Source organism: Electrophorus electricus, chromosome 3 (assembly GCF_013358815.1).
Source record: "Electrophorus electricus isolate fEleEle1 chromosome 3, fEleEle1.pri, whole genome shotgun sequence".
NCBI lineage: Eukaryota > Metazoa > Chordata > Actinopteri > Gymnotiformes > Gymnotidae > Electrophorus > Electrophorus electricus.
Window position 1 is genome coordinate 2,472,469 of NC_049537.1, and position 142,532 is coordinate 2,615,000.

The 142,532-nt window shown below is 42.7% G+C and overlaps 6 protein-coding genes across 24 annotated transcripts; 1 reads left to right on the forward strand and 5 right to left on the reverse strand.

Annotated features, from left to right (window-relative positions):
• Positions 1-51,760: 51,760 nt before the first annotated feature.
• znf326 (zinc finger protein 326) lies at positions 51,761-56,850 on the reverse strand. 9 transcript variants are annotated; one of them, XM_027021502.2, is made up of 13 exons: positions 56,475-56,850; positions 56,181-56,272; positions 56,043-56,095; positions 55,075-55,457; positions 54,618-54,792; positions 54,426-54,436; positions 54,176-54,218; positions 53,902-53,980; positions 53,510-53,657; positions 53,309-53,402; positions 52,549-52,679; positions 52,327-52,422; positions 51,761-52,228 (listed from the first exon to the last, which is right to left on the reverse strand). In XM_027021502.2, exons 4-13 carry the CDS (start codon positions 55,312-55,314, stop codon positions 52,133-52,135), a joined length of 1,113 nt encoding a protein of 370 aa, XP_026877303.2. In that variant the 5' UTR covers positions 55,315-55,457; positions 56,043-56,095; positions 56,181-56,272; positions 56,475-56,850; the 3' UTR covers positions 51,761-52,132. The 9 variants fall into 9 exon arrangements, with proteins under 9 accessions (XP_026877303.2, XP_026877302.2, XP_035380124.1 ...); XM_027021501.2 differs by lacking the exon at positions 56,043-56,095; XM_035524231.1 differs by lacking the exon at positions 56,043-56,095 and having other exon boundaries at positions 55,075-55,645.
• Positions 56,851-58,685: 1,835 nt separating this feature from the next.
• LOC113584531 (volume-regulated anion channel subunit LRRC8D-like) lies at positions 58,686-71,841 on the reverse strand. Of its 3 annotated transcripts, none has more exons than XM_027021498.2 (2): positions 71,486-71,841; positions 58,686-62,880 (listed from the first exon to the last, which is right to left on the reverse strand). In XM_027021498.2, exon 2 carries the CDS (start codon positions 62,876-62,878, stop codon positions 60,395-60,397), a length of 2,484 nt encoding a protein of 827 aa, XP_026877299.2. In that variant the 5' UTR covers positions 62,879-62,880; positions 71,486-71,841; the 3' UTR covers positions 58,686-60,394. The 3 variants fall into 3 exon arrangements, with proteins under 3 accessions (XP_026877299.2, XP_026877297.2, XP_026877298.2); XM_027021496.2 differs by lacking the exon at positions 71,486-71,841 and adding an exon at positions 71,122-71,220; XM_027021497.2 differs by lacking the exon at positions 71,486-71,841 and adding an exon at positions 70,808-71,220.
• Positions 71,842-77,653: 5,812 nt separating this feature from the next.
• lrrc8c (leucine rich repeat containing 8 VRAC subunit C) lies at positions 77,654-86,928 on the reverse strand. Of its 6 annotated transcripts, none has more exons than XM_027021511.2 (5): positions 86,652-86,928; positions 86,324-86,505; positions 84,624-84,689; positions 83,140-83,281; positions 77,654-81,527 (listed from the first exon to the last, which is right to left on the reverse strand). In XM_027021511.2, the coding sequence occupies exons 4-5, from the start codon at positions 83,275-83,277 to the stop codon at positions 79,269-79,271; spliced, it is 2,397 nt and encodes a 798-aa protein (XP_026877312.1). In that variant the 5' UTR covers positions 83,278-83,281; positions 84,624-84,689; positions 86,324-86,505; positions 86,652-86,928; the 3' UTR covers positions 77,654-79,268. The 6 variants fall into 6 exon arrangements, with proteins under 6 accessions (XP_026877312.1, XP_026877308.1, XP_026877311.1 ...); XM_027021507.2 differs by having other exon boundaries at positions 84,585-84,689; XM_027021510.2 differs by having other exon boundaries at positions 84,624-84,695.
• Positions 86,929-87,335: 407 nt separating this feature from the next.
• Positions 87,336-88,750, reverse strand: LOC113584529 (volume-regulated anion channel subunit LRRC8B-like). Its single transcript, XM_035524018.1, is given in 4 exon segments — positions 87,336-87,446; positions 87,448-88,305; positions 88,307-88,524; positions 88,621-88,750. Coding segments are annotated over 4 exon segments (1,317 nt in total).
• A 3,731-nt stretch (positions 88,751-92,481) lies between these two features.
• Positions 92,482-98,459, forward strand: LOC113584540 (kynurenine--oxoglutarate transaminase 3). Of its 3 annotated transcripts, none has more exons than XM_027021515.2 (14): positions 92,482-92,580; positions 93,136-93,224; positions 93,311-93,375; positions 93,460-93,604; positions 94,211-94,360; positions 94,448-94,534; positions 94,661-94,786; positions 94,876-94,996; positions 96,771-96,847; positions 97,019-97,108; positions 97,229-97,415; positions 97,538-97,611; positions 97,723-97,809; positions 98,100-98,459. In XM_027021515.2, exons 2-14 carry the CDS (start codon positions 93,138-93,140, stop codon positions 98,154-98,156), a joined length of 1,353 nt encoding a protein of 450 aa, XP_026877316.2. In that variant the 5' UTR covers positions 92,482-92,580; positions 93,136-93,137; the 3' UTR covers positions 98,157-98,459. The 3 variants fall into 3 exon arrangements, with proteins under 3 accessions (XP_026877316.2, XP_026877317.2, XP_026877318.2); XM_027021516.2 differs by lacking the exon at positions 92,482-92,580 and adding an exon at positions 92,604-92,814; XM_027021517.2 differs by lacking the exon at positions 92,482-92,580 and adding an exon at positions 92,604-92,763.
• A 1,890-nt stretch (positions 98,460-100,349) lies between these two features.
• zgc:153916 (serine/threonine-protein kinase N2) lies at positions 100,350-121,652 on the reverse strand. Of its 2 annotated transcripts, none has more exons than XM_027021512.2 (22): positions 121,309-121,652; positions 115,242-115,542; positions 113,238-113,398; positions 110,957-111,080; positions 110,704-110,858; positions 109,882-110,095; positions 109,202-109,387; positions 108,679-108,788; positions 106,453-106,596; positions 106,223-106,298; positions 105,713-105,881; positions 104,771-104,906; positions 104,489-104,625; positions 104,291-104,366; positions 104,100-104,191; positions 103,461-103,637; positions 103,321-103,383; positions 102,977-103,053; positions 102,615-102,757; positions 102,394-102,501; positions 102,181-102,261; positions 100,350-101,972 (listed from the first exon to the last, which is right to left on the reverse strand). In XM_027021512.2, exons 1-22 carry the CDS (start codon positions 121,324-121,326, stop codon positions 101,769-101,771), a joined length of 2,952 nt encoding a protein of 983 aa, XP_026877313.2. In that variant the 5' UTR covers positions 121,327-121,652; the 3' UTR covers positions 100,350-101,768. The 2 variants fall into 2 exon arrangements, with proteins under 2 accessions (XP_026877313.2, XP_035380399.1); XM_035524506.1 differs by lacking the exon at positions 121,309-121,652 and adding an exon at positions 115,965-116,066.
• Between the last annotated feature and the right edge of the window lie 20,880 nt (positions 121,653-142,532).

Below are 142,532 nucleotides of genomic sequence, written 5' to 3' on the forward strand. Positions count from 1 at the left end.
CGGTTTAATTCATTTCGAGAGGGGTCTGGCCTCTGGGGGCACTGGGCAACCTTCCAGCCTGCCGTGGTACAGCTGGATGGTGGGCAGAGATGGCACACAAGCTAGGACCTGGGAACAGGTTGGGTGGCGAGGGGGTGGACGGAAAGGCCAGGCCAAAACCTGCTCACCCTTGCTGACAGATAGAGTAAGACCTGCCTGAACCGAGGGAGGAGGGTAGAGATGTCGAATAGCGTGCGAGAGCAGCAAAGGATTGTGGTCCGTGGCCTTGGCGCCGCACAGGCAAGAGTGCATGTCCGAAGTATCCCCACGGAGCCCACGTTAGAATGAAGAGCCCTGATGTTGTTGACCTAGCCCCAGGGTACGTGTGTCACAGCCGAGGCCAGCGGTAGAGGCCCCCATCATCACATTTGCACTTCAAAACGCCCACAGCTCCCACGGCCTTGGAGCAGGGAACCTCTGAGGTGCTCGCGCTAGTGGATTCACCAGCTTACAGCAGACCTGCTGAATTAAACAATGAAGGACAGCTGGATGAACCTGAATGACTTGATCTCCGAGAGACCCTCCTTTGCTAGGCTCCCTCGTAATCCCCCCTTGCTCTCCATCGCACACAGTATCTCTCACAGCCGAGGCGTGTGGGGATTGATCGTGTTTCATTTGGACGAGCTTGTTGTCATGTGATCTTGATACTCTCATGTTCAGAGAAATAAGAAATGTAGGATGATCCAACACAGACCCTCCTTAGCCATCATGAAAGAAATCCTGCCTTTAAATGCTTTGTCAGCATTGAATGGCTGTAAATGAGCTGCTGGGATTCATTTTGCAGGGGGTGCTTTTACCGCTATATTCAGTCAACAAATATATGTTCGATGGACAATGGTGAATGTCCTTGATAAAAATAATATGAAATGCAGAAATCCATAAAGAGACTTGAATATTTTAATGTAGGGTTATCCTAAATTGTATTTAAAAACTGGAACATTACACTCTTAATTACAGAGTGCAAACATTCAATGAAATTAAGCTCAATTGTTTATCTTCACAAACTCCACACCATTAATAACCTACAATAATATGTTCTAGATGTTTTTTTGTTTTTTCTTTTGTCTTTTACAAACAGAGAACAGAAACATTGTCTAAAGTCGTATACCAGTGCACCAGAAGCACCTCACAATCCCAGAGGCTTTTTAGCAGATTTCACTTGATTCTTGGTGTCTGCATATGCCATTCTATAAAACACAGCAGTGACATTTGCAGCCGAAGTTTTTCGGAATGCGACGCTATGCCTCTAAATCATGGAATTTAAGAGACTCTTAGAATATAATAAGATATAAAATAGAAGGAGTTTGTAGAAGTGACAACCCCATAAATGAACAGAGGAACTGGGCCCAGTGCACATTTATTCTTCAAAATATATACATTTATCCCTGTCTCATCCTCTATAAAACCAGGCGCTGTTTTTAATCAGGACTTCAACATGACCAAATTATTCCAGGGTGGAATCAGACTTAAAATGGATTCCACCTGCCTGTGAGTCAAAGTGATCACGAGAACCTCATAAAAACACATCTCAAGACATTTGTAAGAGAAAAAGAGATTTGGCTGGGCATTGTTTTTTTTCTTTCAGTTGAAAGAACAGATTTTTAGGTTGGGGGGGGCGGTTGATTCATTACATACATGCTCTGTGACAAAATATTGCAGACTGAATATTGAGTTCAGTCTTGCACTTGACTCAGTTATGTAGCATACTGATTCGATTTTTATTCTGGGCTATAATGCAACTGAATGAATTAATGTTGTACACAGGCTACAGCACCCACCAGAGTCTCATTTAATAAGAAGACTCACTCTCTACCCTGGTGGCCTTTAACTTAATGACCTTGGCTTTGGATCAGGCACGTGATTGAGGTACCCCTCAGTAAAATGTCCACCGTCGATTCTGAACTCAACTATTGCTCCGCCTGACAAACATCCCCTGAAAATTAAACGATCTGTACACAGATGCAAAAACAGGGAGCCCTGTCAGGCGCTTGTCAGCTTGGCCTGAGAGACACGGTGGTCGTGGCACTCGTGGGTGCGTGTTGCTACGGCGTGTGACAGCTTTTTTTCCTTCTTTTCTCCAAGGTGCCACGCTTTGTCCCATTTGCACGGGCCCTGCTGGGTTTCTGAGAACACAGAACTGGGGTTCTGTTCAAATTCTGTGGAAAACGAGCGGGCACCCGGCCTGCCCGTGAGAAGGGCACTCCAGCAGAACTGCACTGATGGCACTACAGCAATGCTCCTAGAACTCAGACACTGAAGTGGCCATTTCACAGTGGTTATAGTCTGTTTATTTGCCTAAAAAAAACCCCCCTCATGGCCCTGAAAATCAGTAGTGAAGGATAGAAGCCCTGGGTGGACTTGTCGGCCAGTGCGACAGGGAGCGCACCGGCTTCCACACTCGCGCCTTGCCCTTCTCTCAGAGCTCAGGGTGGTCTCGTTCCAGCAGAGAGTGCGATGGTCTGAAAGGCTACGCTGAATCTGAAGGGCTCGTGGCCCCAGCGATGCAGCTGCTCACTGAGGTGTGACAGAACCGCAGGCGGAGGGGGAGAACGTGACGTCAACTTAATGACAAGTTTTTAGTGTGACAGGCTATTTTCCCTTTAAGAGAAAATATACAAGTTCACGCATCAGGGAACATGTAAAAGCGGGCCACTGATCATCCGTAATTAGTGGAAACCACACCGCCGTCACATTAGTCATGCGCGAGTAATCCTCGACACATCTCCGTAACACTGCACACGATGCCAGCAGGATTGCAGGACAGTTCGTTCCTAACAAATTCAGATGTTGTGCTCTTGTAGGTGCACACTCCTCTGTGCCGTGTGGATATGTCTGTCCGTCACACTAACAAGAATACAGAGGCTCTATTGTGTGTCAGGAAAACAGCAATTTGCTGGAGCTGCTGGTGCTGGTTTCCAGTCGCATCGTATCACACATTACTCGCGTTGGTTTGCAAAAGCGCCTCAACAGCCACCAGCAACCCTGTTCATGTCATCTGTGAATCACAAATCGCAGCTTCTGACGCGAGCCGCCGCACAGAAGCCAAGAGCCCAGGGCTCCGGCCGGAGCCGGCACCAGACTTAAAAGTGATGTGAAGCAGGGAGGAAAGGGGCCAGAATTTGCCTGCAAGCCTAACAGAGAGTGAACTTCAATGGTATGGGAAAAAAAAAAAGGGTGGGGAGGATCGGGGGGTGGGGGGCGTGAAAAGGAGGGAAGCAGCAGATGAAGAAAAAAGGCAAAGGTTCGGGAAGCTCCTCCATCATTTCTTTTTAAAAGGTCAGGGATTTTGTAGGTAGAGCAGTTGGACGAGCGGAGCGTCGCAGGTGCACCGAACAGCGGGGTATTTTCCGCTGCCATGACTACCTGAAGAGGACGCCTTTACAACAAATCTGCCGGTAAACATTTTGGCCAAACTCCGGGTCATCTGCCTTGTCTGTGCGGAAAGCAGTGGCACGTGAACATGTGCCCATGCGGGGCCAAGCGCCACGTGTCACCAGCTCGGCTCGCCTGCTCCACCAGGCTTTCGCTTTGCGGCTCTGCGCTCATCAGCAGGCCGGTGCGCAGCCTTTAGCTTAACGAAAGCCATGCTTTTTCACAAGTAGCACTCACAAAATATCTCTGCTCAGCCAAGACGTGACTCACCATGAGGTCCAGGCGCAGCTAAGCCCAACATAGAGGACAGCAGGAGACAGCAGGGAGTTAAAATAGTAGCATATGTTCTCTCATTACTCATTGTACTGTTTTGCATCACTAATGTCTTTGTATGGTAGAATTATTATTTGATTTGATTGTAACAGTAGCACATGTGTAAAAAAAAAAAAAAAGATCTTTAGAAAACTGTTCAGACCGAAGCTTACTGTGATCCCAAAGATGCCACACTGCCTAGCATGTAAGCTCCGAACACAGATAACAACACCAACACAGCTAGCATGGATTTTCAATCTAAGAACCTATATTGTAAAGATATATCAACTATATCCATTCATCTATTAAAAAAATAAATATAGCAACTGTTTTGTTTCATGGGATTGTGAAATATTAAGCAAAGTCTTAACGACAGAAGCAGGATATTCCATTTTATTAAATGCACACAGCACAAGCAAAAGCTCAAATGCAGTTGAATATGAAACTGTTCACTACTATAAAGATCACACTAAATTTATAAAATATAAAGGAAACTATAAACGCAGTAAACTATAAAGATTTCCCGATAAACATGAGGTGACAATTGGGGTGCAGCCAATGATTATGAGTTGGCCACATTTTGAACTGTAATATTATGAGATTATTTCTCCAGTGATTTTATTGTGATGACGTGACTTCCAGGATTTTCATTTGGAGTTTGCTTCACTGGATTTTCATTTGGAGTTTGCTTCACTGGCAATGATCTGCAACCAACACGACCATTAGTTAAGGATTTGAACAAGCAGGCCCCCACATTTGTTTAATACATCTCAGACTAGAGTCTGTTGCATCCTTGTTGAGAATTTACCCCTTATTTTTTTAAGCAAAGAAAAGCATGCAGGAGGGTAAAAACCCCACCAAACTGATATCCATTATAAATAGAGGTAAATGGTGTGTAAATATTCAGTTGAATATGATGAAATCATATAGCTGCACTGAAATCTCAGAGGTCCATTTGGAAAACCAGAGGAAGACAGATGAACAGGTGAAGGAGGGGTATGGGCCCTCGCTGTTCCGTCGGATACTGCGAGTAAGTGCCTCTTTACCGCGTCCGTCCGCTTGAGAGAAAGCAAAATGGGCTTTCAGCATTACGGCTGGGCAAACAAACAAAAGAAGCCTTTTCAACATTGCGGTGTGGCGCTGATAAGAGAAGCCGCGTAGCGACAGAGCATGTGCACGGGAGCACAGAACAGACATCCAGTGCTGTTGAATATGAAAAGCTTCACCCTCTTCTAGGGCAAGACGTGATGAAGAGGTTGTTGAGGCAGGCTTGGAGAGACGGCGCGAGGCAGGACAGATGTGAGCATGCTGACGAGTACCCCAGATGAGGATGGTGTAACACCCGCGGGACTCGTGCTAACATCTGGAAGGAATTGTCAGCGGGATTGACACAGGAGCCAAACTAATAAAAAATGAATTTATGGTGCCACGTTGTAAACAACGCGCAAGCTGACCGAAAGCCATAAGCCCTGAAACATGAACTTTGTCAGTTTCATTTGTATGTGTGTTTGTGGGTGGTGGTGGTGCGTGGGGTGTATTCTACATCATAATTCATGCCATCCTGAGCTGAAAGCGAAAATATTCTCTGTGTATGTTATAATGGTGGTTGTATTATACACAGTGTAGTTCAAATGATTAAGTCGGGGATATAAATGTTTTTATGGAGAAAAAAAAAAACCCTCAGGAATCAGAGAGTGATTATCTCTATTTTGCACACGAGCTACTACGTGTGAGGACATCGTGGCGAATGACGCTGAAGCAGTGTTGCTGAAGCAGACAGGAGAATACGAAGTCATCCATTAAACATGAGCAGGCCTACAGCCACAGAGAGCGTAAATGCACCGGAGGGCCGAGGTCACCGGCTTGGAGGGGGGGGAATAGGAGGGGCTTCACGCGGCTCTCCTAGTGCTCCGTGGCTCGACTTAAACATTGTTTAGAGCTCAATGCCTGTGGATCAGCTGCGCTGGGGAGGGCCCGGGGCTATGCCTATAATGAGCTGCAGAAAATGCCACATTTTCATTTTTTATTATCGGACCATTTTAGAGAGAGAAAGATAGAAGCATCTCACGGGACAGCGTGCTAATAATTTGCACTTTGCAGCATTTACACTGCACTGTGCTGTTTGTTTGTTTCACTTGTTTGGTTTTAGAAGCCAAAGCAACTAAATTGTGGCTTTCAGCCTGGCAATGTAGCAGTGACAGCAAACATTTCTTGATTTTGTCTTTTTGTTTATTTATGATGATCTTTGGCAAGTCATGTCTTCCACACTTATAAATGCAGAGACATAGTTGTTTAAAAACACCAACATACACAACAGCCTAAGACCTCCTTAATTATGTGTCATTAAATGTTTGTTTGTTTGTTTTTTAAGTTTGCATAATTGATCTTCCCAACAAGTCCTCATTGATTTATGGCAGTCTCGGCTGGAGAAGGTACTTTAAAAATTCATAACAGCTGTATGTGTGTCTTCACAATCCATTAGCCGCTTACGGCCCCACAGTCCTCAGTCCATTGATTGACCTTGTACAGGGATTCTCTTAGACTGCGATTTTCTGTTTTTTCCTCTTTTTTTCCTCTAAAAGTGTGGGAAGAGGTAGATTTCAGCATTTTTCCCCAAGCACAACTTTGATTTTTCTATTTCTCCTTTTCTCCTGTCATTCCTTCTCGATCCTCCTCTTCACCTCTCTATCTGGCTAAACTGAATGTCTTGCGCTGAGACGATGAATAAATGAGGCCGGTTCCATGAACATTCTGCGCTTTTATTTAGGCTCCTGGGGACACTCGTGCTGACAGCCTGCTTCGCCCCACCATCAAACTCAAGTGTGTACATTTTCTAAAAGGATCTGAAAGTTTAATGATGATTTCAGGGAATGATGGAGTAATAACTGAATAGTGAAGCTATTAGTTTTAATATTTATATTGAGTGCTTTGAATCATTAATGTGACAGGATGTAGTATCAAAGCTGCGGGACTTACGTGTCTCACAACTAAGCCGCCACATCGTGGAAAATATTTGTTTTGTTTAAATTTTTTTTTTGTTTCATTTTGTTTTCATCCTGTGGAGGACAGGAGAGTTGCAGTCAGCAGATTTTAAGCCGAACGTTTAGTTTTAAAATGGAAAAAGGAGCCTTGGCTATAGACCTGAACATGTATAAGAAGTGTTTGCTAAAATATGGAGTCTTTCTGGACAACCAACAAGGCTTTCATTTCCAATCTTCCAACCTAAACTCCCAGTACATGGGTCATTCCCACCTGGGGGTCCAAGACAAAGGGAAATAAGTGTTTCAACTAACTATAGGAGAGGTGCAATCAAAAAAGACTTGTTTAAAAACACTCACTATTTCACAGCAAAACCTCTGACTTTATTTCCTTAAAACGTGACATTCTTACGGACATCTAAGGCTGTCAGATGAAGTTTTTTTAATATGACGCAGATTGAATGTTGCACCTTGTTTTGACGAGTCTTTTCTCAATGGCGACTATAGCCTATTGAAGGACTATGTTTCATGAGTTTGTTTCATTCCATGATGAAGTGTGTTAAGAAATATAACAGTGAAATCAAACTAGGCTGCATGTAACGTATGTAATTAGTGCTCAATCAATATCTGATTTTTATCCAATATTTCACTAAAATATCCAATTTCAGGCAAATATTTGCCCTTTTCTTGGTTACTGGCAATGAAAGGGAATGCTCCATAATCTTTACATAAAAGAAAAAAGTTGTATTTTTACTGAATATGTATTTATTGTTTTTAGTTTTTACTAGTTGCAATAGATGGCAACAGTGCATCAATATTGAGCCTAACAATTAAGTGCTGAAGAAAATATATATTATAAAATGTTAGAACATATAAAAATATGTCATGATTATATTGTACTTATATTGGTAAATACTGCAATATACCTTGCAACATTTATAAACACACTGGTGAACCCTCAGAGTGACAGGATAAAAAGAGCTAATGTCCAAGACCTATATTAAATCTAGAATAAATAATAATTCCATAGTGATTCACCAGCATAATTCAAAACTAAACTTAAACCATGTCTTGGAAACTGGGCCTAGAGTTTTTAAATCAACAAAGGTGCTATGTACCTGTTTGTGTTGGAGGTCTTTGAAGTAATATAATCTATGTATAACTTCTCTGTCTACTAAACCTGGTAACTACCTGAAGAGTTAACTCCATTGTGTTGGGCACCTTGCGTTAGAGTCAAGGAACATGTTCTACAATGGAAACGTGGATAGATTTTTTCTAAATAACTCAAGAGTCAGCCGGGTTTCATCACAACACTGCCTCCAGTGCTTGGGAAGAATGAATCTCTCTGTGCTTTGAATCCTTTACAAAACATGACCAACGCTCTGTTGCGAAACATTGCAGACTGAAACTAAAGTACAACCACAGTTTGCACTACAAAATTGTAGCTGCACCATCAAAGCCATAACCCTAACCTCACCAGCTACTTTGCACACACTGTCTGTCCCTATATCATAGAAAGAATGTTATACTTTAGAACTGCATTTGCTCTCTCACCCTATTGGCAATGATGCACTGACCAACTATCAGTGGCTAAAAGCACAACTCAAACCAAAGCATTATTCAATGTCGTTATGAAAGATGACGAAGCTGTTGACAAAGCTTTAACCTGGAAACACTGGGCAAAGTGATACAGAGCGGCTTCCATTATCCAGCCGTAGCTGTGGCACTGTTCGGCGTGTTAAAAAGCCCAGTGTCCAAAGCTGGCCTTCTTTTCTGGCGTGGTGGGAACAGGCCTCACAGAAAGGCCAGCTGACACTTGTGGGTATCAGACAGCCCAGCTCCTATGTGGCTCTCACTGGTTCCTGCACATTTAGTGCACTTGACTCAACACGGAGACACTCTTGGATGGAAAAGGCGTGTTCGGAAGACGTGGCTCAGGCATTAAAGTGCTGCCCTGCCAGTGTTTTCAGCCACTCCTAAATGTCATGCTTCCTCCCCGGAGTCTGCCCAGCTCACGTCAAGCCCAGACCACGGACGCGAGACAATGCGTCAAAAGAAAAGAAGTTATTGTTGCTGTGTTGTTTTTCCTCCCCGCCCACTGCACCCCTACCCCATCCAGCCTTCCTCCACCTGATGGTGGTGTGGAGGTGTAGCAGCGATGGAGCTGCCAGGCTGACTGTCATGTGTGCTCTGTTCAGGGTTGAGAGACAGAGAGAGGGATGAGGGGCGACAGCTAGCGAGAGAGAGGAGGTTGGATGGATTGAGTGCGCAGTTTAGGAAGGCAGTGATTCAAGCCGTTTCTTTCTCGCTCCGCTGGGGAAGCCAAAACCCCCATTTGAGCTTTCCTCTGGCCTTGCAATACTGTGTGCTATGTTTCAGCAGATATATATAGATTCTGTATGATTGATTTTGTCAGGAATGTCCAAATGTGAAGAGAGTGAATTTATGCTTTTCTCTCTCTCTCCCTCTCTCTCTAGCTCTCTTCTTAAATAAAAGAATTAGGATGGAAAAAAAATACTGTAAATTCTGTAAATTAATGATGCCAGTTAGAATGTTCTAACTTAACAAGTAACTAAAACCAAATCACAAGTATTACACACTTTTATCCAGATATCCACAGAAATCTGATACTGAAGAAATTACAAACACAATACAAAATTAAGCACTCTATAAAATTCCTGAATTACCCTAACTCTAAAATAATATAGTTCTGATTAAACACACACACACACACACACACACACACACACACACACACACACACACACACACACAAACACACAGACATCACATGCCTGCTCCATAAAGCAGGTGAACTGCTTTCAAATCTTTTTACAAATTTCTCATTACAAATTTGGAAAAGAGGTTTTATACTTGTGATAATAACATGCTTTAAGAGTATCAATGTATGCTTAAAAACATAAACAGACTGCCTTCTTCTAACAGAGCAGGGAAATGTTCCCATACAGTTTTTTATTAAGCAGAGGCAAAAAAAAAAGTTTCTACTTATTTTTAACTCAACCTTTTTAAAGAGTGCAATCTGCAAAATCTAATATTCTATTTATTTTTGACCTCACATGTGCACCATATTGGGATAAAAAAAAAAAAAACATTTAAATAACTGCTGCAGTTATCTTTACCTTGATGTTGATTTACATGTTTATGATGGGAAACGTGTTTGGCGGATGAATATTAAAGTCTAAGCTACTTGAAGATCTGGAACACAGAGACTACAGGACATATGATGGGTGGATGGAAGGTGGATGTCTGAACCACCTTTTGCAAAATCTGGTTGCTGATTTATTTGAGCAAACTCCACTACTATTCATTACAGAAACTGTCAAACACATTCTCAATCCACTCTGCCACCCTGACATGGCCGTTTCTCTCATTCCTTCTTATACCTCTTCTGCAGAAAGTCACCCAATTATTTCACACTAATTATGCACTCGAGACTGCCTGGTACTATGAATTCTGTCCATACCTACAAATTTTTGCAAATCTGCTTCCAGTTGATCTGAACTTCCTGTCTGTAACAAAAACCATATGTGACTTGCTGTACATATTCTATCACTTAGAGTGAAAAACTGACCAGTAACAAACTTCTTTATTAAAGACTTTTTAATTACCTGTTTAAGTATCCTAGTTCAATTATTTTCTGATCAATTTTGTTTTATTTTATATGATTTTTTTAAAGATGAACAAAGACTATGACAATTCCATGGCTAAATAAAAGAGGTGTTCGCATATTTACAGTTTTCCTTGAAAAGATGTCCTAGAAAATATGACAGTCCAGTAAACAAGGAAGAGAAGGCCTCTCACACAAAGCTTCAGGACAGTATAGGACTTCTTAAAGTGGCTATTATTCACACTGAGGCAGCATGACTACAACAGATGTGATGTTTAGAGTGCTGTGTGTGTGTGTGTGTGTGTGTGTGTGTGTGTGTGTGTGTGTTTGTGTGTGTGTGTGTACGTGTGTACGTGTGTCTAATCAGGCCACTTTGTGATCTCACTCTGAATACAAGAGATGATGTTAACTCCGCCCGAGCCCAGCATTAAAAGGCAGCATTAGGGGGACTTCTGGAGGCTCCTGCTTGAACATGTCTACGAATGATGATGGCCCACATTAGGGAGAGGAACCGAATTGCAAAGGGTGATTTGAGGACCATAACACTTGCCTTATCCTGATGCCTGTCTCTTCTCCTTCTATCTCCAACATTTCAACCCTAATTGCTATGGAGGGTCTACACACACACACACACACACACACACACACACACACAAACACACACACACACGCCCTCCTTGTTCGGCCTTGCAGAATAAATCTTATCTTTCCTTTGCATGGGGTAGAATTTAAAGAGATGTATTATAATTTTATCACCTCCTGCCCCCTGGAAAGACACCGCGTATGGTTCTTGCCCTCAACATGGGATGTAGTCTAATTACACATTCCACAGGGGGTCTTGAGGAGCCATCGACCTGCCGAGCCCATTCCAACGCCATCAAAGAGCTTATCCCGTTCTTTGACTTTTTAAGTGGCAAGTATGCTGTGGCTTATGTATGCAGCACAAAGCATGTTTGGAAATTGAACCTCAGATGCCAAATCTTTTACAGTCACTGAATCCAATTTGATGGGATGTGTGTGCGGAATGAAACTGGCACGCAGGTGTATTGTGTGGAGATGCAGATATTTCCTCTGGTTGAGACGAAAACGTGGATTGTCTCCGCAGACCGTGACACACGCTTGCTAAGATCCCTTACCAGAGCGAATTAGTTCATTCTGCATCATGGTTCAATAATTCCAGCATACCAGTAGCTTTTCATAAAATAAAATTATAGAAATTTTAAAGACCATTACTATATATGTAACATTGCTAGATAAAGTGCTGAGATGCAGATAAAAGGCACAGAGAAAAATTGTCACTGTTGTCATCCTGTTGCTTCCTAAGGGTGATATACACTACTTCTCATTCTCCTGAGACAAGGCTTGATCTCTACAGCAGGCGCTTCCTGTCTCTGGGGTTCCCTGTCATCTCTGCGTGCCTGATTATGTGTGTTCATGACTGAGGATCTCAGCATACGCAGCACTGTTGAAGCAGTCAGGGTAAAGACACCCGGAACCCCCTACGTTGTCTTCCACCTATCAGCATGCATGTAGCACGACACAGGAAGAAGGAAAAAAAACACAGTGGTGTTAAAGGCTAAATCTTCCCTCAATACGGTAATTACATACTTTCAAATCACTGTTATAATGAGTCTAATTAGAGCATGGAGACTAATATAAAACAGAAACCAAGCATCTTGAGAACTCACATATGCAAGAGAAAAGCTAGCCTAACTCCTCATCAGTAGGTGTTGCTTAAATCAGTATGGCCCAGTCGGCAGTGTTCAGTACAACAGAAATCACGTAGTACTGCGTTAAGAACAACAAAAGCGCAAATTATCTCTCCACGAGTCGTCATTTGTCCAAGTCCACATGAACCAGCAAAGGCACATTTACTTGCATATAATTCAAACCTGCCTAGCATATAATGTAGGAACACTTCCAGCAGCCATACCCTCTGATGCTCAGTTTTTATGTTTACTATTTCCTACACAACTGGCAAGGGCCAATCTGGACCGGTACGGTGAACCAATGAACATCCTCCTTAATAAAACATTAGCATGCAGCAAACGAAGGGGGGCAGTGCCAAAACAGTGCCATCACACTCACTCTCTCCTTCTTTCCCAAGCCCCAAGGCTCACACCCCCTACCAGGTCTCCCAGGCACATCACAGGGGGTCTTGACAGCCTCATTAAAATCACGAAGATTTCATGTATAGACCAGAGCAAGCGGTCCATTCGCTCATTCAAAGCCTGCCAGGCTAAAGAGGAATCTGTCTTTGCATTCTTGCTGGAGATAGCTCCTACTGTACAATCCACTTAGCTCTTGTTTTAGAGACAAGTTTAGTATTATATGATTATTTGATTTTCATAACTTATTGTTGCTATTACTAGCTGCTAGAGCATTCATGTGTGTGAAACAACGTTAAAATAAATTTAATATATCACTGCTTTTAGAGCAAGTTCATCTCATTCGATAACTCTGATATCCTCATTTTAACTAGAGATTTGCGTACTTCTGTTTAATGAGGCCCGTGCACACCACAGATTGGATTATTGAGGATTCACATGCAGTAATTGCTTTCAAAGGCATTCCAACACACTCACTCTGCCCTTCATTTTCCCCTCTCATAAACATTCTTCTTATCCTAGGGCAGAGAATAAACGCATTCAGATATGCCGCTAAAACGCATAATTGGAGTTCGGCAATGTGTTTATTTATTAAGCAATTTACTTTTGATTATATTTTAAGACTTCGCATGACTGATTGTTTAACAAATGGAGGCAAAGCAAGTTCTTAGGCACATTTTCTAAGTCGTTACATTTGCTCAGCTGTCTGCCTGTTTGTCTCACACATTTCATCTTTCCTCAGCCTTATTTACATTGGGCTTTGGCCACCTTCCTAGTCATGTAGCAAAGCATGCGCGGCTTTGCAGGGACAGAAGAGCCGTCAGTGTGTGGGTGTTGAAGCACGTCACCACTGCAAGTGCTGGGAAACATCAGGGTATGACAACCTCACACTGAGAACCAGGCCCTGTCTGGAATCAGTGGCAAACCATGCATGATGTAAATCTCCCCCCAACTAACTAAGAAGAAAGAATTAACATTATTTACTAAATCGGGCAACTGATAATCCATCTTAGTGGTTATTGCTTTAGAACAAAGACAAAACACTTTCCGACAAAGAGCTACCGGAGCTAAAATGATTTGTTTACCCTCTTGGTTTGAAGGGCCTCCCCAGTAAGGGGGCAAAGGAAGAAATAGGGCTGAGAGAGGGCAATTAAACTGCACTCCACCTGCTGGTCCATGGCTGCAGTTCAAACAGGCCTCTGACACCAGAGAACAGACCTGCCAGGTGAGCGGAGGGAGGACCAGACAGAAGAACAGCCGACCATGACAGGGACGAGCGTTCAGTCACTGCGGCATCCTTAGCTACCTCGGCCTAACCCGATCATACATGCCCCAGGATGGAAACACCACCAGCCAGTCAAGCTGCCTGCCACTGAGGGATAATTAGGCACAGGACCACTCTCAGGACTCTCACCTGTTCAGTATCTAGCTCTCCAACCAGCTAACTCACCAGCTCTCATTTTCTTTCTGTCACCGATTCCCAATCACGATGAAGAGAGAGAGCGGAACAAGAATAACCAGAATGCCTCGGCCGTCGGGTTGCAGCAGCGTCAGGGCTGGGAGAAGAAAAAACACTTAGGCTCTAAGTAAGTCAGCCAATCATTCCATCATCTGGTTAACTAGTCTCCAGTGGACTTAGGTTTTTGATGACATTTCGTGACACCATTGAGCATCCTGTGAGAGCTATCAATATCACTACCAGTAAAGTGACACACACAAACACTTCACATTGCTTCCCTTCGCAGTGATGGTGAAGTAACAAGTATCCACCATACACGCACTCTCGATGCTGCTGGCGCATATGCACAAACACACATACTTATGGGTTGTGAAGCTATGGTCACATACTTTTGTGGAAACAGACTGAGTGTCATTTTTCCAGACGAGTACTTATCCACCGAAGGTGGTTTTGGCTTGTGAAACCGTACTGCTTTTACCTAATTCTGATGCTTGCATGAGCACATAAAGTGAACGACCAAGAATAATTTCAAAGTAAAAGTCCAGAGAAAAAAGTAGTCTGATGATGGGGACAAAGTAAATGTTGTCCGGATAGGGTGACTATAATGACCACAAAAATAGGTCATGATGATTAGGACTCATTCAGGAAAGTCTCATAATGTAGCTAGTTACTGTTAATGTAATTAATGTTTCATTAATGTTACAAACATTTTCTATGAGCTCTTAATTTGTGACTCCTGCGCAAGTAGGTTACCATTCATCACTTTATCTAGACAATTGATCATTACCATGGGTAAGTATATTAGCTAGCTGGGTTTATCCAATATAATTAGATAACTTAGTTAACTAACTAGCTAACTTGTTAGCCTGCTTTGCTACTCTATTTTGCAAACATGACCAAAGCCATAATAAATTTGGAAAGTTTAAGATAACTAACTGTAGCTAAGGTAATTCTAATCTCCAGGACCTGCTGGATATATGTCAGTTAGCCAACAAACATTTCTGTTCACATTTTATGTCGTTAACCCATTTACATAGCTGCTATTACATATACCAATTGAACAGTAATCATACCATAGGAATCTTGTAAATGTAACTAGCTATGTGTCTATAGATGTTTTTTAAATTAAAGGTATACTATAGCATCAGTGTAAAGAGATGGGACTATACAGGTGACACTGTAGCCTACACAAAACTTTGATTTCATTTCTGTTTATTTGTGACTGAAATTTCAGCATGAATAGCTTAGCAAATGATATTTACAAACATTATCTGTAATGTAAAAATCAGCAGATAGAGGGATATTCTGAAATTTGGGTGTTTATATTTCAATACAAACAATAACACATCCTCTGATGCTAAACCCACACAATTGTCTGTAAAACAGGAAGCATATTAATTTACATTTAGCATATTAACTTACAAATAGTCAGGACCAGATGTACACTGTCAGACAGTCTTTATAATAGATAATAAAAGGTCTATAAATATTCAGAAAGCAATATCATTGTGTGTGAGCATGTGATCTCTGAATGTAAAGCGACCTTGAGTTTGAGAAAGGTGCTGAATAAATAATAATAATAATAATAATAATAATAATAATAATAATAATATGTCCCACATAAATTAATCTTCACCCCATATATTTCAACGTCATGTGCCATTCTTTCATAACTGTTAGATTTCACTGTCTTGCAAGTTCACTTGTTGTGCCTTGTGTGTCTCCCACTGTATGTATGCATTGTACAGGTAAGGGCAAACCTGGCTCTGCTTTAAATTAAGCCCAAACATATGCTTGTCATAGTGATATGATATGAATAAATCAATACAAGACTTTCTCAGTACTCTGGCAGCAGAGCATGGCAGTAATATTCACTATATGGCAGAATCAGTGGAGGGCCGTGGCACAACAAGAGGTCGGTTTGGCAGATTTACAAATCATCATCTTTAATACATTGCCAGTTTTTCAACTGCACAAAAGCCAGCTGTTCTTTTTATCAGTCAGGATTTAGTTGTAAACAAGTTGTAATGCAAGAGGGAAAAGGAGATGGGGTGAAAACGGAAAGAACAAAAAACAAAAAAAACCCATTCTCTGTTATCAACACTCTTTGGAACCAACAATAAAAGGGACTTGTTGAGTTTCCGAATCACTTGAGCTAAGAAAACACTGCTTCCTTCAGGGTGGGTGTACCATTTGTCTAATCCACAGTAGGCCGATTCTTTCCTGGGCCCAGCCAGGCAGACCTTGTCCATCCACCCCCTCAGAACAGATCTGCAAACAGAGGATCGACCAGGGAGTCCACCCTGGCTGCACACACGCCAGTGCCATTTCAGAGGTCTGTTTGAGCACAGTCTTGGCAGTCGGACAGTGTGCCCTCCCAAGGCAAAGCCAAACAGCTGTGGACATATGGATAGGAGGTGCTGTATGTGCCTGCATTGGTCCATATTGGGAAAAAGATGTAGCAATGAAAATGCACTCTGTCATCTCAACGATGGCCTGGCTGAATTTAGTTAGCCCTGCTGGAAAGCTCAACATTTATGATTGAGAATGTTTAAGAGCTGGACTGATGAAAGCCAAATTTGGGCACCGTGTGTGTGTGTGTGTGTGTGCGCGCATGTGTGTGTGGTAGGGAGGCAGAGGGGGGCCGTGACATGCAGATTCACCCCTGGGCATCCTTCACTCAGGAGTCAAGACAGATAGACAGTGGGGCCTGATAAATAAATCAACTTAAAGGCCTGTTGAAGGTTTGAGGCCTATTCCTCTTCATGAACTCCAGTTTTGAGGCTGGCAGAGGGAGCTCAAAGAAAAAACGGGTTGGCCCCAGTAGGCATCAAGGACCAAAGACACAGAGACTGTGATTCTTTTTTTTTTTTAAAAATGATTCACTTATCCAGAAGGCCTTGGCTCAAGATGCTCATCATTTTCTTTAACATCTAAGATAAAAGTATAAGGACTCTCCCATTGGCTTTCAATCAGCAACTCTTTGAAAACTCATACTTAATGATTTGAAGGTCTTTTAGAACTTTCTTTGAGACAAACACATTCTGTGCTGCTCATTTTCTTGTGGGAATGAACAAAAAGTGGTTATCTGAAACATCAGGGCACTTTCAATTACCCCTGACCATAGAGGCGCCAGCATTTACTAGGGCTTAAACTGAATGAGACTGACTTGCTCCAGACATCCCCCTTCCATCTAATACACTCTAAAAATGTCTATTGCTGTTGAAAGTTGGTCACTGCAGATAAAGCATAATCAAATAAAATGTTTTGATTACTGAAATTTTAGTCAACTGTGGTATTGTATTCCCCCCACGTGGGTTGGACCGTAAAGATGATGCAATGGTATGTTGACTGAGGAAGTGGTTGTCTGCTGGTTTAGCTCCATTTTATCTTTCAACTCTGGGTTAATAAATGTGTCATAATCAAAAGGCCAAGCAGAGAAAAACAAAGCACGGAGCTAAACAGAGGTGACAGAGAATTAACGCCAAAGCAAGTCATCTGGGTACCTTTATCCAACCGGTGATCCCCACTCAGACTCCAAGCCTTGTTTGGAGTCATGCAGGTTACAAAATAATTCACAACAGCAATAATAAACACTGAATATTTAAAATAATGAATTAAGACTAACAAAAGCATACGTACTATAATGGTAAAAGCCTTTTCATTAAATGTAGTTATCAAAATAGGCCTTACAAATGATTAAAACTGTCAGAACTGACTGCATACAAGAAAGTTAAAGCTACATGAGTAGTAAAGCTACAGGAGGAGCTACAGATGTAAGTTAAAGCTACAGGAGGGCTTTGTAAGTGTATTGCCACCAGAAATGTTCTTTAATATACAGTGCACAATGATGAGAGTGAAAATGGTAGCCAGTAATAACTGAATAATAACAGTGAGGTGCATTGTTATATACAGGTGCTTACATACGGAAACGGCTCAATTTATTTAAATGATATCGTTGTATTCTGCATGCATTTTAAAGGGCACTTCATGTATTGACAACCATGATCCTTTCAGAGTTCCTGTACTAATAACTCACCTACGATTCTGTTGTCTTTCCCTCTCTAAATGACTTTTACATTGGTTACTCATAATGTCTGCTCTGTTCTTGGCAGGTGGTTAGGTACTGTTCTGGCGAGTGGAACGTCTCACCTGTATCAGAAATATCTCTGGGCTCTTCACTGTTAGACAGGGCCAGGGATGACAAGGTGACCTAGGCTTTGCAGGCTTTTGGTGTCTCAGACATTTAAGTATCTATGTAAGTTTGAGTATCTACAAACACTATATTTCAAAGAGAAGTTGTAGTAAGAGGCAGACAGCCAAGGAGACTGCAGTAACAGCCCGCAATGTAGGCAGGAACACAAATGTGAGCAAACCCCTTACAAGTGCAGTTCTGTCCAAAATAACAGAAGACGCTTAAAATATTTACACCAAGCTGTTCAGGCCAGGCTACTGGTAATGCCTTTCGGGTTATTACATTATATTGGCATGATATGGTGTCCAGCTTTGCATTGTTGAGGTGATGGCGCGACACATTAAACTGCAGGACTTCTGTAAAAACATTTTCTGTTTTTCTAGACAGGAGGTGTTAAAATATGAGATATCCGCAGCTATCCGACATGTTCGCTGACTACATTTCCGATGCAGCAACAAAAAGCAAAGCAAATGCTTTTGGTTTCTTTAGCAGCTGCTAATACAGTTGCCTCTGTGCAGGCATCCAGAAGCTAGGCGTGAAATGAAACACTACTTTTCCTTTTGTCTCATTGTAATTGTTCTGTTTCCTCTCACATTTTCACTTGTATCTGCAATGAACGTCATTTACATCCCCCAGAGCGAGGGGGGGGGGGTCTCCACTTGCACCTTAACTCTCTCCCTTTCTCTAACTCATCCACCCTCTCTCTTTCTCTGCAACAAAAGCTTATTTAACCCCAGGTTAGATTTCAGCAAAGCCGAGATCTCTGGCCCCCTTCCAAGGCCCTATTATCATAGGAGCTGCCACCTAATATTCATGAGTGTCTCTTCATCAATGTATTATTAACAAGCACACTACAGTGTGATGCAGCCAAACGGCCTGTCTCTGGGGGCAGGCCAAAATGAGCAGGTCAGTAACCACAGGCAGTGAGAGAGGGTGATCTGCAGATATGCATGTTGGTTATTCCAAAGGGCAAAGAGGAGGATAGGGGGATCTTGCTTTATTACCTAAAAATGATGAGCATTGATTCTCTTAGCAATTAGCATGCGTAGTACGTTAGGTGAAATTATGATGCCACTATGATTGTGAGTCGATATGTTTCATCCACGAGTCTTTCATAGAGATCACAGACTCATTTATTCTGACTCACAGGGCTGTTAGGCAGTGGAATGGCCATGCTAAAATGAAGGTCAAGAAGGAGACTCAAAACAAATCAAAGCTGACTCACTAATACAAAAACATTTTATAATGCATACGTTGGAACAGGCATTTATAGGACTGACAAATAAATCAGAATTTTAAAAGACATGACTAAATACATCCCAATATGGAAAAGCACAAAAAGAATTGGCGAAATATATCACTCATAGAGATGCTGGCACTCGTGAAGAGTTACTCTGGCTAAACCAGCTGCCATCTCTGCTTAATATGCTCTGTCTTGTTTTGATTTTCCATTTCGACCTCTATCTTAATGTGGCCATTTCAGGCTGCCTTACACCCATGTCCCCTCTACATATACACTCTCCTCTCCTCACACGTCTAATTGACTTCATGTCTGATCATGTAAAGGATGCCGTTCCCCACCTGCTCTGTGCGCCAACGCTGAATCCTCAAGTGCTCTCACTCCATTAACGAGGAACACCACCAAAGTTCTACTCCCTGCTATTATACCAGGGACTGCTAAAATCTCATTTTCAACTCAATTTAACCTGCTACCCCTCAAGGGTGGTGTGATTATAGCAGAGACAAATCTCCTCTAAAACACAAATTAAGATCAGTTTAGTGATATATGCAGATTTTATCCCTAAGATGCAGACAGATATAATGCAAGATACAAACGAATCTCTAATAGTGTAAGTAAAAGGATGACCAATAGTTCACAAATTCGTGTTTATTAATGTACTTAAGTGAGCTTTACATTTTCAGATAACCTAACCGGTTATGATTGTTGTGTGGCTCCTGTACAATTACAAGACAATGTATAGGACGGCCTTAGCCATCCCTGATATAAGACAACTATTAGAGGAGGGCTAGAACCTGTCACTGGCAGCAGCCTGCTATCTAAAGATGGTACGACGTCTCTGGGAAACTCACGCCTGATTAGTCTCTGGGGTTTTCGGCAGAGATCTGCCTCCCACTTCCTGCTCCTTCATGTCCCACTTACCACAAATCCTCCAAAAGGTGTGTGGATTCAGGAGTTTGATTTTTTACTTATTAATGGGGGTAGGGGTGGGGTTGTGATTCAGGCTTTTCAAGTAGGTATCCCAATTATGTTTAATAATTCAGTAACCTTTTTGCAATTAGTTTGCGTGACCTAGATAACTGAGGCTGCAGTTCAGTTTTTATAATGAATTGGTTCCTCTGCTCTTGTGCTCCACTTCAGGAAATTAAAAATATCTTCCATCTGAGCATCAGTGCCATTTCTGAGCTCTCTCATTCATAACAAAATATGTTAACTTTCCTAAATGTTCTCCAAGTGTGAATGACCAAAATGTAATCCCAAACAAGCAGGCGAGTCCTTACACTTCAAGATAAATATTTTCTTACCACTGAGAAACTGAAATGATTGCTTCACTTACAGTAGATATCAGACTCAAATACAGACCTTTGTCAGTGCAACACCGCCCTATCACAGAAGTCCTTTGGTAGGTTCAAAACTCCTAAATTCACTGCCAATTTTCTAGCCATTTCTGATGTGCAGTGGTGCTGGCTGGCAGTGGGTTTGCAGCTGCTCTTTTAAGGCTGCTCGGGTCCGTCATCCGCGCTGAAATGGCTCATTCATCTGCCATCCGAGCAGATCTTGTCTCTGGCTCTTGCTTTGGGCTCCCCTGAAGCAGAGATATGGATCCTCAGCTGAAACACTCCAGCTCTGTGTGTAATGACGCAGTGGAGCCAAGTGCACTGTTCCACTGACAGCCCTGTCTGCAAATCTAGCTTATGTAACACATTACTGCTATAGGGCCCACTGTGTCTTGAGTGCTATGCATTAGCACTCGCATCACTAACTTACACTTTCGAAACCAAACATATACAATGCTCCAGCTTAGCTATACATTTTTACTAAACGATAAAGAGCAACTGAAAGCGGTGTGGTAATTACACATACACACATATTTTAAAAAATTGTAATATGAGTGGGCTGTTGTTGAGCGTGATGTCTGGCGTTATGAAGTGTGCTGGGGAGGCTCTGTGTCTATGTATATACACACACACATACACATACACACACACACACACACACACACACACACACACACATACATACACACACACCCACACACACACACACATACATACACACACACACACACATACATACACACACACACACACACACACACATACATACACACACACACACACACACACACACACACATACATATACATCTGAGATAACCTATTAATAACCTATTCTATATAATCAGTCATGCATGCTGTGGATCTCCCAGCTCGTTAAACAGCAGATGGTCTTGAATAAATGAGTCACCGGGGCAGGTGGTTTGAATCTTGGCCTATGTACAGTAGCACACAGACTTCAGAGAGGCTTGGGGCGTAGAGGATGGTGAGCACTGTGGTTCCAGGGTCGCAGCAGGTCTCTGGGCTTGTTCATTCTCACCTCATTCACAGCTCATTCACACCTGGTGAAGCGTCTGATTCCTATTAACACTGGGTCGTAGTCTCCCTCGGAGCTCGGCGCACTCACGCCCCTCGGCATGCGTGCAGGACAGCATCCTTGGCACCCTCTCCAACACCAGACATCACGCTCAACAACAGGCCTCTCGCTGTGCATGCAGACTGCTAGGCCATAGCAGTAATGCGGTCATGGGCTTAAAGATCGTTCGCATTATCTTCATTCAGAAATGCCTTCGTTTGCAGATGTAAATTTCTCATAGCCACTTAATTCAGCTGATGGGACAGCATCAGTGGGTTCTCATTTTTTATATCTCTCTTCCTTGGACTGCATGAATTGGCCCTTTGTTTGCCCAGGAGCATAAAAAATCTCAAATGGGAATTTTGCTATTAACATTCCCTGGCTTTTATAATCAGCAAAAGAACTCTGCTCATGAAAATCAGCTTTAGGCTCTGGTTAAACTTATACCTGTTTCAAGCAGCGTACTGAGTAGCATGTGTATATTTCCAACCAAGCTTTAAATGTAGTCTAGCCTTCTCTCTCGCTTCAGAGACTTGCTGTGTGAAGTCACTCCGCATGTCGATCAGAGCCCCTGTGTTCACTCCAGCGATGGATCCACAACAGCGATGTAAAACAATCCAGTGATGTAAATCAATCAATATTTGGCCTGCTCTTAAAAAAAGAAGTTCCTGGGAAGTAGCGCAGTCCCACGTGGATTTAACACAATACATCTGCGGTGAATGACACTGTCACAAAATTTCACATCTGTGCAGTTTGTGCTTGTACAGAAGCCCACAACAACAGCATCGCAGAGATTGGTAATCGCTAAGAGCCATTAGCTGAGAGGTTAAGCAGACTACAGTGTGTCTCTTATCCCAAAGCTATCGCCAGTGGCGATGCCACGATGCAGGCTTCCCTCCGTCTGCACAACTCAACAGGAAGCAACAGAACACGACTGCACATCTTAGCGGCATCATCGGTGCAACCCCTTACGATACAGCACATAAGGATGATCCGAGATCCGCGCATTCATTATTACACATCGAGCAGGAAAAGAACCTCGTCTTGTCCATCCCAGCACTTCCAGGAACTCGACGTGCTTCAGTGAGGGGTCATTCACACAACATCCCTGCACCAGTGTTGAGAAGTATGACTATAGTGAGCCTGCAGAACTTATAAAGTCCGGTCACTTTTATTTCTATAGCACGTATAAAAGACAACATGTGTTCATTAATGTCAATTAAAAATAAACCACTACAATCTATTAAAACTGCACAACACATTCAGCAAGGAAACAACATACACATAATATTTCCATCTATATCCATCCATTACTGATTCATTGGACTTATAGTTCAATTACAGTTAATCTACTAAAATCAACTAATTGAGTTAATCGTTATTTATTCTCTAAGCGATAATAATTATTCTTATACCTATAAATGTTTGAATTGAAGGCATCTTAAAAGAGGTGGAGCCTCACTGTGCTTAACAGTCTATTAATTTGGGAAAAAAATTACATGTACTCTAACTGCACTAAATATAGGCATTTTTGAAGCATTACAATAAAATAAACCCATATCATTCCCTGCATAACAGATGAAACACCAAAGGAAATATTCCTATGCCGTCATTATAGTGAGTATAAAGTATCTTTAATCCCAGGTCTGTAATCTCAATCTCAGTATCCAGTGCCATGCAGAGGATGATGGATGGGTTCCCTATTTCATTCTTCGATCCAGGTTTTTCCTTGCCAGCATCACCCCGATTCATCACTCAGCTTTATTTTTTAAAGCTGCTCTATGAGTGTGTAAATATTGTAAAAAAGCATTATAGAAAAATAATGATAAAAGCATACAGGGACATCTTAGGAGGGAAGGAAGAGTAATTGAGACAATGGCATTTGATGTTCTAACAGCAAGGAATAGAAGCAAGCCTGTCAACATAGATTCACTATCAAAGGGGTGTACATGTCGGCTGCAGACTGGTCTGGAGCTGTGACATAATGACAGCTCAATTACAGTTAGAGAATGACTGCTGGTGATGTTAATTATCAAGGGTTAAAACACGTTCCCATCGCATTACAGTAAGGAGTGACTCAGACTCATAGAATTCAAGCCATTTCCTCTGCAGCTCCATAAATGCTTGTGTTAAATGTAAATCCTTATATACTGTTGCTTCCCGAGGTGGACTGCAGTGCTCCATCTGCATTTTGGATTATGGCACAGCTACTACTATTCCTGTATGCTCCATAAAATAGACACGTGCCTGCTGCTCCTGAAATGGCCTTTCTGAGCCACCATACCCACTTCCTGCTAATCACTAATTAGATGGAAAAGCGTTGTTTTGGCCTCTCTTTTTTTGGGTGCTTTTCATAAAAAAGATTTTTAGGAATGTACTTTTTTACATAAAAAATTATTGTTACATTATATGTTGGAAGGAACTGCTTTTTTGTTATTTATAATTTATTTGAGAAAATAGGGGAAGTAAATCCCCTAGTAATGATTTGATGCACCAGTGAAATGAAACAAAACATCTGCTTTGACATTTCTCCTCTACTGCAAGCAGTATATTCAGGTCAGTTAGTTAAGTAAGCAGTAGGTAGTATGTTTAGTACAGTTAATATGTTGTTAAGCAGTAGACAGTATGTTTAATACAGTTAATATGTTGTTAAGTAAGCAGTAGGCTTAGTACAGTTAATGGGATATTAAGTAGGCACAAAGCATTCTGGAACTTTGTTCTCAGCCTCTGTAGCTGCGAGGAGGACCAGCATGCTGAGCGTGGTCTGGACTCTGTGAGTGACAGGGTCGTTCACCTAGCCTTTGACTGAATTAAAAGAGGATCGCGAGTGACGAGGCACAATATTGAAATCCCCATTTGCATATGCGCGGTGATATTAAGAGGGATCAGCTTTAGCTGGCACCATGAAACAAACGGTGCGGATGGAGCAGCATGGTTTAATATCACAAATTACTCCCAGGGAGTGACCCTTTCACTCGGAGCTTGATTAGAATGCCTTAATTAGGAATAATTCCCAACTTTCTCACCCGTACTGGTTTGCTCGCTCTCTCTCTCTCTCTCTCTCTCTCTCTCTCTCTCTCTCTCTCTCTCTCTCTCTCTCTCTCTCTCTCTCTCTCTCTCTCTCTCTCTCTCTCTCTCTCTCTCTCTCTCTCTCTCTCTCTCTCTCTCTCTCTCTCTCTCTTGGAGCTGGGAGTTTAGTCGCTGATTCAATATTTACCCTGCACTGCCGCGCTTGTACGAGTCGGGGGTGGCTGGGAAGCAGGGAGCAGTGGGGGGGTGGAAAAATAAAATTAATCATAAAAACCTGGTCTTTGAATGCAGGTGCAAACCAATTAACAAGCTGGCATTTAGAGATGCTTTAATTAATATTTTGTCACAGATGAAATCAGAACGTCTGATGTGTTTAAACGCCCTCCCAAAGTACAATCAAACATTGAATTCTGTTCATGATGCTTGGGGAGCTGCCTTCCCTTCTCATAGACCAGCCAGCAAATGACCCCTCCCCGCCATGCACTACATGTTTGAGTTGGTCAGATTATTTTGTAGGCCTCTTCGCTTGTCCCACCCTGAAAAAGTCAGCGATATGCCCTGTGACCTGTGATGAGGAAGACTGCTGCAGCTTCTTTCACCTGCTGCCGGAGCCGCCTGGGGTCAAAGGTCAACTGTCACAAGGGCAAGGCGGGCTCCCCCTGAGGGGCCATGCTGCCTGGAGTTCTTCTCTTGAAGCGGAGATGCCTGTGTCCGGTTTCACAGAACAGCCCCAGTCCACCCTGGGGCATGAATGCATTCCAGTATTTTTGGTGCCGCTGCTCCTGTGCCGGACACATGAGCCCTGATCCCCATCTCTGTGTCGTATGCCTTCGTCTCTTAGACAGTTCTGCCAGCTCTCGTCACAAAGCCGGCCACTGGGGCACGCTCTTGCGGGTCAGGGCTTCATCAACATACCCTCCATCTGTGAGAGACCCATATCTAAATATTGATAGGTGGGGAAAAAATCTCTTTCGATGAGTCAGTCTCCTTCTGTGGGTTCATTATTTAGAAATGTGGAAGACGGCTTCTCCACGAGTCTTCTGGGGTTGGTAGGTGAGTGAGTTTACCACGGAAGAGTCACAAATGGTTCTCTTCCTGCTAGCCAGAGATCTGCAAGAGGACACGGTGTCCATTCATCCAAAAAGAGGCCCAGGGCCCTATGATGAGGTCTCTGGTGCAGTCCCGTTGCACAGAATTAAATCTATATTCCTGACTTAACAGTCAGGATGCAGGTAGGTCAGCCCCAGGATGAATAATGCACTAATACTGCAATGTATTTACTCAGAACTAAAACTCTTTACTCAATTTGCACTTAAAGAGAAAAAGAGAGAGAGAAAAAAAACATATTAGCACAAATAAATGTCAATAGGCTGGTTATGTATGTTTCAGGCAAATCGGTGGTAACGAGTCAAGAGACCGTGCTGGTTCACATATATTAAAACAGCAATCATTAGAGCATCGGGCTCAGGCTAATCCTGCTAACGACACAGCAGTGCCGCTGGGACCGAGAGAGGCAGCCCCAGATGTCAGGCTGTGGCTTGCTCTCTCTCCGCCTCTCCTCCACCCTCCTTTTCTACACTCTCTCCCCTGCTTTCTCCATCTCTCCTCTACACAGCAGAGCTTCTCCCACACGGCGCAACCACTTCAAATGCAAACGAGGGGGGGGGGTCACAATCACAGCAGACTGCTAATGAGAACCATATGAGAGAAGGGGTGAGAGAGAGAGAGCATGATGGGGGGGGGAGATGAATAAATAAAAAAGAAGAGATCTGAACTGTAGATAAGAAACAGCAGCAGGAACCATGATGTCCCCAATTAGGAGGGATGTCACCTCCGTCTGTGGCGCTGTAAGAAAACCCTCACTCTGCATTCCACACCACACAGCTCCAACACTGTTAACATTTTAATGTCCTGGCCGTGCATGCGAACACTAATTACTTGGCCATTTGACTGACTCCAGAATCCTCCAAATGGAAATCTGATCTCGGGCTTAAGACTGTTACATTAAAAAATAATAAATCATATTTACAGAACAAGCCACCAGTCATACTTACGATTCAAACAATTCACTCATCTTATTGACTGTTAGGATCTGATGCCATAAAAGGAGTGATTGTGTGAATTTTAACAAGGGCACGATTCGCGGATTGGCTCTCCTTTTTCCACTGTTCTTTCAGCCTGCCCATCTAAAAGCCACTGTTTGAGAGAGGCCAAGGCACATTTAGATTTCATTACAGGTGATTTAAATCTATGCAAATCCTCCCATTCCAGTCTTAACAGGCAAATCCAATCATTTAAAACAATCTCCCAGAACCATTTCAGCCAACATTAAAATTTATGGTCACTATAAAAAGGTAAGGTTTTTTTTTCTCTTTTCTTTTTTTAACTCTATTAAAAAGTACATGTCTGAAAAAAAGTCCCATCATTCTTATACGTGGCACTTTTTATCTCATAGGTGGCAGCTTGACTGGACTCACAGGAAATTGTACAGGAATGAACATTCTTCAGTTTCGCTGACTCCAAATTGACAACTTTCATCTTACAGACACCTTGGCCGGTGTATTGTTCTGAAGGAGAAGTGAACCCAGAAAGGTAAGGGTAAACCCATTTGCTGTGTCTCTGTGTGTGAGCATGCCAAAAATATGGAACCTTTTGGTAGCAATGACAGAAGAGGAAGCCTCAGATAAAGAGGAGAGATTACATGCCCCCCCACCCCATCCCACCTCTGTTCCTGCTGTCCCCGTGTCGAGGCCACAGCAATGCAAGGCAGAGCAGGAGAGGAGAGAATGTAATGGTAGTATTACGGCTTTTGGCCATGTATTATTAATGTTAACTTGAGACAGGGCCACCTAATGAACACGCTGCTCCGTCTCTCTCAGCGGACAAGGCCTTGGCAGCTGTTACAGTCTCAGCTCCAGGTGTTAGCCGCCACCGCGCTCGAGCGGGCCCTGCTAGCCCCCCATTTAATTTACAAATAATCTACAGCCACTCATAATTGACACTGTTCTTCCAGCAGGGCCAGAGTCAGCACTGTGGTCACGCTTGCCTGCATTTTAAATTAAAAGGTAAAGGTGTGTTGTGGCCCCTGGATAATTGGCATGGTTTAAAATACCCTCGGGAACCTTTTCTATAATAAACCACATGGTCTAATATTTTATTATGGTGTTTTGTTGAGATTTTTCACTGTTGTTGCTGCTTATTTAAAAGGAATACTTGGCTCTGTCTTGAAAATCTCACATCAAAATACAATCTTCTGCATATGTAGAAGAGGACACACACTTTACTGGTACTTGAAATAAATACAGCACCTTATCATGCTAATGTAGAAAAGCTCTGCTACAGATAGTGGAATGCTAAAACCCCTTTAGCACCAACCAGCCCTGGAGCATCCCACCTTTCTGTAGCAGCTTAAAATAAAAAGCATTGGCGTGGCAGACGGATCTCACACCAGTGGGCCAGTAAAGCACTTGCATCTGTAGAAAAACACAAGACCCAGTCAGTGACAAAGATGCAGGTGTGGTCTCCAGCTAGAACTGGGGTCTGGTGTTGTGCGTCGTAGACATCGTCCTTGCCCTGCGATTGGGCCCAGCACTCGACGTGAGAAGCTAGCACGGAGCCAAAGTTTGTGCTGTCCTGTTAAGGGGCAGATGAAGTTTGGCCTGCTCAATAATTGATGCATGGGCCACAGTCTATTTATAAAGCTTAAAAGGGACGGGTGAGAAAGTGCAGTGCTGCAGCCTTGGTCCAGGCCGTACACAAATGATCGTCCTCGTACTACCTGCAGCAGCTTACAGCACCTTACATCATTGTTTTGGTTGGGTTAGAAACACGCACACACATGCTGGTGCATGCACATACGTGCACATGTGCACGCACGCACACACACACACACACACACACACACACACACACACACACACACACACACACACACGCACATGCACACACACACATACACACACATACACACACACACACACACACGCACGCACGCACACACACACACACACACACACGCACACACACACACACACACCCACACACACACACACACACACACACACACATACACACAAAACAGCAAAAAAAGAAAAGGAGTGTGTGTCCATAACCACTTCCACCAGGACTACATTCAGCCTAATAATGGCTATGAACACTTGAAACTGAGGTCTGGCTGGGATGGGCCCTGTCTGTCTGGTCGTGTGTTTCTGTCTACACTGTGATCCCAAGGTCCATAAGGGTGTGTTTTCAGGTCACTTACTGCCCCCTAGTGCATGGGGAGATAATTGCAACAATAAATCTGTGTTACTCTCTGAGCCATATGGCTGGTCTACCCTCAGGGAAATGCAGGCGAGATAGAGAGCTATCATGGGTGAAAGAAGACATTGAGCTAGAGGAAGCGTTCAGGCCTGCAATCAAAGTGCAATTTAAAAAATGTTTAAAATGAACAACAAATGGTCTGGATAACAGTGTCAGTGTTATAGAAGCATTTTAAGTGGATGTTAGGTGAGAACCTGTAGGTGTGTGTGTAACTCCATCTGTTATGCCCTATTTTGTGTATAAAAAACTATTTATCACTATTTATCATATATATTGTCAGTACTCTGAGTCTTAATTGCTTCACTTGTTAGAATCTTGAGTTATAACATTAATAAAATAAAACACACAATTGAATTGAGGAGAAGCTGACTGAAAAAGCTTCCTTCATCATCTACCTTCATCAAATGCCAGACTAGTGTATGTCTTTATAATCACTTCTTCCATTCACAGTTTCATCAAAATCCCACTGTGGGCAAATCCAAGGGGGATACAGATGCAGTGTAAAGTTGGAAGTTGAGCTGCGCCTCTCTTACGCTCTCTCCCATCCAACATCCTCCAGCAGCTGTGCCATTCATTAGCCTCCGCGTGAGGCTACTGATGCACGAGGTACTGGAGCTCCTGCTTTAGCAGGCAGCTCAGACCCTGTTTTCTCGCTGGATCTCCATGCTGATGAGGTAGAGGCCACAGGACATAATGTATGAGGTGAGGAGAGAGGGAGCGAGAGAGTGAGAGAGCGAGAGTGAGAGACAACTTTACTTCCCCTACTGCGATCTTTTCTGCCATGCTGTCCAACACATGCGTATATGATCACACAAATGTTGATTTCCTCTGACAGGTTTGACTGGCGTCAATCTAATCCTTACACGTGAATTTGCAATGGTGGATTTGAGTCTGCCAGAGGAGAGAAAAAGACACTAACCCAACCTCAAAGATCCACATCAAGACAGGTTAAAGCTCCGTAAACCACACCCAAAGAGGACAGAATAACACTAATCACACTCACTCATAGGTTTGGCACCAGGTTTTTTTTAATTGATGTTAATTGAGACTATTTTCGCTAGAAGAATAATGGCTGCTGTATGAATATGGACCATATGTGTTACCATATGTGTTACTTTATATGAACTGCAGTATAAGGTGCCAAATAATACACCAATAGTATTCGATGGATTAAATACAAATTTCCCTCTAATTGTCAGCAAGTAGGATCATTTGGACTGTGAGCACACAGTACAGTAGCGTTTTGGCTTTTGAATTTAGTTGAGAAGCTGATTGTAGTCCTCCAGTCCTCATTTCTATCAAACATACTGCATTGCATCAGGAAGAAAAACCAATTCTTCCACTGGCAACTACAGAGGAGAGTAATTACAAATCTCTGTGAATAACAGGTCAGACCACAACCACCAAACCAGTGAGTTGCCACCTGATTGCATGCATTTTCTCATCATACATGCTTTAAAAGCCCAAATCAATGCCTTACCTTTGCCTGGAATTAGAATGATTTGCAGTTTCAAACACAGACAGGGAGAGAGAGAGAGAGAGAGAGAGAGAGAGAGAGAGAGAGAGAGAGAAAGAATCAAACAGACATCCTCGTTCACACAAACTGGTGGGGGGGATCTTATTATCTGCTCAACACTTTCTCAACAACAAGCGAAATGTCAGTTGATCCCTGTCATTATCTCGTAATAAAAAGAAATATGAACTGTTGCAGGCAAGCTGTAATGCATTGATGGCGGCTTCAAGTTGGATTTAAGGAAACTGCAGCTAGCAACCTCTAATGTGTTATACAGCATCCACTGTGTTGTTTACACAATACCCTATATTCATTTTTACTTGCTGTTGCTCGTGTTTTGTACCAGCATGCCATGTAACCAGTGCGTCTGTTCCACAGCTAAAGTAATTTCTCCCCAAACCACTGGCTTGTGAATAAAGCAGGCCTGGTTTCTCTTGTCCAGTACAGAGTGTTATTAAAGGGCCATTCCATTGCTTATGCATTACAAGAGTGCAGTATCACGAAATCACACATGCTTTGTCTGTTAGCCTTAGCAGATCTAGCCCATGGCAGCAATAAAAATAAATCAATCAATCAATCAAAACAAAAGAAGTTGTTTCCGACCTGCTCAGAGGAGAGATCTGTCAGATGCAGTGCAATCTTTGTTGTGATAACCAAAAAGTTAACTTTCTCAAGACACAAGATCAGTCTTTTGGGATTTGGGGCACATGTGTGTTTGTGTAGGAGGGCACAGGAGACAGCGATGGAAGCACTGGGCTCTTCGTCACTTACCTGTGGTTTGTTCTGAGGCTGTTTTGATCATGCAGGTGAAGGTACCCTGAAATGTTGGTGTATAAGCAAAGCGATAGGCTAACAACCTGGCCAGAAAGCAAAAACTTTCATTTCGTTATATCTACCAGCAACCCAAAACACTGGAATCTGTGAATAGCACAAGTGTTAAAATATCAGAATGTCTTTGGCAGGAATATATTTATTAAAAGTATTGTAGCAGAATGGAGAAAACATATATGGGCTAGTACAAATCACAATGTTTTTAGTGAATGACACTAACCTTCTCTATTCAATACTATTCCACACTAGCACATATTCACAAAATATTATTACCTGCTCTCGTCATCCTCTCCAAGGCTGGTCTTTAAACCATCCACCACCAAAATATCAAAAGCAATATATCAAAGGTTCTCATCTCTGGATGAACTATTTCAAATTCAAGTTTGTGATTTAAAATGAATCAATCACAAAACCAATATCAGCGACAAGAAATAAATGAAATCAACTGTGTTGACTAGATTTAACTGTCTTAATGCATCCCCACAAATAGGCCAGTGAAGCTGCATTCAGTTCAGGGTAACGTTACAATAATGAGTTTACCGCAGAACATTGTTAATGTACATAGCACAGATTCTAGGAAGGACCTTGGTGCTATTAAAAGCCTTAGTTGTTGCAGAACTAAAATTGGCCTTCACTGATAACCAGTGCTTTGATGTTCTCACCCTGGAATTCCAGTTGAAGATATATGTGTCAAGTGAGTTTAATTTTGAAACAAAAATTTAATTAAAGTGATTGCTGTGTCACCTCCTGTGTGAACTGCTACGTGCACTAGTAAATCCAGGACTAATGAGAACGGAGGCATGTGATTTTAAAGTGAATTGCTTTTTTACCGCATTTCTCAAAGAGGAGTCAAAATTGCCAAAAATGCCAACAGCCCTCGAGAAAACAGCCAACATCTGAACCACAGTAACAAATGTATTGTCATTTTCTATGACACTTTCCGTTGCTGTCTTACATACAGCAATCCCAAGTAACCAGTACAGTCCTGTACAGCAGTGATTTCAAGCCTAATCCTTGGAGAGCCCAAACAGTCCACATCTTTGCTCTCCAGCTCCCAGTACAGCAATACCAAGTATTCAGTGTTCTTGATTGCTTGGTTCAGGAGTGCTCAGCGCTGGAAAAGAACAAAAATGTGGACCGTTTCAGGGTCCCTGAGGGGTGGCTTGGAAAACCCTCCTGTACAGTAAAGAGAAAAGTATATGAGTAACAGATATAGTAGGTGATATGGAGAAAAGAAATTGTGAATTTTATGGATTCCTGGTAGTAATGCTGTATCCTTTTTTTAAATTTATTAATTTATTTATCTAGGTACACGATGCAGTGTGTGGTCATATTTCATTAAGCAAAATATTGATTTCTTGGGACTATTTTAAAATCATCCCAGCATACTGTCAATTATCTTATCTAGGTTAACATCTGCTACGACTGCATCGTATAGGGTAATTTCTTTTCTAATTTCCATACAGCAAAGTGGTTTGAAATTTCCTCCACAGGAAAAAAAAAAAAAATGAAGTTCAAGTTTACATCTCGTACTAAGGTGCATGCGCCTCCTTTTATGCCCTTGCAATGCACATACATCAATGCATTAAAAGTCAATGCCTGATGTATCTAGCTACCGGTGTGGAGTAAGCGTCCAGAAATATTATTTACGTTAGCTAGCATAGTGAAGATGGCTCCTTTAGAAAAAGCTGGTATAGCTTGAGTTTAAAGGACAAAATAAATACAGGTTAATTAGATTACCTAGTTACCTGGGTGTCTACTGGTCAATAACATGTAAATCTAGCTAACGGTAACTACGTGCAGTCTTTCTTCCTAGCTTCCAGAACCGTTTTATCGCTAGCTAAACGTTTTAATATCTTAGTTGCAGCTAGCTAGTTATATTGTACATTGTTGACCAAAGTAATCTAACCTGTTGGCGAAATGTATTAACATTCTTGGACAAGCTACATTAAAAATGTAGCTATTCACAGAAAATAAAGCCTAAATTAACCAGTTAGCTATCTACATTAGCTAACTGTCCTTTGGAAAAATAGTTTGCCATATTAGAGCAAACCAAACTGAAGAGTGTAAAGGGATCCAAAACCCTTTGTGGAGACCTAGGCATGAGTTGGGCTAGTGCCCCTTGCATCATTCATCCATCAATCACTGTGTTTCAAACATTCACAGATACTGCAGTTTTATATCTTTGAGATTTTCTTTATTTTCTAAACAAAAACAGCATAAACAGTAAAAACAGTATAAAAGAAACAGTAAATGAATAATGAGCACAATATAAATATAAATAATATATATAAAGTATTGCACAAAATACTGTATTAATAATGTATTAAATAAACCACTGCAGACCAAACTTTTCTAAACATAAATAATAGTACTGCAAAAAAGTAAACTACATTACAGAAACCATTACAATATGCCTAATGGTGTAATGTCATACACAATTTTCATGCACAAGCACTTCTCTTCTATGATGCAAGCAGTTTGCTGTATCTATATATCAAATGCAATTAATGAAATGAAAATGAAAAGGCTTACATCAATTAATGGCAAAAGGAAACATTTAATTGACAGAAGCAGGATAGCATTGGCTAGCTAACCTAGTTAACTAACTTCATTAAGATGTCAATAAAATGTGGATGGTTCGTGCAAGCAGCACTTAGCTAATTTTGAGAAATACACCTTTTCTTTTAGCTACGTAGATTATTTCCCAAACAGCTGAAGAGTCTTTCCATCGTTCCCTAATTTAGGGTGGGAGTAACTGCCTAGCTTAGCTAGGTTATCTAGTGTTAACCCTAGCTAACCTAACTATCTTAATGCTAGCTAGGTTAGCTATTTACTAAATTAGTGAACATTAACGTTAGCTATCTAATGCTAGCTAGTGAGTAAGTCTGATCCTAGAATCTGACGGTAACTATTACTATGCAACAGATAAGGTATTCACTCATCAAATTACTTTACCTCTGTCTTTTAACCGACTTTCGTCATTTTCTTTTCTTTATTTCTAGGCCTTTTTCACATACGAGCTAGCGGATGCTGTACTGTTAGCTAGGTTAGCTCCGCGTTGACCGTTTAGTACCGTTATTTACGACGTCACTAACTCAATCACTCACTCGCGGCACCCCTCCCACACAGACAGGCGAGTCTAACTAGAGCGTGAGGAGGGGGATGCGCGATGCGGACGCGTCTCACAAAATATTAGGGCTTATATTATTACACTGTGAAGATATGGTATTGCTAGCTTTTTGTATTAATGTTTAGAAATGATAGTATAAAATGAGATAGTTAAGTATAGTAAAAAGTTAGATTTTTTTCTTCTCAATTGCAGCGCCCCTAGCGTTCGCCTATACCAGCTAGTCCACGGGGGCGGGGGTGGGGGGTGGGGCTGTATTCCCATATCACATTTTTTTCCCTACAAGTCCCTTTGAACAGCTGGGAGATATCCAGGCCTCTTTGATCATGAGATCTTTGTGAGTTCAGAAATATGAAATGATAAACCTCCCCCTCTGCCTCTTCATTGCTGTTTGTTTACTGCACAAGGCCCACTGCCAGAATGTGTTGGAAAGGACAGAGGGGGAAAAAATAAAGAATTTTTAAAAAGCAGAAAGGTAAAATGGAAAAAGACAATTCAGGAGTTGTACTGTGAGTTGTGTAAATCCTCTTCATTAATGATAATAAATTTATCAAAGAAAGGAGTTTTAAAAAATCTGAAATATTGCCACAATACATTGTAATGCTTCAGTGGGTTTTTTTGTTTGGATTGTTGTTGTTGTTGTTGTTGTTGTTGTTTTGAAGGCAGTCATTTTCTAATGATGACCCTTGGCATGGTGTGACACCTGGGATTTACCCCAGTATGAGGGAAGATGATGAAAATTAGCCCATTCTCATTTCAAACAGAATATCAGCCAGCCCCTGATCACAGAATTGGGCCCCCATGTTTTGGGGCGCTTAGAGAGTACAGGCAGTCCTGGGGTTCTCCCCACACATCCACTCATCTCTACACCAGGCCACAAACCCTCCAAATGCAATGACTCCCTCCCCTGGCCACCGCTGTGGCAATGCACGGTGACATGAGCGAGGGACGAGAGGGGTCTGGATGTTCTGCGGCTGTTATTCGCTGTTTAAAGATTTAAACCATCGGGGTATGCTAGGTCCCTTTGATGTTTTCTAAGCATAGAGCTTGGGTACAGGACAGAGAGGAATGAGACAGACAAAGAGAGAGTGAGAGGTGAAAAATTAGTGGCCGAGGGAGTTGGTGATTGAGGGAGTAAATGAGAGAAAGAACGGAGGTCGAGATGGATGAATGAGAGGCGAGGGAGATGAGGGATAGAGGGAGTGAAGTAAAAGAGTGGCTTTACGAGAAAGTAATCATCTCGCCTTGGAGTCACAGTTACGGAGAGAGTGGTAGGGGGCATGTGAACCTCTGCATCAGTGCATCCACACCAACAAAGACAAGATAAAAGAGGGGAGGTTGAGGCAGGGTGCATGTCTGACTGTGAGGCAAAGATTACTCTCTCTGAGACCGCGAGTTCCATGGCTTCTCCCACTACTCCTCAGGAAAAGTCGGTTTTTTCCCCTTTCAGTATCTCTCACTGTCTATCTTTTTTTAATCCCTCTTTGACTTGAATACACCAAGAAGAATGATAGACTAGTGTCTGAGGTCTCAGGTTACAAAAAGTCATTTTTGTAGAGTGCTTGATTTACAAGTCTTACCTGACTTGGTTTGCTGATGAGGCTAAAATTCTGAGCCACTCTAGTGTTGAAAGGCAGTTTAATAGCAAACCCCCCCCCCCAATTTGTTGTAATGTTATAAAGCTTTTGCTTGTTTGTTTTTCTTAAAAATAGCATGAAGTCCAACATTTGATTTTAGCTAGGCCTGATAGAATTCTTGACACTAATACATTTATGCAAGCATAAAGATGTTTTTCGGAGAGGCTACAAAGCACTTGTGTAAGTCACTCTGGACAAGGGCATCTGAAAAATTTTGTAAATGTAAATTAAAAAGGCTACTTGGAGAAAACATAATTTGACATAAACATAATCATAATTTAAGATTAAGATTAGCGTTAAGTTTTGAGAATAATTATGCATTAAGATCTACAGTTTGGTTAATATTTATATATCAAAGACATTTGTTCCTTCATGCCTAGTGTATTGGATGGAATCCCACTCACACAAGGTTAACTGTCCAATCGACCTGTCTTACCTTCTTTCCTGTACCTTAGAGTTCTGTGGCCTGGTTTCTGTGGGCAAAATCCCTTCCTTACTCTGCTGATGGGAGACAGTAGGGAACTAATGTGAGCAAAGGGAATTCAGAGGATTAAAACCGTTTTGGTAGCAATTAAAATCTTTAATGCTTTAATCACATCAAACGCAACAATCCCACTGTTTGATTCTCTTTTGATGGCATGGCACACGTATAAAAACGATCTGCTGCCTGCAACCAGGGCTCTCTGCAGGAAGAGAGCATCATGGGTAAGTGTGAAAGAACACAAATAAGGCTTTACTTAAAAAAAAAAAAGTTTTGCAGTTTATCACTGCACTATTCGTCATGTCAACTGCATTGTGTCCTGGTTTCGATCCATTGGAGATGTCTCTTGTTATCTGTAGTCTTGATCTACAGGTCCTATATGGCATCTAATGTCTGATGTTGTGGTTTGATAATTTTAACTTTAAACATTTTAAAGTGCCTCAGAGCATTCAGAGGCTCTTGAGACTGCAACAAACATGTTCATTTGAGTAATTACGCTAGCTGGGAGCGGACATGTTGTTCTTAAAACTAGTCTTTTAGTCAAATGTTTGTCGTATGGGAGTCGGCAAAGAATATTTAATCTTTGCAACATTACAGAGGACAAAAGTCCATCAAACTGCCTAACGAGCATTTTTTTCTGACCCGTTTTCTTGCGGCCTTTGTGCATGTTCATCAGGAAGATAATCGCATGAGGGATTCCTGCACGGTCTTCAAGATTAGTGGAGTCAGGCTTTTTGACATTCTGACAGGGCTCCATGGGGATCGATCCTCTTCAAGTGAAACCCTGCCTCTCTCCCAAACCCTCCTCTCCGTCTTCACTGTGCAGCTTTTCCATGGGGAGAGTTTTAATTTGCTGTCTGGCCTTTTAATTAAAAGAAATAGTCTGCAGAAGAAAAAGAAATCAGTAAGGCCTCAGAAGAATATATTTATAGATTTTCAATAGGAAAGTTGAATGTACATCACCATTTCTCTTAAAGTGCAACTTAAAGTGAAACAAGATAATGAGCTCCTCTATTTCTTGGAATTTGACAGGATTCTCTGCATGAATTCAACTTTAAAAGTCAATCAGTAAGACAAGGACATTCCTTGAGGAGAGGGCCTCTTTTCTTCAGAAACTAATTGTGAAATCATACAGTGGACGGCTTTCTTCTCCCGAGGCTTGACACTTGTTTTTTTTTTTTGTTGTTGTTTTTTTTTTCTTTTTTCTTTTTTCTTTCACTTGTCAGCGTGTAGATTGTTTACATTGTCTTAAAGTGGTGTAAATTGAATTCGCGTGTCTGTTCCCGTCAGTGGCTACAAGTGTAAAGTGGTGTGTACAGAGGCATGTGTATGTCCCCTACAGACTCCTGTTCTGCACACTTGCTCTTTTAAGCTCTAGATAATGCAAGGCTCTCTGGGGGAAGGAACTATAATCAATAAGTCACGCAAGCCCTGGTAGTCATGGAAACACTGTTAAATTCATTCCAGGTAAGAGCTACCGAAGGTGCCGGAGGAAGAGACTCTGTGGTTTTTATCACTGTCAGATCCTCAGGTCACAGAAAAATGGGTTCCTAAAACAGTTTGTTCTTTGTTCCTACATCCTTACCGAGTAAAACACAATCAATGACAAAGACAAATGAACATACTTATTTTCAAGCATAGCTGCAGAACAATACGTGTACAAAAGCCAAAATTACATGCTCGTCTTTCCTTTTTATCTACAGTATTTATATTAAAGGTGAGACAGAGAAAACTATTTTAAAAATAAGTGGTGGCTGTGGTGTCTTTGTTAACTTATGAATAATTTCAGGCTTAAAACAATCACTAAAACATATTTTACTGATGTTTTATATAAGCTGATTTTCTGGGCTGCATGCAGTTTATTTTGATGAACAGAGTGACATTTCTCAATGATCCAGTGGCATTCCTAGTGGAAGATCAGGATGTAACCTTTAGCATCACACTTTCAGCACGATCCCCAACTGAGCATGTCTTCCTGCAACTGCTCCCCTTCGACACATCAGACATCATCCGTGAATGGACAATCCCGTTGCACAGGATAGATGGGTCAGACCATTTGCATCCAGGTCATCTTCTGTACCTGTAAAAACAGACAAACTAACACACACACACACAAAAAAAAAAAACCTTCTTCAGATTGGTCCATAAATGCGACTCTCTTGTCTGGTCGAAGGCTTTGATCAAACGAGTCATTGGAAAGGCCAGAGACGCCGGGGCAGTCACACCAGAGGAGGCAGTTTGGCTGCGGCACCAACATGAGTCCTCTGAGCTGGAAGAGTGGAAAGGTGCCGTGTTGAGCGGAGCTAAGGATCAAATGAGAGTGCAGATGTGAAATCAAAGGCAGTATGGTGTGGGGAGGCACCTTTACCCATTTAGACTCAGGTGAGAGGCAAACGAAGTCTCTTATGGTGGATGTAATGGAGGGACCGGTGAGGTCAGGAAGCAATCATCACCCCAACACCTTCCCTCTCAGCGTGAGGTACTCCACAGAGACGAGACAGGAGCTCAGTCAGCTGTCCCGATAATGTGTACAGACAGGAAAGTGAGTCGTAGCCCTTCTACCACCACTAACACTAACAGGTAAGACCCAAGAAAAGTGTTTGCACAATGGCAAAAGTGAGGCCCCCTCAACATGTCGGTTCACTGAACCCATGAGGCGATGGCTGTCAGCGAGGACATAAACAGGGCCTCAAATGTACTTCAGCTCAGGAAAGCTCACATGCACGTCGGACTCAAACTCAATCCATTATCAGTCTGAAAGCTTGGCCTTTGCCACTTTGACTATGATCACATGACTCAGGTCCAGATTAGCATGTGGCGAATTCTGCTGCAGAAAATGTTCTGTAGTCTGAACAATTTTTTATAGACATCAAATGAAAACACATCTGGGGTTCATCAGAAATGTCAGCGAAGTGGAGGGGCAGGGAAGGACGTGTTATTTGTCGAGCTGTGTGCACTGGCCATATACGTAATTAGACTAATGAGGAGCAGGGATGAGATTGATGGCTCTTGCCTCAACCCGAGTCTCTGTGGGAGGGCCTCTGGCAGCAGACGGAGAGGACAGACTCCCGAACAAGATTCTGCTGCGTGACCTCTGACCCTGCCGTGCCCTTCCCCACAGCCCATGTCTTCTTCGGAAGTGGATTGACGGTGGCCGAATGTGGACACAAGGCATGCTGGGACAGGCTTGCATCACAGGTTGGAAAAAAAGTTTAATTATTTCAGAATACAGTAAAGATATAGAGCTTATGCTCATATTATTTATATTTTTATGTTATTTTTATGCATTTCTTATAGGTATCAGCACTGATTCCTGTATTTAGCAGTATTCTTGTTCAAGGGTATCTTTGTACTGGCTAGGATACCTTCAGTGAGTAGATGACAAAGCACTTTTGTAAGTTGCTCTAGATAAGAGCATTTGCTAAATGCTGAAAATGTAAAATGTAAATGTAAAATATTCTCTTTCCCACAATCATTCATTAAAGGCTATTTGATGAATATATTCAATATGGGTTATTTGTAGCTATCAAGTGGATAATTTTTATATATAATTTTTAAACAGGGGTTTGTGTTTTTTAATTGAATATTATTCTTAGTGAATAACTGAATATTAGTCTTAGAAATCAAAGGCTGCATGCATGTCCCTTGCATGAGCTCTGTCAGTGTGTGCTGTCAGTCTCCGTGAAGGTCTCACTGTGCTTGAAGAAAAGCTATAACTTCTCAGCTTGCCAAATGACACAATGGGCAACCAGACGAATCTGTAAGCCACACCACAAAGGAGAGAGAGAAAGCTACAACCTCCAGTCTGAATTGACCTGGGTTTTTTGCTAACTGCCACCTATAGATGGCAAACGACACAACTCGGATTTAATCTGAGGTGTAAGGTACGGGTTTTCCCTGATGCCCCTCTCAGGAGCTTATCACAGGCAGATTTAAGATAGAAGTGTGGAGAGGAATTCGAAATTCAGTAATGCAGACTCTCAAGAGTGGCTGCATATAATATTCATATAATATGACAGAATATGATTGGCTGTCGACGAGCTACATGTTTAGATTACTGTTGACCAGCATGTACAGTAGGTTACTTTGCATTGCTTACACGGGTGAATATATTGGTGCAAAGTGACTTGTTTTGTTTGCAGAGTTCCCATATGTTTTCTATCCATGTCGATCATCAGCAAAACGTGTGTGCCTGCACCCGCGCACACACGCGCACACACACGCACACACACACACACACACATCATGGTAATCCTTCAGGTCGACTTCCTTTGACATTGAAGAGCCATAGCCATGATAGCACTAAATGAGCTCCTCCCAGGCAGGGATCGCATGTGTAGCGTGTGGATATGAGCTGAATGTAACAAGGCCTTGTGGCAAGGTCCTCTTCTATCCTTCTGCACAGGCTGTGGGGACCTTTAAGCCTTTACGTGTCAGGCACCGTAAAATCAAGACCTGTGGGCAATGCCCTGAACTGTATTACATGGCAAGCATGAACAGACTCACCGAATGCAGCAGAGAGCTACGCATGGTGTCCGTGGGCCTGCACAGGAAATGGATTACAGTACAAAAGGTGCCTATGGAAAGGTACTTCATGAGGATGTGGCATGTCTAGTTCATGGCAGAGGAAACTCCTGCAGAATCAGGGAAGAGGGAGAGCAGTGTACTGTGGCAGCCTCAACTTCCAGACTCTCACACTTGTCTGATCAGTCCTGGTCAGGGGAGAGCAAAAAGAAGGGGAAAAAAGGATAAATATTGAACAAATGAATTTATGGTATAATGTGAGCAATCCCATTCATTACAGGGGTGTACACTGTTAGAAGCCAGTGTGACCACGAATGTTTCAGCATGAACACTTCTCCCTAAGTTTTTGTCTATAAATATTTCTGGAGGTCTTGGATGAATTTTTCATGGCCGAGCGGAGGAGATGAAAGAGGGGATGGTGGGATGTGGGTGTCGAGGGCGCCGGGCTGCTGCCATAAAGCAGAAAGCGGCCTCGCCTCCAATCTTCATCAGCGGTGTCCTGCGCATCTTATTGCTGTAATTACCCCATGCTTTGTCCTGGTCCAGCAGTTTGTTCATGGGGGCAGGGAGCCAGCGCACAGTCTGCCTGGTGCGGACGTGTTTAGGACCTGCGTGGCTTTCAGGGTCCTTGGCTCCAGCGCCGTGGTCACAGGCTCTATCCATGTTTTAGCACTAGGGGAGTATCAGAGGAACAAGCTGACTCACACAGCACCACGTGCAGTACAGCCAGGGGACACTGATGAATGATTCCAGCTATGTAGATCATTCCAGCTGTATAAATGATACCAGCTATGTAGAGGATACCAGCTATGTGGATGATACCAGCTGTATAGATGATACCAGCTATGTAGATGATACCAGGTATACAAATAATTAAAGCTATATAGATGATACCAGCTACGCAGATGATACCAGCTATGTGGATGATAGCAGCTATACAGATGATACCAGCTATGTGGATGATATTAGCTGCGTAGATGATTCCAGCTATGCAGATAATTAAAGCTATGTAGATGATACCAGCTATGCAGATGATACCAGCTATGTAGATGATACCAGCTATGCGGATGATACCAGCTATGCGGATGATACCAGCTATGTGGATGATACCAGCTATGCCGATGATACCAGCTATGCGGATGATACCAGCTATGTGGATGATACCAGCTATGTGGATGATACCAGCTATGTGGATGATACCAGCTATGTAGATGATACCAGCTATGTAGATGATACCAGCTATGTGGATGATACCAGCTATGTAGATGATACCAGCTATGTAGATGATACCAGCTATGTGGATGATACCAGCTATGTAGATGATACCAGCTATGTAGATGATACCAGCTATGTAGATGATACCAGCTATGTGGATGATACCAGCTATGCGGATGATACCAGCTATGTAGATGATACCAGCTATGTGGATGATACCAGCTATGTAGATGATACCAGCTATGCGGATGATACCAGCTATGCAGATGATACCAGCTATGTAGATGATACCAGCTATGTAGATGATACCAGCTATGTAGATGATACCAGCTATGTGGATGATACCAGCTATGTGGATGATACCAGCTATGTGGATGATACCAGCTATGTAGATGATACCAGCTATGTGGATGATACCAGCTATGTGGATGATACCAGCTATGTAGATGATACCAGCTATGTGGATGATACCAGCTATGCGGATGATACCAGCTATGTGGATGATACCAGCTATGTAGATGATACCAGCTATGTGGATGATACCAGCTATGTAGATGATACCAGCTATGTGGATGATACCAGCTATGTAGATGATACCAGCTATGTGGATGATACCAGCTATGTGGATGATACCAGCTATGTAGATGATACCAGCTATGTGGATGATACCAGCTATGTGGATGATACCAGCTATGTAGATGATACCAGCTATGCGGATGATACCAGCTATGTAGATGATACCAGCTATGTAGATGATACCAGCTATGTAGATGATACCAGCTATGTAGATGATACCAGCCATTGCTTTTGCCTTTTACATTAATTGTACTTTGGGCTCATTTTGGGAAAGCAGCTTCATTCTGAGTGTAACTAATGCAGTAGAAACAAAGCTTTTTTTGTACCGTTGAATTAAATTTTCCAAGAAAGAAGGATGTTATGGATGGAAGTCATCAGTTAAGTCAACACTGGGATTTAGCCCTGTCTCCACATACGGCATGAGGAATGTATCATGGTTAACCAGCACTTATGTGCATCTCTAATACACATTAATCAAAACACTCGGGACTTCAAGTAAAGCAAGCTCAAGAGAGAAGGTGTACTCTTAACACATTAAATATGGGCAATTAGCACAAAAACTATTTTTGAGAATATTTTGAATTTAAATTGGAGAAATCAAAGCTTAGTGTTTCAATGTGCAGTCAGTACGACGCATTGTGGTTTACACAGAAGTTCACATTAATCATTTATAAATATATGTATTGTTCTGCATTTAAAGCTTACTTAAAAATACTGAATTCTAAAATACTGAAAAAAATACTGAAATACTGAATACCGTTTTTCTGAGTTCAGTTAACTCGTGTACTTACAGTAATCAAATGTGGGATTTTACTGACAGTTATTTTATGTGGTGAAAAGACCATGGAAGGACTATGTTGACAGAGTACAAGTAAATCATTTTATTATGTGACTGTGGAATCACATTCAGAGATAATAAAGCTCTGACATCTCCTGATTCTTTCATACAATCATCTTGGTGACAGAACACTACAGTGTCCTGATCTTTGCCCTGGAATTTCATTCTGAGTAATTCTGCAGCCTGAAGTCAATCTCATCAAATCCCTCACAAAGAGTTTCTGATTACCCTAGACATTGATTTTCATGGTGTTGGTATCGCTCAGGCCTAACACCAACCTGACTACACAGGGTACTGGCCCTGGATGCTCTAGTAGACAGTATGCTTTTTTTTTTTTTTTTTGTCTGTTTAAAACTCTTAATGTACACAACTTTAAAAGTTGTATCAGAATGTGTTGTCTACATACATAGAATAATTTTTGGACCTTACATGTTGTTTGATTAAAAAGTGGCAAAATTTATTTTAAGAGCATGTAGAGTAGATTTTGTAGGTTTTTTTTAGAGTCAGTAAATAGGCATTCCATACAGTATAGCCCACATTATTAAATCCCATTAAAACTGTTTTGTTTTTTTTCATGGATAAAGAGACTAAAATTTGAAATGGTTGTGTGTGTGTGTGTGTGTGTGTGTGTGTGTGTGTGTTGTGAACTTTCTCACACCATGTTGCATCTTGAGTCTAAGTACCATAACACAAAACATACTGCTGAGTTCCTTTTATATTTGGGTGTATTGATGGAACCACTGCATAATGAACATACACGATGTTAACAAGCCCGTTCTCTGTACTCCCTTTCAAACTGAGGTGTGCTGTCTATTCAGGCAGTATTTTAAAACCGCATACCAGCTCCTCCACCTTGCAGAGGCATCAAGATATGCTGAATACCCACTCGTCCTTCTTGCCTCCCTGCTCTTTTTCTCATTTTGTCTGGCCCTCTGTCTCTGCACAGCAACAACGATTAGCTTCCAGGCCTCAGCAAGGCATGAGAGCTCTCATATACGTTACTGATAATAAATTTATAAGGCAAACCTTAGAGGGAGGAGCATTAAACATGCCGGCGAATAGCCGCGGTTCGTTCTACCAAGCTAGCGTATCCTTTTCATCAACAAAAATAACTCTTCAAAGACAGTAAAAGCATGCTTAGAAAGTAAAGGACCATTTGAGCAGGCGTGGGGGAATCGTAGAGGTGGGGGAGGAACAGAAGTGATCCAGTTAGAGAGAAACATTCTCCCCAAACCTAAAAGCTAAATCAATCCTTTGAAAAACATACAGGGCCTTTAATAATTCAGCCTTTGGTGGGATTGAGTAGCTTCTTTAGCGTGAAAACCTGCAATCTCCTGACATAAGATCAGTCCCCATGGGGCCCTCTCTCTGACTCCCTGAGCCTGAACTTCAGAACCAAGCACTGTGTTCTCTCAGATAGACTACAGTAGAGCCCAGCACCTAGCTAAGACCCACTCTACAATGCAACCCAATATTATTCTTTCAAACATCAACCATTCAACAATGTTGGATTTTGTTTCTGGGCTTTACGAAGATGCATAAAGAGGAAAGACAGAAAGAGGGTGTAAACCACTTTACCGGTAATTAAGTGGAAAAATTTAGAACCAAGAAATTACGTGTGGCTGACTAGAGTCTTAACCGAAGTTGTAAACTAACACTCGCTTGTAAATATTTAACTAACTTTGCACCCTAAACACATTTATATTTCATCACGTTTTTCATGCAGTTTATTCTCAAAGCAAAGTGCTGGACTGCATAATTATTTCAGTTTAGCATTTTCTTCCAACCTATTACTTACATAAATACAAGAATTTGAGTTATTGCTCCTCAGAGGACTAATTTAAGAAAACGCATGCATTAATTAATATAGCCAAGATGGAAAAGAAATCCTTTAATACACTGCTATTGAACAGCAGGTCATCATGTCCTTTAAAGGAAAGTGGGACATTTATTGGAGGAAAAGCTGGTTATTATTTCATGCTTTTAAAGTCTTCAGTCTTCCCAGACTGGCAGGTAGCCTGTTCCTCCCCTGTTCTCAGGAGAGTACCCCTCCTACTAAGCAGGATTAGGCTTCAGAGCTAAAGCAAAGTCGTGTAACACACTCAAAGCACCTGCAAACTCACCAAGATACAAATTCAAGGCAAACATTTTTACTTCTTGTACAAAAGTCATTTATAGCCATATCAAAAAGAAATATTGTAAACTATTACATAAAGCGTATAAAGCCTAATTATGCAGCTAAAAATTGTAATTATCTGCTTTATCTGCTCGTCCTAGAATAAATACATTCAGTATAATAAACTTTATTATACTGAATTTATTTATTCTATGACAAGCACTTAAGGACCTCATAGACAAATAATACTGGAAAATATCACCGAGACAGCTAAGTGTAAAAGGGAAGTGTTTATCTGCAAAACATTTGTGTGTGTAACAAATGCAATGTGTGCTCTAGCTAATCTAATCCATTACTTCTCACCCAGCTTTGAAAACAACCAAAGCAGAAAACTCTTTTCACTAAGTGTGTGTGTGTGTGTGTGTGTGTGCATGTAATTATTGTCAGCATGTCTCTTTCCTATATTTCTCAGGAGACCATGCTGATGGACAGTCTGGTCTGTGCAGGAGAGGATTGGTGGGACAAAGGAAGTCTTCTACATGTCCGTAAACCCCTCGGCTACCGGACAGATTTCTCTCAGGGCCACCAATCCGTCCTTGCCTGCACCAGTCCAGTTCTAACTTATACACCTGCTTTTTCCCCCCTAGAGCACAGACGGGTCATCCAGCATTTTGGCATGGTGTGCAATTATGATGTAGAAACCGTAGGGCAAAGGGCAGAAGTCAGACCTCAAAAGGTTAACATGGAGGTTTAGGGCAAGGACATGTATAAAGCCGGAATAGCAAGTATAGACAAAACTGAGTTAGAGAAGGAATGAAATAATACTTAATGAGTGAGAGCAACATATATGGTATGAAATGTGGTACATTTCTGGTGATCTGGAGGTTTGAAAATAAAATACAAAGCTACACAAAAAGACATACGTGTACTGAAATGATATTTCATTTTCAATACAATACCAGAAGACATAGCTTAACTGCGCTAACACTTATTTAAGGTAAGCACTGAGCGTCTTTGGAACAATTATACTGCAGTGCGTCTGTTCAAACTGAAGCTCGCTGCAGATTCCCTCTGACAAAAAGACATTTGATTTCTAAAACGCTCTCTCGCCTCTTTGCTACACAAAGCAGCCGTCGGGGAGAGAAGAAGCTATCGCCGTAGAGAGGTGGGCTGGAAGGCAAATCTAGGTGATGTGTATGTTCTTAGAGCGCCCCTGGGTCTTTCTTGGGTAGGTAGGATCTGACAAAGATCTGTAAGGGGGAAAAAAATCCTCCATTCTGCTCAAGCATGGGAAATTAAGCCAAGCTAAAGATTCTCTCTTACAGCACATTCCCAACTCTCGCTCCCTCTCTTCGTTCTCATCTCCTTTTCTCTTCTCTCTCCACAAGTGACAGGAGAAATTACGGATTGTACCATTAAATAAACTCCCTGTAGCAGCTCCCGTTAAGACCTGGAGGTCCTGGCGCGGTCCCGCACCGGCCTCCCCCGGGTGCTCGTTCAAAGCCAGACCTCCACCAAGCCTCCGGGGGATGTTTAACTGATCGCAAGGACGAGTATTTAGAGAAACTTCTGTGGGAATTCAACAAGTTTGGTGCCGTCAAAAGCAGAATTTAACTGTCAGGTAGCATTATATTTCCAAGTTCCTTGATATGAAGTAATGACCGTTTTTTTTTCCCCCCGACGGCCGCCGGTGGGACTGGACACGTCTCCACACGACCAGACAGAGCTGCATGGGAATTTGAAACATTACAGCTAAGTGAGTTAAATGCGAAGATTATCAAATTATTATAGCTGCGATGAAAATGTGATTCGCTGTTTTTCCTCCCATATTCGAGCGGGGGGCACGGACCGATGAATTATTAAACACTTGGTAATAAGCTATGTAATGAACCATTACTGAGGCTTATAAATATTAAGAAATTATCTTACAAAAAACAAACGTCTTGTAATAACTGAAGCCGTGGTCTGAAGGGTTTTTATTTTCTCAGATGCTTCATAGTGCACAGTTATCACACTATTAAAGAGCGTGGACATTTAACGATCGATGCTGTGATGGACTGAAATGCATTGATTGGAAATTGAGTGACCTTGACCCAGGTCTGTTTCACTGGTCCGCTTTAGTGACGGCGCTCGATAGTGAGTGAGGTATCACGGAAGGCATGGGAAAGAGGTGAAAGAAGAACTGATTAGCGTGTTACACTAGAGGACAGTTATGTGTCAGCTGACATCAAAGGGTAAAAACAAGGTTGACACTACAATGAATTCTTGAATATGTTCAAGCAAGCTTTTATCTTCTGAGTGGCGCAAAGTTATGTTGGGGCGCCCTCTACTGTTCAGTCCAGGAATTGAACTGATTGGTTCATACTTAATCTTCATACTTAATCGTAAGTATGTAAACGATTTAAGTATGTTAAAAAAAAAATTAAAAAATTCTTTGCAGTTGAACGTCCCAGTAATTTTGTATTGCCTTCAAAAAAGAAAAAAAACATATCAAAGATATTTAACACAAAGTATTATTGAGATATAGGCTTACAAGCTAATATAGGTTCACAAGTTCCAAAATTTAGTGAGTTTTCATATCGTATAATTCATAATCAAAATGGGAAAATCTGAAGTCTGTGCTGCAGAGGGAGTCATTTGTGCAGGCTGCTCTTGCTCTGTGTAATTGTGCCGTGTTATCCTGGCCTTTCTTCACGTATCTCCGCTGACCTTCCGGGTGGCAGCTGTGTTGTTAAAGCTGCCCATTTTCAAGGCCCTTGCAGCTCAAATCAAAACTCCATTATGGATTTTCCCTCAGGGGCAAACCTGGAGCCTTGGGAGGCTCTTTGCAATTTTACCTGCGGAAGAAGTTAAAAGGACAGGTGCTTCTCCAGAGGGGCATTCACGGGCGTCGGGGGAGCGAAGGGGCCACTTGTGTAGCGCGGTATTCGGTCCTCGCATTCTTGCGGCAGGCTGGTGTTGCGGTCAGAGGGGTCAGAGGGGTCGGGCGGGGTCAGGTGGCAGGGTGGGGGGTGGGGCTGAGCGAAAATGGAGCCCCAGAAACGCGACAACCTGGAGCCCCAGGGCCAGCAGCTCGGGGACACTGCACAGAGGTCTCTCCGCGTCCGACGACCTGTGCAGCAGCTCGGGAGGGATGGAGAGAGTGCCTGGAAAGGAAATGGAGAAGGAGCTTAAGGGAGCATGGGGGGCTGAAGGCCTCTGAAGAATAAATGTAACAGTTATTAAAGAACAACAGCCCTCTCAGCTACGGGATCCCCTTGAACCTTGTGTTCTAACAAGTCAGGCGGGGGCCAGAGACACAGCCAGATCCTATCAGGACATCTGTCACTTTGTGGTGACGGCCTCTTTTAATAAGTGACAAGGCCCTGTTGCCTGTAGGCCTGAAAGGGGGTGGAAGCCCAGACTCTGAGCAGTAGCGGAGCCAATGTGCCTGTCAATGTCAAGCAATGGATACCCTTTTTAAAACAACTTGTCCCAATTATGGCCACTCGGTGCCCAGTTGGTGCCTGGAATACTCTCGAGCTGGGCTATCTCACATCAAAGCTACTGCCAAGTTAGAATGCCACATGAGATCAGTGTGGCAATTAATGGACCTTACAGAGATGTGTTTCATCAGCAAATGTTTTCAAAATATATCTTAATTTGAAGACGGGAGGGGTTTTCACGCATGGGTGTATGTGCGTGAATCTGAATGTGAGAGAGAGAGTGAGAGAGAGAGCGACAAAAAGGGAGCGACAGAGTAAGAGAGAGAGAGATGCCCTAAAGAAATCATTAAAGCGTAATTACTGCACATCATCTGTGCAAGTGCTTACAAAGTGCCAATGCTGGATCTCAGCTTCTCTCCTCTGGGCAACACACACACCAGTTAACAGATCTCATGAAAATGCAGGCCGTTCCATATTCCTTTTAATGCCCTACTAACAGCAGAACGTTTGCTGTAACAGTTTTCATTAAAAAACAAAAAAACAAAAACAAAAACTTCCTTCAAAGCACTAGAAGACTGTTTTTCTATATATTCTTTACAGTAGCCATGATAAAAACTTTACTTTTTTCAATTTTCCCTTTACCGAATATTAAGAGTTAATATGAGAGAATGCACTATTGTAGTTAGAATCTTTACTGTATTTGTACCCCTCCCCTTTTTGCATTGTGCAGGGTAATTTTAGTGGGCCCATAATCTTTCATCTGTGCCAAATGACAGAAGCAAAAGTCAGCAACATTTCATCACCTTGGGCTCACGTTTTAAGCTCTGTTGACGGCAGGTATCTTTGTGATTACTGTTATGACGAATTCATGAGACATGATCTTGTCTTGGGACACACAGGTGCGCTGCCATTGTAAGTTTGTGACAAGCATGTGCACTTGACATGGGGTTCCTGTCTCATTATAGGAAACAGCAACAACCACAGGGATGGCAGCCATCGGAAACAGGACACTGGATGTCGGTGGGCAGGTTTGGGTAAGGGGGCACCATGATGCAAAGGAAATAATGATGTGTTCTCTGTGGTGGATGAAGCTTGACTTCTGGGTTTGATGGGACTGCCATAACAGTCCTCTGCAAGGGATGATGTGATAGACATCACCCAGAACCCCTTTGGACAATGAGCCATACACTCAGACACTCCAGGTGCGTCTCATTTAAAAGACCATTACTAGGTAGGCTGCGTCCTTAGCAGGAGTAGTCCAAGAAGAAACCTGCTTCTAAGGGCCAGTGCACAATGAGACAGTTTGCAAGGACCCTAATTAGAGCATTGTGCTTATTTGCTGGTCATTGACCAAAACAATTAATTGACCAGATAATTAATCTTGTACTAGCCAATTATACAAATGACAATTTGGCTAACAGGAAAACCAGTCATGCATGTAGAGATGCATTCTTTACTGTTGGTGTTGTAACCACATAAAACATTTACAAGAAACTGAAACAGATAAGAGTATACAGCATTTGCATTAATAAACATATACAAGTGGCTGACAAATGCCTTTGACCCAATACACGACCCTTTAACATTGAACTCAAGGTTTATAGTTCCTGTTCAGATGTTCAAACCGGCAGGCACAATTAATTAGTGCAATTAAATTCTTAGCAGGACACTGAACTTTTACATTGATAGGTAGTCACAAACTGATTCATATCTTCACACAGAAGGCAGCTTTCATGGGGAGGTTCCAGATCAGTGAGAAGACCTAACACTCATCTGGATAACAGTATGCCAGTGATTTACTGTGGAAGGGTAAGTGTGTTCTTGACTATCGCATCTATATCTGTTATAACTGGATGATGTGGCAGACAGGAAGAATCTAAAACCAGAACAATTCCAGACCTTTAGACTGAAGATAGGAAGAGGAAGAGTATGAGAATGAGAGAAAGGACTTAAGAGGGCTATTTTGGAGCACGGTATAAACAGCTTGCTTCCTGAGTGCCAACGATGAGAGATTCCACAGAAGAGTTGCACAAAAGTTTCAACTGCTGAGCGTTAGGAAATTGTTATAGTGGCTGTGTGTCCCCCCCCCCCCACCCCACACGTTTTTTTCCCCCATATTTTCAAAAGGAAAAATACAATTGTGGTTCCCTTGAGCTTCTCATCACTGAGCTAATTAATCAAAAGCACAGACAATCACAGCAGTATCTGCTTACACGAGTTCAGTTTCTGAATAGTGTGAAACCGGGCCGATGTATTTGTACAGGCTAATCAGATCCTGAAGCAGAGCAAGTGAAGCTGTTTGCAGGCAAACATGAGAAATTAGTGGCAGATTAAAGCAAGGGTCTTAAAGCAATTACCATGGGCAAACCAGAACTTTGGTATAAATGATCATTTAATTGCAGACATGAAATCACAACAGCAAAGTATAATAGCTCTCCATTACCAAATACTACAGTTAACATGCTAACCATCTGCAGCCCATACAACCGCACCCTGCAGTTATAATCTAACCGGAAAACTTGTTATATGGAGATTTAGTCTCCAAACACAGCACCAACCCAAAACAGAGTTGAGGGGGGTCGGCTTCACTTGGAAAGGGGATCGATGAACAGTCTTTAAAAGGCATACATGCAAGGCTGCTCTGCTGGTTACATCATCGTGTCACACAGAGAGCTGCTGTGAGCAGACGTCTTCAGCAGAACAGGAAATGGCAGGCCCTCTTGCCGATTCCAGGTGTTCAATTCTTCATCTCTTTCAGCCGGTGTCGTCCTCAGGTTCATCAGGCCTCTCCTGTTCAGAAGAATCAGAGCTGGTCTCTTCTCCGGCATCCGTTACGAATGGGTCTTCTCCCTGCAAGGCACAAAAAAAAGCCATACTTCAGATTCCATCAGCGTCAGGGCTGCAACCCATCGATTACCTGAAAGCCAAGATGCATTATTTACATTTACCTTCATGTACTTCTCATAGCGTACTTTGACGCCATCGTTATTTATTATGGCTTTGGCAGTAAGCACACTCTCCCTCTTTAGCCGCTCTTTGTACATCTTTGGAGGAAACAAAAACAAAACAAAAAAACAAACACACACAGGTCATCCAACAGATCGATTGGCACCGAATGAAGCGTCAGGACACAGCCTCTGCCAGGCTTCCGCAGTGAAGAGGGCCGGCACCACTTTGCTCTTGAGGTGTACGGGGGAGTTGAGATGATGCTGAACGGAGGCAAAAACTGCAGCGATGTGAGTGTCGCAAGCCATGCAATGCACCACCTCCACCTTCCTCATGTAGTCATCCTCAGTCACCCCTGTTCAAACCAGGAAAAAAAAGACTTTAAAAAAAATTTAAGAGAGATATTAGGAAAAAAGGTGACAGGGTTGTGGGAAGAAACTGTCACATCATCCTTACATAACTTATTTGAGTCTGGAAAGAATACATGCAACAGCTCTCATTCACAACCTTTATAGTCCAAAAAGGTAGACAGAGAGACAGGTTGAGAGAAAGTCCAGACAATGCCAGTTCTGAATTTATGCACATTTAGTCCCAAATAAAGAACAAAATGTATATTACATAGTCAGGTATGAGAGTACTTGGACAGCAAAAATGTGTGCTGGTTTAGAATATCAGAACTAGACATAACCAGACATTTTGGCAGTCTGTATGTTTTTTTCCAACACTTGCCGGAAGAATGCTTTCAGTCATGAAGAACAGACATCAAACGCTGAGGCAGCGTTGACAGCAACGACTCTGCAGTCATGTACTAAACATGACCGTTTCACACAACATCTCACCATGTGTCATTATTTTTGGTCACCTAATAAAGGGCTGCAGTTATATGAGTCACCAGATGTAAAACTTTTGAATCAGTCAAATGCAAACTTTTATGCAAATGGTAAGATGAGACTCAAAAAAAAAAAAAAAAGAAAAAAGTTGCACCTTCCATAAGTTTCTGATTTGTTTTCTGGTCCGAGAGGGTGCGTAACTTGCATAAAGCAGACACGGTTTTGCGAAACTTCTGCACCATGCAGTCCTAAACCAAAGGGGACAGAAGAAACAACAACAACAAAAACAAACAAACCACCCTCTAGGGACACTTCATATAAATGTAATAAATTAGACTCCAAAAGATCATCTTACATGTAGAAAGCTAATAACTCTGTCATCAAACTTGGTTTGCCGTCGAATGTAGTCTAGTGTTTCACGGTGATACGTGCTTCCAAAATGTTTCTCGATGTCCTTGTCTTCAAATGTGCGAAATTTACAAAATGCACATGTGAAAGCCATTCTAGAGACAATAAAGTGGTATTGAAATAGGACATTCAGATTACACACACAAAAGTGCCTAAACATTCATTTATGTAAAAACAATCTTTATCTACTGAGACAAAGCCGCTGGCATGAGTGCCACCCAGTGACAGAGGGGTAATTCCATGAGACAGTCTACTTGGTTATAGTTTCTAGCAAAGACGCTCCCTTCTGCGGTGCAAGTTTGTGAATGGGTGTGCCGTGTTGAGACAACAAGTGTTTACCTGTGCTTGTCTCCATATTTCTCACGGTTCTTCTCACGTCTGCGCCTTCGCTTCTCTTTGACTCGAACTTTGCCCTCCACTGAAGGACAGATCAGAGTACAAATAAAATAATGTGTAAACTTCTTTAAATGATTTTAAGGATACACCCCACCCCAAAAAAAGAAGGGGAGGGGCAATTTACAGAACGTCAACACAAACTATACCAATACACTTCACGTCAGTGATTTTTGTTCCTATACAAATCTGAGGGATGAATTGGGGCAACAGTACATACCATCTTCTTTGTCCATGTCCCCATCACTGGGAATATGACCAACCTTTAAAAACACACGCACGCAAGCAAAGTGTATTTATTTTGTCCGGGGAGGGGGTGAGGTCAGACCAATCTAGTGCGATTTTCTGTATAATACATGTAATTTGTTGTTTTGTGACCTCAACCAGAGGTGAATGATGCAAAGTGTGCACACATACAAACACTGCTAGACAGCCTCTAGTCATATGCAACAGTAACTCTGGCCCCTCACCTCCTTCAGTCCTGGACATAAAGGAAATACAAACAAAAGGAACTGTAGTGGAACTGTATTTTACAGCACAATAATAGTAGTGGACAGCAGATCAAAAAAAAAAAAAAAAAAAGCAATTGAACAAATAGGACAATAAAAGTATGCTGAAGTTTATATCAGCCCAACCAGAATACTCGCTCCGTTCAGACACACCTGCTACGGCTGCCGTCGAGGCTGTTTGGGGAGTTGCTATGATGATCCTCTGCTTCTTGACAAACTTGCCCCGAGACCCCGGAGCCTTCATTTTCCGTTTAGTCCCACGAAACGCCGGTACAGCTACATGTGAACGAAGAGTCGGCATGGCAACGGCATCCCTCAGCCTGCACATCTGTGCGCAAAACAGGACAATTAAAAAAAATAAAAATAAAGCCTCTGCTTACTTGGTGTAACATTTGATGAGTAAAACCTTCACACGAAGCTCTGATAAGCAGCCATGCATCATCAGACTGGCTGCACTTCTGTCGTAACTGATGTTCCCTAAAGTTTCTACACTTACACCGCTGCATATTGCTCGGCAGGGCTGGGCTGTGTCTGCCCCCCTCCCTCCATAGTGGCGCTGATCGGAAGCCCCCGCCCCTCTGCTGCGTGAGCCAATGGGAGCAGGTCTTACGCATGAGCTGGCAGGGGAAGCATAAGGGACTGAGAGATCACTGAAGGGCGACCTGGACCTCCCCAAGGACATGGGGCAAGGCACGTGCCAGCAAGACGGCGTTTCGTCTGTCCAGGTAGCTGGGTGTGGGTCTTCATAGCTTCCATCAAACTCACAGTAGTCTCCATCAGCACGATCATGGCTTGTGCCCAGACGATTCAAAGATTCGCAGGCACTGTATCTGGAGGGTGAGACCAGCATGGGGCAGAAGCTCAGCTGATGTCGGTCTTACCGAAACTCATTGGATCTCGCTCACCTGTTCGAGCTTTTTGACTCGAAAGCATCAAAGGGCTTGCAAGATCTCGATGGAAACAATCCAAACTGTTGCTGACTGGAGCACCTCCCTAAAGGATAAAAAGTTCCCTGCAGCTCAAAAAGCAGCCAACATGCAAGAACGCAAGACAGAAACAAAAATAAATAAATAAAGGGAAAGAAACCAAGGATCACTTTGGTGTGTTTATTTTGTACATGAAAGAACAATGACTCCCAGCTACCAAATTCAGCTTGATCAGATCCCCGCATTCCCCATAAACTGCAAGAAAATAAGACATTCCGGTGGAAAAACCTAAAATCCACAGACTTAGCACAAGAGTATGCATGTGCCATAAGATAACATCGCAACCCATCTTTCCTCTAGTTTATGTACTGCTGTTTCAACCCTTGTATGTGTTCCTTAATATTTTACTGAAAACGTTATAGTAGATTTTCTTATTTTGTACTCAAATATAGTTTTTATTCTGAATTCTCTTTTCCATATATTGCCCAAGAAAATTAGTAGGCTTATTTTACACTTATTTAAAAAAAACAACAAAAAAACAGCAAAAAAATAAAAAATCCACCATCATGTTATTTGATTTGTGCATTGTAGCCAAAGGTTTCTGAACCTATTTAAAACAAGTTTTAAAGTAAGTATATACAAACATGTATACCTGCAGTCTCAGATGCTGACAATGACTGATCTCCTTCTGCAAAACCTAAAGATCTAAAGCATATGATTAAACAGGCTGGCTGCATCCTATACGGCTAATTAAATGCTGCACTGCTCTTAGGGCGAGTGAAGAACATACTTTTCAAACAGCGAATAGGACTCCTCTAATGATCTTGGAGTATATTCAGAGAACCTTCCTCTTGAATCTCCAGAAGCCATTTTTCTAAAACCCTGCACAAAGTTATCACAAAAATATCGACTCGTTAGGTCCGCTTCTCCAAAGGTACGCTAGGGTTTAACAAGGCAATGTGGGTTGCTAACGGATGTTTGGGAGATATGATGTTCAGTTAACGCTAACGAAACCCATTCTATCAATAAAGAGAGGCTTTTAACTTGCCAGCAGCTCAGAAACAGCTCGTAAACAAAACAGTACCTGGACGGTTCATTCCAGTCGCGCAGGTCTACATTACAGCCTTTGTGTTGTCCTGTTCGCTTACACCTGATGTCAATCTGGAAAGCGTTGATGACTACCTGGTGACCTGAATCAGGTGTGTGAGTTCAGGACAACACACAGAACTCCCCATCGACCAGAGCAATGGAGGCTTGTTTCGTAAGAGCGACCCAAGATTTAAGGCATATTAAGGAAGATGGATCCTATATAGTGGTTATTAATGTTGCCCCAAAATACGGATGACTGAAAGTACCTTAGTAATTAATGAGCTCCTTAATGTACGTAACACCAATAGTTAAATATCCGTTTCAAGCCTGTGGCGCAGACTGGGTAATAAAATAAGATTAGCTAATCTCTATTTTTTATGGGTTCTAGGTATAGGAAAAAAAATTTGGTCATGTAGTCATGTCGTTTGACCTGATGAGGGCGGTGGAACATCACAATATCGATGCTTCGTTTCACTTTCGCCTTTATGGATTTGTATTCGCCTTTCGGTGAAGCCTTGCGGTTTTGATTTAACACTAATCCGATAAAAATTAAAAACGCAGCATCAGTTTGTTTCGCCCTTATCAAAAGTATTTGAAAGTAAATATAAGCCACCATGTGAAAGTATCATACTGACATTAAAATAAAAATAAATGAAGGGACTGGATTTGACGTAACTCACAGACAGTCCGTCAAATAGAGTCTCGTCTGTCTCAGTTCAGTTTTAAGGAACCTCTCCACAACTCTACCACTGTTTAGCGTACAGAAGATACACTCGGTGCTTTAAGGTACACTAATCGGTTATTTTGTTATTTTATTTATTCTTATTCGGAAAAAGAGCGCTAAAGGTACACGTGCGTTTATACAACTGTTGACGTTTTATGCTGAATGCTTCAATAATTCCTTAATTAATTTATATTTTAAAGCCTGGATACAAAAAATTTACATTAAATCAGTAGTTCTACCTTCAGACACTAAATATGGTTAAACTGGTTAAAATAGCCTGAAAAACTTTCCAGAGTCAGGGCAAGATTTCTTAATGGTCTTAATGTCATTTTGGTGGCTGCTTAAAAAACAGAAGAAAAGCACAAACCTGATACATCTGTTGGTTTGCATAGACGTTGTCTGTATGGCAAGTTTAGCTGTTCTTCCTTCGCTTCGGGGTGTGTGTGTGCGTGTAAAAGGGTCAATAAAGTTAGGCCTAAACAGCAAGGAAAGTATTTTAGTCTGACTTAGACACCAAGTTTAGGTTCTATAACTTGACCGTAAAGGCATTTAGGAGAAAACAGAATGGGATGTCAAAAGAAAGCACAGAAGAGGAGTGCATTCCACTCAGTGTTTAGACGTTTCAGGTTTATATTGCATGACATCTGAAGCAGATCACAGGATTGGAGTAAGGCCTGTGGGCACAGATATTGGTACAAATCAATAACAGCATTGGGCACCATGCACAGTGTGCAAAGTATACATCCAAAGAAAGTACTTAAATATTTTTCCCCAGTTACTATGGTCTTGTCTCAAAGACTTGTCTCTTTCCCTCTGCTTACAGTGGTGTAGTCATGTTCTATTGCCTTGAGATCTGTAGCTAACAGTGATTATGAAAGCAATGTTCCATAGTACATCTGAATCACATTTTGGATTGCCTCCATAAGGCCCTAGCACTGAAATTAGTGGTACTTTAAAGAGCTTTTTTAATATATGATAGGATTCAGATTACTCTATCACCAAGATCAAAGATTCCAAAGATGATTCGGAATCTTGGTCCTGACGCATCTCCTGGGGATAATGAAGACATGTCCTAATTAGAATGAGGCAACTATTGCGGTGGAAGTTCTAAACCTCCCTGTCCAAAATCTCAAACACACAGATCCCCTTTTCCCCCAAACAACTCCGCATGGTGCATTTTCAAATCTGAATTCAATAGCAGTTTCTAAACTAACAACTGCTGAGTCAGTATAAGTATTTAAATTGATATTATTGTGCAGCGGATTTGGGTATGTTTACATGCTATATGTCTTTGATTAGTCTAGGGATACATACTTCATTCTGATTGGTTCATGCCATTTTTCACATTTGCATTGTAGCCTTTTATTCAACATGCTGCACTATTCCAGTCAAAGGAATTTCCATCTTCACATAAGCAGTACACAAGCTAAAGGTTTATGGTGTATAGCACTCATGTCAAAAATGAATCACCACATGATGTCATGATGTTCATGATGTCCAGTATATTGCTAGTTGGTTGTTACAATCAACGTGTGATTATTTTTGATATAACAATGGTTACATTACATTCCTACTGAGAATTACATTAAGTTAAATCACAATATCATTTTTTATGTCTTACTTTGTTATCCTCTTCTGCACATGAAATGAATAAATAACAAAAAAAAAAAAAAAAAAAGCAGCCATCCATCATTTCAAAGTCCTGGTCTCACCCTTACCTTTCGGATTACAGGAATTTTTATTTTATATGTGAAAGAACTAGGGCTTTAAAAACAGAAAGGCTTGGGTTATGTACTACTGTTATCTTTTGTGTGGCTTCCAGAAGATCCAATTTGCCAAAACACTGCCTGTCTAAAGTTTGAGGTTACCTTGCTTTCTTCCACCAAGATTACATCTGGAGTATTATGGGATTTTATCACTTTTAAAGTAAGTGAAATGTGTTTCTATCTTAAATGAGGATTTACTGTTCAGGAACTGTTTGACAAAGTGAATAGCAGAACTTACAAAATGCAGAAAAAGAAAAAGGCACAGTTACAGACAATTAGAGAATGAGAAACGCAGATCCAGTGGCAGCAGTGGCAGAGGTGCACCTAGCATGCTGAACTTAGCCGATACAAAGTGGGGAGTAATAGGCCATTACGCATAATTCTTCTAACTTAAAACCTGAATTTTGTTTAGTGCAACTTTCTCAAAAGCCAATTGCCTGGGTATTCCTCAGATGCCTGGTAAATCAAAACTGTACATATGAAAATCAACAAGTTTATAAAATACAAGCTTTTGCCTTCCTCTGAGAGGAACCAACACAATGTTTATCGATTACAAAAATCAAACGTTTTTAGCAGATGTTCAATATTTCATATTTACCAACTGGCTAACATATCATGGCAATAGAAGAATAAATATCAGTACATACTGGAGCATAATGAGCAGCAAGGACTATGCATTGGGTGCTTATTAAATTGAAATGGTTCCTTAAAATGTAACACAAATCAAGTAACAATCCAAATATGAAAACCATTTCCCTGGGTTCTTCCAAACAATGAATAAATAGAATCAGTTACTGCACCTCAATGCAGATGATACTGGGTACACACCAGCTATAAGAAGTTAAAATACAAAACACAAAAACAAAAAACTACAAATGGAAAGATTAGCAAAACTGAACTGTGAAGTGCTACTGAGATATGAGAAAACATAAGTGTTTGCACCGTATCAGAAAGTACCTCTCTACTGCAATATGGGTTTAAAAAAAAAAAGGTTAAATAAGAACAAAATCGATTGTGAACGACAATATTGGCAACAGTGCTTCCAAACTTAAGATCAATTCCCCTGACATCCCTCGCATCTTTATCATATTTTCTTTAAAGAATCATTTCAAGTCAGATCAATGGGCATAATAAAGCATTCTTACTGGCCTTCTTGCCTTTTTTTGAAAAAAACGTGCTCTCCCAGAGGCAGCAGAATCAAGTAAATATGCTTGTGTAATTCGACAGGATTAAAGCATACTTCCACTCAGGTTCAACAAGTCCTAAACCAATACATTCTCCCCAGCTGAAAAGCTCCTGCTAACAACCAGACCTACAGTGTGGAAAGTAGTCGGTCCTTTGCAGGATCCCAGTTCACATGTATAACAAGGACATTGGCCAAAAGGAGTACTAGCACAGAGGGAGTTGGCGGTCTAAGGAAATCTCTCATATTCCATTAGCAAAAGTAACACTGGTTTCCTGATTTATGATCTCTTTGACCTCTATGGGCAGGGAATCAAAGAGGTGGTCCTCCACGAGGAGACAGTTCCGACGCAGGAGCCGACACTGACCAAGCTGGGGTGGAAGCCGATCCAGACAGTTGCCCTTCAGCTCCAGGTGTGTCAGCTGCACCAGATGGCCTATTTTCTCTGGCAGAACAGAAATACAGTTGTGCCCCAGGCAGAGGGTACGCAACTTTGTGCATTTGAAGAGCTGTTTGGGAACCACCTCCACCTTGTTTCCTGTGATGGCAAAGTGCTGGAGGTTCTGCAGGAATCCTATCTCTAGTGGAATCAACACAATGGAGTTGTGACTTAGGTCCAAATATCTAAGCTTAAGCAGACTGAACAAAGGGACCGGCAAAGATTCTAGCTTGTTGTGCGACAGATAGAGCGACTCAAGGTTCTTTACATGACTTATGGATAGTGGAATGGTGATTATTTTATTGTGCCATAGTTTGAGGCAGGTAAGCCTTTTGAGGTGTTGAAAGCTGATGACCTCCTCAATAGTGCGAATATTATTTGATTTCAGGTCCAATTCCTGCAGATTGCTCAAGCTAAAAATGGCATGTGGTATCCTCTCCAGCTCACAATTATGCAACTCCAGATCAGCAAGGTTCATCATCTTTTTCAAACTATTCAGTACCAGGAGCTTAGTACCATCATTGTGTACCACAAGCTTAAGCAGGTGTGGAGCCAAGTCTGTTATATTTGTCGGGATCTTGGTAAGGTTGCTTTTCAAATGTAAAACTTTCAGATGCCTCAGGTCCCTGAGGGACTCCAAACCGATCATTTTGTTATTTTCTGAGTTCAGATTTCCCACCAAGTAAAGCTCTCTCAAATTCTTCAGTAAGTAAACCCAAGTGGGAATCTCTGCGACATCTGTAAACTTGACATGAAGGCACCGTAAGTGATCTCGGAGGAAACTGAACGCTGTCTGCTCGACCTTGGCTGGGCAGTGGTACAAGTGCAACTCTTGGAGATTGATCATTTGTGAGACCTTTGCAGTTATTCTTGCTTCAGGGATCAGCTCGAGCTTCAATATCTCCAAGTCAGTGAGCTCAAACACTGCATCAGGAACACCTGACAACATGAACAGGTGAAGCTCCATCTTGTCCTGGGAATTCCGAGTCACGTGCTGCCGTAGCTTCTCAAACGTCCACTCATGGTTCAGGCTTATCTCACGCAGCCTGTTCTCACTGACCTCAGAGAGAAAGACACCAAAGCGTTTAGAGTACAACTGGTCGTACTGATCTACCATATGCAAGAGGAAAGCAAAATCATTCTTTACATCTGGAATGTCGCTGAAGCTGCTCTCCTCTCTCACCTTCTCAAACGAGTACTCCTTCAAAGGTCGTCTAAATAGCCAGAAAAGCGTGTGAATGCAAACCAAGCCATAGACACAAATGAGGGCAATGTAGCTAATGAGAAGCTTTTTTAACATAAATGCCATGTTGTGAGTGCATTTGAATTTCGTATAGCCAGTCAAATGCTTAATATCTGGCTGTTGCACACAATCATGGTCAAAATTAATGGAGGCCACAAATGTTGAGGTGTAACACAGGATCAAAATGAACTTAAACGTCTTTATTATAGTTTGAGCAACATAGAGCTTGTAGATTAGATCACTGTCTTCGACATGTGCGCGAAATTTCCTAACTTTCTCAAAAAGGGCCTTGGCCTGCTCACCGTCTTTCTTATCCAGTATTGTCATGCTTGGCACTTCGATAACAGGCTTCTCTGTGGAGAACCTAACACTGGATTTCGCAAGCATCGGCGTGGACTGGTTTGGACTCCCCTCTTCGCTGCTGGTGGAAACATGCTTTGGTAACGAGGGAGCTCCTGTCATTCTTTGCTTGTTCTCTTCGGAGTCTTCGCATGCGGTCTCGGACAGTGCTTTAGTGGTCCAAGGGGACTCAAAACACTTCCCCAAAATAGACACGAAATGCTCAATTTTTGAACTTGTTTTTGGATACTTGAACCAGAAGTTGCTACTGACCATGAGCACAATTGTGTGAATGAGGGCAAGGTAAGGGAAGTACTTTGAATACCAGGGGAGGGCAACATGGTAGCACATCTGGTTGACAAAGACATACTGCTGAAAGTCCAGGTTTGTTTTCACACCTGTTGGCTGAGGCTGTCTAGGGCGTGCTGGTTCAGAATATTGTACAATTCTGTCAGGCTGGTCTTTGTTCATCAAAGGTGGAGGTGATGTTTCCGGTGGATTCTGTATTGTGATGGGCTCCTCCCACGAATCCAGAACAGGCAAGCAAACCACCTGGTCTTTGGTTAATTGCATCGTCCCTGCAAATATTGCCACCATGAGCATGACAATGCCTAAATAATCCATGAACACATCCCACCATGGTTTCAGTATTCGATAGGTTGGCTGGATGTCGTTCAGAGAGGCAACTTCTGTGAGGGTAAACATTCCTACAGGAGACAATAAAAACCAAATGATTAGCATTAGAGGTTGTGTCCCAATAATAATTAACTTTCTGTGCATTCACACTTGAGCCAAGTACAGGTTTGTGGCTCATTTTCTGTGTTCAATTAAGCTTACATTTCAAAAAGTCTAAGAAACATCTGAAAATAGGTTTCTTTTGGCCATTTATGAACCATACACTGCCATTCAATGTATTCTATTCGTGACAGATAATTTCTTTTGGCACTGCTACATTTTTGTTTTCAAAGTCAAACTCCACTCTCTCCATCTTCTAAGTGCAAATCATGCCCACCAAACCAGCAAGCCTTTGGCCATAATGTACAAGCCCACCCCAGACCTCTGGAGGGGATAACTGCTAACGGAGAGCCCCACTACAAAAAGAGGACCTGCTCAAGCCTGGAGCTCTATTTTTGTGGCCATTTAAGCTCATCTATTATTAGTTAAGCTCAGTGGCATAGGTTTCATTTCAACTAAGTGGCAGACACTGCTCACACCACCCAACCTAACACATTATATGAGTAGTGTGAGCAGGATTTATTTGGGGGGGAGGGGGGTGGACATGACCTATATATCTTTTTTTTTTATTGAAACATTAGAATCATTAAATTACACATACATCTTGTTGTAAAGGACAACAAATGGTTAAAGTGACAGTTAGAAATGGAGGCTGTAGGCTAGCTAATCAAGGTCAAGTTTTAGTTTCACCGAAGGAGCCCTCAATCTTACAAAAATCTACCACTACAAAGGGAGTAAGCACACTACATTAGAGTTGACAGTCTGACATGTGATGGAGGCAGGCTGAACATGTTGTGACAACACTCCTGTAGTGATGGACTTGGGCCAAAAATAATGTGCTTTTTTTCTCTCTGCGATGTCAAAACACAAGACTCGGTGTCTCAGCTTTCATACCTTTAGGTGGTCAAAACTTGAAGAATCCAGTGTCAAATACCAAAGTATGAACAATAAAACTACCTTCTTACATTAGTAAAAATGCCATTTAAAAATGTATATGGATCGGTTGGTCATTAAATGCATTTGTTAGAGGGATAAATGTCATTTTTGACTTTTCTTAGAATTAGGTTTAGTAGGATGGTCCATTTTTGGATGGCCAAATGCTTAATCCTTATTTCTCAAGGGGCGTTTCCAGCAGAGGTTTCAGTTTGCTGTAACCTTTGTGTAATGACACAAATGTTAATCAGCTGAACTAATTATAATTAATGGGAGCAGATTTGGTTTCAAGGACCAGGGTTAAGTATCAGAGGCATAAAAGCTATGTTTCTTAATCCTGGTCAGGGAGTGCTCCTGCCCTACACATCTGACTCATTTCACCAGCTAATTAACCCGCCATTTGTGATGTTAAAACGTGTTTTCGCTAAGAGAGACCTTTAAGATATGCAGGTCTAGGGGGTGGCAGGACCAGAAACGAGAAACCATTCAAATAATCATCATTCTTTAGACCACTGTATATAGAAATTATTTCCTGTACATCAAGTCAGACAACAAACAGCATTAAAGAACCTGCGTTTCAGCTGATGCCGGCTAGAAAAGTGAATGTACGGCTAATGAAGGACAAACTGTGTGTATTAGACTTCTGTTGGCTGAGGTCTTTTGGAGCATGCTTCATAGACTACAGGAACATTCCTTCCTTTTACTGCAGGGACCACTTAAGCCACGACTTGGGTTGTTGCTTTTCCTTTCTCCAGAAAATCTTAATCCAGCCTTATCCCTACTTTGAACAGACTGTGAAGTTGATTTTGAGGTTAGCATATCAAGTGTACCGTGTAACATTTGGCTATGTCTAAGGTAATAGTTGCAGGAAGGTTGTTGTTGGACTGATGTTTTTAAATGGGAATGCCTTTGAATTGTGTTACTTGGTAGTCCTCAAATAATCCTCAAAAACCAATTAAAAATCTGCAAAATGTACCAAAAGCATAAATCCATGAAATAACAGATCAGCCAAGCTCACATAAGCTCACTGGTATTATCCAGTGGAAACCATTACAGAAGTGTAATGAGGAAGGGGTTAAACCAGCAGTTTTCCTCTAGCGTTTCATTAACTAATGTGTAATTAAATGCAATTATGCTCGTTACAACATAAATGGCATGTATGGTCAACTCAACATAAACAACGACAAACAATCACCGTCTGTGTATCCTCATCCTCCTCCCTGGGATTTCTTTGTTTTTTTGCTATGTTCTGTAGCCGGAGGAAGGCAACAAGGAAATGACAAAGGGAAGAATGCAAATTCTCTCCTGGAGGACAAGCTAAGGGTCAAAAATCGACCTGAGGGGCCTATAGCTCACCTGGTGGAACAGGCAGATCAATGTGCCAGCAAGACCAAGGTCATGGAATTGCTTCCTAGGGTTTCACACATACTTTTACACATACTGAATTCAGATCATGGGAGAAATGGCCCAGTGGGGAAACAAACAAACAGTCTGTGTCTTTAAGCTTAAAACCTTTGCACAACTTATCATCTCTCTGATGGCAGGCTTCTATTAAAATGCAGGTCTTTGAAGTTCATGCAACTAATAAGAAAATAACAGATGTCCATCCAAATCTTGAGGGAAACACATAGCACAACTTCTAACTAGTGCTGGGTGATAAAATTATCTCAAAACAGGATCGCGATAAAATTTGTCCATAACGATGATAAACATTATAATTTTTTCTCAATAAAGATAGATGTAACAGCGTATCTCTCAGCAGAAATAAATGCCACAACAGCCTGCCAGTCAGATCTGGCTTGCACATCAAAATACACCATTTCCTACCACAAAGCATTGTTTGAGCTTCCAGCCCTTAAGAAAGCTCTGATAACCAGGAAAAATTAGTGGAACACACAGTGGCATGAAAGCGAAAGTGAAAATTACTTTGCGATACCCTCCAAAGCTTTGGAAATTGTTGAAGAAAAAAAAAAAAAAAGTTACATCAGCTAAATGAAAGTGGTTTTTAAATCTCAAAAATGATGAAGCACATATTAAGACGTCTGCAAAATATCTTGTTGGTCTGTGCAAACCAGGACGGGAAACACAGCAAATCTTCCACAACGTCTACACCCATAGTGTGAAAATGTGGCCCATGTTAGTCCATCCACATTTTAGAAGTGCTATTGGGGATGTCCTGAAACAACAATAAATTGTGTCATCTTTTGCAGCAATTACATCATACGAGAAGCAATTAAAAAGGAGCAAGGATATAACAAGCACAGTTTCAGTGATATAACAAACACAGATGAAGCATTCTAAAATTATATATTGTGATAAATATTGATATTGATCAATATGGGAAAAAATATCGTGATCATATTTTTGCAATATTGTTCAGCCCTACTACTAGACTGTACATCATGTTAATTGATGCCATGAGAAGAGCGATACACGTCCTGGGAATGCAACTTTTGAAACCCATCAGATTTTCCCACGAGCATTCCCACTGATTTTCCCCATTGTCTACACATCATCATCGGCACATCACTCCCATATACAGCTACAGGAAGATGTGGAGGTCTGAACGTGACCAAGCAGAAAAGTCTCTTGCAACAATGAATGGATACTCAGAAATGGTTTCAACGCTGTGCCAAGCACTGCTGCTACATTATGGACAAAGAAATTTAATCTAATATATTAACGAGCATTGATGCACAGAAGGGAACAGGAGAGAGAGCATACCAAGTACCTTAGCAACTCACACAGGTTTGAGGGAAAATGGTGCACTTTGTGCACTTTACCATCCCACCCAGTGACTGTGGCCTTTTAGGTCAATAGTCCTAGTCATGTGGAGTGGTAGTAAAAGTGTCCTGTGCATAACTACAATCATTGTAGCCACAATGATGCCCACTCATCCTAACCATATCTTATTATCCTGCAGGCATAAGGATGAATTGATAACACACTGTAATAAAATGCCGTAATGACACTAAGGAGAATTTAAAATAATTACCTGAGAATAATTTGAGTGTATTTATATTCAAATGTGCAGTATTTATCAATTATATCATCTGAATCTAAGATAAATCACAGACTCATTTAAGCAAGGGCTACATATTCAAAACACAGGATAGCTCAGCCCCCCAACATCACTGAACCTAATTGTGTTCCATGTTCCTAGTATGTTATAGTAAGGAATTACATAGTGATTCCTTGTATATGTGGTTTATGCACCCAGACTAGTCATTTAAGAACTGATGTCAAGCTTACCAGCTCAGACAGTTTCAAAAGTAAATGCTGGAGCACACAGAGAATGGCTTAAAACAAAAACACCATTCATTTAAAAGAGCTGCACCTTTAGAAAAGGCACCCCCACCAAAACCCTACCAGTGTAGCACCCAATTTGAGCAGTGAAAACACAGTCCCACTGAGCATCTAAGACAAAGACTGTGGACTTTATATGCTGTTTCATGCTTACACTTTTTAATCCGATTTAGCCTCGTCAAAGACTCCTTGATGCTCTTAACTAAGTGACCAGGTTTGCTCTTAAAATGTTTAAATTTTTGAGCACTTCAGATAGCTTGCCTGCAAGATGTCCACATTTCTGTACACCTAAAGATGTTTACATTTGTCAGCATAGTTATAGAGATCCCTCTGAAACTGCACTTCTGACAGTTTTCGTTCCCGCAATGACGCTAGGCTACCCGCAGCCTGCCAGCTACAACAGGGCTCACCAAAAACACTTCCATACCATCTCTTCACTGCCTATTACACAACCACTCAAATGTTTAGACACATGTACACCTTTAAACCATTTCTTTCTACATTTTAGAAAAACAATGAAATGGCACAGGATTATGCCGTTTTAAACAAATATTGACCATTTTAGATTAATCAATCAATGTAGCCTCCCTTTGATGACATCTCCAAAGCCAAGTGAAGCTCCTCCTACATATGCTGGGAGAAGAGGGGCTAAAGTTCTAAAGGAAAACTCCTTGTTAAGAGACAATTTAATATTCATTAAAATTGTTTATATACATATACATTTTATATATGTTTTGGAAATCAATTCATATATATATAGGCTATTAACGTTCATCATTTATATTTTTCTTAAAACCAATTTTAGATTAAAATGCCTTTAAGACTATAATAAACATACATTGAGTCAGGTTCATCCAAACTTTCACCAATACTGAGGGGCGGACTGGGTCTCAGCACCGGCCCGGGCATCCTTCAACGAGGGAAGTGACAAGGTGGACTTACTCGGCCTGTTATTCATTGTTATTTTCTTAAAATTTGCTATGGTTACATTCCTTGCTTTGATATGAATGCTATCTAAACTGTTGCCAAACTTAATCTGTACATTGTTGTTTAGACCCAAGTTAAAATTAGATGACATGCTTAGAAATAAATTTTAATGAAAAATAAAGATTTAAAAAACATGGCTTACATGTTATTCAAGTACATGTCAAATGTCAATGTCCAAGTGCCAGTACCCTAGTAGGCTAGTAGTTTACGCAGTTCGCTGCTCTTAGCAGCCATATCATCCACAATACTCTTAGTGTCAAGTTTGGTTTGGATACTTTTGTCCACCGACATCAACATAAACGCCTCAAGATGTTCTTCCGTCATTGTGCTTCTCAGGCGTCTTTTGATTCTCTTCAACGCAGAAAACGAGCTTTCACACTCCACTTGAGAGAAAGGCAGCGTTAGCAGTATATTGTACAAAAGCCCAGTGCTCTGGTAAGCATCAGTTAAGGGCTTCAACCGGAGTAGCACCTTGTAGCAGCCGAGAGGACAGTCTTTACAAGACTTGCAAGTTGCCACAGTTGTCTAATCTTCTTCACGGTCACCATCATCCTTCACAGTATAAGCATCTGCTACTGATAGTTTAAGTGTTGACCACTGCTGTCCAAAGCATCTGCAGTTCTGTTTGTAGTTGTTCAGCAGTAATGCCATCATCAAATCTGACAAAGTATCTATGCAGCTCTTCAATAGCTCCGAAAACAACTTCAAAGTTCCTCAGGTGAAGAAGTGACAGAACGGCATAGAACGCATCAACATCTGCGTTCTACACCGATCTGGTTCATATTTGGCAACAGACGTTAAATGGCTGAAATGAATGACAATGACACGAAGTCAAATGAGGATGAGGTCAAATTTTTCGCTGCAACATTGTGTACTGACAACTAAACCAACTTGACATAATACGGTATATTATATAGGACTATATAAATAGCAGTACCAGACAGATAATGTTTAGTGATTTAGAAAATTTATTTTAATGTCAAACAGTAACCAGTACATAACATTTTTCCTGAAATGGCCAGCCCATGACCAGACCAGAGTCCACGGCCCGCCGGGCATTGCCCAAATGCCTCAATGGCCAGTCTGCGCCTGTTGATACTGTATGTAACTAAACCGGCCTGCTTCCTTAATGCTAAAGGCATGCACTGTGATGCATCAGAACTTCAGCTACCAACATTTCTAAGAGGAAAAAAAAAGTCAGCTTACTAAATTAAAAATAAGTAAACATTTTTTTAAAATAGTTGAAATATGCCTACAGTGAAGTGTAGTACGCTTGACAGTCCAATCACTTTGGCAGCCTTGTGCAATGTTTTAAACTGGGACATGGTATTGGGTACCCTAATGTTGTAACCGCACTTGAGTAATGTAGCACCGCTGGCAAAAGTTGCTACTCTCACGGTCGACCTTGGTTAACCCCACCCTGTTTTTAATATCTATCTTGTAATCAGGTCATAGGCGTCACCGGCACTCTGATTTGCTGGGTCTCACATAGTGATTTGAAAGGACATGCATATTAACCAATCACAAGACTTCACATACATACATACGTACAAGCCGATTAAGTGTGTGTTGGGCCCACCATAAGAGTCCCTGTGGCAAGCCGAAATACTCAAGAGGAGAAATCTCATTTGTTAGGAGAAGTCTACAGTCTCAGCCCTTGGTCAGTGAGACGGGTAGGCTACACGTTAACATGCAGACAGCCTCTCACTGCGGTTATTCAAACTTCTAGAAAACCATGGAAATAATAAACACTCAAAAACAAGTACAATCGGAATACACGCAGCACATTACTACAATGGCGACTACAAGGCTTTTATCTAAAGTAAACTGTTATACTAATAATAAGTGCAAGATGTGTTTAAATCGATGTGTGATTGAAAAACACTTTTACAAAAAAAAAACCCCTTTTTTTACTGACTGTTTACCCAAAACACCACAACAGGAGCTAATAAAGTTGGTCTAAATGATGAAACATTATTATCATTGCTATAACACTTCACACTTTCCTGTCCGTACAGGCTATTTTAGCATCCAACTCTACCTAACTGGAAACTTAAGTGGAGATGCATGATAAAACTTTAGAAACCAAGGTGTTTGTAATTTGAGCGGACCCACAAATCCTACTAACCCTACTCCTCAGAACCGGCTGCCATTCACTGAATGAAAGCTATGGAGATTTCACCATCGAGTCTTTCGACCAGCCATGCTTCCATCAAAACAGTCCAGTCCCGAAGCCATTTTGAACCCCATCCAGGTGTTATATATAAGAAATTCGCATATGCGTGTGACCATGTCCTGGCACTGAGCTCACAGATGACAGTTTCGGCTGCGTTACTCAAACACGGCAAGAGTAGCGGTGCATAAGGACATTTTTACTGCGATATAAAACAGGATACTTACTGCATCATAAACATACCATCTGATATATTATCTCACTTCCTGAGCCAAAGAGGTTATCCACGACGAGTGTTACCAAAGCTACCCAGGCGCTCTGTGCAGCGGTTAGAATAACCTAACCGTGCAGCAGCACCTTAATACGTGGGAAGGGGTCGTCGCTTCAGTGCACGGTGGGCTGCAAGCATCACGCCACGTAACTCGGTACTGGGTTAACGGTCAAACTTGCAGGCTGCAGTTAGGCAATACGGACGCAAGTTAACGTGATACGATACTGACCTCAAATACCTTCTCAGACACCCAGGCGCGTACTGACTTTAAGAATAAGCCGGATTTCATATCAGCGCAATCATTAGCCCTGCGTTACAACAACTCTTTGGAGTCTTCATCGCTAGGAAATGACTGGAAGACGAAGGCTGTTTTTTTTTTTTTTTTCGGAGTAAATGACAACAGACCCATGGAGGATGGATGCACCACGTCCGTTCCCCTGTCGTGTTCACGGCAGCACTAACCAGTCTGCACCAGTTTCGGAAGCGAGTCTCCTTCATCCAGCCCCTTTCTAAATGCAGCTCGGAGTCATTCGAGATACGCACCTTAATCCAGAGCGCTCATTTTAAAAGGATCGATTCTTCCAGTTCTCTAGGCAGTAAAGGCTGAGAAAGTGCAGCAGCCTGTGATAAGTATAAATTTATTGTCGCAATCAGGAAGTCTGTTATGGGCGGTCCTTAGGCTTACCCATGCCGACGAGAACCGGCGTCGCGTGTTCAGCGCAGCTAAGTTTAAAAGCATTACTTGCAAAACACATTGTTCGTGTGGAGATATGGCGATATACGAGGTGTTGGGAGATATCGGTGGCGAAGCTGAGCCGGTAATTGTAGTTAGTTATTTATCCGTTTATAATAGGACGCTAAAGACTAGGCTTAGGCTACCTGGCTGTGGAATAGTACGAAGACTTACCTTTAGTGAGGAGACAAACACAAAGTTTCCTTTCGTCTCGGTCTTGTTCGTACGAAATATCCTTTCTTTAGGCAACACTCGGGTCAGTCCGTGGGCTTCAAATAGATTAAGGCAACGTTGTCCTACCCGTCTTAATACTCAGTCAGGTCAAACTCCAATTTACAAGACGTAAAGGAAGAACTGCATCGGTACTAGAGTGAGAGCCGCACCACTCGGTTAGGACCCGGTACCGTTTAAAGCCGCTCCGCTCTGAGGAGGTTCTGAGTGACTCTGGGAGGAATAAATAGATAACTATGCAAAAGGCCCGGCGACTTGCTGTCCTTTGGCTTGAGCAGAGCACAGACCGATGAGGTGAATCTCACATTCCACCTCTGAAGGGGGGATTCTTGGCACGCAAGTCTTCACCTATTTAGTCAGAACAGGCAGGTTTGAGCCAGTTCTAGCCAGACAAAATGAAGATGGTGTAGCTGTAGAGTCAGCCACCAGGAAAACAAAACAACTCCTCCAGGGCAATGCAGAGGATGTTTGTGGTATGCTACTTTCAGGGAAAGTGAGAGAGGTTTGAGCCTCATGATGTGTAATTTTGTGTCATCTGAGCCCCCGATTGTGTAAAGTGGCCTGTGAACTCAGAAGCTGAGTGAAAAAGTGCTATTTTGCCCTCAACTCAGTTGGAAACATCAGTTATAGGAATATGAGCCACTTCTGCCAGTGACACTGTTCTACACATCCACAGTTAGGACTGAAGTCAGTTTTATTGAACAAACTGTTATTTATAAAAAAGAGTACATACAATTTTACAAAGTAAAACAGAAGGGGGGAAGGAGGTGGTGCATCTCCAAAACAAACCGGGCTGTGTTTCCCAAAAGCTTCGTAAAACAACATTCAACTTTAGTGGTGGCTTGTTCATTACAGGGAACACTCCTTTAGGATGATCTTAGTACTAAGATGGTTTTAGAAAGCAGGCCCGGTTTTGTAATGGATATGCATTACTAAACTTTATTTTTCATTTAGAGGCACATATTACCAGTGTTTTCCAAATGTTTTGACAACAGACATGCGCCCAGAGCTAAAAACAAAGCATATGTCACTTCTTCCACTTCAGGGTGAATCATATCTATCAGATAAACTGCAGTCTGCCAGGGCCATTGCCAAACCCTCGTGTTTAAAGTGAACTGTGGAATCCAACGTTAGGTTTTAACAATGGCTTATTTATCTAAGATAAGAGCTGATCATTTATTTAATTTAACCTTTATTTTAACCAGGAAAGACATTAAGAACAAGCTCTTATTTTGACATTAAGAACAAGTTCTTATTTTGACATTAAGAACAAGCTCTTATTTTGACATTAAGAACAAGTTCTTATTTACAGTGATGACCTGGCAAGTGCCTGAAGAAGGGAAATGGGGAGGAGAAAAAAAATTAAGAAATAAACACAAGACAATAAAAGGCAAAAGAGAAGATTAATTAATCAAACAGAAGTAACACATTTACAGGTATTGTTAAAATGTCTGTAAGTAGGCCCTTAAAACCAGCAATAAATACATTTATTCAGTTGGAGTGTTCCCAGGAACAGACTCCAGTCATTAGCAGTAGCCAACTGAAATGACAACAGGCCAAAGGATGAGTTGGGTTTAGTAGTCTTTGGTGTGTTGTAAAGGGAAGACCTCATATTGCTACGAGAGATGGCGGTCTACATTTAAATGCTGCAGATATAAGAGAGATTAGACAATCATGCCAAAGAGTGACCAGAGACCCCAATGCCACCTAGAGTAATACAACTGCAATAAGATCTACAGAATCAAAAGCTTTCGCTAGGTCAATAAATATTGCTAAATAGTGTTATTTGGCTTCCAGGGCAGAAGTCACATCATCTAGAACTTTCAAAACGGTGATAGCACGTCCATAATCTTATGATCAAAAACCAGACTGTACACTAGACAAGATAGTGAGTTAGCTTCTTGTTGAGAAGTTTTCTCCAGAAATTCAGATGAGCATGGTAAAATGTATATATGCCTGTAATAGTTTCAATCAGCCTGATCAGCAACTTTAAAAAAGTATTGTACAAAGGCTGCTGTTCACTAGCCAGGTGGTTCAGAAGCGTGACTGGCAAGAGTAATCATGTCTGTTTATGGCACTGCTGTGATCGCAGCTGCAGTTTTAAAAAAGAAATGGGCGACCCGACCCGGCTGCCTTTGGGGGTAAACTGAAATCAGTTATTTTAAAACCTCCCCTTCTGTAATACAGCAAAGTGCACATGTGTGTGAGGCTACATACAAACAATACATGCAGGTGTACAACAAGACACTGCAGGACGTCCAGGAGTTGGTGCAACGTGTATGGCGGCTACGCGGAAGAATCAGAGACATGCACGGACTTCATAAAACGATGACCGAAATTATCGGCCAAACAATTCCTATCGGTAACCGGATTGTCTGTTTTCGCTGACAAAGGCAGTCTCATTTTTTGTATTGGATTGGAGCCATTATGTATAAATCTCTCTTTCAAGTAGTTAAGATTCCAATACGTCACTCTGCTGGTGTTGCGTTATTCTAAATCTGACAAAATCATTGTCCACTAGAGATCTAGAGATTATTTCTGTGTGTTGCAGTGTCATGTGCCTGCCCCCATACATCCTCCTGTTGGGGGTTATCGTAGTATCCACCTTACTTTTAGGGCGAGTTAATAAAAAATCTCTGATTTTGAGCTTTCCACCCACACTCTGGAGGTGATCCAATTTGGACAATAAACTTGTTGCATTTACATGCAGAAAAAACATAATATTATGTTGTACAATCCAAAGAACACATAGTTGGAAGCCAGAGTAATGATGGGAAGGAGAGGCCTGTCGGGGGGACCAGGATGGACATGAATATCACTAGAAACGATAAGCAGCAATAGAATGAGGGCACAGCCGAGAGCAGAGAAAACTCCGCAGTGTGGTTGATTTACAGTAGTGATGCACATTAGGTAACGTTGTCATCTTAAGAAGCTGTTTCATGGTATCACAGGACAGTAGCCTGAAGAACGCAGCACCTAGAATTCTGATAACCACTGAGGCATCAAAGTCTGTGTCATGTAGAAACACGCGGTCAGGTTCAGAGCTGGGCAGGCCGATAGAGTTTACAGGTTACACTGCCAAATTAATGTAAAAATTAGCATACAAGATCAGGGGAAAGTAAGGCATTATCAATGAAGCCACCATAAAAAATAATAAAGACAATGAAACGATTAAATAAAGAAACAAATCACGGCTCACCCGAAATGCAGCCCAAACACCGCTGGAGCAGTTTAGGTAGTTGGCTGTCTAAGAAGTGAAAGGATTAGGAAATTATGCTGGAGAGATCTGTTGCTCTGTAGGTTAATGATTTATAAACAGTAAGGCCAGAGATCATGTTATATTAGCCATCTATTGTAGTTTTAGCAACACAACTATGGCCAAAATCTGTTGTGAGTAGCAGTAACAACAGCAGAGATGTCAGCCACTGCTTAAGAGTCCAGCATGTATGATAAAACAACAGCGCTGTTAGCTACACAGCTAATCCAACAGATAACTGCAGTAAAACTAATGAGGTCAAGTTCTTCAAATAATCAGTGATCAAGTGATAAATTCAGACAAGACTATTTTGTAAATGATAGGCCTGGAACATGAATTAAAAAAGGTAGATAACTAGAACTAGCTGCCTGTGGGCTGTAAAAGAAACGTAATACTAACCAAAAACACAAAAGGAGATCTCTCCAAACCAAATGAATGATGATAATGAATTCTTCCCTAAACACCTTAAAGACAACTTTGAGAGCTAAGATTTATTTCTTAAAGTCAAATGGCAGGTCCTCTCTTGAGAAGTCACATCCTCAAGTATAACTGCGCTCTCCACAGTCTCTTCACATGGTTAGGTTTATAGTGAACTGTGACGTCTACTGCTGTTTCAGAGCTAGCAGTACTTTCTAAATAGCACAACGAAGCCGTTTGCCTCCGTCATGCTCACACGTTCCTAAACCGCAAGCAGGGACATGAAGGTGTTCTGTATGTTATTGTACTGGGTGCTAAGTACTGAGCACACTGCACCCGCAGGTCATGCTGATATTCGCAAGACACATGTACACCCGCTAATAGAGAACAAATAGCATTCCTCTGTTTTCCTGCGCCGTCATCATTAGAGGCGTATTTTTTTCTTAACGAGAAAAAGTCATTGCACGTCTTCAGTGGTGATCAATGTTGAAAAAATAAACCTCCTGTCTTTTTTAACACCATATAATATCCGCCACATTATTTAGTGGTGGCACATTTTAAAACTATAGAAAGCAAAATATTCCCACAAAAAAAAAACTACTTAAAAAGGAACAGCAGGGGGAAAACAAATAAGTGATAAAAATGGATTGAAACCAGATAACGGTGAGCCAAAATTCTGAATAGCTAAAGATAAGAAGCTGCTGCCCATTATGTTCTAACCGTACACAGATTATTCATGAAATTTTATTTTTCCAAATAGTGTTTAATAAGTATTAACAATATCTATAATAAATATACTCAGAGAAGCATATCATGACTACAGTGATTGTATTTTAATGTAGTTTTATTTTACTATTAATCATATACCTTATTGGAAATAGTGAAGTGAGTTTTAATAAAGCATGTACAATGGAGTAGAGTTCATGTTAGTGCTCCGAAGGCTTATTTGAGGTGTAGCAGCTTTCCCAGCTACTAACGGCTCAAGCCTTTAAAACTCTGCCCTTCATAGTTTTCTGTTTATGAGTCAAACAGGCATGATACCAAAATAGCACGTGTCCGGGGTCCTGGCCAGAAGACACAACCAAACCCACTTTAATTGAAGTGTTCTCTCACAAACATACATGCATGCATGTCCCCATTATATATATATATATATATATATATATATATATATATATATATATATATATATATATATATATAGAGAGAGAGAGAGAGAGAGAGAGAGAGAGAGAGAGAGAGAGAGAGAGAGAGAGCACACCTCTCTGGATAACTTGATAAATGCCTCTTCCAAATCCAACTGTACTATTGCATATCAGAATGACTATTATTGTAAACATTTAGAATAATGTTTGTTGTAATCAGTCAACTAGAGGTTTCTGTAAAGTTGTTTACATTTGAACACCAATGAGTTCAGTTGGCCTCTGGTATGTAAACACTGTACCCACTATAAAAATTCTCGTAACTGTGAAGGATGTAACAGCAACGTAAACGCTGAAACAGTCAGTCATCGGATTTCTACGATTCTGGAAAAACCTGTGGTTTAAAAAAAAGAAAGAAAGAAAAAAGGGTTGTTGTTTTTTTTCGCTCTTCAGTGGCACCACAGTGAGCCCTGTTCGGTTATGACCTTCTACACTGACGATAAAGCAGAGTTTGTGCCATGTGATCAATAGTTACTTTAGCTAAATGCATGTATTATATCAGCAGGGTAGAAAAATTAGTGTTCTACATTCCTAGTGTTTAGATCAGACACTATGAAGCACCACGGCAGCTAAATAACTCTGGATCTACATCCTGTGCTCTCCACACATGCACACTTACACACTCTCTATCTGTCTTTGTAAAGCTGTCAAGCAGACTCTAGTGTGAGCTCTGATGAGTGTTGAGGGCTGGGGGCCGAGACACTCACATTTGCTTCCCTTGTCCTTCTGTCGCTTTTCTCCCACACCCCACCCCACCCCACACAAAGATTGCTGTGTGCCCATATACTTTAAAAACAAGTCCAGCATTATGTTAACTATAAAAACGCAATTTAGCAAAACCAGTTGGGCTCAGGTTAAAGCAAGTGTAAAATAGTATCTCTCCTTTAGGGAAAGACACACACACACACACACACCAGGAAAATAGTGAACAGTTCGTGTTCTCTGTTACTATATGAACCTGTGTGTCCAAGTCTCTCATTTAATTTCCTGCAATAAAGGCCAAGCTTTCATCTCTGGTCAGACCACAGAGAAGCACCATCTTCGTGACTACATGTGAAAGGGTTTGCTTTGAAATGCGCTCATGCAGGTATGCTCCGTTATGCCAACACTGAGCACAACAGTCTATGTATTCTATGGTGTTGTGCCACTTGTCATGCAATGACTCGTATGAAAAAAAAATATTTCAAAAGGCAAAAAGTTAAGGCATGTTTGAGGGAATCAGACTCAGACTATTGATTTCATTTATTGTTTTTTTCAATTTCTTTATTTAATTTTTTTGATGTTTGTTGATCAGACCATTTTGCACAGTGTTAAAATGGAGTATAAAATGTACAACAGCAAGGTGCTAAGGAGAGTGTGAGTTCATCGCTACACATCTCAGGCACAGTTTGTTCTTCGGTTATAAGAAACAAACCCATTAGAAAAAACCTAACACACCACATATAAAAACATCAACCTACAGAAATAAAATAAACATTCTAGATTAAAAAAAAGAGAAAAATCTAAAAACAAGATATATAAATAAATGGCACCATTTGTTTGTTTGGTTTTTTTGGCAGCATGGGTGGGGCATCTCTATCTGAACAGCTCTGTATGGTAACTGGAGGAGAGGTAGAGAAACACGCGTGCACTAGACACAGAGCGGATCGTGAATCAACAGAGTAAGCAAATCGCAGTGTGTAGGACAGATTGATTTCTAACCCAGAACAGCAGAAACTGTAAATTGCCATCGGTCGAATAGAGAAAACCTTAGAGTTGCTTTATACTTGCGTAGTTTTTATAAGAGGTATACTTGGGTTGTTTCCCTGCAGCTTGCCAAGAACACACAAAACAGCATCAATTAGATTCTAAAAAGAAATACAGAAGGAAAGACGATATAGAGATTACCAATACAGAGATTACCTGAGCACACTTAAGTGACTGCAGCTCACGCTCACCTGCCTTCAGCATCTTTAGAACTTTCAAAGATTTAAAACGTAACTGGCAAACAGGCTCCATGGAAACCACAACTATATAGGACTACTAGTACATTTCTAATATAGCTTCTGCACTTCATGTTACACTACACATACGTTTGAACAAACATGCTACACCCTAAATATGATGCACAAGATGGAATGTGTGAGCTTCCAGTGCAAATCGGATGTTGTGACATCCTGGGTCACCATTCTGAGGACTTTGGCTGCTTTGAAAGAAGACGGCCGTCACGTGCCCAAACCAGTATGTGGTTTAGCTTGAATGACTGAGAGCATCGACCATTTATCAATTTATCTTTATGGGCTACAAAAAGAGGACATGCCAGCCCTGGTTTAAATGTGAGGTACTGCCCCTTCATCTGTTTCCTGTGGCAGCATCCGTAAAGCCAGGACTAAGATATGTTTGATGTACTGGCTTTGCAATGGTAAAACACTGCAGTTTGGCAGGCTAGTATTGTTCAGCACTAAGCCTGTAGAACTCTTCATTGATCATGAAATGTTCACCTTAATCAGTGAGGCAGTAGATGGGATGCAGTCATGATTTCCACTGAATACACGCAAATACAGAGTTGTTCATCTCTATTCTTTGAAAAGTTGGAGAATGTCACAAATAAGGTGCTTAAATAAATGCATAATGTAAATGTGTTTAAACTGCATTAATCGAAATGTACAATGCATGGCTTTGTTCAACATTTATTATGGAAATCCCTTTCTTCATTTTAGATACACATTTCCCTTCAGTCCAATAGCTAAGCATTTAAAAGCAGGTACTCACCCATAAACACCACTATACTGAGTGTGATGTGGGATACTTCAGTTAAGTTAAAATGCATTATCTGCTGCTTTTTAAACATTTTACTAATGCTGAGAAATAATCACTCAGCTTTCATCTGCTCCCTGACATCTGACGGCAGAGTGTCAAACAGGGTGTCCTCTACCACAAGGCCGCTCCGCTTTAAGGCACGGCAATAACCGAGCTCAGCTGGCAAAGCCTCAAAATGGTTGCCCTTTAGCTCCAAGTGCGTCAGCAAGACCAGGAAGGAGATCTTCGGCGAAAGTACAGAAAGCGTGTTCTTGCCGAGCTTGAGGGTCCTCAGTTTCTTGCAGAAGAAGAGCTCGTCTGGAATGTTCTCGATTTTGTTGCAGGAGATGGAGAAGTACTGAAGGCTCTGGAGGACACCAACCTCTGGAGGAATGAAGCGGATGTCGTTGCAGGAGACGTCAAGGTAGCGCAGCTTGTTGCAGAGGAACAGATGCGAGGGCAAGATCTCAATCTTGTTGTGGCTAAAATAGAGGCGCTCTAGGCTACCCAGCTTCTTGATGTGCTCAGGGATGTGAGTGATGCCGTTGTGCCACAGCTTGAGGCACGTGAGTTTACGGAGATGCTGGAAGCTGATGATCTCCTCAATGGAGCGCAGGTTGTTCTCTTTGAGGTCAATCTCCTGCAGGTGGGTCAGGCTGAAGATAGCATGCGGAATACGTTCCAGATCGCAATGCACCAGCTCGAGCTCAGTGAGATGCACCATTTTCTTGAAGTTGTTCAACATGACAAGCTTGGTTCCATCATTGTGCACATGAAGACATTGCAGATGGCTAGACACGTCAACAACAGACTGGGGGATCTTGGTGATGTTGCTCTTGAGTGTCAAGGTCTTGAGGGACTTGAGTTCCCTTAATGAATCCAGGGTTATGTTCTTTGATGCATCGGGACTCAGGGAACCAATCAGATGGAGTTCCTCCAAGTTCCGCAGGCTGTAAAGCCACAGTGGCAGCTCACGGGCATCATCAAACTTCACACGCAGGACTTTAAGGTTCTCCTTCAAGAAAGAGAGGGCTCCGGTGTGGACTTTCAGCGAGCACTGCTGTAGAGAAAGCTCCTGCAGGTCCTCCAGCTGGGAAATGGCTGCAGGGATGGTGACGTTATTAATGATCTCCAGTTTCAGAGACTGCAGCTCCGTCACCTCAAAGACCGTGTCGGGGAGCCCAGAGAGCATGAAGAGCTGAAGCTCCATCCGGTCGCTGGCGTTGGTCTGTAGCCTCTGGCGAAGTTTCTCCACCGTCCACTCGTGGTTCAGATTGAGCTGCTTCAGCTTGTTTTCACTCACTTCAGAGAGAAACACTGCAAACCTCTTGGAGTACAGTGGGTCGTACTGATCAATCATATGCAACATGAAGGCAAAGTCATTTTTTACATCAGGGATGTCATCAATGCCAGTCTCCTGTCTCACATACTCAAAGGAATACTCCTTCAGGGAACGGTAGAATAACCAGTAGGATGCATAAAGGCATGTTAGCCCGTAGACGACCACAAAGCACAAGTAGCAGTAGCAGAGCTTGGAGAAAAGATGAGCCTTGGTGTGATTGCAAAAAAAATTACTGTAGCCTATCATGCTCTTATCCACCTTACAGAACACTATAATTTGAACCTTAGACACCAGGATGCTATTGTACACAACGATGAGAATGAACTTGAAAACTTTGAGGACAGTTTGGCGAACATACATAAGATACAACAGATCCCCTTCTTCCACGTGAAGTCGAAACTTTTTGACCTTTTCAAAAAGTGCTTTGGCTTGCTCTCCTTCCTTCTTGTCAAGCACGCTTGCTGCCGGTTTCTCCGCCACGATCTTCTCAGGGATAGATCTCAGTGACGGGGCCTTCTCCAGGTTGCCTTCACCAGTGGAGGTGTCAAGGTTTGATCTGCTGGCACTGTTCTTCTTGTGGTCTTTCTCCTCCGGATTCTCACCTGACACCTCAGACAGAGCCCTTGTAGTCCACGGAGAATCAAAACATTTCCCAAGTATTGAAATAAAGTGCTCTATCTTTGAGCTTGAGCCAGGGAACTTGAACCAGAAATTGCTGCACACCATGAACACAAGGGTGTGTATGAGCACCAGGTAAGGGAAGTACTTGGCATACCAGTGCAGAGCTGTTTCATAGCACATTTGGTTCACAAAGCTGTACTGCTGCAAATCCAAGTTGGTTTTCAATCCCATCATCTCCTGAGCCACAGGCACCGGGGAAATGGGAGAAGTGGGGGCATCCTTCAGCAGATCTGTCTGATTTGGCAAAAGCACCGTTTGATTTGGAGGGGGCATCGGGTGAGGGAGGCATATGATTTTATCCTGCATCACCTGAAAGAATAAATGAGAGACTGCATCAATATTAACACAATGTTTTTAATAAAGCCTAATTTAATTTTACTGCAGTGTATAGAGAGATTCTACGGTGGAATTACTTGTGCTAGTGTTTCTGTAATGAACCAAAAAAAACCCCTTTGCTTCTTAACCTAACAATTCAAATGACAACTCAGCTAAAAACGTAATAATAAGGATCATGATAAAAACAATACATTAAATAACAAAATTCTGATACTGTAAGCAGTAGAGTTAATGTAAACAGGATGGGATGGTCGATGTCTATTTCAGTGCCTTGACATCACTGTGACTCAGACAGGAAATGAGAGACTATTGCTCTGACTCCAGCAAACTCCAGGGGGAGACAAGCTCACTTAAATACAGTGCGTGGGCCGTCTTCACGAGAATGGCAGCTACCTCAGAACAACTGCATGAACCAAAACATAATTTTAATGCAGATAAATCACTACACCAGCTTCACTTCATGTAACCTTGACCAGAAATATAGAAGGGTCTTGTCTCTCTCCCCCTCCCTCTGCTGAAAGCCTCGTGTCTGGTAGTTTAATTACCGTCTGGGTTGTGTGGGGGATGAGGCCCTCTCTGGGGTTGGTTCCAAGCTGAAGGGCACCCAGTATCACAGTGTGAGGATACGGAATACTGCCATGTAAAGCCTTTGTAGACCAGATTCTTCTGGTCTACATGCATTAGACAGTCATCACTCTGGACTAATAAACTGTGTATTTTGTACCATCTTCTAACCAAGCAATGCTTTCTGACATAATGGCACATTTATATCTACTATATATAGCCGAGGGACCGTAATGGAAGGAAAACAATTCATTAGGATGGTACTGACTGACTTCACTGGATCAAGCATCATCAGAAGAAAAAAAAACCCCTCAAATAATCAGCATTTTCAAATCACTGTTTACAAAGTCCAGTGCAGAGACTTTAAAATACAGAGACTTTTAAAATCCTTTGAATACACTCCTCCAGGGAACATGGCAGGGGGGACATTCCCACCCAAATACAGTAGTTCCTGTCACTGCTGTTTGTTTAATCTAAAAATAATTAGGGCTGTCTGTTGGAATGAAGACACAGGCAGGAGTCGAGCTGCGTGCAGCTCCACTCCCCACAGCTGGGTTGGGGGCTAGGGGCGAGGGGGGGTAGCAGGAGTCTTTCTGTCTTTACGAGGAAGGGTATGGCTTAGCAGGGAGGGGAAGGCGGGGCCGTGCTGTGTTTGCACCAAGCTACTGGAATTTCTTCCCTTTTCCGTAAGCAAGTAAACTAGCACGCTACCATTAAGCATGCCTTTGGCAACAGAGTCTCTTCTGTACACAGCCAGAGCTGCGGTTATCAAACAGCAGTGGGGAGTTTACCTACCAACACTCACACAACTCTAACACTACGGGTTCCTAACTGCATCTTATTTAGTTCATTCTGAAATAATAATAATAAAAAAAAATCCTATTCCCTCTGAATTTAATTCACTAATTTAAGGAAGGAATACGACAAAGAGCAACGACAGAGCAAGAGGGTAACAGACGCACCCCACATTCAAATGACAATCAAATGCTGAGGTGAAAAAGAGAAAGGGCTTGTCACCCACCTGCAGGGTACATCCAAACACTCCAATCATGAGCATGACCACAGAGAGGTACTCCGTGAAGACATCCCACCATGGCTTAAGCACTCGGAATGCCGGCTGCTGTTCAGAGAACTGACGGAATTCTGTCAATGGAATCATATTCCTGCAAGCAAACAATGAAGAAATATGAGCTCTTCTGTGTAAAGGTGGACGTCTCTATCAGTGCCAGTGGTTCAATTCTGCCAACCGTGCCCCCTCCCAGAGCAAATGGAGCAGGAAAAGCTATTGGTCACGTCTGTGGCATATCATATTACAAAATGAGAAAGGATCTTAGAATGTCTGTGTCTTAACAATAACTGCCCTTCAAATGTACTATTGTGGTCATAAAGTCCATCGTACTGACATATGGCCTTTGTGCTGAGCATTTTATGGTCTAGACTACAAAAACTCCACAAAACCACAATAGCGGTGTGAAGTACATCAGTGATTTCTGCACCACTAGAGTTAGTTAAGACCTGTCCCCATGTATTCACTGCAATGCATTTATGCATATTCACTGCAGAGTAACTTGCTGGTATACTTCCTTGTCAGGCTCCAAAATCCAATAAATTATTACAGTGAGAATCTTACACTTACTCAGAATGAGAATAGGATTCTGGTGGTTCAAATTGGAAACATACTATACTCAATGGTATAAGCAGGCTTACTGTCAAACAGTGCTCCTGTTTAGATAACATGCCAAAAACAGTTTGGCAATCGATTGGAAAGCCAGTGATAGACAGAATTATACACTGCAGAACACAGCCTGCCATACTCCACGCACGTGTGACTGCATCAACTCCAAGTGCTCTTTAAGTCATGTTCACATTCCCTCCATCCTGCCATTACAATGCATATCCCCTGTAATGAATTATTGAAGCTAGTGCTATCCTGCTCCCGGGCGATTCCGTGCACCATTTCATGGTTGATGAGCTTTACAGCATCTTGCAAACCAAAGCAGACAGTGTCTAAGACACGCACACACACACACACACACACGCGCGCGCGTGCACACACAAAAAAACAGTTTCATGAGAGGAACTGCCTGTAAGACAGCAATGACTCATCAGTTCTCCCTTGGCCTATGTGAAAAGCAAGGCTTTAGAGAGAATGCCAAGATATCTTCATCATCATGCTGACTACTATGTAAGACTACTAAATGAATTGATGATGCAACATGCCAGCAATGGCTTTAAAATGATGTAATAAAATACAGAAAAATTGAGGCAATCACTACCACTATTCCATTCCAATCTGTAAGACTGAAGCTGTTTGTTATGGTAAATTTCAAAATGACTAGATGTATTAAATCATCTTATTTAACAGTGTTTTTTTGTTTTTTTTTAATTAAAACTGGCACTTGATTTATTACTAACAACTGAAACTGGAACCTGTATGAAACAGGCATCTTGAAAATTTAACCCTACCTGAATATATATTTAGCCCTTGAATCTGGCAGACCTGACCTTTGCTGACCTTTCAAGTTCCCAAGCTTTGGATTTCCTGTGGAAAATCCTTTCTGTTTGGCATTTCTGCAACTTAAACACAGTCAGTCAGTCAGTGAATCTTAATAAACACAGACAAACAACTCAATATGTTTGTGTCCTGCTAGACAAAATCACTTGTGCCCATGTTTAGTTTAGACAGCAGTAACACACCAAACTTAATAAAATAATAATAAAAGTGGACCACATAAATTATTGAGCAAACAGCAGCATGACACTGTGAAAGGCACATGTGTCCAAGGATAGCATCATGTGGTAACTTATAGAATGGGGTGTCTGGTGAAAACAGTTACAAATTTGGATAGTTTGTATGTAATTTGGATAGTTTCTTTTAAACATACTTCAGGGCACTTGAAAAAAAAAATTGGACATTTGAGCACACCAGCTGCACTGGATCAAGTGCCTAAAAATGTACTAAAAATACATTGCAATATTTGTAAGAGTCAAGCAACTATGAGTTAATGTGTTCAAAAACTTTACAAAACAGCAGTCCATACACGAGATTTGAAATTTACGTTAAACATAGGTCATCTTTACGCTTTTGCAGTAAACAACACTGCTGCAGGCCTGGTATAACAGATCCAAACGAATCAAGCTGCTTGCTCACTTGATAGAAGAAAAATGTGACACCGATACACAGGAAACTAAAGTGCAGGATAAGAATTGTTTACAAATATTTGATGACCTGAACATCAAACAAACTCTGACGTACTATCTGACTGTCACGGAAGCAGAAGGTTTTGGGTCATTTTGAAAGGAGCCTGAAGACTACTGTTACATGCGATTAGACCTTGCACGAGCATCTGGGACCCCTAGAGCTTTACTCTATCCATCAGTTTTATTCTGTTAGCTCCTTCCTGGCAGGAAATAAGACTACGCTGGCCCATGGTGTTGAAAAAAAAGAAAGAAAAGAAAATACAATGTGTGTGTGATTCACCCCCAGTCTCCAGGATGCAGAGCTTAAGATGTACCATTCAAAACAACGGAAAAAGAGACTCAGCGCCCTTTGCTTCAAGTGATATAGAACAGAGCCCTTTAGGTTCGTATTATGGACAGCAACAATGCACGACTTAATAAGGCCAGAGCTACACGTCTGCTTTAGCCGAGGTTCTAGGACTGAACTGGTGAAGCTCTGAGAAGCTCAAACACGATCATATTACAGAAGAGCCACATTATAACAACGGCATTACCGCATTTGTGTTGATATTGAGTCAGTATAACGTCCACTGCCCGAGCCTATTACTTCTCGGCTTTCTTGAGCACCAATTGCGTTTCTGAGAACGGGAGTTTGACACATGGAGACAAAACTCCGTGTACTGCTTTTTAAAGCATAAAAGTACCGTTTTCTCAACGCGCTGTTACAGGGCACGTGTTAATGAGTTCGGATTAAACTAAAAGACTCGCACAGTGTCCAAACACAACACCAGACGCGTACAAGCAAGTCGCGTATTTCCAACAACAGCAGAAGCACGTTTTTATGAATGAGGCGCGTTTCTAGAGGAGAACAAAGTTTAAGTATTTTATCCGGCTGGTTACAATGCTAAAACGACTGTCACTACATACATACCCAATTTATTTTAAAAAATAAAGGCATTGTAGTGAAAAGATAAAAATAAAAAATTCCCCCAGACCGCACAAACAAAGCATCATTCCTAACTTACCCCTACAGTGGAGCAGGAGCGCGATTATCTTCAGGCAGGACCGAGGGAGGTAGCATGTCCTGGTGACTGTGGTAGTCTCCGTCTACTCTCTCACAGAGGCTGCAGTGACTAACGGCGCCACAGGGCGGAGAGCTCCACAATGAAAGCCAATGTCGTCCCTCGGCTTTCACAAAATTCTCAGCCTAGCGTACGTTTAACGTTAAGGGCATTCAGAGGGAAAAATAAATTGTGTTTCACTAGTTACGTCCTTCACTGAGCCACTCGTGGGCATTATGTGTTTGTCTTTAAATGAAAGCCTGAAATAGTCTAACAGATAGAAAAGACTTACCTGATGACAGGCACTTCAAACGGCGTTATTTTAAATAAGCCAAAGTAGATTTCTTTATTTATTATTTAATATTTAGTGGATAATAAAACACATCAGATGAAACAGAATGTCAGATGTACAAAAGAGTTTTTTAAGGATGTAAAATAAATTAAACCAGCCATTTTCAGATATTAGACTTTTCTGCACTAACCACTATCTACACAATGCACTCATATGGAGTAGGCCAGCCCAAAGTCTTCAGTTTATCAGGCTGCAACCAGGTGGGTGTGCTACACGATCTGTGTAATGTTTGCCTGGATATGCCCTATGTTTTCTGGAAACTCGCTCTGACGCTGGGGGGCAGAGAATTTAGAAGCCCCTCCTCGAATGTCAGAGGTTCTTATATTTCTTCAGCTCAAGAGGTAGGCTTTCCAGCTGGTTCCCCCTCAAATTTAGCAGTTAGGTTTGTCAGTTCACTGATCAACTGTGCTCAAACTGTTATGGTTCAGAAACAGATACTTTAGTGTCTTGCATTTTAAGAGTCCATCTGGAAGATCATCAATCTGTGATGAAAAATTATTATATCTTTGTTACAGATATATTTTAGAATATTACAACTATTCATGTATATAAACACAGTGTCATCTTACATGTAATGTAGCTAAACAAATAATTAAATAGAAAAAAATTAAACATCATACTGTATTAATATATTACATTGTTGAAGCAGAGATTTAAGAGCTGTAGTCTCTTCAGATCTTGTATTCCATTAGGAATGGCAAATAACTTATTGTGACTCACATCCAAATGATACAGTGTACTTGCACAAGAAAAGCTGTGTAGGTAATCTTCTAATGAAGTTATGGCGAAGGTAAAGTTGCTCCAGGGTTTCTAAACCACCTTTGAGAATGGGAATGTTTGTGATGGTGTTGTATTTGAACTTTAGGATAAAAAGCCTGTGAAGGTGCTGGAAACTGGTGATTTCATCAATTGTTTTGAGACTATTCCCTGTAAGGTCAATTTCCTGTAGGTTTGTTAGGTTATAGATTGAGCATGGAATTCTTTGTAGGCCACAGTTCAGAAGCTCCAAGCAGGTCAAGTTTGTCGTTGCTTTCAAACTCCGTATTGCACTGAGCTGAGTTCCTTCATTGTCCAAAACAAACTTCTGTAAGGAGGGCAGTGAATTTATGATTACTTTGGGTATGGAACTGATACTACATTTGATGGGCAGAACCCTCAATTTCTTGAGTTTAGGAAAGTCACTGATTAATGCCTGGTTCTCCTCAGACAAAATGTTTCCATACAAGTACAGCTCACTTAAATTCGGTAGACTAAAAAGCCATCTCGGAGCTTTGACTGCATCTATAAATTTCATCCTCAAAATCTTTAGGTTTTCAGCAAGAAACTCCAAGGCCATGTGGTCCACTGTTGCTGGAGAATGGTCCAGCTAAAGCTCTTTGAGGTTAAAAAGCTATGTTAGTTTCTGTGGGAGCCGGGGATCTGGGATAAACTGTAGTTTTAGGACTTCCATTTCCGTCATTTCAAAAACGGCTTCTGGAATCCCACTGAGTAGCATGAGGTGAAGCTCCCCCTGGTCTTGATTATTCCTCACCACTTTCTGTACTAATTTCTCCAGGGTCCAAATATTATTTAGGGTCATCTGTTGTAATTTGTTTTTCACTGCCTTCAGAAAGGAAGACTGCAAATCGCTTTGAGAGAAGTGGATTGTACTGATCCAACAGATGAAGAATGAATGCAAAGTCATTTCTGATATCTGGAATGTCACTGCATCTGCTTTCTTCTCGCACGAGCTCAAAAGAGTACTGCCTAAGTGAATTTCTAATGATCCACAAGAAACTATAGATGCAAGTCAAAAAATATGCTACCGCCAGTGCTGTGTAGACACAGGAGAGGTGCCAAAAGATGGCGGCTATGGAATACTGACATTGAAATGTTTGAAATGGAATGAATGCCTGCAAATTAACCTCACAGTCGACACTGGGCACTATCCATGTGGATGCATAAGGCATGCAACTCAGCGTGAGAGACAGAAGAGCCATTTTAGCAATGATCTGCTTCATGTAAATGTGATAGATGATGTCTCCATCTTCCACGTGCATTTTTAGATTCTTCACCTTCTCAATTATTGCTTTTGCCTGCTCTCCTTCTTTCTTATCTAGGACACTAAGAAGCTCCACCGTGACAGGTTTCCTCTCATTTCTGGTATTGGCTGCTCTTGCTGAAGTTGTGCAGAGAAGTGGGCAAGTGCCTCTCTGTTCTGCAACAGTTTTTGACAGGGCTCTAGTTGTCCAAGGTGAGTCACAGCACTTGTGGAGGATGGAGATAAAGTGCTCCAGCCTTGAGCTTGTGCTTGGATAATTGAACCAGAAGTTGCTTATGAACAGCAAGACCAATGTCTGCAGCATTATCACATAAGGGAAGAATTTAGCAAACCAGTGTAGGTGGTGTTCATAGCATACAGCACCTACGTAGTCATACTGCTGCAGGTCAAGCTTATAAATCCCAAAAGCAACTTGTGTGTGTCTGAATGGTGATCCTGTGATTTTAAAGCTGTTATTTATAAGTACGCCATTATAACTGAAATCACTGCCGCACAGCTGGTGTGAAGTAATCTGGCACGGTACACATATGAGCTTGCCCAGAGTAACATGAAGGGTCCCTCCAAGCGTGGCAGTCATTAACATCATAATGGCGAGGTAATGGCAGATGACATCCCACCATGGTAGGAGAACACGGTACAGAGATGGGCCACTCACAAAGTCCCTTTTGGAAAGCATTTCAGCTGCCTGAATAAAAATAAGGTTAAGAGTTTTTAGTTATTAGTGGCATAGTTCTAGATAGAATTACTGATACATGAATTTCTTCACCTTGGTTCTAACATTTCAGATACAAGCATTACAATTCAGAAAGTTTATTTCTGCTTTCCAGTCAAGAAGGTAGGAGTAAAGATTAAGAAACAAAATATAAGCAAATGTCACCCTTTAATTTTGTATATTTATAGGCATGATTTATTGGTTAGAAATAACTTAATTGTGTGTGTATGTCCTCTATTTAAAGTGACTAAATATATGCCAACAAATCATAGTTTATGTATAAAAGTATTTGTGGTCTTTAATTATCTGGTTTCCTGGGCAGTGCATGTTGTCTAACTACCTTTCTGGATACTCAAATACCATGCAATCAGCCTGGGGGGATTTTACTACACAGAAAAGAAGCTGTGCTTCTTTACTTTTAAAGTCCCTATACCATGACCATCTCATTCACATCATCAATAATGATGATAAGCCAGTTCCTAATAACTCTGCCATTCCCGTCTGAGACTTGGGGTTTCTTGGAGGTGGTATGTGTCAAAATGACTTGTGTTTGAAATAAATATATTGTAATCTGGCTTTCGTTTGTTTTGATGCTGATAAAAGGTTCACAACTTGCAGTGTTGTTACCGTAATTGTGTCAAATGTTTAATAGTGAGTATCTTATTATTCCTGCACCTTAGAGGCTGTTGGTGGTTTCAGGGACACTTGTTTTCATGTTTTGGTGAATGTTACCCTCATTGGCAGCTGCTTTCTTATGTTTGCTGTCAACATGTACATGTAACTATTACATGCACCTTTAATAATTTTTTCAAGGAGCTGACAGTGTTGTTGATCTCAACATGCTCAAATTCCTCTCTAGTCATCTTGAATTCATTTTTAGCATATAAACTGCTTCCCTTTTTATAGCCTGTTCACAAGGCTTCATATCTCTGTATACAAACAGACACCAAAAACTGGATAATGCAGCAACCAATAGACTATCATACACCAAGGATTAAATTTACTTTAAGAGATCAGAGAAATATAGACCTTTTTATTGAAGATTAAACCCTAGCAGGAACAACACAAAAGAGACGTGTCCCCCCCCGCGTTTTTCTTACTGTAGCCTCCAAATGTGATCTGAGTGACTGCCTCAACAGAGAGCAATTTTTTACAATTCAGAGCTAACTGGAAGCCAATTGAAAATTAAACACCACAGAGAAAATGAAAATACAAGGCACTAAGAATTCCTTTTAATTTAGATAATTAGACCCAAAAGACCAATGCAGCTAAGTTAATCAATGAGATTTAATCCTTCAGGATTTATATGTATTACAGACATAAATAAATTAGGGGTGTAACGAACCACTCATATTAATTAAAACTAGGCAGTTTAACTTGGTAATAACTTTAAAAAGGGTAAAACATTTGAATTAAGGAAAAGGTGGAAAAAAAACAGCCATCTGAAAGACAGGATTGCAAAAGCAAAGCTTTGGATAGGCAACTGCTGTTCAAATGAGAAATATAAAGAAGTACCCTAGGAAAAAAAAGGTAAACATTGTCTTCATTATAGAAGAGAATTACCCTTAGGCTAAAAAATGAAAGTAACTTGTGATACACACATCCCTTTTGTTTTGCAACCAAATAGTTTGAATAGAAACAGCTAATCATGAAAGAACATAATTCACCTTTGAACTAATTAGACTGTGCATCAGAGTTTATGACAAATTTCATCTTCATGACTGTAATCTGCAGGCCTAATTCAAAGTGGTATTCTGCAAATGTGATGTTTGCTGCATGTGTGGCTGGGTTTTGGTTTGTTTGTGTGTGTGTGTGTGTGTGTAATTAACTAAAATGCCCCATTCAAACTGTGAGATAATCATTACACAACTGAACTGAATTAACTGAAACGGGTTTGGGAAAACACAAAACTGTGCAGAGCAAAGGTCACCCATAACTGTCACTTTGTGGAATCTGTAATGTTGCTTCTTACTAAATTTGATTAGACTGTACTGAGAAAAAAAAAATGAGAACAGACATCTGCGTAGATCTTGCCAAGCAGAGTGCACCTTGTATTAATAGAGCTGGGTCTAAAAATATGATCTGACCGTTGAACTGCTTAAGCAGCTCATGGCTAGCTAACAGCTAGGTTAGCCAGTTAGCTACTTAGCACTGATTCTTGTGTTTTCTAGCAGAACTTTTAATATGAACTTAAACTGTTGTAGTTTCAAGTTAATAGTGTACACTGGCTTTATCAGAGTGAGCGACTGTTACCTTGATATTAGCTATCAAACCTCCATTCAGATGACTGCTTCATATCACTACGACGGCTAGTTGGCTAACTCCTAACGTAACGGACAACTTGCTGAGGGCGCGTGTCCCATCACCTGTGGCGTTGTGAGCGTGCACGCCAGGTGTGTTGAAGCATAATCATGTATTTTAGCTTTGAGAAGCTTTATTACATTTGTCTTAAACTAAATGCGAAACCCATAGTGGCAACCAGTTGAACAGTCAGTGTTGGCATGAATTAATTACTCTTATATAAAAGCAACAAGCTCTTTCAGCAAGGCCAAGACTATATTCTGTGCGTGTGTTCATTTGTACGTTATCAAGGGGTACTGTGGACAGTTTTCTAGGCAGAATTGTAGTGTTTCTTCTCCAGGTTTAATACAATGAACAGAGCGCATACTTTCCCCCTCGCTTGTGCTTGGAGTGGAAACACCAATTGTGACTGACATTAAAGTGACCGTTCACACACACCTACGAAATCGGAGCTCTTCAGTAAAGCTGTCGATCACTGAAGTAACCTGTGCTCTGTAAAGCATATTATTTTGCAGGGCATGCGGTGCAGACATATTAAATTCTTTTTAAATTCACGTTCACAGTTCACGCACACCAACGAATCGGAGGTGTTCGTTTAATTATTTCCTGGGAATAGTTTGTAATGTAATCTACACATCACGGTGTGTAGAAAGTGCGCTTCTTGAACGCTTGCCGCTGAAACATTGGTCCGCTTAGGAGGTGGTGACGAACCACGTCAAGCGGAATCTGCTGCCTGCAAATATAAGGCATATTTGCTTAAAGAAGAGGACGAAGTCACTGGATCCTGCGAAATGGATAGCTGACATATGTAGGAGGTAAAAAACTTGGTCTTATCTTTAGCAGGGTCACCTCCTGTAGCCTAAAGAAATGAGGAGCCAGTACTTGAGAAGTGCTGAAGATACAGCCACAGAGCACATACAGCTAGCGAGTGTACTGCAGGCTGTGTTAACGTGTTTTTCGCTGTAAAGTTGAGGGAAATAATACAGCTTCTAGAAGGAGTAGGTTAAGCATTTTTCTGAGCCCTTGGGGAACTGCCTTTAACAGTAAATGTATGTAAGAGCAAGGTGACAGTGCATTAAGCATTTTTTTTTTTTTTTAAATGGAAGACTTATAATTTCAAGGATTTAACTTTATTTATTATGGTCAATGGACAAAAACTGGTGTATATAGAAAAACCGTATCGGTCTCAATGACATTGCTGAAAGTCTTCTAGAATGACTGTTTTGGGTGTAAATATGAACAATAGTGTTATCTTTTGAGTTTACTAAAAAAACTTGTATACTGCTGTATTGGAAGGATAAAGGCATGTTTTACAAGCAAACAAGGATTACTATTTTCAACAAGTATTTAATTTGTTACTTCTTTCATAGGCATGATTATCACTCAATTGATTCATCGCTGCAGATCTGCTTGTTGTGTATTAGAAATTCATCCATTAAGGAAGTTGTTTTCCACAAAAGTAAGTGGATGTGTTATGATTTGCTACACCACATTAACCCTTTCTTTCAGGTTTTTGTTACCTACCCATTTCATGTTTTCTTCTAGTCCAGTATGACCTCAGTCAAACAGAAGAATGCTAAAAGAATCGAAGGACTGGAAAAGAATGTATGGTAAGAATGGAGCAGATATGAACACACAAGGTTGTGCTCACTACTGTGATCGTTGATTGTGTGTGTGTTCCATTGCTGTGCCAGGGTTGCTTTCACCTCTGTGGCCTCGGATTCGTCCATCGTTAACCTGGGTCAAGGTTACCCGGATATCCCACCTCCATCCTACGTGACCGAGGGTCTTGCTCAGGCTGTGATGGTGGACAGGTTGAACCAGTACACGCGCGGCTTTGTAAGACACTTCTGACCATGCGCATCCAGCTTCGACCTGCTGCTTCACAACTTTGTCATTCAGTTTGACTGTTCAAGCAGGGGGGTCCTATAATCTGAGTTATTAAAAATAATTTGTGTATAGCTATGCTTCTGCTTTTCTGGTTGACACCAGTTACAAGGGTATTTAGATGTAATACTCAATCTTTTCCAACATTGTTTTACTGAAAAGTTTCTCATCTTATTTTCCATTATGAGCTACAACATTTTCATCAGCCTTGGCATGGTTGTGAGTGTTTCAGCGCAGCTCAGTTTATTCTCCAGCATGAGATCACGATCATTTCTAAAAGTTTTCTGGAGGTTCTGTTTCTTTTTATAAGCCTCATGGTCTCTCTTGTGCCTCCTCTGGGACAGAAGCAGATCTGATTGGTTTTCTCTTGCATTTTGCAGCTTTTTGAGATCAGCCTTTTGTTTGTAATATCAGCGCACTATATTTTCCAACACAATGAACAACCAGACCTCTGCTTGTTATTTTAGTGTTTTGAAAACAAAGTGTCTTGCTGAAAACGTCTACCCTCTCGTGTCCATACGAGCTCTCTGACTAAGTGGAAATGATATTTTGTAACAGGGCCATCCCTCTCTAGTGAAAGCCCTCTCTAAGGTGTATGGCAAAGTGTACGGCCGCCTGATTGACCCATTCAAAGAGATCCTGGTCACCGTAGGAGCTTATGGGTCATTAATGAGCAGCATGCAGGCACTAGTGGAAGAGGGTGATGAGGTGAGGAAATACCAGTTTTTGAGTTACATTAATGATGATAGATGGTGCCCTCTAGTGGATCAACTCTTATTTCCTTTCTTGATTTAGGTTGTAATAATCGAGCCTTTCTACGACTGCTATGTTCCTATGGTTAGGATGGCAGGGGCCAAGCCGGTTTTAATACCACTTCGAACTGTGAGTTTCTGTCTTCCAGAATGGTTTTAAAGGAATTGGATGTATGAAGAAAGGAAAAAAAACAACAACAACAAAAAAAAAACAAACCAAAAAACATCTAACATTTTTCCCCATCATGTGTCGTAGAAGTCCAGCAAGAAAACAAACTTCAGCAGTGCAGACTGGGTTTTGGACCAGGATGAACTTGCCAGTAAATTCAATTCCAAGACAAAGGCCATCATTATTAACACTCCTAACAACCCCATTGGGAAAGTAAGGCATACTCGTCAGACGTCCACTTTAAACGCCTTAACACTTGTGTGCTGCTGACATCACCAACAGCGTTATTTTGTGTCAAACAGGTCTTCACCAGAAGTGAGCTGCAAGTCATTGCAGATCTTTGCATCAAGCACGATGTCCTGTGCTTCAGTGACGAGGTTTATGAATGGCTCATATACAGAGGCCATGAGCATGTGAAAATAGGTAGGAAGGCACAGTTTGTGTAATAGTGTACATAATCGGCTCTTGCGGTGAGGTTCGGACTCGCGGGTATTCACTGCTGGTTCTGTTGCACTTCGGCACAGATGTCACACGCCACCTTCTGCTCATCAACTCGTACTGCAAGTCTACAGGAAGTTACCTGGTCTTTCATCAGGCATGCTGGGAAAACACAGTACAGGGTTTTGTGCACTGTACATTTCATGCAGGGGGCCACAGGTCACAAACAGAACTGAACTGGCCATCAGGCCGGGATGTGGGCGTCCACTGCTGGCCATGTGCATATACACTGCCTGGCCAAAAAAAAGGTCACCACCTGGATTTAACTAAGCAAATAAATAAGAGCCTCTCATTGGATAATTACTGTATGGGTGATTGTTTCAGCTGGCAACAAGTTATTTAAGTGAGTAGCTTCTCATTTGTTAAACAACCATATGGAAAGACACATTCTGTGGTCATGGAAAAGCTGTTAATCTGTTTCTGAAGGGTCAAATTATTGGCATGCATCAAGCAGAGAAAACATCTAAGGAGATAAAATCGGATTAAGAACTGTCCAAAACATTAAAAAGTGGAAGGGCAGTGGGGAAACAAACATCATCTTCGAGGAAGGAATGTGGTCAGAAAAAAATCTTGAATGATCGTGATCGGCAATCACTTAAACGTTTTTTACATTTGATTTCACCACACAACAGTAGAACTCGGATATGTTTAATAGTGAAAGTAAGAGCATTTCCACATGCACAATGCGAAGAACTCAAGGGATTGGGACTAAACAGCTGTGTAGCCTTAAGAAAACCACTTGTCGGTGAGGCTAACTGGCAAAAACAGCTTCAATTTGCTAGGGAGCATAAAGATTGGACTCTGGAGCAATGGAAGAAGGTCATGTGGTCTGATGAGTGCAGACGGATGGGTGCATCACAGTAAGAAGAGAGGCGGCTGAAGTGATGCACCCATTATGCCTAGTGCCTACCATACAAGCCTATGGGGGCAGTGCTATGATCTGGGGTTGCTGCAGTTGGTCAGGTCTATGTTCAGCAATGTTATTTGCCCAAAGAATGAGGTCAGCTGACTACCTGAATATACTGAACAACCAGGTTATTCCATCAGTGAATTTTTTTCTTCCCTGATGGCACGGGCATATTCCGAGAAGACAATGCCAGAATTCAGATTGTGAAAGAGTGGTTCAGATGTCATGAGACATCATTTTCACACATGGATTGGCCACCAGAGTCCAGACCTGAACCCCTCTGAGACTTTGGGTAGTGGTCCAAATCTCCCATCATCAATACAAGATCTTGGGGCAGAAATAAACTCTGGACAGAAATAAATGTTGACAGTGACGTTGAAGAAACGATGCCACAGTGAATGTGTACCGTAATCAAAGCTAAATGTGGTCCAACGAAATATTAATGTGACCTTTTTTTTGGCTAGGCAGTGTATATGTACGAGGTGGCGTGTTTAATCTCTGATTATTTTTTGATTACCCTCATGTTTCTAAATATGTAATTAATGATCCTCAGTTGCACACTGGACAGTTTATTATTTTATGCTCCAACGCCCCTTAAATAATTTCAGTATCAAGCAGTTGGGTTCGGTTAGCTGTGTCCACCAGCACTCAATGAGCAACAGGCAGCAGACCAAAGTTTTGCACTTCTGTTACAGTTGTACCATTTGTAGAATTTCAAGTTGCATCTGAGCACTGATTTTGTTTATTAGGAATTCTGGGCTTTGTAGTCATTATTCCCTGTTCCCTGTATAGCAACACTTCCTGGCATGTGGGACAGAACCATTACTATTGGCAGTGCAGGGAAAACCTTCAGCGTGACTGGCTGGAAGGTAACTACTAATTAAACTGAATGGTTTTATTGTTTGTCCTTGTTTTGCAGTTCTTTTTAAAGCTTGTGTCTGTGGTCTTAAGGAGGACTGATGGAGAAAACATATCCAAGCAATTAATGTCTGCTGTCATTTCCACTGTTCCACTCCTTCTTTTTTAAAAATACTTTTTAGTTGGGTTGGTCAATTGGGCCTGAACACTTGGTCAAACACCTGCAGACGGTTATGCAGAACACCCTGTACGCATGTGCAACTCCACTGCAGGTACACGACAGTAATCCCAGGAAATGTAGTCAACGTAACTGTTCAACTGTATTCCATCTATAACAAAATAACACGTGTGTGTGTGTGTGTGTGTGTGTGTGTGCGCTCGTTTCCTGATAGGAGGCAGTTGCGCGGGGTCTTCTGCATGACTTTGAGCTGATGGAACAGCCGGACTGCTACTTCTCTTCCCTAGCGGTAGAGCTGCAGGGCAAGCGAGACCGCCTGGCGTGCATTTTGCAGCAGGCTGGCATGTCTCCGGTGGTCCCTGAAGGGGGCTACTTCATGATCGTGGATGTCACAGCTCTGAGTGAGTCACTGCTATAAACCGTGTAACAACTATGCCAGAGCGCTTGGCTCTAAAAGCAGTGTGATCTTTATTATGATGGAGTTAATGGGATTCCCTGCTTTTCCTGGTGTTTGTGCGTGCAGATCAGGATCTCTCTCACATGGAAGAGGACAAGCCGTATGACTACAAGTTTGTCGAGTGGATGATCAAAGAGAAGGTGCAGTGGAGCAGTCTTGCAGCTGCATCATTTCCGTCCTGTTTCTGTAGGCGTGTAAGGTCCTTGGGCCCATTCTGATTTAACCCAAGGTAGAACGTTTCTCTCGTCTAGAAACTGGCTGCCATTCCTGTCACCGCGTTCTGTGGGGATGAATCCAGAAAACAGTTTGAGAAATACATCCGTTTGTGCTTCATCAAGGTGAGGAGTGATGATTTTACGGCCTTAATCGGGAACGAACCAGCATGTGGCTTCAGCTTTGCTCTATCGCACATTTTGTTTTTTAATTATTTATTTTTATGCAGCCTGTTTTTAATCCAACTAATTAAAAACAATCTTTATTTTACACTGGTGTACGGACCAGAAGCAGCATTCCCTTTTGCTTTACTGAATTCATCTGCAAGCACTGAAGAGTTATTTGCTCATTGAAAAGCCAAACTGAATGCTCTCAGTGAGGTGATGGACCCTTTCATGTTACTTGTCCACTGCAGCAAGACAGCACACTAGATGCTGCAGCAACCATACTGAAGAACTGGAGCAAAGCTTGACACGGGATGCTGTGGTGGAGTTGACCTCTCCGATTTTCCCCCAGTACAGTGTGCGTACACGCGTGGGTATTTGAACTGCACTTTGCATAGTTACTGTTCTTTTACTCGTGTGGTAACTTCCTCTGAAATCTGGTTGACATTGTCAAAAGCTGCGTTTCCAGTTTGCCAGAGGTTTTCCAAGAAAGGCCCTAATGTAGAAGAGGTTCATAAAATAACAGTGCAATGAGAAGTGCAAGTTCATTCCCTTACAAGTGCTGGGCTTGATGACAATTTTACTTAATAAATGTTACCAGTGGAAACCTGTCTGTCTGTGCAGTAATTTCTTGGGTCAATTAAGTTTACATACAGCACTGCACTCATTACATACAGAACGTCTGATAAAAAGAAGTTTGAAAGGTTCATGAAAAGTGAAAGCTCAGCCTGAATACCTGCCCCCCTGCTTAATTTCCTCCACTACAGTGCTTACAGTTCTCTTATTCAGTGAATATATGAAAAATCTATGTGCAGCTTGTCATGTTGGCCACTAGATGGCATGATTCAACGTGATTTGCAACACTAAGCATTGGGAACATTTCTTCACTTTGGCAATAGAAGTCGTGAAGTCTTTCTTTTAGAAAACTGCAAATGTCAAGGTTTCTGTTACGTACGTATACAAGCATCGTCTAAAACAATGCATCATAATCACATTTGTCATTTTTACCATGTTTGGAACATGGGTTAGCCATATTTCACTCAGATGGATTCAGAATGAATCCATTGAATTAAATGCAACGGATTAAACTGGTATGGAAGCTTGAATCTCGGTGCTCGGTCACAGATGGGTCATCAAACTATAGATTAAATCTTAAGAAGTCTAGAGAATAGTCCAAATCCCACGGCAGGAGTGAGGAATCTCGGTGATCCATTAAGGCGTCTGTTTGTCCCTTAGTTTGCTTATGAACTGGAGCCACAGATACACCCAGGATTACTCATCAGTCCAGTCTAATTTCAGTTCTTTATCAGCACTGTCCCAGACAGCGCTATTCCTTCACTTCCTGTGGCAGGACAGAAGATGGAGTTAGCGCTGCTCCCTGACGGCCTGGGGCTGTGGGCTCCCCTCTTCCTTTTCCCCTTCCTGTTCGTAAAGGTCCCCCCTGGGAGAGCACACCCAGGCCTGCGGGATCCCAGGAGTTCCTCCAGCACCGGCGCTGACACAGATCATTCAGAAACGCAGATTACGCCTGGACACGTGGATCCCTGGGAGTGGGTCTGGATCCATGATGAAGTCACAAAGGGTGACTTACTCGGAAAAACGTCATCCAAAACTCCAGCAAGTGTGAAAAAGGTTGTTCTTTCCCCAGTGGTACACACAGTATAGGGAATGAAAAAAAGACCAGAGCATTATTCAGCAAGTGGCCGTTCTCGTTATCTGTGGTTATATGGTGCTGTGGAACGCCTCTCTTTGAACATGCGGTGGGAGAAGGGGTGGGGCCAAGCACTGAGCCACATGAAGGCACCTGTGCGGTCAACCTTCTGGAACTCATTTGTGACTTTACGAAACCTTTTTCAGAAGTGCTAGCCAACCAGTTGAGCAAGTTCTCTCTCGCTCTCATAGTTAAAGAAGCAGGCACTAAGGGCCCTTTTAAGGATATGCCTAACGAGAAGGACAAAATTTCTCATTTATCAGAAAAGCAGTTAAATTAAGATCCACACACCCATACATTTTTGCTCCAAAATGGTAGCATTAAACCCATGACCAAGAATCTTGTTTTTCTTTTACTTAATATTTCTAATTTATTTTCATTTTACCATAAAAATGCTGAATTAGGCTTAAAATACATTTGAAGCCCAATCCCAGCATGCCTTGAGCAATACGATTCTTTTTTTCTCCTTTGAATACACTGCTGCAGGTTAAACACTACAAACGTGTTTCCTAGTCCACTAGCATTTGAAAAACTCACATTACAACACCCGCTGCACGACCAGTCGGTCAAGTTTTACTAGATGTGTGATTTTTAATAAATAAAAAATATAAATATCTGAACTTGGAACACTGAACCTACAGATTTCGCCTGTGAAAGTTATAGATCTATTCTGAAAGAAACTTTGATCTAAGCCCCCCAAAAAACATGCATTACCAGGGTAGTTCAAGACATGTGTCAACCAGTAGTATACACAGTCCTCTGAAAAGGAGAAACAGACAGAGACCAGACCTCACTGTGTAGAGTGTATTTGAGAAGGGTTTGGTGATACACTGTGCGAAATATTCGGCAAAAGTACACAAGAGCTTATTCTGCATACTAGCAGTCCAGGGAGGAGCCAGTTTCTTGCCCTGCCGCTGGTTTTTAGGTTTAAGGTTTCATTATGTTATTGATTGCAGCTGGCACATGGAACCAAAAAATGGCATAACTGTGAGAACATCTCACAGAAAAAGGAATGTCTCACGCTGAAAAAAAAACCAAAAAAAACAAAAAAACATCTCCTGAAAGAGTCATATGATGATTTAAAAAAACAACCACTAAAACACAGACTGCTTTGGCATAACCATGTGCCAAAAATATAAATTTTTGCTTTGATGAATATACATTTATACATTCCATTTGAGAAGTTCATGATTGCTCTCAAAGTTGAGCTGCCCCCTCTGTAGTGATAACCATACAATTCATATATTTAACAACACAACCACAACACACACACACACACACATACCATACAGCAGATCCAAGATACTAATATCCTGATACTAATACCCAACCTGTACTAAAATATAGTACAAAACTATAACTTACAATATTTTTCAAATGGTATGAGTACATGTGTAATGAGAAATTAAAAACCTTAAAAAAAAAAAAAAAAAAAAGATGAAAAATTAAAAGCAAAATGTCTACAAGGATCAAGATAACCCAACTACATGTTTTTGGCCAAGGACTCTTTAAATCCAATCAGAGATGAAAAAGGGAGAGCGAGAGCCCCTTTCTGGATTCAGACTCTGGTAAGCGCCTTTAGTACCTTGTGCTTATTGTCTGGAAACCCTCTGTGAAGAGTTTAAGGCAACATGGACAGTAAAACACTAAATAAATACATGGATCAAAAGACTGTGATGTAGAGTTGGACACTTGGAGAGGGATTGTCTGAGCTTCAGTGAAAGTCACTTATGAAGAAGGAACCATTTAATAGTGTTGCACTTGGCTGGATTCAAAGACTCATTTTCTGTGCATTTCAGATGACGAGCAGTTTAACCTTGAAAACAGGCCGCATAGAAAGGAAGACAAATGACAATGCTCTGGACAAAGCCAGTGAAGAGACTTCACTGCACGCCGCTCAAGAGATGATCTTATAAGACAGGAGTGCACCAAGAAAACAAAAACAAATAACCCAGTGCTCTGACAAAACTAAAAGCCTCATGGGGCTTCCTTGACTATTGTATCCTGAATTTAAAACAAACAAACAAACAAAAAAAAAGTTGGTTTTAAATGAACATTTAATGTTGAAGATGCTAATCTCTCCAACGGCACAGATAATAGCAGAGAGAAGTGTAGTCAGTCAGTCCTCAGGGAGAGAGTTGCTCGATATGGCAGTGGGCTTCACAGTATTGAGTGTGTGGGTGGGGCCTGTGAAGATCATGGGGTGGGGCTAACACCAGTCAGCTATGTAGTCAAAGTCCTTGAAAAGCTCCTGCTCTCTGTCTGTCAGTAACCTAGGCTCCCGGGGCGGGGTCAGTATCGGAGCTTCCGAGGTAAACTCTTCGTCGAAGTTACTGACGTCATCGCAACCTTTGAGGGTTGGCACAAACGGAGGGCGAATTTTCTTGGCCAGCAATGCAGCCCAGTCCAAGTTCTGAGAGAGGAAGTCAGAAAACACAGGAGGAATGAGAACGGTACTGCTATAGACCAAACAACACACATTCATCACCTAGTTTATAAGAAACCCCGACCATTCATATATTTGTTTGGCCATTGTAAATAAAAAAACAAAACAAAGAAACGTGAGGTCAAAAGGTGAGCGAACGCTCAAACAGGAAGCCGGGCGGTGAGAGGGCGCGTACTCTGAAAAATGGATGCTTCTTCACTTCCTCTGCATCTCTCTCCCCTGCACCAAGACGTCGCTCGGGGTTTCTTCTCAACAGCTGTGCACACACACGAACACGCCAGAGTGTAAAGACGCTCACGAGATAACTGCACACAACGCAACCATTCCCAAGGAACACCCACCCCCCCAAACACAAAACTAAGTTCAGATCATGGCTCAAAAACCATACCTGTCTCATTATGGAGATAGCCTCAGTGGAGAGAAACTGTGGATAACGGACTTCATCGTTGACTATACTGTCAAACACCTCCTCTTCATCATCACCTGTGAAGGGCGACTGCAGAGACAGAGAACACGTTGACTGTGCCCTCAGGCGCCCAGCTTTGCTCCGACGTACTAATGCCAGCTCAGCTACAGGCTCCTGGGGGGGACGTGGGGGCCAAATCTCACCTCTCCCACCAGCATCTCAAAGATGAGCACGCCCAGCTCCCACCAGTCCACCGCGCGGGTGTACGAGGTCTCCGTCAGGATCTCAGGGGCCAGGAACTCCGGAGTGCCGCAGAAAGTGCTGGTATGGTCTTGAAATCCCATTCCTGAACGCAAAGAGAAAAAAGAAACGCATCGAATCTGCCCTTAAATTTAAACCATTTAAACTCATTACAAAATGTTTGAAACCTTGATGAGCTTCAACATTTTAAACGTAATTTTTCACTCCATTAGTGTGAAAGTACACATTTTCATCGTCGCAGTAACTGCACATTTAAGGTGTGAGACTTGGTGCGCGGGTAATATAGAGGGCGGATCACACACACCGTCTTTGCAGAGACCAAAGTCGGCGATCTTTACGAATCCTTCAGAGTCCAGCAACAGGTTATCCAGCTTCAAGTCCCTGGAGGAGAGAAACAAATGTGAACTGCATAAAAGGAGGCAGCGGTAGCTCAGTGGTTAAGGTACACGACTCGTCATCGGTAGGTTGCCAGTTCAAGCCCCACCGCTGCCAAGCTGCCACTGTTGGGCCCCTTAGCAAGACCCTTAACCCTCAATTGCTCAAATTGTACTCAGTCATAATTATAAGTCGCTTTGGATAAAACCATCCGGTAAATGTATATAAAAGGTTAGAACATCCGAGTATGAAGTTTTCATAACTGGAACGTACCTGTACACAATTTTGTGCTCATGCAGGAACTGCAGGCCTAGAACCACGCAGCCTGCGTAGAAGCTGCAGAGAAAGGGAGGAGAGTGTGTGAGCGTGGAGAGGGTGAGGGGGTCTGAGAGGAAATGAGGGCGATCGCTCACACTCCGCGTGGCTCCGAGAACACGTCAGTGTGGATGTGCATCATCAGGTCGCCCCCGGCGGCGTACTCCATCACGAAGCACACGTGCTCCTGGGTCTGGAAGCAGGCAAACAGGTTCACCAGGAAAGGGTGCCTCGCGCTGTTCACCGTCTCGAAGATCCTCTTCTCGCACATGACGCTGCAGGCACAAGCACTCGCGGTTAGGACGCTGAATTGACGTCTCTCTCTCTCTCAGACACACACTCCAGCAGTGTCCAGTCTTAGCTGGACTGGTTTGAGCAATGAGGTGGGCAGGTTAAACAACGCGGAATTAAGCCATGCTCCTGTTGGGATTGCCCAGGCCTGTGCAGAGAACACCGGAGGTTTGCGATGTGCCCACCAGCGGCAGGAACAATGCCGCCTCCTGCATGCTTTTACCAACCACGTGGCAGCATTCACATGGTCCCTAACCGGTACTACAACTATGTGAATGTCACGTGGCCACCATTAGGTGGCACTGTGATTAGCATCCCTACAGATCCTCTCATAAGCCATGCAGGCAGTCTGGTTGTGCAGGTGAGTGAGCCAAAACGACCGGGCCTGCGCAAGATCACACAGACACACAAAGCCGTGAACACATTCTCCGATTGGCCATGCTTACCCGTCCATGTCATCTCGAGCCACTATATCCCCCTTTTTCAAGGCTTTGATGGCGAACATTTCCCCAGTACTCTTGTACTCAGCCAGTAAGACCTGTTGAATTATTGAGGAGATGAATGACGTTGAGGTGAACCGTGTTTCTGTCTCGAGCCAGACAAAATGCGCTCCGAACCCAGCACAAACAGAGTGTACCTTTCCAAAGTGTCCGCGACCCAGGACCGCCGCACATCTAAAGTCTGCGAGAGTGAACTGGCTGTCCTGCTCCTCCCTGCAAGGAACGCGAATGCAGTTAAGGACAATATAAAACCCCAAGACTGCTAAAACTCAACATTCGCTTCCTTCTGGGAATAAGGATTTGGAGGGTATCCTGGGGGCTCTTGGGAATGTCACCTTGTTCCCGTTGTCTGTTGGTTCGTCAGTGCCAGCTCAGGCTGCTGGCCATCGTTTTCCACCTGGGAATCGTAGTCCGGCTTGAGCGTGGAACTGTTGCGACTGTCGTTCAGAAAGTCGAAGGTGGCCAACGCATCCTGCGGGTGAGAGGAACGCTAGTGCAGGACCGGGACGGCCCCGGCACGAGCGAGGGGGAAGGCAGTGGTCGTAACCATGCCCCAAAGTTGATCCGAACGAGCGTGCTTGGAACAGAAGACGACGGCCTAATGGAATGTAGCGTACCTGAACCTCCTTCCCTTCTGGGACTTTGTCCTGCATCACGGGTTCCTCTTCTTCCTCCAGCTCCGCAGTGCGGGCGTGCCGGGTGGCAGGAGGGGAGGCCGTCTTGTCAAAGTTTAATTTGGTCACGGTCGGGTCCCTGAGGGAAAAGGGTCAGGGGTCAACGCACTGTCGACAACATTGCAGGTTCTTTTGACAGGCCTGACCGCAGCCATTTTTGGGCCAAATCAGGCTCCCACGCGAGGATCTGCGCACAGATAACGCAGGAACCCGTGCGTCACATGAACAAACACTTAGCCAGTACTCGTTATACCTCACACAACACTAACTGAGACATTTTAAGACTGGTTAGGCGCTGTTTGTTCAAGATAAGAGGGTAAGTTTGACTCAGATGTGGGTTGTACTGAGATAGCGAGGAGTTGATCCCTGTGTTGTAAGAGCATTTCAAGGTGAGAGTCAAAATGTTTTTGTTTGTTCAAGAACGTGTTGAGAGACGTCTGCACGTGAGAGCGTGTGCATTAAAGCAGGCAAACAAAGATCACGTCGGTTTAAAACTTATGTGATTCAATTTCACTAGCAGTCAACATGTCTACTTATTTTAAAGTGCATGTCTACTCATTGGCTCATCAACAAATGAGAGATCAATGAGAGATCATATTTTATTTTCTATTGATTCATTTTCTATCTTTATTGTTAACTTGTCACTGGACCGCAGGGTGACGTTTTGTTAACCTGTTATTCTGAGCTTTCTTCAAGCTTTCGTGAACAGCCCTGTGGGCACGGGCACCAGGGTGGAGCAGGGCCGATCTGGGTGAGAACCGCGCTACCAACGAGTACAAATCACTGCAGTTGCCAAGTTAAACTGAACTGCAGTGCACACATGATTTGAGCAAGACGGTCTGAAGCAGTGTTTGTGCGTGCGTGCGTGCAGGCGTGTGTAGATACCTGGACAAGTCCGGGTGACCATGAGGGCCGGACTCGGGGTTCAGTGCTGAGCCCAGCTCCGCCACAGGTGGACTGAAGGAGTTGTTGACGGAGGGGATGGCTCTTCTCACCAAGCGGCCCCACGTGGCGATATTGATGTTCATCTGGGGGGCACGCAGGAATGTTTTACCTGCAGAGTTTGGAGGAGGCAGCAAGAGGGAAAAAAAACCCGTCACACGGCACCAGACTGGCTGCGGAAGACCAGGGAGGGTCAAAGGTCATTACACCCGAGAGGCCACTAAAAAGACTGAGTGATTGTGACAAACTGTTGAACGACCACAGCATTGGTTAGCTAATCTAATCTAATCTGTCTAAATGGAGTTAACTTGTAACATTAAAAGAGACAGCCATTTTTAAACCAAGGATGACTTTTTTCGAGAGAGGCCAGTCGTACCAAAGTTAGCTCTCTGAGAAGGGAGCCGGTCTGGACCCGTCCCTCACAGAGACCCGCTTGGGTCCTGATGAGCATACCTTGCTGTTTTGAGAAGATTTTCTTTTGTCTTTGTAGCTTTGGTCGTCTCTCAATAACAGGATTGAAAAATGTAACCTGGGTAGGCAAACAAGCAAAGAAACAATTCGATAAAATCAGAATGCCACAGCTATTGTGCCTTACATGAGGCAATGGGGTGTGTGTGTGTTTGTGTGCGTGCGTGTGCGTGTATGCGTGTGTATGTGTGTGCATGTTTCACACATGACTGCACCTCTGCAAACAGTGTTCCTTGCGGTTCCAGGTAGAGGCACATGCCATGGCGCTCGTTGTCCAGAAAGTCTTCTAGACGCAGGAACTTCACAGCACACAGAGAACGCCAGTCCCTCCAGTACACGGCCATCTCTAACTCACGAGACTATACAGGACACGGGGAGGGAGTACAGGGTGCAGGACGCAGGATGTGACTCAATAAAACTTCAGGACTCACAAATGACATAAAACACGGCAAACACGAACGAGAAATAAAGATCTGGCCTGACTGTGCAAAAATCGTGTGTTTTTTGGTTCACGTGATAGCAATAAAACAAGTCCGTCATGAGCAGTAACGGGACACAAGTCCTTCGTGAGCAGTAACAGGACATCAGTCCTAGTATTCCAAGCCTGCTATACGTTTTCAGAAGGCAGAGCTAGAAGGGGTCTCACTGCTGCCTGTCTGCCCGCCTGCCTGACAACAGACCTGTGGCCCCATCCCTTCTGGCTAAAGCCAAATCTGACCCCTCCAACTGTCTATTGCCTTCGTGGTTAATCTCATTAACATTACCATGTATAAAGATGAACTGCCTGCATTTTTATGGAACCTCAACGGGTTGACTATACAGGCCCCTTTTACAATCCTGTTGGAACTAACCGATGATGTTGGAACTTAACTGATGACACCGCCCGCACATTAAACGCGGAGCTTGCGGTTGTGGTTGCACACAGACTGGACCAGGACCTTCTGTTAGCTGAACAAAGGGGTGTGTGCCGTGCGCCCAACACCTCATACTGTTCTTATATACTGTCTCTGATATTAGTATGAGAAATTCAGTCATGCCCCGAGTCATTGCTGACATTTCCTGTTTCAACGTGTTCTCTGGCTTGTGGTAAGAATGGGGATCACACCATCACTGAAAATGTGTCTGTTTTGTTCTACTAAGAACAATTATAATAGGTCCCTGTGTGTAAACGTGCCCCTGTGTATCTGATCCACTCTTTGCTAATCAGTAACCCAGAGAGAGAATTCTCTGTGGCATCTATGGTGGGCAGGTCAGGAATTTCCCCCACAGGTCATGCGTTTTCGTCTGACACGGGAGGGAATTTACCTTCTATCGTTATTCTAATAGAGGGCATTGTCCTTAGAATAAAATCACTCCGTTAGTCTTGGATGAAGACTATTGTGCTTTTTATTGGCATGGACTGCCCATGTCCCCCTAATCTGACGATCCAGTACTTCGTGTTCCCTCTGCTCCCTGACCTCACGCAGTATTCCGTCATTGTAAGATTTCCCAAGACTTTATGATAAGCAGGTGCAGTGGGTCAATCTCCAGCTACTCATCTCCCATCAGACCCCTCAATCTCCAACACCCCCACACACACACACACACACACACACACACACACACACCCTCTCTGCTTTCTCCTCCCTGCACCAATTCTCTCCTCCTCAGACACATTTACGGCTTTTAATCCAAAGCGATTTACAATTATGACCGAATACAACCTTAACTGAGCAATTGAGGGTTAAGGGTCTTGCTCAGGGGCCCAACAGTGGCAACGTGCTGGCAGTGGGTCTTGAACTGGCAACCTTTTGATTACTAGTCAAGTACCTCAACCACTGAGATATACACCTCAAGCTTCCTGTTGCTGCTAACGAACCAGAGCTCCTCTGACTATAGTGGACCCTGAGCTCTTGATCTGGGCTCGCTCTCCGACCTCAAACCTTACACACACAGCCTTTCCTCTCCTGTGTCATGTGTTACATTAGACCACAGCCCCCAAAATAAGGAAAAACAGCATAAATGCAAGCTTTGTTTGCGGATGATGTCAGTCAGGGATCGGTCGAGTGAAGTCACTGAACTGACATTGTTCTCTTCAAAGGGTTATTAACCGGCGTGCAAGCAGTGGGTCAGTCACCTTGCGATTCTTGAAATTCCATGCTGAGTGGTTTATGTAAGTGTGACTAAACAGTGCTAACAACAGTGCAAACCACCAGAGGGGTGGATGTCAGTCACAAAGTCACAGTGGGATACTCTTTTCCTGAAAACTCTGCCAGATCTGGGATTTGTAGTCTTAACTATGGTAGTTCTTGTGGTAGAGGGGAGGTGCTACAGGAGGGATGCCAAGCAAGCATTTGTGTGTGAACAAGGGTGTTTACTATGTTTTGAGGGGATTAAGAACATGTAGCCAAAGACCGTGTGTGTGTGTGTGTGTGTGTGTGTGTGTGTGCTGTTTTTCTTACCCGGTCAAGCTCCAGAGTGAACTTCTGGTCCCAGCACTGGTTGCTGACAGGCTTCCAGCTGGTCTGGCCCACCACCATGTTGTCCAGTTTCAGAACAGTGCTGATCTCATCTGCTGGTGCAACATTGCAACATCACACCTCTCAGTTAGCGTTATCTCGCCATGACGACAGGGCCATGCCGTTAACAGTATCTAAGACCTCAAGGGTGAAACAGGAGCTCCCGTAGCCCTGCTGCAGTCAGGGACATAACCGACCATAAGGAAACACCCCAAAAGGACAACTTGTTTTCACAATGCCCCCATTAAAAACCAGGACCTCGTTTGAAGAGAATTGTGACTAGCAACTGTTACATAAGGTGCAAACAACTAACAGCACAAATGCAAACCTTGTCTTTTCAACGTTTCAGCGGTGAGCGAGGCGTCAGGAATGCGCCCAGGGCACTCAGCCCTTCCGCACAGATTCCAAACCAACATTTCAGCACCTTCTTTGATTCTGAAACGGCAGAAAGGTGAACACACTCAACTGGACAGCTCGTCGGCTTTCAGGAGGTTCCTGCTGCCGCCCGATTTGTTCTTGGTCGAGCGGCTCATGAAGGAAGAGCGTGTCTCGCTGGGGCTGCAGCAGGGCAGGGACACGGGTATCCCTTTGGATCGGCCCGGAACGTTCTCCAGCAAGTCCTGACAGCCCATGAGGCTCACCTCTAACGTTCCTGCACACCACACACACACACGGACACACACACACAGACAGTGAAATCTGCATTACCAAACAAAAAGGCAAAACAAATAACCCAACTATAACATATACTACATAACAGGAAATATACTTGGTCATCAACAAATGAATGCATAATGATGCAAGATATAGCCGCAGAGCTCTACAGCCTATCAGAGCAAAGGGGTGTTCCAGAGGAAGGAGTAAAGTAGTGGGAAGACAGCTCATCACCTCGCTGTACTCCAGACTGACTTACAGCTGCCTTACTGTGCCTCAGTCTGCCACCCTGTTACTGTGCCAGCTGAAGGCACACATGAACACACTGGAACCCCCATGCAAACGCATTAGCCGAGACACGGTGGCATGCGTGAAATACCAACCATCGCGGGGTTTATGTGGATTTAAGCGTGCAAAAACCCACCCGCTCTTACAGAACCACGAGCAGACCGGCGCAAGAGAAGCCAGCAGGCTGCGTGCGTGCGTGCTTACCCGTGAGGGCGGCGGGCTTGGCCACGGTGCTGTACTGGTTGTGGGAGGAGATGATGCTCAGGCGCAGGCTCAGAGGAGGTGAGGCCGCCATGGCCAACTCCTCGGAGATGACGCTGGCCTTCGGGTGGTTCTGGGGCAGCTCCCTCAGCCTCCGCTCCAGGGAGTAGCGCAGCAGGTCCAGCTTCTGACTCGACTCGTTCAGGCGCGCCTGAGCCTGGAGATGCACTCTCATCAGCACCACGTCCTGCTCAACCCCACGGGCTACTTTAACCCACTGCACTCCATCAGTGGCATTAGACATTTCTTTTTATTTTGCAATTAGATCTAACAAGATGAGCTCTTAATTAGCGAGATAAGCTGAATCTTAAGACTACTGAGATAAGGTTTCTATTGTCCTGTTCTCTTACATCAGTGTATAATTAAGTTGGAAGTGCTTTGTACAAAACATAGACCTATGAGCTATCTGGGTCAGACAGGCATAAAACTTGGCTGCAGCATTCAGTGTCCTGCCTGAGACAGGACAGCCTACGTCAACAGGATGTGGACTACGACAGCCAGACACTATAACGGAGCCGTTGCAGCGTCTGGCTCCCATTTCCCACCGAGCTGCTGGCAGCGTTAGAGCACCGGTGACAGTTCCCACGGCCTTGTGCCCAAAACATCCTCCTTCACTGTTCCGAGCCTCTCTTCCCATTCCCTGGCCGCTCATGCTCCAAGGATCGTCTGAACACATCCTTTAGCAGAGTTCCACTGAGATTTCCTTACTCCATCCCTCCCTATGGGAAGCGTGACGCTGTCGTGGCCGTGTTGGAGGGGACGCACCTCTAAAAGGGCTTTCTTCTCAGCCACCTTCCCCGAGCCCAGGAGCTTCATCACGTTCCTGGCGCCCGCCGCCACCGCCAGCTCGATCCGGAAGTGATGCCGCAGTTCCTCAAGCCGCAGGTCCAGCGGGCTGACCAGGGACTTGTTCGCAGACACTGAAAGGTTAGAGTTCACTTCACGTTAGCTTCAGCTGTGCGCTAACTAGGATGAAAGCAACCTGGAGAACGGAGGGCCACACAAGAGTGACACCCACCATCGCTGTTCTCGTAGCTCGTCTCGTTGGCCTGGCTAGCTTTGAGGATCTGCATCCTAATGAACTCTATCTTCGTCTTGCTGTCCTGCAGCATTTGCTGTGCAGTGGCGAGCAGCTTGCGGTCCTGGAGAACGAGAGAACAACAAACTGTCAAAAAAAAGACTCGGATGAACCGCTTTGTGTGCACGGCCGTCCTTGTGCCAGCGCCTGTGGATGAAACCAGGACAAAGTTCTTTAAAAGTTTGAAAGCCTCATCCTCTCACAAACCATGAGAAGAGAGAATCATCATGTCATTTGAAGCTTTACTATAAAGGAGAGACATCTGACTGGTTCTTAGCTTGCTGTTCATGCGCTCACTACAGTGCCGTGTTTACTTCTCACACCGTGCACGTCCGGTGTGTGTGTAAATATAACCGAAGCCTATGGTGGACTGGTCTTTTTTGGGAGTACTGCTCCATTCAGACGCTGAGGTCACCTCGGAGCCCCTTCCTGGAGGAGGTGTTGTCCACTTCCACAGGAAGTCCGCCGCACGGCCCCGATTTCAGTGCAACGCGCGCGCCAGGCAAATGTTTGCACCCACCCTCTGAAAGATGCTTCGTAAACAGATCTCAAAGACACTCACAGGACACTAATATTTTCAATGTAATTTTTCCTTACTACTAAGGAACAACAGCTAAACAACTTGTACGATATATCAGAACCCATTTGGCAATCAATCAATCTGCTCAAATAAGACTACGCAGACACTCTGCATGAAGACCAACAGCAGGTGACACTGAACTTTATACAGACAATATTCTGCAAGTGCAGATGCGCCATAAATCAGTTTCTAATCATTCTTACAATACTGGCCTGATATTACAGAAGGCTGGACCAGCACCAAGGTCCGGTAACCTGAACCGCGAAGATGGTTACAGTCATCAGAACCAAACCCAAAATGCTGCTGTTATCTCTGCTTTCCTAAGAACACCTCTTAAATTCTGGCATGCAAGAGTCACATGTATGTGTGAAAATGCTAAATGTCCCAAGACACACACACACACACACACACACACACACACACAAACACACACACACACACACACACACACACACAGTGAGCATTTTGTAGCAAGCTTCCAAGCCACACACGCCAAGGTGGCTACACCGCAGTCCGTTCAAACTACCCCAGTTTCAGGGCATAGTGCGGATGTGTGATTGGTTGGTGTGTAGGGCTGCACGACAGAACTATACTGCATATTACATGTGGTGATTACGTCACCACACATCTTTTCCACTGTAGGGCCAAACAGTTACTAGGGTCATGCAAGGCCATCGCGTGCTCTCCCGGTCTCCCGAGGCTGGTTATGGTTTCTTTTTCCACAAGTGTTGTGCTGGAAATCAGGGCCAGGAACTATTTGTGGAAGCGACGGGTCTCTCATCAAAATTATGTGACAGTTGTTGTTGCTAAACAATTCCGGTCTTTGCATGTGTCAGAGCAGATGGATCGTTTAGACTGTTTTAAGTGGGTTTTTTTGGGTTTTTTTTTTTTAAGTGCACAACAGAGCACAGGACATTATTGAGATGCTCAGCAGTGATGACAAGAAACCTCAGTTTGTGCAGAACCATCTGTGAATTTCTACGGCATTAAGCCGCCTTACCCGAACGGCTCTGTGCCTCTGAGCACGGTTAGCTGACTCTGCCTAGAAAGTTCTGCAAACGTTCCATTCCAAAACACGTTTGTGTGGAGATGCGTCTGGAACGGTTGCTGTAAGTACTCTCAACCGTTCAGCTCTACAGTGGAAAAAGAGGCTGCTGTAACTGCAATCTGCCTTGCTGTTGAGACATTGAGTTGTCCTGGTTGAGACTGTTCCAGAGTCCCAGTACTAAAGACACTTTATATTGAACTTCCTCAAAAAAAAAGCAGAAGTAAACAATTTCAAAACAGCCAATATGAACATGTGCATAATAGCCAACTAGTGAACCACTAGTCACTAATCATTCCTTACTCCACATTATTGGATATTCTCACATCCGTTTTCGTTTAATTGGCTGGAACTTGGACACAAGCACTCCGAGATCAAAGACCTCATCATTGCTGACACAGCCCTGGTCAAGGAGGATCTTGACCAGTTCAGTCTCACCCTTTTTTCACTTCGTCTTTGTACCGCACCTTCGGTGTTCTGGCCTAAAATGGCAAGCAAGTAAAACTTCACACCATTAAAAAAAAATCACTCCTGAGCAATGCATGAGTGAGACGTGTTTGTTTCGCCATCGGAGGGCGGTTCGGAAGCAGACTTACCTTGTACGTGCCGTTGGAGTACATCTGGATCATGTTCAAGGCTCCCTGTTTGACTTTGAGCTCGATGTCGTTCTGCTTCTTCAGAGCCGCCAGCCGGCTGCTGCTGGCGGTGGCGTGAGCCTTGCAGTTGGGGGTGTCGGGGGTCCGGGGGGACTCAGAAACTAAACCAAAAAACACAAACGTTAAGGCCCTCAGCACACCACTGGAAGAAGGAGCACGAGACTCAAACCCGTTGTGCCGCACGGTTCTTGGCTTATATAAAAGGATGCTGGAAAAATGTCTGTAGCCCTTGAAAACTGAACAATAGAAAATTTGCCAAGGAACATAAACCCCGAGGGCCAGATTTCCACACTGTGATTAAGCTCAGTGTTAGAACGGAAAGTGTTTAGAAATGGAGAATGGTCAGTGAGCGGAGCATAGACTTAATGATGAAACAACATGGTGGAATATATAGACGGATCACCACTGAAGAGATTGGAGGAGTTCTCAAGTGCACGACTCCAAGAGTGCAACAAAATGTAACCATGACTACAGACTGGAAACAAGTTCTAAATAATTTATTTCTGATGCGCACTTTTCATTCGGCTCAGGGTTTTCCTTGCCCATTTTTTGACCACTAAAAAAAAAAAAAAAAAAAAAAAAAAGACAGAAGAAGGAAGTGCCGGTCTTTGAACGCAAGCGCCGATCTTTGAACAGCACATTTTCCATTTGTTAAGTTTCACACGGGTCAAGAAAGGACACTGAATTTTTAAGGAAGTGAGAGTGTTATCAGTACAAGGTATTTCTGTTTCCATTAAAGTGTAAAGGCATAAACAGGCTCAGTGAAATCTATGAAACTCTCCCATGTATCAGAGTCAATAAATCAAATCACCACTCAAAACAAATCACATCAGTTCTGTTAAAATGAGCAGCCTTTTTAAACAATTATTTGCCAGATCTACTAATATAAAAGTGTCAAAACATTAAGCTACACTATCCTATAGGCCACAGTTCTCACACTTTCTAAACAGTAGATGCCCAAGTAACATATTTAGTGATACGGACCGATATTAAACGGTATTTACATTTTCAGCATTCTAAGCTTGAACCACGGTTTGTTAGCCTCAGTATACAAGACTGGAACTGGACCCATCAGCCCGACTATCTGAGATTATCTGAAAGCACCATCTCAAAAATGTAAACACTTAACAATTTCCTTTCTTTGATCTCCGTGGTGACACGGAGCATGGCAAGGAAAAGAGAAAACGAAAATCACGTCAGTTACAGATAACCAACGATGGCATGACTGAAACCTTCTTCATGAGCATGAGATCCGACAGGGTCGATACTGGACAGGAACAGAAGAGTAAGGGTCTATTTTCTGAGCGGCCCCAGAGAGAGAACCTGCCCTTAAATACGCCAAAATGGTAAATACACGAGTAAATATATGCAAAACGAAACAGATTTGCATATTTCTATCATTACCTGACCTGATGCCTTGGTAAATATGCAATTAGTGATGGTGCTACACTTTAATAACAAGGACAGCTGCTTGATTTGCAACAGATGGAATCAAAAACTGTGGCAGTACTTAAGAATAAATAAATAAACAAAAACAAAAATTTACATCCACTTATCCTCAGTTCTGTGAATCCCACAGGTGTTGCCCTGCACTACTTCATCGAGTCAAGCAGGATTCTCCCCAATAACAGAGAAATATGATGGAATATTCCCACCCAGCTAATGAGTCTCTCCACCACGCACACACGCGTGCACACACACACACACACACACGCACGCACGCACGCACACGCAGAGTAGGTGAGGTTCTGGGATTTGTCACTGAATTACCATCTGATTAAGATAAACCACAAGAACAAAGGATAAAGGATTTTGTGTTGCAATTAAGAGTTGCAAAATGAGCATCTGTCCCTTTTAACACGGACAGCCCTTATCTCATTACCATCATAACGAAACTTCAACATGGGATGTGTCAATGGAGAAGAGGAGATAAGCGAGCTGTACCTAAGAGTTCCTCTGGGTCCTTCACCACTATGTGAGCATTAAGCTCCTGCAGGTCCTGGTGCAACATCTGTACATTCTTGTTGGACTTCTTCAGCAAGTTGTCCACGTAGGCCAGGCTCTTCTTGTCTGTGATGACCTTGCGGAGGTTCTCCGCTCCTTCCTTGATCTTCAGCTCTTTGCGGATCTTGCGTTTGATCTGGTCCTTGATCTCGTCCAACCGCTGCTGGACCATGGCGTCCGACAGGTCCAGGTTGTGGCCGAGGCCAAGACGATCACACACCACCTGCCCGCGGGGGTCTCCCTGAGGGGTTGACACAGAGACAGTTATAACCCGTTTATAACATCCATAAGACCACAGTGCTTGTGTGTGGAATTTTATCTGTCTCAAATCTTTAATACCCCGTTAGACAGCCGCAGTTCAGTTTCTGCACAAATGAGGTGTAACATCACAAAATAATCAGAGTAACTGGAAAGCAAAGAGAAATATAGATGGGACTACTAAACACTATCCAGAGAGAGAACAAAACCCCGAACACACCTGCGCAACTCAACGAAAGGCAAAGGGACATAAAACGACCACGGGACGTTATTTATTCCATATACGGACGATTCAGAGGCAACGTGAGCTGTAACGCAAAACCCAACCCCAGCGTTCATCAAACAAAACCACTGAAAGCCATAACAACATGGTCACTGGCTGTTTGATCATAGACTCGGACTCACAAGGCTGCACAGCTTGGTCCGAGCGACCCATCGGTAAGGGATCTTGCCTCCAGACCGTTCCCAGAGAACCCAGGGCCGGGCTGCCATTTTCCATCCTTACCGAAACCCCCGTCAGTGGATTCTGAGTGGTGCCAAAACAGACATTAAAGTCCAAACAACCCGCTAATGGCTTGGGCATGCAGCTGACCAGGCTGAAGCCAAGCGCTCATGGGAAATACAGGTGTATATATACAGTCTGGTATATGACCACGTGATTAAATGCAGTTCCAGATATAAAGGACGAGAAACAAGTTATTCAGTGATTCAGATTATGAACAATGTTCGCGAGACCACCCAGACCACACCACGCTCACCAGAAAGGTCTGCGATTGGCTAGAATATTTCATAGCGCTTTCAAAAGAAACGGCTGTGGTTCTTAAAAATATTTTGGGCCAAGTAGCACTGTTCACCAAGAACACTTGATGCGCATCATTAATAACTATAATCATTTGAGATATATTACTAGAGTGGTAAAGGCCAAGAACGTCATGGTAACCATGCCTAAACCCTAGGCCTCTCTCAGCTTTCATGGCATGGTTTTCTTGAAGTGAAACCACGCTGCAAGGCCAGTGTGCTCGGAGCTCCTTCTGTAGTGTCTTTGGTGCCGATTTATAGCCTGGGCTGCTAATGCAGGGTCTGCCGTTCACTGCCTGCAGGGTGGGGCATGGACACACAGGCCACCAAGAGCAGAGTGGAACTGCTGCAAAATCAGCCCTGGCAAATCCAAAGGAGGCCCCAAACCCCAGGCTAAGCTGTATGATTTAAGCCAGAGGCGTCCTGAAATAGGACCACGTAAAGAATTCGGAGTGCCTGAAATTCTAGGCCTCTTTTTATAAGTAAGACATAAGATTAGTACACAGCACTTTGGAGTTTTTAACCACACCAAGGATGGCCAATGTGGAGATGTGAGAATAATCAGAGAACCGTGCTTAAGGCTAAATGCAGCGCTACATAACAACTATACTAAATGAAGTGCACAACAAATGCAAAAAAAGTGGTCACTAAAAACATTTCTTACCGGAACATGCACAATCCCTTCTGTGCACAAGGGTTCTTAAAACGTCTTCTCAGTCCACTAATGACAGCACCTCACACAAGAACAAGAGATGTACAAGCAAGACCCATGCAGACATTTCCACTCTAACAGCAGATGAGCTGCTCCAATCTCAACGCTGCTCGAACCCCAGTCAATCCAGGGACATCAGAATAGCATCTGAGCTAGGCTGGTCAGGAACCAGTCCTGTTAAGATTCAGAAGGAATAAGATCATGCTTAAGTGCAGGTGACAGCAGTTCTGACCTGAGTCCTAGTACACACACCACCAAGTCTCCTCTGATGATCTGAGCACTCCGCACCACACATACCAACAACCAACCAACCAACCACCATTGATGACAGAAGGAAAAGAGCAGTACTTCCATCGACCTGTGCTAAACTGTTCTGTGAAGATTGCCAGGAAGTGAGGCTTCATAACTACATAATCAAACTGGATCCACTTGGCAGATGAAAGCCATTCATTTCTCATAGGTCATGTGGGAAGAAACAGCTTGTCTGTGTGCTACATTATAAGACAGCCATAAATGTGAATAACTGGGATAGCTCACCTTTCACAGCTGTGAAACAAATACACACAATTATACCCAATTCTCAAAGGCCACAATACACAACCCCCATTATGCCTTAAAGCTGCAATCAGTAAGATTGAGAAGAGTGCAAGTTCAAATGAGTGCAACTACCAGGCCCCTTCCATTCTTTGCCATGCCTCAGCCCTGCCTCCGATCCCCTCCCCATAGAAGTGGCTGCTGTGCACGGTGGGAGATGTCAAAACCGCTGGCCAACAAACACAGAAACACATCGTTTAGACATAAAGTAATCTACAGCAATATCTATTCTGCAAAAGAACCAACACACTCATTTCAGTGCTCATATGTTTGATAACAAAACTCAAGAATAGTGTTCACGAATATTCAAGAACAGCAGTGAACCAAATATAAGTGCCTTTATCTGTGAGGGCACAGGTACGCGCAAACATCCGGACAAACACCAAACCCACTGCCTGGCCACTTCACAATGTTATTTTCAGCAACTTTCAAATAAAATCAACACTAACAAGTAGCATTGGACAGGAGGCAAACTTAGTCCAACTGTAACATCACAGTAAAATAATTAGATATGGACCACTGGCCTACTGCAGCCAGTATCATCTTAGCAGTGTGTTTCATTCAAAAATACAATCAATCAAGGAGAGGTAATTAGCTAGCAACCTGCCGAGCAAAAACTTGGCATCAGTTTGTAATCCCTTTAGGTCCCAATGCTAACATTGCTAACATTGCTCAATAGTGCGTAGGTGCTTATAGTCAACAGTAAGTCATGTTATAACATCCTGCAGGAGGTGCCGCGATCCACCAGTGTTTATTTCCACAACCCCGTTAACCAAAGCCTTGCAGATTTCAAAGTAAACAAGCGCAGGCAAGCGCGTCGTGAAAGAGATAGGGAGAGAGCGAGTGTAAGCAAAAGGTTTCGAAGCACTAGCAGGAGAACTGGCAAGCGCTTCGTTTGAGAGCAAAAAGCTCAACGTTAATGGAAAGTGTCTCTCCACGGGGAGTCTGAGAGTCAAAGACGACCTGCCGGGTGGGGCCTCCCTCCTGCCAGTCCTCTGTACGGCTCCACCCAACACCAGCACGTTGCGCAACACAGTCAATCCCACCCTGAAGATAACAGGAATCTACACGGTCTGTAAACCCTAGCCGTCAAACGACCTTTACACTGCTGCATTCTGCGCCTGAGGGACAGACCCAGGTTGTGGCACACTGTGGAGTCGCAGCGGTGGAGGGGTCACGACTGTGAAACCGGGTCAGTCACCAGCCATTCTTGTGTTCAGCGACACGGAGAGGACTGGACTGAGGGACAGGAACTTTAGGATTGGATTAGGAGCTCTAGTGCTAAAAACTCCAGACCCAGCCCATGTTCTGATGTGTGCTGTGCCATGAACAGCATGGCAGAACAGATGACTGATCTCCATCTGTCTTTGTTTCGAGTCCAAATTACAAATAAAAGAACACAATATGTATGGAAATTCCATCATTTAAATTACAGGCCATCTGAGGTAAACTGGCACAACTAATGCACCCTAAAAGATTGTCGCACAGGATGGCATATTAAAAAGTAATGTAAAATGCAGGGTAAGACACATTCAGATAAATAACATGCCCATTCCTCCAGTGCAAATGTCTCCCTGTGATGTGGGGCAGGTGTAAAAGCCATCGCTACAAATCTGAGTCACCACTCTTACTCAACAGTCCCTTACAGGTGAGTTTTATTTGTCTTTTGCTGTATGTGAAGGAATCTTTATTAACCTGTTAGTTTTGACTGCTCTGTTTTACAACATGAAGGAGACACTTTTGAAGTGCACTGTCGTTTAACTCTTGCGCAAACAGTTTTTACTGAACATGTTTATCGTAACACAATCCAGGCTTGGACATCAGTGGGATGAAGTCTCAAGATTCCTGCAGCAAGTCAGCAGCTCCTAACTGTGCCAATCCTTACGACCTTGCTAGCAGTAGGCTACTTAACCAGACCCATTCACACAGGCGTACACCAACCTCTTCTTGAGAAAAATGAATAACTTTGTCTCCCTATAAATCCCTCTCATCCCACCACGATCCATTTGTGCCAAGCTATCCTGCTACTAAGAGACTAAACAAAACAGAGGATCTCTCCCTCTGAGGAACCGAGGACATGGCCACATATAAGCGCCTCTCTGAACAAGATACCTGGCACCAAAGTCACCCACGTGCCTCTGGACACTCGGGGCCGTGCAAAGACATACCTTGGTAGGAGGAGGCCGGCACAAACGCGGCCATTACTACTGCCCTAACTAGCAAAATGACAGTAGGTTTGGATTTCACCAAAGCTCCCAATTTGCAAAACATTTAAGCTAAGGCAAAAAGGGCAATATATGCTGACAATAAAAAAACAGGCAAAACTACCAAGTAAACTGCCTTTTAGTAAGGACATTTTACAATTACTAACTGCAATCATTACCGATCATTAACATTTCACAGAACACAGGGCAAAATAGCAGTCTTGTCAGAACAGGCAAAAGAAGAGCAAAATTAAAGGGTTGGAAACAGCAGCATCCGATCCCAGAGCAGGGCATTCACGCTGAGGACAGCATTATGACCTTCATAAAGACAGGCTTCCTGGCAACAATCTCACTGCCAAGCTCCGGCAAAGCACATCCGAACAATACAACACACGAGACATTGTCCAGCAGGGCTGCACGGCTTCACAGCTTCACACTCTCCATCACAGGAAGAAAACATGAGCATACTGACGCAGGCTACTGCTAGAACAAACCAAACGGCTCAACTCTCCATTCTTTCTCCAGTTTCCTGATACTTCCCAACAGCAGTGTACAAGGGAGTTGCCAGGCCTGTGTGGTACAGGATACGCTGCTAATAATAGACTTTGACTCCAGTTTTCCTCCCTGCTCACTCCAAGAGGAGCCGCACAAGCGACTGAAGGAAACCACGGTGACAACACACCTGCAATGACACTCTCCATTAATCCGACTTTCAATCTCCCAAAACAGGATGGGAGTCTAAACTAGAACTGACTGAGGACTGCAGCCAAGCTGACTTACTCGGCAGTGAAACAGCTGTGCGTTATTAAACGCTCCATGTTTGAAACCAGACCCAAATACCACTGGAGGTTAACTATGTGGTCTAACAAGAATAAGACACGGAAGCATCAACTGTAAATGATATGACATCTTAGGCCATTTGGTTTGTATCCAGGGCTTTGTAACATTATCTCAGACCTAAGAAAAATCAGTCAGTCAGCATATGGGTGTAACAGCATCTATCTCGCTCTGTCAAAACCCTAAAGCACTTCGCGATTCCATCATCAAAAGCAATACTTACTGTATACTTGCAACTTCGTAAAAAAAAAAGGATAAGTGTCAACTGGTAGGAGGCTATGGGCTCTCCTTAAACACAACGCACTGCCGTTTTAATATGACATCTGCATATATATAAACAAACTGACAAGCTATCGACTGCAGAAGTACAAGCTGCCTTATTGAATATACCACTTCGGCAGATGGGCTGGGTTTCATGCCTAGGCCCGCTGTGCCCTCCACCGCGTAACCCTCCCGCACGAACGTGAAAAGTCGTTCTCTTGTAACAAAACCTTGTGGAAGAAGCCTTAACATCACTTTGACATTCCACACACATTTAAACCGTCCGTTCGCCTTGCTGAGGAGCGCCGCGGTAGATTTATAGAACAGAATGTCAGTTCCCTACCTGCACGGGATCGGCCATCTTGCCCCTCAACTTTAAATCAAACTCGGGACAACGAACAGGAGGCAAGTCGCACGCGAGCACGGCTCCACGAGCGCTCTCATGCCATTGGAACCATCAAGAAAACCATCGGCTCTATGACGTATCCGCTCGCATTGTGACGTCGGGATTCCAGAACGTCCATGACGGCCCCTGATTAAAGTTCGCGTTCGCGAGGTGTGAGGAACCCCACCAAAGCAAAGTGAAGCTTGATGATCTTGGTCGGGGAGCGGACTTCCTGCGCGCGGCTGCCCGCGGTGTGGTGTGGAAGAAGCTCCCGCGCTCAGCGTTACGCTGTTACTCCCTAGACTCGGATCACTTTCAGTCATGTGATCAAAAGTCCCATGCAATGGGGGACACATTTTCCCGACAGCAGTTGTCCATGCTAAAAATAGTGGCTTAGGGTTTAAACAATTCACTCCCATTCAATACGATCGTGTAGCGTGTAAATAACGTCGGAGCCAATATAATGTCTTTAACATACTTTAACAGCATACCTATTCTACTAATACGTTAATAACGGCAAAACAAATATATGGAAATGTTATTTTTAGTTATTAGAATTTTTCGCATTGTTATGTATTACACTTACACATTATTATTATTATTATTATTATTATTATTATTATTATTATTGTTGTTGTTGTTGGTGGTGGTGGTGGTGGTGGTGGTGGTGCTAGTAGTAGTAGCAGTAGAAGTACTATAGTAGTCAAAATCAAAATCTTTTATGATTAATAAAACTCTTTGACTGACTTTGACTACTACGACTACTACTATTAGTCTTAAATGTGTCAGCATGTGAAGTCAGCTTCTCTCTAAATACACTGCTAAAAAAATTAGGGAACACTTAATTATCACAGTACATACCAAGTGAATTAAACTTCAGGAATATAAATCTGTCCATTTAGGAAGCATAAGAGATTGTGAATCAATTTGCTCTGCTTTTGTGCAAACGAGAATGATTACAGGTGCACTGGAGAGGTCACAGCATGTCAACCCCGCCGAAAGGGACTGGTTTTACAGGAGGCGGCCACAGTTACTCTCTCCTCATCCTCCCTGACTGATTCTTCTCTACAGTACTGTAGTTCTGCGTTTTTCTGGTCTCCTTGTCACTGCTGGTAGCGTGAGGTGGTACCTGCAGCCCACTCAGATGGTACAGGTACTCCAGGATGGTACATCCATAGGTGCCCTCGCAAGAACGTTTGCTCAGTCTCAAGAGCTTGGAGGAGATACTGGGCCATGGGCCATTACACAAGGAGAGATCTCCAAGGACACCATCCGCCATCAGGAGCATGCCCAGATGAAATCAGGAGTGCATACAGGCAAGTGGAGGACTTACCCACTATTGAGCCACATTATGTGTTGCTTTGATGAATTCCAAGCAAATTAGATCAGCCTGTGATTTCAAGTTGTTCTTTTGATTGTTCGTGTGATTTTGAATCCAGCATTCAACGGATTAATGATTTTGCTTTCCGCTGACTGTGCAGTGAAGTGTACCCTAATTCTCAGTGACGTACACAATTTATATCAGTAAAGATGTTTAATTCGAATCTTTCATTTACTGAGATTTCATCGTGTGAGTTAAGTGTTCCCTTAATTTTTTTTGTTTTAGCAATGTATTTCGGACACTGTAGCATGACTATATCTAGCAGAATGATAAGTAATTAGCCGTGTACAAATATGCTGTTATGCAATTTTGGTTTGATAATGGAACCCTTATGCAGTGCATACTCAACAATCATGCTACTGAATTATTTACAGTTCATAGACATTGCGGGTCCTTGTGCTTTGTGAACGTCTGGATCTCTTTGGACCACCATGAAGGCGATGTCTTGCCCCCTCTCACTCTCTGAAACTTCCTGGTAATTTGATAGCATCTGTAAATGAACGGTTCTGCCCACGATATATGAGGGTGCCACAAGGGAGTTGTGGCTGTAGTAACCCTCATTTTTGCCTGTCCAGTTAAAATGCACATTGTGGTGTCTTGCTCAGTATTCTAAATGGCCAGGCCTGTAATAGAGCAGTTCTGTCAGCAATAGATAGTCTAATGATATAGCATTGTACAGACATAAGATACTTACATATATGACTTTAGTTAGTTAGCATAACCATAATAATACCTGAAAAGGAGGCTTGGTGTGTATCTGTGTGTGTGTGTCTGTGTGTGTGTGTGTGTGTGTGTGTGTGTGTGTGTGTGTGGAGGAGGAGGAGACCATCACGTATTCCTTGTGGCAGACAACGGACTGACCTCGGCATCCATGGGTATGGGCTGTGGAAAGACTTCTCCCCTAACTGTACGGTTTGTGACTGTGTGGCTTATTGTTTGGTTCATTTATTTGAATTTATACTACTTGTTGATGTTGTTTTATGAATCAGTTTTGTTTACATCTAAGGGGGGGGGGGGGGCACAGGGAATAAACTCACAGGTGTAAATGATAAACAGATAAAAGACATCAGGTATTACTCAATGGCACGGTGAATCATTGCTCTGGCTTGCTGCAGACAGTCCACTCAACCCATACACAGCAGGAATGTTCAGGAACTCCAGGGCTCGTTCTGCAGGCTTGTTGTGTTCTACCTACTCTTGGCTCTTGTCTGTCTTTCGTTTGTCCACTTCTATCTTTGAATTTAGGCTCCAGATGTTTGTTCTGTGTCTGAATGTTTCTCTGCCACTGCTGGCTGCTCCACTCACTAGCTCCCAAGGAAATCCAAACTCGGAAACATCCTGTGGTAACAATCAGGCTTCCTGTGTTAGACCGTGTGTTGCTCTATCAGACGTGATAATCGTCTGTGGCTTTCATCTAATAGCTTATGAAAATGCACACAGCAGAATTCTCTGGAGATTAGTTGGAAGTTTGAAATGGCGTCGATCTTGCTGCTCAATTAATGAAGGTCTGAAAGAGAAAGAGGAGTGTGTGTACTTAAATAGTTACAGAGGTGATTTAGCCTAAAGCACTTTATTGTAAGTATGAATGCTTTAACCTGTGAACAGCTTTCGGTGGTTATTTTTAATGGAAGGATTTTAAAAATAGTCACTTTTAGCAGTATTTACCCAGCTTGAACAATCGGTCAGGTGTACTGGGAATATGTCTCACTGCTGTACCTGCCCTGGAGTGAAAGGAGGTTCAAGCTGCCTGCTTCTCTGACAGTATTGACATAAGAGTCTGAATGACACAGCATACTGTGCACAGGTGAAACCCATCGAGTACTTCTGTCACCTGAGCAGGATACACCCCACCTTTGTGTCACCTCTCTGACAGCTGTCTCTATCTATCTATCTATCTATCTATCTATCTATCTATCTATCTATCTATCTATCTATCTATCTATCTATCTATCTATCTATCTATCTATCTATCTATCTCTCTCTCTCTCTCTCTCTCTCTCTCTCTCCGTGTGTGTGTGTGTGTGTGATATATATCACACACACACACACACACACAGGGAGAGAGAGAGAGAGAGAGAGATATCACACACACACACGCACACACACACACACACACACACACACACACACACACACACACACACACACACACACACAGGGAGATATATATATATATATATATATATATATATATATATGTATATATATATATATATATATATATCACACACACACACGCACACACACACACACACACACACACACACACACACACATACACACACACAGGAAGGCTGCAGTGGTTTCTCCAATCACTGTGCTTAAAGGATCTTTGCTCATTTGCTCAACTGAATGCAGATGCATCTGTTTAGCTGACAAATGATTCACTTGTAATATAGTTGCATTATCATGAGAGTATGATTATATGAATACTTTGAGCTTTCACCTCTGGGAGGAAAAATTCATCCAACCCAACCAAGGCAATGTGTTTTAAATTCTTTGTCATGCCACACTGTATATTGAGTGCCCTCAAGTGGTAAACGTGCGACATTACAACTAACAGGTCCAGGCTACTTCTCGCCAATGTTGCTATGTTGACGTACTAACGCTGCCATTCCGTCATCTAAAAGGAAAAATCTCTCTGAAATATTTCAGCCTATTTTGATATTTTGAACCTATTTCGACGAAATTCTCCATGGAATCATGACACGTCATACGCATACAAATTAGCGAAGAGAATACAAATAATGCTAAAACAAAACCATCAGCATAATACTGAAAATTCCAAGAAAATGGAGAAAGAGGATAAAAGTAACGAAAAGAGAGAAGCGAAAAAACAAGGGTACATGTTCCTTTTTATAATCCAAATAGAAAATGTGAAAATAACATTCAAATGACTATGCTACCGTTATTCTAATAAGGTAGCAATGTAGATTGTAATGCAGGTTTGATCTCAAGCGTGTAGTTGCTGTGGTTATGACAGAAAATGACAGTGTCATATCTAATTTCAAACTAGAGAAAAGCTGCAGACATCTGCACAGGCTTCTCAGGAGTGGTGTATACATTTCGGTATTGAGACTCTTTATTTATCCCTGATGTTAATTTTCTTTGCAGTTTCTTTCCTTCGGTTTGGATATATGCATTAGTTTAAATGGATGCAGTCCCTTGTACTGTAGTTGTGCAATTTCTGAATGGTGATGAATGGAGTTCTTTTTCTCCACCAGCTTGGGAAGACAAAACCCACAAAATGTCTCATTTAAAGACAGATGGTAGTGAAAGTTTATAGACTGATGTTACAATAATAATTTCTCCTGCTTGTTTGCATGTGACCTTTACATGGTGTTCTGTTTTTCTCCATATTCAGATTTGCCTAAGGTACCTCCTGCCCCCTGTAATCCTCAGGGCATGCTAGCTAGTCACTTTAAAACCCACACAACTGTCAGTGCCAGGTTTCCGGGTCCTGACACCTGGCTTACATTTATATTAATCAGGGCAAGCTGGAAAAGAAAACAGTTAACAGTTAAGAGACAGATCCCCCTCACCTTCACTGTTCATGAATGAGCTGAAACCAGCTGCGTTTCACTTGCTTCAGACACAAGTGTTCGTGTCAACAGGAAGCACAGAGGGTTTTCTGTTCCAATATTGATCCCTAAACTCAGCCACCACTTCATTACAAACATCCACCCTAGGCTACTCCTACACTTGTTGCCCACCGAGTGCAAATATCTTATAAGTCTATTTGAAAGGTGCACAAGTACACACTGGAACCTGTGTGTTTCCAGTCGGTTTCTGACCACAGGACCACTGCTAGCTAGATATTGTTTGTGTCCAGCACACAGCCCCCCCCCCCAAGCTCCCAGACAAACAAAACAGTCCAGAAAAATAGTGGCCCTGGCGTCAAAGACTGACCGTTGCTAAAAGGCTGACCAACAGCTAACGTAAACTGTGAAAAGCAACAGAAGGGTTACAATTATTGATAAGGTGGTGTTAGTAAATATGTGTTTCTAAGTGTTTCTAATGAAGTAGATAGTGCATGTATAATAATTCGGGCAGAGGGGAGGGGGCACTACCAAAAAGCAGGCTATGATAAATAGGTTTGACTGAAATAGTACTGTTATAGTGTAATGTAAAAGAATGTTTTTAAATATATTTTAATCTGGTATATCTTTCATGGCCTGACTAGGGTTAGTTAGTGCACATGTTTGTTCCCACTGTATGACTACATTTGGTTTTGAACATTAATTCCTGACCTGCTTACAGTTTAAAACTCACTGGTGCACATTTATGTGTAACCACAAAATCCTGTCTCATGTCCCCTGACCTTCAGTAGCAGATGGCTGTACTCATGTTTATGAAGCGCAGTGTGAACGCTGTAACATGCATGAGTTCCATCTCACGCAGACGTCATCTGATCCACCTTAAGCACATGCAAGGCCAAGTTGGACTAGCAAACAGCACTGAATATTTCGACAGGAGCAATGTTGTTGTTGGTGGTTCCATGAACAAGAGAACGAGAGAGAGAGAGAGAGAGAGATGCGTGACAAGCTATTTATAAATACATTATGCATTCATATACACGCAATACATTGTCGTGTAGTAGAATAGTCACAAAATATTTTAATCGTAAATGTATTTTCTCCTTTAACAGGGAGAAATTTGTTTTCTCAATTTATCCTATAGATGGCGTTGTTGCACAATACATTGGTATGGCTTACCTTATCACTAGGTTTCTGGGTCATAAAAGTATTTAGAAAATGAAATCTCGTTTAAAACCATACGACTGACTACCCTCGGATTCCGTATAAATCTGAGATTAACTAACACAGCGCGCAATGGGCAGTTCGTCCTTAAAAGCGACTTCCTTTTCACAGCAACCGTGAAAGCACGCGCATGAATCCGAGGGGCGCCCCCACAGCCCCCCAGACCGCGAGCCATATGGCACGCGCGCTCCCCGCCCTCGGACGGCGTGGAGCGCGCTGGCTAACATCTTGCTGGACACGTAATTAATTTTGTCCCGGCGTCTGCCATTCATTCCCCAACCTACATTTCGTTAATTGGACGAAGGAGGTTAAAATCTAATTATGTCTCGGGCTGTGCGCGGCCCTGCTGATTGTGTTGAATCTGCAAGGGCGGCCGTGGAGTCTGTGCACGGGGGAGCGCTCGAGGGAGAGCCGTCGTAGTTAAATAAGGCGAAGCGGCGTTCGCACACGCGCATGCTCGACAGATCTGCGGCGCGCACAGATGTTCGTGGCCTTGATTAAGACCCCAGTGAGCGCAGGGATTATGGCGCTAATGACACTGGCGCAGTGGAGAGATCTGAGGTCAGGTTGGCCTGCAGAAGTTGCAGTGAAACAGAAGAACAGAACACACGACGCCAGAGCCTCCAGGACAGTCTTACCGACGGGACGCAGCGCTTTCTTTATTCCGCGTGCTTAGGAGCTGCAAGTCTCCTCATTTTTTTAAACTCCCCACGTGTTTATACATAACACTTGTTTAGCAGTTGGAGGTTGTCTGTGTAATAATACACCACACTTGAGCACAAGAAGTAATTAGCCAAAAAACGTTGCTTATATTAGATTGCTGCAAAACTTCAGCACTGTTGTTCCAGCATTTCCTGGGTAAAAACTGTAATAAACTGCAGTATAATAGGTTTTGTTCTTCTCTGTTATGAAGCCTGGTCTTTTATCTCCCAGATGATAAAGGAGAGAACCAAGTGACACTAATATAGTGATGGCTATCGTTCATGTATTTAGGAATTCATTTCCCACTAAACATGGTTGTTTTATCTAGAACGTGATGGAGTTTGGTGTAATTGTCATGCTTCCGTATCTTTATTAATATCTTGTGTAACTCATGTCGAGAATTCAACAGTTGAGATATTATTATCTATTTTGTCACACCAAACAGCAGGTTGGTTTCAGTTCACTTGGAAGGAGAGAGAGAGATGGAAACCGAGACAGAGAGTCAGACTGAGCAACATTTTTTTCCCACTCCGACATTCTCTCTCTCTCTCTCTCTCTCTCTCTCTCTCTCTCTCTCTCTCTCTCTCTCTCTCTCTCTCTCTCTCTCTCTCTCTCTCTCTCTCTCTGACTCATGGAACCAAATCACACTTGGGCAAATGGCAACTGAGAACTCGCACATTGAGAGAACTCTCATTGCCCATCTGTTGTTATTTTCATTTGTTGTCTTTTTGATTATGGAGATATGGTGGGGGGTGGAGGGTGGCAGGCTTTTCATAACAAATGCATAATTCAGCCTCACTGCTTCTTGAGTATATGACTAATGATTGTGTTAACATTTGATCAGAAAAATGTAATAAATCTAAAAGTACTATAAGAAAAACAACAACAACAACAATTATTAGAAGAAGTATTCAAGGGATAAAAGGATCTAGTGGTGTCTCCAGTGGCTCCATTAGAAGTGCATAACAGAGGGAACCTGCAGTGAAAGAGTGGGCATCCTGATGGACACCCCCACACTTCAGTAAGCACAGCGCTGACTCCAGAGCCCGATGGCTCGACTGGCTTTAGAAAGAGCACAAGGCATGAACACACCCTCTGCCCAGCCTCCAGAGCTCCAGAACTCAATTAGGAGAATAACAAAGATGGGCGAAATCTAGACGGTTCTGCCTTGTTCGTGGAGGGTGAATGTTAGAGCAAATGGTCATTGTCCAAGTGAACACTGGAGTGTGTGAGGGTATGAAGCATGAAGGTGAGAGTCCCTGAAGTACATGAGAAGCAAGAGTGATTGGTCATAACACCTCAAAGCAGGACCCACCAGGCCTCTGGGGTCTGGGGCTTCATGTTGTACTTCCACTAAATGTCTGTTCACACTTCTAATACGGCCTTATTTACATGGCTTTTTCTTTCTTTCTGGTTCCTAATATAACTGCCCTGGCTGGACATCAACCACTGTAAAGAAGGTGTAGGAAAGGCAAGCACGTGCCCTTACAGGGTGTGTGTGTACCTTTTTTTCTAGCAAGTCTCACAAACAATTTATACAATGAAGAAAATAAGCCTAAAGGTAATCTATGTCATGCACGTGTGCAGGCGAGAAGGCCTGTGAAGCCTCCTGATGGTGCAGGTTGGGTGTAGGTGCCTCATCGTCATGTTCTCCAAATAAGAAGAAAAAAGGACACCCACTCCACGTCTTATTTGTTTCAGTATTCCATAGCAGCATTACGAAGGATTGTCGAGGACGGAACGTCAAACCGAGTGTCCGATGAGGGCTTAAACTTTAGTATGGCGCGCGAAGAGTTAACCGCAGCGTGACACCGGAGAGTTGGTGGAGCAGCTTGGGGCGGCGGTTTCGGAGCGGTGAGCATGCGCGTGGTGGCTTGCACGCGGGCCTGCCCGCCCGCCACAGTGGTCCCCGACGTTGTTAATCACTCTGTTCCCACCTCTCGTCTCTCCCACTCCCCTCACTGCGCTGATTTGCAAGAGCAGATTAATCAGAGCGCGGGGCCCTTGATGAAATTTTGCTGTTATTGTGCCCAATTTTAGCAACATCTTTTATTATCTTCATTATTCATTTACGGGAAGAATGGTGGTGGTGGGGGGGCTTGCTTGGAGTGGGGGGTTGCTTAGTGGGGTTTGCTGATGGGGGGAGGGTTGCTGAGAAGGGGCCACTGTCAATTATGCAAATTGCATTGCACACTTTTGCAGATTACTTCATTTGCCCACCATTGTTTGGGAGAATTTAATTATTAAATATTGTTACGCTCACATTTCTGTCGATTTTTCGAGGCTCAGTTTCAGTTTGGTTTTTTCCCTCCAGCTGCTCTTCTCCCCAGCCTGTGCCAAAACGTGACTTCAGCACAGCCAAATAAACTCCCCTCAGTTGAATCATTCTGAAGTTCGTTGCTTGCTCTCATCTGCGAGCTCAAAGCAGCAGTGCCAGAAAGGCCCCGCACGTTCAATTTAATGAGCAGAAATTGAATTCAAGTTTGCTCAGAATTGACTTCAATTAGGGCCTGCCTTAATGATAAATTAATCTTTTTTCTCTTTTGTAGGAATTTGTTTTTCAAAGGCTTTCTTTGGCAGCAACACAGAGGGACTCAATAAAGAATTCCAATTGGAGCAAGATTCGTGAGATGATAGCAAAATTAAAGCTTTTATAGTTAACACTCCCAGATAACATAGGATGTACCCTAAGCAGACGTTCTAATTTCCATTTATTGTAACAGCCACTGCCACGGATAAACCGGCAATTTAAATATTGTCAGGCATGGAAGATAGTGTTAATCCTTTCTAACAAATTCCTAATTGAACATACATTTCAGGGTTTAAAAGCGTGTGAAATATTAAGGCAGGGAGAGATAGTGAAGAGGAAGGAGGGGGGTTGTTTTGCTTTAGAACAATTTTTTCGGCCTGCCCGATCGAGTGCAGACATGCCTTATTGACTCTTTCGATTACTGTGCGAACTCCTGATGGAGCTCGGCGGAGATGGAGCATGTCATTTCCTGACTGACACTCGGATCCCTCTGAGGGAAGAGACGGAGTGAGTGTGACACACATTCTCCATGACATTCCAGATGGGAAATATGGAACTGCTTTTGAGCTTGGGGGCACTGGAACCTGCCCTGCCCTCTCTGACCTTTGTGGGTAGCGTAGAGATCTGGTGTCCACCACACATCACAGCTCCTCAGGCGGAACCTTCTGCTGGAGCTGAAGATGGAGGAGAAGGAGGTTTTTTGTGTGCGATTGACCAGCTGGAAATACTTACCACACAACAGCTGTGATCAGGATGGGGTTTAGAACTTTGTGTGATTCTCCTCTGGTTGATTTAGTAATTCATTTCCGCATGTCCTGGTGTGTGGGTGTGCATGCGCATGTGCGTGCATGCTCACCATTGTTTCTGGTGTTGGGGTTTAATGGGTGATGGTAGCGGGTGGCGATGGGTGAGTGGTGGGTGGATGGGAGGGCATTTTGAACTACAAATATCAATACTTCCAGTCTGGTCTGCGCTACACTTAGAATATGATGGAAGTGACGGACGTGAGTGTTGGGTGTGAAATTGGGCCCAGTGTGGGCGATGCTTTGGTGGGATTGGGGGTGGTGTGTGCTGCAGAAGGAACTGTCCAGGGGTGACTCTTCCATCTGATTGCTCAGTGACATTTTCCCACCATGTGGCACCCAGTTCTGTGCAGTGGGGGCATACACTGGCATTCCTGCATCCCCTGAGGCACCCTGCACCCCCAGCTACCCAATGCCCTCTCTGCCACAAGCCCGTCTTTGGCTGGGAGGAACAGCTATCTGTCCTAATGAGGGCATCGTCCCTGCAATATGTGAGAAAGGGCTGTAGCCTGCTAGCAAGTGGGCACGCCGCTTAGACTTGAGCAGGCCTCAGGACACGTAAACAATATCTTAATGAGAATACATGTAATTACAGTCATTAACGCAGCTCAGCGTCAAACCACTGTCATCTCTCCAGACTTTCAGAAAGGTCGCACGCTGTATCAGTGAAATGGACAGGCAGACATGCACCACCCTGAGAGCTCTGTTCTGGAACACTCCATCAGATGCAGACCAACCCCAGCCAACTATCAGTAGACGATTCACTAGAGGAGAACAAGCTGTGAATATTTTCCCATTAAGCAGGACTGGGAAAGTGATTATTTATTTGAACGTGGTGTGTTAAATGGCTAATTATGTGACAGTACACTGCGTGATAAGATAGGATTGTTCTATTTGGTGAAAATGAGTCCATGAATCACAGATTAAGTACATATGTGTATCTTCAAACCATATTATAGCAGATAGACCAGTAGTTATATGTCTCTCTTACCTTTTACTGCAACTTTGCTAGACTTTAAGGCTTGGTGTATCATACGCAGCCTTGCAGGATCTGCAACACTGGGCTATTACAGTAAAATGTCTCTCGTATTCAAGATGCGATTCTCCTCTGATAGTGGGCTTAACTTGCAAGTATCTTAAATGGACTAAATGTACATCATTACAGTTGTATAAAAGATGACATATGGATGTAGCATTAAATACAATTAAAAATTAAATTGCTTATTCTTCATACAACCTCCCCTTTCGACATTAATCATAACATCTAAGAAACTCCAACAAAATGATGGATGAGCCTAAGGGTAACTGACAGCCTCATTCTGAGCTTTCTGCACTTTGTAAAACATTTGCTTGCTTGACCTGTGTTGGAAGTTGTCATAAAACCGTCAATATATGCGCGAACATGACCGCATCGTGACGACTGTATTAATGCGCTCCTCCATTCAACAGACTAATCATTGCCGTTGCCTAGCAACAAATGCTCATTAGTGCACTACATTGCTTGGCGGAAGATTTTGTTTTATTGTGAATATTGTCAATAACGTATTACATTTATTTATTGAGCACCGGTATTTTTTTAATCACATTGTTTTTGTCACCGTTCTATAAAAGCAATACGCCTCCTGAGGCCTTGCATCAAAGCGCTTTTATCTCGAGGACATTCTGGACACTCTGCTTCATGTGGTGCCTCACGCGGCCTCACGCGGGATCATCACGCAGTAATGCCTCTCATGGTTCATCCCTGATTTCTGATTTATGAGCAATCTGAGCATTTCAGATATATGATATATGATATATGATTGATATATGATATATGAACATTTCAAAGATATATGAGCTTTCTGTATGAGCAGGACTTCTAAACATTCTGTCTGCCATTCAGCATTCAAAATATGGTTTGCTATTTGCTAGATTAAATGAAAAAAAAAGGCACTTATGTCATTATTTAAATAAATTCTTAAGTAATTATACATTAGTGTGATTTGAGAACCTAAATTTATACAACACACCAACTTTACTCCAACTAACTATAAGCACAGGTTCTAACATGAATTTCTAACATGAAAAATATTGTACTGATAGAAACACCACCCTGTCTGTATAAAAGTTTTATCCAACTAATATGGGCCACTTACAGCACATAGTTAAACCATAGCTGAGTGTTGCATAATATGTTTGCATGGATATAAACCTAGATATAGCCCACACCTTATGACCACAGAAGTAACCTAGCCTAGTTACTTTCACCATAGTATAAAGTGGGCAGGTCTAGACAGGAACATGTTGCCAATGTTCATTGGCTGGGAGAACTGAACATACTGGTTTTCTTTTGGGTCAAAGCAATTTTTATTGAAAAAAAAAAAAAGAGTTTACTTAGTTATTTGTTTTCAACCCACAGCAAAGTTTTACAAAGCACAAGCCTGAGTGAATATGCTCTCGCTGCGACTCTGGATCTGCCCAAAGAAGAAGGAAAATATTTTACAAACATTTTACAAAGTGTAGGTTGCATAACAGTCCAGTGAAGATTATGTTAATGCAATACATCCTTAATGTACATACAATACATTATTAAATCAAATCTCCATCTCTCTCTCTGTGTTTGTGTGTATTACTCAGTGTTGTAGCAGCGAGGTCCAAGAGTCCTCTTAGAATTGATGACTCTCCTCTCAAAGCGGTTGTGTATTCTGAAGTCTTTTTAATTAGTGCTGAATTATTGAGGCTTACCTCTAGAATGGGGTGCTTGTGTGTGGTGCGTGAGTGTGTGTGTGTGTGTGTGTGTGTGTGTGTGTGTGTGTGTGTGTGTGTGTTAGGCGGGGAAGCTAGAGCAGGTTGATTAAGACACAATGGGGTGGCCTGTATACTTTTAGTTGCATTTACATTTATGGCATTCGACAGGCTCCCTTGTTCAGAGTGACTTACAACAGTGTTTCGTAGTCTCTATCAAATGCATATCCTCTTTCTAACCCTATCAGGCTAAAGCCCTGGTTGGAGTGGAAAAGGAGAGGAAATATTTAAGTGCTTAGTGCCTCTTTCTCTCTCAGTCTCACTATTTTCTCTCTCAGTCTTAGTATTTCTCTCTCAGTCTCACTACTTCTCTCTGTCTCAGTATTTCTCTCTCAGTCTCATTGTTTCTCTCTCACTGTCAGTATTTCTCTCTCAGTCTCACTATTTTCTCTCTCAATCTCAGTATTTCTCTCTCAATCTCAGTATTTCTCTCCCTTCATCCCCCTCCTTTCCCCCCCCCTCTCTCTCTCTCTCTCACACACACACACATCTCTCCCTCTCTCTCTCTATCCAAATAAGTTTCTGTGGAGAGAGGATCTGTGCATTAATGAGTCAACACAGGCCTGTATTATGTTTAATTAGCTGGTTTATATAATGAGGTGCTCATTCCTAATGGAGGCGACTCGCTGTGAGCGGCACATCTGCACGAATAACTCATGCAATCAGCGACATTCGGACCCATGCTACGGGGAAAAGAGAGGCACCCGTGCTAAAATGAATAACGTCTTCACACTTTCTCCTAAAGCCTATTAATTACCTCTCTTGGCATCAAGGTCTTTTTCTTAATTTCATGTACCATTAACATAATAAACATGATTTGAGTTAGTGCAATGTGATAAGTTTAATGGATGCTATTTATTTTACCTTATTATTTAAAGCTCCAGTAATCTGGGAAAGAAACATAAATATAGCTGTATGGTCCCTTTATGCGGAATTCCCTAAAGACAACCACGGTGTCACAGATGTTTGCTAAAGCGTGGCATTGCGTATTTGGCTGCTGTTTGGTGACTTCATTTGCACCGCGAAAAGGTATTTCTGTAATTTCAGACCGCATCTGGGACCGATCCCCTACTTCTGTGCTCTGCCTGGACTGACAGTCATTACAGAGGGGCCGCCATTGCCTTAACTGTTAAGTCTTCACAAGACAGACTGTAATATATGCTGTAGGTATTCAGAGGAGTGTGGGTCTCACCGCCGCGTTTGTACATGAGAGTGGATCACGTCAGGCGGCCTGCACCAGTTACTGATGGGGCTTAATGGAAGACTGTTTGCCTAAAAGATTTCTGGCTTAGCATTTTTGTGTCTCTAAGCTTCTTTAAAAAAAAAAAAAACCTTCATTAAAACAATATAGGGGATTTAATTCCTGGCAGTGAATGTGTTGTGACCTTCTAAAGGCCTGGCCTGGAGCTGAGACATGATTAGTGTTATAGTGGAGGACAGGTACATCATTATCTCATTGCGCCTACTCCGCGGCTGCCTGCCTGGACGAGTGTACTGGTGCTCCGAGTCCAACTGCGCTCAGCACTCGCTCTCCTCTCCGGATCCGGAACGGACTTAGTCATCAGTATTCCACTAGCAGGGACTGCCCTCCAGTTTTCTGCACGTCTATTAATGCTGCGGCTCCTGCCCCGTGGTGCTGTACCGCTCCTCGCCAGACGCCTACTGTAAATGAACTGGCCTAGTGGGGAGGAAGACATACTTGGACTCCGGCTTTTTCCCCCGATGAAGCACAGGGAATAAATTAGGTGAGGCGAGGACAAGGCAGAACTAGTATTTATGGAATACTTTATGATTTCCAATTTGGTCTGGCCCTTGTTTCCTCATTGCCATTCAGGGTTTATTAGTAGACAGTGGGCCTGTGTACTGCACATGGCCGGTCAATGACACGCCGAGAATTATGGGTAAGTTTGAGCTCTAATGGGGAGGAGTAATAAGAGTCAGACAGTTGCTCTTTTTCTCACTGGCTCAGGGCTGAGGCAGCCTGCCAATCTGAAAATATAAGGTGTTACTTTTTTAGAGCTGAGAATAAATTAGACTAGCCCTGTTCAGAACTGCTGTATAATCATGATGCTTTGAGAACTTGAAACTTACCACTTTGGGGTTTTGTCCAATTATGTAAAAACGGAATATTTATAATTATTGTGCATTTACACTTAAGCTTAGTACACCTGACATTCCAATCTTGTCAACTCTTAGCAAAGTTTTTCTTTCATACACACGCATGCACACACACACAGTGTACATATATATATATATATATATATATATATATATATATATATATATATATATATATATATATAAAATAATAATGCATTTTTGTCCCTGCGTTCCAGGAATGTCAGCACAGGAAGATGAATAATAGATAAAGTGCTGTCCTGAGCCGTTATCAGTTTGCTGCGAATGCCTGTGTTGCGGTTGGAGTATCCCGGCGTTTGCCCTGCTTCCCGTGACACAAAGCTTTTCTGACCAGAATCAATTGTCTGTGGCATGGCGGGGTGCTGTCTCATTAGGGGCGGGTCGGGTTACCCACGAACCCCACTGGTTAGCCAGTGGCGCCATACGTGTATGCCTAATGACTGGAGATCAATGAGCCGGTAACCTGAATGCGCTGTGTTGTGGTGTAGCGTTCAGCGTACCCGTACGGGCTGACGCACTGCAGAGGGCTAACACGTGCTCACCAGGGATCGTTGGTCAGAGAGCATTAACACACAGTCGCCACGCTAAATCGTCCCACGTCTATCAATGTCAGTGTCATTAAGCCTCGGCTGTGGCAACAAGCCGGCGGACCGGCCGGGCTGGACGGTTCATTGTCAGAAGATGGGAATTTTCAGACGGAAATGACCGTACTCAAATACAGCGGGTAAGGTTAAATACATTCACCTAAGAATTATGAAGTTTAAGAAACACAGCCAACACAATACTGCACTTTACTGTTCCACTGGTTTTCCTTGAGTGATATAAGCAGATATGGAAGATATGGAAGATATTGATAATCAGATATGGAAGCTGAAAGGTTAATCCTTGAGTCTGCTGGGAAAGCCTGCTGAGGTGCTATGTGGAGAGAATAGTGTCTTTCATGCTCCCCTGAGTTTCCCAGCAGCGGAGCATAGAGGGTGTGATGGTGTCCGGTGTTAGCGGAGGGGAGTGCCCCGTTCTTCCTCAGGGTTACAGAGTGAGCACTGCTCTTGGCTGTCTACAGTCTGTCCTAGCGCTCTGATCCAGCGTGCACAGAAGAAGCCAAAATCGACACTACAGAGAAGTCCAGATCTGACAGTGAAACGAGTGTGGGGATGTATGCTGGAGCTGACCTGCTTCTCATCACTGACACGTCAATGTCTGCTACACAAAAGGAATAGTACAATAAACTACAATAAGTGTGTGTGTAAGTGTGTGTGTGTGTGTGTGTGTGTGTATGTGTGTGTGTGTGGTGCACTGGACTGTGTCCTCAAGAGTTCCCATAACATCCAATCATGTCTTCTGGTCGAACTCAAATGACTCTATATTGCGCAACAGCCTTTAAAACATACCAACAAAACAGTAGTTCTGATGCTTATATATTAAGACAACAGGGAGCAACGTAGACATAATGGGGAAAAAAAGATTCCAGAATGACAGGGAAGAGAAATTCCTTAGAGTGTGTTTTCCCCTGGAGCACAGTTCTCTTCATTTAAAAGACTGGTTCATTAATTAGCAGCAAAAATGTGCAAATACTCTGCTGGTTATGTTCAGCTCCGTAGGCAAGTCTAATCTCCCTGGGAAATCCGGCACAGCTCAGAAACCTGATATGCAGCCATGTGTTTGTTTGTTTTTTTTCTTCTTTTCTACAGTGCGCATTAAAGGTGAGTTTCCATAAAACAGCTCTCTGGTTCCTTGGACCCCTTGCAGAGAGTGTGTGAGGTCTGCCATCATCTTGCAACACCACCGACGACCCAAAGTGGCCAATAAGCCTACCAGGAGCCAAATACAGGAGCCAAATACTCGCAAATATTTTCTCTGGAAGACTTTCTACACACTTCAACAACTCTGCCACAGCTTAAAACACAAGCGCTCTACCTAATTGTCTAATTATGTCTTTTTCTCTGTGGCTCGCCCTCGGTCGATGCTGCTGGGTTTGTGGTTTTGTGGTGGAGAGTGCATTGTGGTCTCTGGTCTCCGCGCTCTGACCCCTTGTCAATCTGTAACCTGTCCTGTCAGTACCAGCCGTCACAACACGGCCGTCGGCCGCCGACGGTTTCATCCCGGCGGCCTGCACCAGAGAAAGGGCTCACGTCAAGCTCACTTTGCAAATCTAGAGTTATTATTACCTGCCCGCAATAAATTTCTGTGGAAGGGCGGGGGGCGGCGCACGATGCGGAGTGCCTCGCGATTACTCAGCGCCCTCTCACGTATCGTCCGGACAGGACAAAGTGGAGGATGCACGGATCAATGCAGCGCTCCGCGAGCAGCATTAGTACACAACAGCGCGCGATCAGTTTACTGAACAACAACAAAAAAGCCCTTCTGTTGCCTCCCTGCGATCAGCAGGCCCTTACTGGAAACAACCGATGCATTGTTGCAGTGAAATTAATCCTCCGATTTCATTAGCCGAATCAGATATTCAATCGACGAGACCCAAAATAATTACGTGCGGACGAACGAATGACGGACGATTTTTATGGCCGTGTGCTCCGCTCGCTAGACAAGTCTGCCTTATTTCAAAAGTGGAAAATAATTTTACTAGCCAACCTCATCATAATAACAAAACACCAGCCACATCTGAATCTAATTTATCTCTCGTCTTTAGATTTGTCAGTGTCTTCTTTTCTCTTCAAGGCTCCCGAGAGAGGAAATGAGACGTGAAAGACGCCAGTGTGATCTGGGCTCTGGATATCCCGCTACACTCTCCTCATCTATAGAACAATTATTAATCCATAGACAATCTGAGTGCCCTGGGTTACAAAACGGGGTGGAGAGAGTGGGGGGGGGGGGGGGGGGGGGGGGGGGTTTGGTGGGGAACTGCACCCGACCGATGTCCCATTTGTGTGCAGATATATCGAGTTCGTTTCTCCCCAGACATGATCGACATGTTGAGATACGAGTATGTCGTACCAAAAACACTCCGCACACACAGTGATCGACACAGTGAAACACAAGTCTCTCTGGGTAGAAAAATGCGATCCAGAAGTTAAACTGCCCACAATTAAACAGCAGGCTCATATAGAGAAGGGGTGCGGAGCAAACACGCGACTCTTTCACAGAGAGCCAAGCACAGTGTGGCCCAAATGCATCTAATTAATGGGCTCCTCGTCAACCGTGTCCAAAATCACCTCTTTAAAATGTGCATTATTTTAGGCTGCATAAATTGGCAAATAGTTGCCCCACTGTGTCACCAGAATGAGAAGTGTGCAGTCAATTAGCCCAAAATCCCTCGTGCTCCAAATACATTTGTGTGCACCATAGTCAGTCACAGACTATGTAAATGATACTGTCCGTTTTCCCAGACAGTCTGCTCTAGCATGTGAGAGAGGCATCCGTAATGTAGTGTTTTACCGGAGACCATCCGGTACAGATGGAGCTTGGAGTGTGGACCGGCGTAAATGAAAGAGCCTATGTGCGGAACATAAGGGTGAGAAAGCTCACCTTAAAACAGTCTCAGGAATCCACATTAGCAACGTTACATGCAAAATAAAGCATGGCAGGAGTAGGGCTTTCGACCAGATCCGTGCCGACTGTGGCGCGAGGACAGCCAGGGATTGTCAGTGCCGGTCAATCCGGATGGTAGATTGAAAAGGAAGGCTGGTGACACGTGCCGTTGTGGCACGAGGTTAGTGCCCGCCGCAGGCCCGGACGTTCGTGACATGCGCTCGTCTATGCCACAGCTGTTCTCCAGCCTTTCGCGCCTGTTTGCTAATTGCAAGAGGATGCTGACGATGACCTATTTCTGTGGGTATTTTTAACCCTTGGAAACAGTGTGTGACTTTATCAAATTAAACAGGAACTAGGGGGTGTTTTGGAGATGTGGGTTAATTAAATACCCTTGTGATGGCTGTAAATATTGAGGAGCAACACATTTCTTCCCAAGGAAGAAGAAACAGGACAGAGATTGTTACGCCGAATCTGAGCTGAGCTGTGTGTCCTTTAAATTGCTCTCCCGGCAGTTTTGAGAAATACTCTGTGCAGTTATTCCTCGAGTAGGTTTCACAAAGTGACTTCCATAAAATACTTAAAATTTTGTCCATCTTTGTCGAACCTGCCTATCGCTCGGTGCCCTGTGTAGTCTCCCAGTGATCTCACAGTGACCCTGGTCTGCAGAGCACGCAGGCTGGTGCGCTGCCGGTCTGCAGAGCGCAGACTGTGTTCAATAGCGAAAGATCGATGAGATGATGTGACAGTAATGCTGGTCAATGAGTCCATTTCCAGACGATTCCAGCCTCTCATTATGTCCTCCCCTGTAGAGGTGATTCACTACTAACAGCACCATTCTCCAAGCTTTAGCTCCAGCTAGCACACACACACACACACACACACACACACACACACACACACACACACACACACACACACATATACATATATGTTGTTAAAACGTTAAGTTAAAATATTCAGCTATCATAGGTTTATAACTAATGGATTAAAAAGATCCAAAGCACACTGTGCATATAAAATATCTTAAATACTCTCCTGTGCATATAGAAGATATTGGAGGGGTATTTGTAATGCAGTTTCAAGTTTACTTTACATAGTTTGTATGAAATAGTCTTAAAAAGTCATATGTTTCTAAATGCAAATTTAATCGGTTGTATCCAAGTTAAGACTCAAATTTGAGTGATAAGTGTTAGGCTTTATTTAGAGGTAAATGGTTTTCAGCTAATTTATACCAAATCAATAGTAGAAGCAGTCAGTGATGATAACTTCTTAATTTTACTGCATGCCTTTTCTCTTTATGGTGTAAATAAACAGAAAACCCATTGCAAATGGGACCATTATCCGTCCGTAAATGTCACACTGTAATGATGAGCTGGTCTATAAACACGGAGGCTCTTAAGCCAAACAAGCTCGTAACACGGTGGGCAGAGGCAAGCCCTTACCTGCCCCAAATACCCCTGTCATATGACGCCACATGTACCTTGGAGGCAAGAGGGGCATTAATATTTCAGAGGCCGTTACTGTCTACCGCCGGTGCTGAAACTCTGCGAGTGAGTCTGGTTAGCGAGTCTGATTAGCCACAAACAGTTATCTGTTCCGCAGCCTCAGGCCTGCCTGGCCGCGTGGTCCGACGCGTCCTGGCACTGCGCTGCAGACTGAAGTAATGGGAATTCATTGATCGGCTGGCCTCTCCCTGATTGAGTTAGATAATTAAAAAGCCTCTTGTATCTGTTCCATTAAGGATTGTTTGTGTAGCTCCTTGTGTGTGTGTGTGTGTGTGTTTCATTTCTGCTCTGCCCCTTTTAATTCGTTTATTGTTTAAATATATTCTATTTGTCAAAACATTTATTTAAATGATTCAGCTTTCATTGGTTTATAACTAATGGATTTTAAAAAAGACCAAGAATACACTGTGCATATGAAATGCCTTAAATCTTTCAGGAAGTGTCAGAAATATTTACATAGAACTTTTCTATCAGCAATAGTTATCAAAGATTTTGAAAACACAGAATTAGGGACTACCAAAAAGAGACTTCAAAAGGAGTTGGTGAACTTCTGTCTATAAAGAACACTGTGTGTGTGTGTGTGTGTGTGTGTGTGTGTGTGTGTGTGTGTGTGTGTGTGTGTGTGTGTGTGTATGTGTGTGTGTGTGTGTGCATACGTGTGTATGTCTATCTGTGTGAACTCCTGAACATTGATGGTTTTAATTGTTTCTTCATGTAGATAAATGTCATTTATGTATTTTAAAAGATAACCTTGAAAGGGAGTCCCTGCCATGACTCCAAGCACCTCTGCACCAGGGTGGCTCCTTCATACAGGTTAATACAGAGCTCTCGGTCCTGTTGTGCTGTCAACCTCAAATGGTTTGGCATTCAACAGAGGGTCTCATTGGACTCGTGCCTTCCTGTGCTGCAGTTGCAGGTTCCTTAGCTCCGTGTGACTCTGGACTTCTCACCAACGTTTGTCTCACTGTCCTCTGCTGTCACTCTCACCTGCCCCACCCTTCCTCCTGTTCTTTCTCCTCTTCCTCGTCTTCCTCAGCAGCGCTGGCACCCGTGTCTGAGGCAGGGCTGAAAATAGATGAGCGGTTAACA

Bases quoted from the DNA above. Each gene is read 5' to 3' on its own strand.
- LOC113584540 (XM_027021515.2), top strand. From the start codon at position 93,138: ATGATTATCACTCAATTGATTCATCGCTGCAGATCTGCTTGTTGTGTA. The intron at 97,416-97,537 runs GTGAGTCACTGC...TTGTGCGTGCAG, and splicing joins CGTGGATGTCACAGCTCTGA to ATCAGGATCTCTCTCACATG. The intron at 97,612-97,722 runs GTGCAGTGGAGC...TCTCTCGTCTAG, and splicing joins AGTGGATGATCAAAGAGAAG to AAACTGGCTGCCATTCCTGT.
- znf326 (XM_027021501.2), bottom strand. From the start codon at position 55,314: ATGCTGGTCTCACCCTCCAGATACAGTGCCTGCGAATCTTTGAATCGT. The intron at 53,658-53,901 runs GTAAACACTTGT...TATTGTCTCTAG, and splicing joins AAATATGGAGACAAGCACAG to AATGGCTTTCACATGTGCAT. The intron at 52,680-53,308 runs GTGCAACTTTTT...TGGTTTGAACAG, and splicing joins AAATCAGAAACTTATGGAAG to GGGTGACTGAGGATGACTAC.
- lrrc8c (XM_027021509.2), bottom strand. From the start codon at position 83,277: ATGATTCCATTGACAGAATTCCGTCAGTTCTCTGAACAGCAGCCGGCA. The intron at 81,528-83,139 runs GTGGGTGACAAG...TTATTCTTTCAG, and splicing joins TGTTTGGATGTACCCTGCAG to GTGATGCAGGATAAAATCAT.
- zgc:153916 (XM_035524506.1), bottom strand. From the start codon at position 116,051: ATGGCAGCCCGGCCCTGGGTTCTCTGGGAACGGTCTGGAGGCAAGATC. The intron at 108,789-109,201 runs GTTGAGTGTGTT...TTGCACCAGCAG, and splicing joins GAAAGCCGACGAGCTGTCCA to ATGAGATCAGCACTGTTCTG. The intron at 104,192-104,290 runs GTACACTCTGTT...ATAATTCAACAG, and splicing joins GTCGCGGACACTTTGGAAAG to GTCTTACTGGCTGAGTACAA.
- LOC113584531 (XM_027021498.2), bottom strand. From the start codon at position 62,878: ATGTTTACCCTCACAGAAGTTGCCTCTCTGAACGACATCCAGCCAACC.